General features: G+C 39.2%; 11 protein-coding genes and 1 pseudogene across 18 annotated transcripts; 7 read left to right on the forward strand and 5 right to left on the reverse strand.

Annotated features, from left to right (window-relative positions):
- The first annotated feature begins 3,439 nt into the window (after positions 1-3,439).
- Positions 3,440-16,977, forward strand: LOC103699788 (SNARE associated Golgi protein family). Its single transcript, XM_008781796.6, has 4 exons — positions 3,440-4,099; positions 11,687-11,923; positions 12,025-12,242; positions 16,360-16,977. Exons 1-4 carry the CDS (start codon positions 3,848-3,850, stop codon positions 16,532-16,534), a joined length of 882 nt encoding a protein of 293 aa, XP_008780018.1. The 5' UTR covers positions 3,440-3,847; the 3' UTR covers positions 16,535-16,977.
- Positions 16,978-21,728: 4,751 nt separating this feature from the next.
- On the forward strand, positions 21,729-25,535 carry LOC103700120 (uncharacterized). Its single transcript, XM_017841149.5, has 2 exons — positions 21,729-23,741; positions 23,842-25,535. Exons 1-2 carry the CDS (start codon positions 22,561-22,563, stop codon positions 25,304-25,306), a joined length of 2,646 nt encoding a protein of 881 aa, XP_017696638.4. The 5' UTR covers positions 21,729-22,560; the 3' UTR covers positions 25,307-25,535.
- LOC103700128 (hydroxyproline-rich glycoprotein family protein) lies at positions 25,534-27,507 on the forward strand. The gene is made up of 2 exons (XM_026802017.4): positions 25,534-26,543; positions 27,385-27,507. Exons 1-2 carry the CDS (start codon positions 25,737-25,739, stop codon positions 27,466-27,468), a joined length of 891 nt encoding a protein of 296 aa, XP_026657818.3. The 5' UTR covers positions 25,534-25,736; the 3' UTR covers positions 27,469-27,507.
- Positions 27,225-33,844, reverse strand: LOC103700138 (1-aminocyclopropane-1-carboxylate synthase 6-like; annotated as a pseudogene). Its single transcript, XR_015976855.2, has 5 exons — positions 33,779-33,844; positions 32,398-32,702; positions 32,183-32,317; positions 28,558-28,718; positions 27,225-28,468 (listed from the first exon to the last, which is right to left on the reverse strand). The product of XR_015976855.2 is annotated as a 1-aminocyclopropane-1-carboxylate synthase 6-like (transcript).
- A 2,550-nt stretch (positions 33,845-36,394) lies between these two features.
- Positions 36,395-61,014, forward strand: LOC103700146 (protein TPX2). Of its 4 annotated transcripts, none has more exons than XR_015976400.2 (18): positions 36,395-36,690; positions 39,711-39,866; positions 45,312-45,474; positions 45,799-45,907; positions 52,624-52,674; positions 52,800-52,912; positions 53,000-53,078; positions 53,185-53,247; positions 53,350-53,412; positions 53,607-53,704; positions 55,810-55,879; positions 56,156-56,221; positions 56,313-56,375; positions 56,566-56,643; positions 56,758-56,802; positions 56,957-57,042; positions 58,111-58,490; positions 58,910-61,014. XR_015976400.2 is itself a non-coding variant. In XM_008782114.6 (18 exons), exons 1-17 carry the CDS (start codon positions 36,522-36,524, stop codon positions 58,130-58,132), a joined length of 1,494 nt encoding a protein of 497 aa, XP_008780336.1. In that variant the 5' UTR covers positions 36,395-36,521; the 3' UTR covers positions 58,133-58,142; positions 58,231-58,370. The 4 variants fall into 4 exon arrangements, 3 of the variants coding, with proteins under 3 accessions (XP_008780336.1, XP_017696594.1, XP_088574614.1); XM_008782114.6 differs by lacking the exon at positions 58,910-61,014 and having other exon boundaries at positions 58,111-58,142; positions 58,231-58,370; XM_017841105.5 differs by lacking the exon at positions 58,910-61,014 and having other exon boundaries at positions 58,114-58,142; positions 58,231-58,370.
- On the reverse strand, positions 58,626-60,900 carry OZS1 (C4-dicarboxylate transporter/malic acid transport protein). Its single transcript, XM_008782121.6, has 3 exons — positions 60,311-60,900; positions 59,394-60,199; positions 58,626-59,307 (listed from the first exon to the last, which is right to left on the reverse strand). The coding sequence occupies exons 1-3, from the start codon at positions 60,854-60,856 to the stop codon at positions 58,932-58,934; spliced, it is 1,728 nt and encodes a 575-aa protein (XP_008780343.2). The 5' UTR covers positions 60,857-60,900; the 3' UTR covers positions 58,626-58,931.
- Positions 61,015-63,122: 2,108 nt separating the features above from the next.
- On the reverse strand, positions 63,123-70,916 carry LOC103699796 (zinc finger protein-like protein). Of its 2 annotated transcripts, none has more exons than XM_017841102.4 (7): positions 70,543-70,916; positions 66,744-67,210; positions 65,444-65,558; positions 64,473-65,132; positions 64,068-64,136; positions 63,687-63,746; positions 63,123-63,599 (listed from the first exon to the last, which is right to left on the reverse strand). In XM_017841102.4, exons 1-7 carry the CDS (start codon positions 70,867-70,869, stop codon positions 63,336-63,338), a joined length of 1,962 nt encoding a protein of 653 aa, XP_017696591.1. In that variant the 5' UTR covers positions 70,870-70,916; the 3' UTR covers positions 63,123-63,335. The 2 variants fall into 2 exon arrangements, with proteins under 2 accessions (XP_017696591.1, XP_017696589.1); XM_017841100.4 differs by having other exon boundaries at positions 64,062-64,136.
- Positions 70,917-74,001: 3,085 nt separating this feature from the next.
- On the reverse strand, positions 74,002-76,050 carry LOC103699803 (growth-regulating factor 12-like). Its single transcript, XM_008781813.5, has 3 exons — positions 75,688-76,050; positions 75,313-75,552; positions 74,002-74,690 (listed from the first exon to the last, which is right to left on the reverse strand). Exons 1-3 carry the CDS (start codon positions 75,848-75,850, stop codon positions 74,230-74,232), a joined length of 864 nt encoding a protein of 287 aa, XP_008780035.3. The 5' UTR covers positions 75,851-76,050; the 3' UTR covers positions 74,002-74,229.
- A 4,837-nt stretch (positions 76,051-80,887) lies between these two features.
- KEA5 (K+ efflux antiporter 5) lies at positions 80,888-103,421 on the reverse strand. Of its 2 annotated transcripts, none has more exons than XM_008781819.5 (19): positions 102,859-103,421; positions 100,964-101,007; positions 96,650-96,754; positions 96,454-96,515; positions 96,209-96,284; positions 95,993-96,067; positions 89,504-89,575; positions 89,308-89,391; positions 89,119-89,187; positions 88,938-89,015; positions 88,175-88,263; positions 87,787-87,883; positions 86,699-86,752; positions 84,569-84,664; positions 83,135-83,323; positions 82,954-83,031; positions 82,032-82,076; positions 81,847-81,942; positions 80,888-81,378 (listed from the first exon to the last, which is right to left on the reverse strand). In XM_008781819.5, the coding sequence occupies exons 1-19, from the start codon at positions 103,094-103,096 to the stop codon at positions 81,337-81,339; spliced, it is 1,689 nt and encodes a 562-aa protein (XP_008780041.2). In that variant the 5' UTR covers positions 103,097-103,421; the 3' UTR covers positions 80,888-81,336. The 2 variants fall into 2 exon arrangements, with proteins under 2 accessions (XP_008780041.2, XP_038978399.1); XM_039122471.2 differs by having other exon boundaries at positions 100,960-101,007; positions 102,859-103,337.
- Positions 103,422-107,282: 3,861 nt separating this feature from the next.
- Positions 107,283-109,216, forward strand: LOC103699822 (fasciclin-like arabinogalactan protein 10). Its single transcript, XM_008781826.6, has one exon. It carries the CDS (start codon positions 107,550-107,552, stop codon positions 108,807-108,809), a length of 1,260 nt encoding a protein of 419 aa, XP_008780048.3. The 5' UTR covers positions 107,283-107,549; the 3' UTR covers positions 108,810-109,216.
- A 14,146-nt stretch (positions 109,217-123,362) lies between these two features.
- On the forward strand, positions 123,363-125,342 carry GT18 (glycosyltransferase 18). The gene has a single exon (XM_008781834.6). The coding sequence runs from the start codon at positions 123,567-123,569 to the stop codon at positions 125,100-125,102; it is 1,536 nt and encodes a 511-aa protein (XP_008780056.3). The 5' UTR covers positions 123,363-123,566; the 3' UTR covers positions 125,103-125,342.
- A 4,920-nt stretch (positions 125,343-130,262) lies between these two features.
- Positions 130,263-136,301, forward strand: LOC103699837 (serine/threonine-protein kinase Aurora-3). Of its 2 annotated transcripts, XR_015976401.2 has the most exons (8): positions 130,300-130,481; positions 130,585-130,674; positions 130,761-131,003; positions 131,325-131,420; positions 134,639-134,853; positions 134,931-135,003; positions 135,084-135,565; positions 135,687-136,301. XR_015976401.2 is itself a non-coding variant. In XM_008781841.4 (7 exons), the coding sequence occupies exons 1-7, from the start codon at positions 130,353-130,355 to the stop codon at positions 135,174-135,176; spliced, it is 939 nt and encodes a 312-aa protein (XP_008780063.3). In that variant the 5' UTR covers positions 130,263-130,352; the 3' UTR covers positions 135,177-136,301. The 2 variants fall into 2 exon arrangements, 1 of the variants encoding a protein (XP_008780063.3); XM_008781841.4 differs by having other exon boundaries at positions 130,263-130,481; positions 135,084-136,301.
- The last annotated feature ends 5,783 nt before the right edge of the window (positions 136,302-142,084 follow it).

The raw sequence follows: 142,084 nt of genomic DNA on the forward strand, positions 1-142,084 counted from the left end.
GTTTCCGGCGCTGGCTCTCCGATGCTTAAGTCAGAGGAGGGCTTAATTTTGGAGAAGGAGAGGGACTGTATGTAGAAGTCTGAAGCCTCCCTTTTGGAGGAACAAGCCCCCTTTTAGAGGGAGAAGCTCCCCTTTTATAAGAGGAGTGACAGGGTTACCTGTGATATGACTGGACAAATTAATGGGTTACCGTCACGATTGGACGTAGGCGTGTGAAGTAATGAGTTGCCGTGGATGGCCCATTCCCATCATGGGAGGAGATGGCGCGCAGCCAGAGCTTGCTTGTGGCGCGCAGTGCAGTCCATTCTTGGGAATGGTGAGGCGTTGACAGTCGTAGCAGGGTATGATCCCTAGTTGATATGTCGTGGCGTGGCCGGTAAGTAAAGCATGGTGCGGTGAGGCTGCTGCAGGGCATGGCCGCAGCATGTGGACGACGAGGTCGGCCTTCTGAGGTCAGCTCGGCCTTCTGTGCTCGGCAGCCTTCCGAGCTCGGTCTTCTGAGCTCGGTTTGGACTGCATGAGCTCGGCCTGCATGAGCTCGGCTCGGACTGCATAAGCTCGGCCTTCTGAGCTCGGCTCGGCCTGCATGAGCTCGGCATGGATGAAAGCTCGGCTTTCTGAGCTCGGCCTTGCTGTCGGATTCGGATGTTCTGATTATATTTGTGGAGTGGTCCATTTTTCTCCCAACAAGTCCAGTTCACTAATTGATAGTATATGTATTCTTAACCCACTTATTAAATATAGCATTTTTGGCCAAAAAAACCTTCGTATGACTTGTAAATTATGCGTGTTGAGCTTATTGTGTAATCTCGCATCGATATCAGGGATGTCCTCTCACTTTTGCTTTCATCTTGGAGCTTAGAATTGTGATCGAACCACTGCAAATCGCCAATCCCCACTCCCACCCCAACCCGCACGACCTAATTACATTGGTGAAGCTCCATTAGGTTGGCTATATGTCTACTCAGGTGCATTACATACGTCAAGTTTTAGACCTTACAAAAAACAACGCTAGCCGGGAAAGGTTCTTAAAGTACAAGTGCTCGAGCAGTTGGGAAAGTAATAAGTTCTTCTAAATCTGACTATAAAGTTGAAGATAACTAGGCGGTAATGGAGGTATGTGTTAGTCCATGCATTATTATTATCAACCATGAGGGATTTAACCTACTTTAGTATGAGTGGGGATCAAGAGTGGGTTAATCTAATTAATAGTTAACTATACCAAATTCAATAAAAGAATAAACAAAGCATATGCTTGAGAAGAAACAAGAGGGCATATTGTGATCAATTTTTTCCTCTTGTAATATAGTCATGTATCATGGATCTTGGTAAAGTTGAAGAGCTAGGGTTAAATTGATTATTGTTACCAAACAAAAGGGTTATGAGTGTCTCACAAGCCTCTCATAGAGATTCACTGGGAAAAGATATTTATGGTACATTCCATTTTTTATCTAGCCAAATCGAGATTTTATTGCAAATAAAGTTTTTGGAAATAATTTATTTGGTTTAGTTCAATAGTAGTGTTTCTTTTTAGGGGAAATTTTTACATGATTATGGTCAAACCGAGTAGGCAGCTATTCCCCTCGAAAGCCTATTGTGATCACAAAGTAGCTAATATTAGATAAGCGTATTCATGTTCATGAAAGCTACTTTGAACAACTTTGATTGGTGAAACTGTACATATTAGAGTCACAATGCTCTCCTCTACTCTCTCTCGCCGATTGCATGCACCGTACAAGTCCAAATGTTAATAGTAGTTATCTAATTCTAGATCTTTTGATCTATAACTATGCCTTTTGGCTATAATATTGTACATTCGGTCTTTTATTTTACTTGTGAAGTGAAATTTAGTGGACCCACCATCTTTAGAGAGAGATTTTTTTTTTGAGGAAACCACTTGGGCTATGTTTGGTTAGAAGGATTAGGGCTCCAAAATGGAATTGGAAACGAGTGACCCTCATTCTAGCCATTTGGTTAGGGCTTAGGAAGAGTCCTATTTCAATTCTGGTTCTAGAGAAAAATGAGAATACCTCAATCTCTAAAATTCTAAATCCGACTATTCTCTATTATTCAAATCCTACTCTGATTTCAATTTTGATTCATAAACCAAATGCGTCCGGAAATATAGCCATTATATTTTTCATTCAAATCCGTTCCGATTCCGATGCTGATTGTGATCATGAACCAAATGCAGTCTTGGTTGATCTCTATTTCCCACACCATCTTGATAATTGACAAATCAATCATGCGGCAAAGGATCCTAATAACACGTGGTTGCACTCCATCCCACTAGCATGAACTTTGCTGCCATCTCAACAAGCCTTTAGACAAAAGGCTCCAACCCATTAAACGTTCCATGTTTAAGACAAAGTAAATGATCACGTGTGAAACCATCTGTTTGATAATCTCCCTTGTTTATCCTAAGCTTGCTATTTATGCATTCGCTTAGGGCTTGTTTGGTTCGCGGAAAAAAAAATGGAAGAAAGTGTGGTCAACGGAAAAGTAAAGAGATGCCTCTTGTTTAATTGAAGTTTTTAAAGAAGAGAGACAGAAAAATTGTATTTTCATAGGAATATGATTATCACGTTTCATAAAAAAATCTTTTCCATGAAAAACATGGAAAAGTTATTTTTCCATGATATGGAAATCAAAACATTTTTTTTTTCAAAAAAGCCCTTCAAGAACCCTTAATTGATCCAAAGCATTAAAGACCTAATTTTTATTAAGGGTATAATAGAAATTATATATAACTTTTCTAGAAAAGTGGATGGTCAACCAAACATAAGCACTCTGTAAATTTGTCACTTTTCATGGTCAACCAAACATGCCAAAAGTATTTTTTCTTGTATTCTCTTTTCAGAAATCTTCTTTTCAAGAATCATATTCCTATGAGAAAAAATTTTTCCGCGATCCAAACGAGCCCTTAAATAAATAGTACCAAAATTAGCACCTCCTTTTTCTGGGAAACTCCAGCAATTCTTATCCTGATATCCTACTCTGCGTGCCCTCGGGAATAAAGAGGGTCAATTGCTTTAGCTGGCAAACGCTCCAGTGCCTGGAATAAAGTCGTCGGTTCGTATTGCTTGAGTCGGCAAAGCGTTCTCCCAGCTGGACTCCCCCACTCTTGACCTCACCCCGCGTTGATGACAGACGACGGACCGTGAGAACTCCACCGCCGCAACCGATTCCCTTCACCAAATCCTCCGTACCCCCACGATCCCCGGCCACGTGGCGCCCACCCACTGCCCGCGCCCCCCGTCCCCGAGGTCATTTACGTAAACTGATTCATCAAATAAAAAAAAGAAAGCTGTTTCCCCATCTACCGGTCCAGACGTCCTTTTCACGGCCAACGGACGCCAAAAAGGAGCCACCCCGTCTACCACTCCATAACGTGACATCAAACTCTATAACTCGTCCCAGAGCACCACGTGACCGACTCGTATTGGTTTGGGTTTCTTTCTGGTATATCATTTTCGGTCTCCGTTTGCATATCAAAGTAGGAGCCTTGTTATATTCGTTCTTTTTTCCCCCTATATTACATTTTTTTTTGTTTTTCCCGTTCAATCCGTCTCCGTCCGGGTATAGGTTTTCCTCCGCTGAGAGGAATGCCGTTGCTTCTTTGAAACAACCCCACCCTCCCCCTCCTCCCAATTCGGAGTCTTGCTTGAAGGCCGACCCTTTACGCTTCCGCGAGCAGGAGGCTGGCAAGCAAACTTCTAGTTTGGGGTTTCTTTTTCACGAAATCTGCCCGATTTATTGTTTTTCCCCCTTTTTGGGGTGGGAATTGGTGTCTTGTTTTTTGGGTTCTTGATCGAGGGATTTTGATGTTTGTTCGATTTATGTGCGGATGACGTATCGGGCACAATCCGTGGATGATATCGTGGTTTCGGGAGAGAAGGTCGTAATGGGGGACGGAAATGGGGACTATGTGAGGTTGGATGATTCGGAGGCGGGGAGGTTTCTCGGGGTCCAGGAGCAATGCCCCCCGAGGAAGTGCTGTTCTCTCTGGTGGTGGGCGAAGGTGGTTCTCTTGTGTCTGTGCTTGTTGGCAGGCGCGGCGGCTCTTATTCTCTGCGCTGGCCCCGTTATCATTAAAAAGGTCTCTCCTTTAATCTTTTCTTTCTTTTTTTCTTTCTTTTCATGTACAATATCCAGCTTTGCAATTATTTTCTTCTCTTTTGATAGTTCCTGGAACCAATTACTGCTTTGCACTGAGATGTAGAATTATGGGTTGTATATAGTAAAAAAGGGTTGGCATTGATTGAAAACTAGTTTTGTTGGCTCGATATCCTAAAATACCGACATTTCTCTGGAGAGAATTTCTTTAATTAAAGCTTATATCTATCGGTTGGATTGGATCTTGTTATTATTCAGGAGTTGTTTCATTCCCGCGACCAGCCTGTCAATCTTTCGACGATGAAACTAATTTAATTCAATTTCATGGCAATCTCTCTCTCTCTCTCTCTAATATTTCAGTTCTTGCACTTAAAACCAGGAACTTTCATTTGGAAGAAGAAAAAAGTTGATGTCGACTTAAAACAGGCTAACATGATAGGATGGCAAAATATAGGAACTTGTTATGGTAATAAATTTTTCTTGCTTCTGTTACATATCAATAAAAGTGGTACTATTTCCTTCATGCCACTAACACATATAACGCTAATTCCGAGGGTTTAGCATATTGATGATTGCTGTGCTGTCAAGAAATTCTTGAATGCATGGAATCAAAGAACTGTAACATGTCTCATAGAGGACTAACTGGATAAGCCTTCTGTTCTTGCATTGAGAAGTGTTGAAGATGCCAAAAAATCCTAGTAGCTGGCAACGTGATGCTCTTCCATGCTCGTTTCTTTGTGGCTTGTTTTCCTTTTCATAGGTGTTGTTTAGTTGATGTGCCAAAATATTGCTTGAGATATTCTTCAAGATATTCATCAAGCTGAAGTTTGGATTGGAAGCTTAATGATTGCTCTCATGCATGTGGAGCCTCACATGGGAGATCCGAGTCACACGTTATGAGGGATCATTAATCTTTTGTTTCAAAACTTAATCTTTCTACGTTGTTTTTATATAAGGATCATACGTGGAAGACGTACTTGCCACTCGCATGAGGGGGTCTGTGGTTTTCAGTTTCTAATTCTTCTGTATTCTTTCGATAGCTGAAATTTGTTTGGAGGAAAGATAACTTATCAAGATCATCAAATAGGACTTAAAAATACCTTGTCCAATGCTTTTGTTTTGTTATTATTGTAATAGCTAATAATTTGGTTTTGTAGCTACCATAGTAAGCTATCTCTCAACAAATTTCTAGCCTGCCGTTTCTAACCATGACATGCTATATATTCACTTTATGAAAATGAAAGGAGCAAGAAAGAAGAGGGTAACTAACAGGCATCATTCTTAATATCTTAGTAAACCTGATAATTGGAACGTCCATGGAATAACTCTGGTTGGTTTCTGGTGACCAGTATTATCTTGGTAACAGGATTATAGAGCTCTTAATCATGAATAACAATCCATTTCTAGAAGATAGCTTTTGGGCATCAAGGAGAGACTTCTTGTCAGATCTTCTTTATTTGCACATAAAATTCCGAATTTTGGAGTGACAACTGAATTCTTGTTTCCCAAATGTCCTTTGGGCTATAAAGGAGAGATAAACCACATAGAATAAAAGTCCTGTTTTATTTTTTTAATCTTCTATTTCTAGGGTAATTTGCAAATCTTTATAGAACACTTTATTGATTTTGAATGTTTTACGGGCAATATTGTAAGGGTCTACTTAGAAAGCTTGCAAATTAATTTATATGATGTTGTCTCTAATTCATAGCTGTTCCTAAAATTTTGATCTACTTTTCATGCCAAGAGACTAGTATTGCATTATATGTTTGTTATATATAAATCTGTACATTCTCCTTCTCAAACTTTAATATTTTTCAATGATAAGTTTTTTTATCAGTAAATGTTCAAAACAATTCCAATTGGAATCATTACGATCTATAGAGATGAAGAGTATTGGTGCCAGGATCTTGCTCAATGGGTGTAGCTATGATAACTAATGGTTCATGCATGCTTTATAAGCCAGCATGCTAAAAGGTTAAGCTACAATTATGCTGACTAGGGAATGCTCTTGGATAGTGCAACCCAAAAAAATATGAACCTTGGTAATTATGGTGTAGGTGACTTCCCCTCACTTTCTCACTCGCTCTCCAAACAAAGGAATGGGCTCTATGTTGTCACATCTTGATTTTTATTTAAATATATACAAATATTTTAAAATAATATGATAAAGCTGATATATTTTATGGAAAAACAATAGCTGTTTCATTCCAATTGGAATCATTAGGATCTGTAGAGATGAATAGCATTGGTACCAGGGTCTTGCTCAATGGGTGTAATTTTAGTAACTAATTGTTTGTGCATGCTTTCCGAAAAATCTGAATCTTTGGCAATTATAGTGTAGGTGACTTACCCTCCCTTTCTCTCTCTTTCTCTAAAAAAGGAATGGGCAATGTGTTCTCACAATTTGATTTTTATTTAAATAAATAAAAATGATATAAAATGATACCATAGAGCTGATAGATGTTATGGAAAAACAATAGCTATTACAATATTATTCTATTTTTTTCTGAACATATTTATTAAAATGAAAATGGTTAGTGATTGGTGAACAATAGAAATAGAAATACTACTACATGGTTAGCATGATTTGATAGATGCAACCATCAAATATTGTTTTACTTGATGAGGTATGCTGGAATCATACTACTACTTATCAAAGCTACAGAGTTCTTAAATTGAAATGTAAGCATGAGGGGAATAGTAGAAAGAGAAAAAGATTAATAAAAGGAACTCGTGCATGATGCATGACTAGTTAAAGCTATCACAAACTATAATGTTCTTTATGCTTTGCCTAATAACTAGTCACATCTTCTTGACCAAAAATTATGAATGACATGGCAAGTTGAAGTGGTGAATAAACTTAAAATAGGACAAAAAGTAGTAGCAAGAAGATAGAAAAGCTAGTACAGGCTTGTTTTGTATTTCCTTCTTCATCTTTGCACGAACCGAACTAGTAAAATTGCAAGTTCTTAACATAGAAAATTTACTCAAAAAAAAACATAGTAATGAAAAGGGAAATGCTTCAGGTTCACACTAAGTGCACAAGGAAAGTTGGCAACTTAATATTCAATTAAGCCCCCCTTGGCAACAATTCCTGCAAGTTACACCAATCTCCTCATGCCACGTGGCTATAGAACCTTTTGCGTGCACAAAATCGGTTCCCTGTAGCATTATTCTAAAGAATGAAAAGAAGACTAGTACTTCATTCTTGCTCTCGGTTGTTCCCTTGCTGTTTTTCACCATCCTTTTCTTCCTGTTGCTTTTGACAGTTTCACCTCCTCTTTTGATACAGAAAATTTTGTTTCCCATTTTGGAGAAAACTTGTGAGAATATGTCTAAGACTTTAAAACTGAACACTTATATGAAATTTATCAAATTCAGTCAAAACCAATTTGAGTTGAATAAAAAATGACAGCAAAGTGACATGTTTTTGCATGTCTCAATTGGAAAGTTTTGACTTCAGCCATATATTAGAGGATGCTGGCTAGCAGAGATGAGCTTGTCCCTATGGGAGATATTTGTGATGTGGAGAGAGTTCTAGCATGCTATATTTCATAGATAAGTAGAGAAGGACATGTTGAGATGAATCACGGGGTCCAGTTTTTGCAAGTAGTTTGATGGACATCGAAGGTATAGGCCAAGCCAGGTTGGGCCTGGAGTCTTCAAACCAGTTCCAAGCTTAGTTCGGGACTATTGGGTGGATGAGAGGGGTGGTAATTAGAGGTATTGTGGTTAGCAAAGAGGGTAGTTACAGGAGAATAGAGTGGGGAAAAGATCTGCATAGGAGATGATCCCTAGAAAATCTGGACAAGTTATTAGCTCTATTAACGAGAAAATAAGGTGGAATTTATTTTTTCTGAACTTGCAAAGAAAAGGGCATAAGAGACAGAATGCATTTAGAATTGAGAACAATATAGTGCCCTTTTGTACCCTTTTGTTGTCAATTTTTAGTTGGGAAAAAGCCCTGAGTTATCAAAGTTCTTCAGCAAGATCAAAAATGTTTAGTTTGACTTAAAGATGCTGGGTTTCCCATATGAGTCAAAAGTTTTGGTTTGAATGTTTCAGCATATGCCTATTTGTGCCCTTTAACTTAAAAATAGTCAAAAATAATAATAAAAAAAACTGTATTTCCCTAGTGTAAGTTTCTTTCATGCATGTTTTCTGAATGTTGCATAGTTAATTTTTCCATTCAAGTGCATGCCATGCATGACACTTCATCTCCTACCATGCCAATCATCCCTGCCAACATGACTACAATATGCGACATTCTAGACCCTGATGAGAGGTCCCTAATGGGTTATGTTGTTTGGCCGTTTTCCATGCTCTTGGTGTTGCTTAGCAAGTCTTTAATGCTTCTTGTTTCCTGCTATTTCGACTCTTGCCATTATTGGTCTTATCGTCGTCGTCATCATTTTTCCTTGTTGAATTTTGCAATCAACTTCTTCTAATGCTCGGTTTTCTTCCATTACATTTTATGATTTTTATCCTTGTCTTTGATTTTGAATAATCTAGTTTTGCAATGAAATGGACCATCAGGAACTTAGAAACTCCATAGCAAAATATTAACATGTTGGTGTAAACTTGAAATCAGGAATGTAAGATAAAACCGTTTCATGTTACATAGTCTTGCAATGAAGAAAAATGCGAAATATTAGCTATTAACAGAAAATCTTGAAAGATTCTATGTACATTCTGCTCTAGGGAACTTGATTCATCCAAAAGAACCATAAAATAGTAGTTACCCTTGTTCTGCATCTTTGGATATCCAATTTTACTTTTGGAGATTCAGATGCTGCTCAAGTGCCTTCACCATGTGCATTTTTGATCCATGTAGATCCTGTGTGAAGATATGCATCTTATAGATGTGCAATGCATTAAAACTTCCAAGTTGCTTAATAAAGAAGAATGTATATTTTACAAGGTGAAATGAGTGGAATGCTTGATCCTTAATGGCCTAAGTTTCTATATAGGGCAATAACTGAAATTCTTGTTCTTCCAACTGAAAAGTCAATAACTTTTTTTTTCTGGTATTAGGTCAAACGCAGTTATTGATATTTGTTGTCCTTTACTAGTTAAGGTATATGTATCACCTGTTTTCTATAGTTAAAGCACTTAGTGTGCTTATTTCGGACCAAAAAAAAGGTTCAGAGACAAATGAGCTGAGGAGGGCCAGGGGAAAAGTTGAGATACATGGTAGGGAATGATTTCTAAATACAGATTTTTCAAAAGTATTTGGATTGGGGAACTTTGAATGTCATTTGTCTAGATTATTGAGTGTTTCACTAAATGCAGTTGGTAGCCGACTCTATGAGGTTAAGGAATGGTTGGCTTTGTCAGAAATCAGAATGTTTCAAAATATAGTCATTGATTATTTATTCTTAAAATCATGGTGAAAATCATTATGGCTTATTATGCTGGTTAGTTTTGGAATTTTCACTTAAATACAGTCATTGATTATTTATTCTTAAAATCATGGTGAAAATCATTATGGCTTATTATGCTGGTTAATTTTGGAATTTTCACTTAAATATGGTTCTGTAAGTAACTGCATGGTTGTAAGTAAACCTATGGAAAGGAAAAGAAATACTTTCTACATTGGATGGGTTTTTTTTTTCACTTTCTGCATTTGTTTGGTTGGCTAGTAAATTTGATGACTTGGAGAGGAAAAGAGCTTCCTTTTACACTCTGGAGATCACCTCTCTCTTTTTTTCTGGAACAAAAAAATTAAAGCATTAAACTTTCGAGCAAACATGGAAATTATTTTTCTTCCTTTTTCTTTGTTTTTCACGAAAGGCAAACAACTAGTTATTTTGTTTTTCTAGAAAAAATAGTTTTTGAGGATTTTTCTCCTTGCTACCAAATAGACCTTGAACAACTTAGACAAAGGTTTCTCTTTATTTCTTTTTTTTTCTTTTTCAAAGAAAGTTTTTTTTTTCTTTCGTTTCATTTTAAGTTGTGCAAAATTGTAAGGCTATTTTGCCCAAGGTTCGCAATACCAATTTCGGAACATAGTACCAGTATTATGTTGGTATAGTGTTGGTATGGGTTGATTCGGTGTACCAACACTTGGTACGCCTCTTATACCGAGTATTGCGGTTTGGTACCGGTATTGTATATACGCTCAAAATGGCTATAAATACTAGGATGGCAAACATTGGTTTTGCCAATCTGATATAAGCATAGTTCATTAACAACTTATTAGCTGTGTTTTGTTTGTAATAGAGATTTTACAAAGAAAAAAAAGTATCTTTAAAACAACCAAAAGGAAGAGCTGATATGGTAAATGACTACCTTTGAGTATTTATATTAATTACATTACACAAAGAAATTCTCAACTGTCGAGACGCCATCCAGAATCTCCAAATGCCTTACGTGTGAAGTTTACAAGAAGAGGTTAAAGGCATAAGGACTGAACTGCAGCAACAATAAAATTCCAAATTTAAGTAGAACCCTTCTGCTTAAGCATAGTTCATTAACAACTTATTAGCTGTGTTTTGTTTGTAATAGAGATTTTACAAAGAAAAAAAGTATCTTTAAAACAACCAAAAGGAAGAGCTGATATGGTAAATGACTACCTTTGATGAGTATTTATATTAATTACATTACACAAAAAAATTCTCAACTGTCGAGACGCCATCCAGAATCTCCAAATGCCTTACGTGTGAAGTTTACAAGAAGAGGTTAAAGGCATAAGAACTGCAGCAACAATAAAATTCCAAATTTAAGTAGAACCCTTCTGCTTAAGTCATATGGACATTGCTTCTGCTCTGCATGGCGTACCTTCTATTGCCTATGCTCACTTTTATATACTGCTTAATCAATTTGTTTTAGTTGCCTTTGGACTTTCATTTGGATTGAAAAAAAAAGAATATTCCAACAGCAACTTCTAAGTTCGTCTGAGACCCTGAATTGTTATATAGAGATTTTCATCTGTATTCAACAGCACAAAGAGGTGCTACTTTAATCACCACATCAACTTGCAAATCAGGTGATGAACTTGTGACTATATGCTAGTTGGCAAGAACATACCTTTGCCGGTATAATTTTGATCTTTAATCTTCTGATCCTTTGGAAACTTCAATGCTATATGAGGGACAGCATAACTTGTAGAACACACAACCCCACATGTGAGTTATGTGAGTTTTTTTATTTGTTTCCCCATCTCCTCATGTGAATGCGGCTAAGTATACCAACCATGCAGCAAAGCTTATTCCATCCACTCTCATCCCCACTTCTACATTCTGAATTGGACCTAACTTTGTAGCTAAATTATGAGAAGTAGAAGATCTTGTCGTGAATCCAACAAAGCTACTTGGTAGTTGGTAGGCATCTTATTGGTTACATATTTTAAGGTCATATTGCAATCGGAAGCAACCCTAAAATGTTCTGCAAATTGGAAAGAATCTAGAGGAAGAAAGATCAAGACAGCATCAATTGAACTTATGTTTACTTCTCATGAAAATGAATTACAATTTTTTTATTAAATGATGCCAAATGATGGTAATACCTCAACCTTTAGCCATTTTTCTAAATCATTTGACTTAATTGGGTTAAATTTGTTTTTTGGCAGGTGGTTATACCAATTTTGGACTGGGAAATGACAACTTTTAGCAGACCGGTTCTTGGACTGTTGCTTTTTATTTCTATTGCATTATTTCCTGCCCTATTGTTGCCCTCTGCTCCTTCTATGTGGATAGCTGGGATGACATTTGGCTATGGTTATGGTTTTCTGTTAATTATGGCAGGGATAACCATAGGCATGTCATTGCCATTTTTCATTGGTTCTCACTTTCGTCATAGAATACATGTTAGTCTCTACTTCCCTCTCTTTTTGTCTATGTTTGTTTTGTGAAAATTTATTGTGTTTTATTTAGTGCTTCGTGGATTCTTCTATTAATTTTTATGCAGAGGTGGTTGGAGAATTGGCCCAAGAAAGCAGCTATTGTAAGATTAGCTGGTGAAGGAGATTGGTTTCATCAATTTAGAGCTGTCACATTATTAAGGATTTCTCCATTTCCATATCTTATTTTTAATTATGCGGCTGTGGCAACAAATGTGAAGTATGGTCCGTACATATGTGGTTCGTGGGTAGGAACAGTGCATGAGATATTTCTTACAATTTACAGGTTGGAACTCTCCTCATACTATATATATTCTCTCTTTTTTTTCTCATTTTTTATTTTTAAATACAGTAGTTCTAAAAGCTGCCAATATAAATTTACCTGCAATATATTTTCTTTTTTAGCTTATTGTCTGAAACATCTTAGTTTATTTATATGTAAGTACATATATATAGAATATATGCTTATGCTTGTATTTATGCATGCTCCTGCGATAATAGATTACTAAACAAACCTTTCCCTTGCAAATGGTTGTTCTATAGTGTGTTTGAGACTGCCATTGTATTTAGCACATTTTGATGCTTCAAATTATTTTTCCATTGCACGTGCTTGGTGTTGGCAGTCCTAGTTTAAGCCTGCGAACTGTTGCTTGATTCAATGAACTCTTGCCCATCTAATTGAACTTGTTTTGCACTAATATAAGATGTTCGATATGATCATTTAACCTGCTAACATGCTTGCATAGGCATGGCATTATGGATCAAGATTATCATGATTGTGCTTTTAATTGTCATGGAAAGAGTTAAAAAGAACTGGTTCTAATAGCACATGCGGAAATTTTTCGCCACCTCATAATTTGACTTCCACAGGCATTGCTTCCTGTTGGATATATTTTAATTATACTATTTAATCCAAGTAGGAGCTAAAACATTATTTTCTCTACATTGGGTTGTAAGTTTTATTGGAGTTATGTGTAGAAAGATTGGCTGAAGGATTTGGCTTATGTTAATCCATTTATATATGTAATATTTACTTAAATTAGGTTTTTGAAATTTGGATGCATCACTATATAGACATGCAGACAAACACACATCTATATAAACGAAAAATTTCCATTAGATTTGGAATGCAATTCTGTGAATGAAAACAACTGATGCAAAATAGTGTATAAGTGATTTAGCATAATATTATAAGTTAGTTCTTTAGTTGAGTTAGGGTTGAAAATGGGCCTAGGCTATCTTGAGGCCCATCAGGCTGGGCCAACTTTGGACAAGGCTTTGGGCTTCAATTTTATTGGTTTTGGTTGTATGTGGGCAACCCTGGGCTCAGGTTAAACCCAGCCTGAAGTTGCTTAAATTACATTCTATAGAAGCATGTCACCATTCACAATTAAATGAGTTAATGCAACAGAGAACACTGTAGTCATTCTAATGTCAGGTGCTACCAAGAAGAAGGATGAGGAAAATACCAAAAAATTTTGTTTTTTGTAGTGCATGCATGTATAGATTGTGGTCTTCTGGTATGAAGACGTGGATAAACACTGCTTGGTAATAGTGGCTCACGTACAACCTAGTAATGACATAGTGTTAAAGCACCAGTGCCGGCCCAACATGGACAGAACGAGATGACGCAAATCTGTCGTCACTCAAAACCATGGCCTTTTTCTAGGAATCTTGAGGGTTCATTTATTTTTACAGGATGCATTTATTTTTGAGCTTCGATCAAGCTAGAGAAAGCTTGAGTTCCAATCTTGTTTTTTCTTTTTTGGATAGTCAAATCAAAATTAAGGCTTAGTGCAATGGTAAAGGCTTGGGCTTGGTCTGTCCCCACTTTGCTCCTCCCAGGACACCTGATTTCTGGGAACTTAGGTGGGTAATAACCTTTTTTCTAGTTGAATCAAAATCAATTTTGGCTTGTTTACTAGCGACATACAAACTGTTTATTAACAGCTTGCTTGTCTGATGGCCTTACACTAAATCCTTTTGCATATTGGGTATTCTTTAGGTCAGGTCTTGTCTGTGCTTTGGCAGGTTAGGCCAAATTGGCCCATCTACTGATACAGTCAGGTCCAGTGGTGCTATGTTTGAATTTCTCTGGACGTAGTCATGTTGGAGAGAGGGTATCTGCTTTGAACCTGTAGTCCAAAGTAGATTATTTTCTGATCACATTTGATCTATACCTGCTCCCACTCATACCTGATCTATACCTGTATATCAGGTCTTGAACCATCTCCTTTTACCATTGAAGTCTCAAGTTTGTGTATGGACAATATCATTATGAGAGGTGTGCAAGCACAAGCATGGATTCCTGCATGCAGTGCGTGTGCAAGAGATGCGAAAATTGAAATTTGAATCACAGGGAGTGCAAAGGTGCGAGAATCTAGATTGAGATCCGAGAAGCACAAAATGGATGCTTCCTAAGATGGTTGAAGTAAATATTCGAGAAGGACAAGAGAAAAAGCCTCGCATAAGGATGATGTAAAAAGAAGAGAAAGCTTTATCAAGAGTTAGCTTTAGTGACTGTTGAGAAAGAGAGCTTTAAGATTAAATATGACACCATTAAAAATATGAAAAAAATAGCAGAACAAACAAAGCCGAGCTCAGTTAACATACTATAAGATTTCCAAATGGTACCAGTGTATCAGAATAAAGGGATACATTATACTTCACAAATTACCCCATAATTGAACTTTCAAAGCCATATACAAATATATGAAAGAGGGTGGTCCTCTAAACTCAGGCAGGTAAGGTACTTACACTACTTGGGCAATGAATAGGAGTACTGACAGTTTGAAATGCATCTTTTCGTGGATAATTCTCCTGTCTCTGGAATCTTGTAGAAGACAAGTGAGCTCCAATTGTCCCTACAAGCTGATATTCCAGAGGTGGCCTGTTGGTTCATATTATTTGCAGATTACATAATATTGGCTAATTAGATTAAGGTCCGAATCAACCAAATTCAGTATGAAAGGTCCGAATCTTTAGCTCTGCAATCAATTGTTAGAATCAATAGGTTTGTCAAGTCGTTCAGTTGAACAAATTGAAACCTTTTTATAGGATGATCATGAATTCATGATACTTCCGAAGGGCCGAGAAACAGTTGCAGGAAATCCTTTGATAACATGGATTCCTACTTCTCAGCGATTTTTCAGAATCGAGACAATTGTCTGCGACATGTTCTTGACAATTAATATATAAATGTTTGCCTAGCGTAAAAAAATAATTTAAGTGCAGTGGAGAAATGAATGGTGTTTTATGCAATAACAAGCGACTCAACATGATTGCATAATAAACTTGCTTCCACCTGTCTCTTTATGTTACGACCTAAAGGGATGGATGGATGTATTGGATGTTTCAAACAAATTACATAGGTTAGATACATTGCAAAACCAACTTGGTGTCAATTGTAAGGCTAGCTTGGTTTCATGGATTAAAATGTTGATCTATGAAAAGGGCCTGATGAGCATAAAGTAGATTTGAGGATATAAGTGAAAACTGTATGAACAATTCCTGCTACATTTTCACATGTAACCCTGATTAGGAGGAGCCCAAGAGGTCTTGAATGCAAGTTGAAAAGAATACGCTAAATATCAAAGAAATCATATGGAGGAGTAATAATAAATGATTTCAGGACATCTTAACTTGATGAGTTCTTAATGATAATGGGCGACATATTTAGCGGTCATCCGATCTATAAGTTCAGGAATGGCAGCCTACTATCTTTCCTCTCTCCATCATTGCCCCACCATCTGATTCCTTGAGCTGGAGAGAGAATTAATTTTTTAAATTAATCTTATATAGCCTGGACAGAAGGCATTGATGTGTCAGTATCATCTCTCTACTAGATTGCGTTTATAATGATTTCTTAATCCAATCAAAAGTAGGTGGCAAATTGAAGGAAAAGAGATCTCTGATTTCTGACATGCCAGGTGGCAGATTCACATTGGAAATGGATATGCCATTTATTTGGATCAAGGCCCTTTTTCTTGGAATTGGATGGCAAGTTGGTGAAGCTGTGTTAACCAATAGTGTCATGTTTAGAATAGCCGAGAATCTTTTTGGGTAAAAATAGTCGAGAACATTTGAGGCAGTAAGCTTTCTGCTCTTTTTTGGTTGAGATTCCAAGGGAGCATTTCTGACACATTACAGAGGCCGCTAAAACTTGTTGCTCGAGTGTCTTTGTGAGATAGAGCCAAAGAGCATTCTCAATTCTTTTGTTATTAACACTAGCTCATAGGGGCTTCTTTAGCAGAAAAGTAAAAGTAACCCTGGGTTGTGTGTTCAAAATCAAGACATCAGTCGCTCTCTTTTTCTGAACCCACTTGAAATAAAAGATAGTAATCTCTATTTGCAAGTTGTAGCCTGATCTTGTTTTTTTTGGTCTGTATCACTTGTGAGAACAGTGGGAGACTGCTCCAGGCCTTGGCAGATGCAACCAGCAGAGGTGGTTTCCTTTCAATGGAGCAGATCATTTATGATGCTCTTGGCTTCATTGCTGCCGTAGCTGCCACTGCAGCCATCACGGTTTATGCCAAGAGAACTCTTCAAACCCTCCAAGCTGAGGATGAGCTCAGGTAACCCCAGGCAATTCATCAAATTATGCATAGACCACAGAAGTTTATGTTTGTGGTTGAGCATTAAGGGGGCACTCTCTGCTGCTTTCTTGTTTGCCCAAATACGCTAATGGGCATTCTGCTTAGCTGAACAATTACTTGCGTGCACTACCTTCACTTAAGAGTTAGATGGAAGGGGAGTCTGATATTGCTTTATAAAGCTTCACAATAAGTAGCAGATGAGAAAAAGAAAGCTGTGTCTATATTTATTTTTGTTTTTCAGATAGGGAAGAAAATGTGCAAGTTATACATCTCTTTCTTTTTTACCCTTTCCACCCTTTTCTGAACAAAAGGTTATGGATTGTATCTACCTAATCATTGCTTGTAAATGCTATCATCTCAAGTTGTCAAGTTGTTAACATGACATTTATTACATTATTGATCCAAAATGTAGTGGCTGTTTTCCAACATGAATGATGGATGCAGACACCAGATGCCATCAAGATCGAGAGCTCTCGGAACAATTTCGGACCACTTGGGCTTTCCATTCTCTTAAACCTAATACTGATTTATCCTCTTGATGGCTTTCAGAAGAGAACTTTGAAATCATATTTACAGAAACCTTGCCTTTCCAGGTTCCCTTTGGAGAAACAATATGCTTTTTTTTTTGGTGAAAGAAACAATATGCTTTCATGGTGCCAACAGGCTTGCTAAAGTTTCTGGGTGTTGAAACAAGTCATGCGATCTCAAATCCTACCGTCATCTAATTTATTTAAAAAATTAAAAAAATTGACCGTTATTCTATTTTTATATGTCAAATCTCTAGGTGCGGTTGCTCTTGTACACTGTGACGATAAGGTCCCGAAAAATGGTTTCTAGGAGAAAGAAAAAAAAAACTTGAAGAGCAAGCGGTGTTGCAGCTGAAATCAAGAGATTATTATAGGCTGCATGACATGTTACGTGGGATACACGCATCATGCAGCCTATGGCACAGAATGGATGAGACCATGTCAGTAAATCATGTGGGCCTTATGCGGTCCTCTTTATCACTAGCAAGCTTAATTAATAACCTGAACTTACCGTTACTGATATCCACCCTCCTACCTGGGCCAGATGGGCCTAGCGCTCCCTAGGGCATAGATGTAACTCGGGGCCAAAATGACAGTTGAAGCGAACCCTAGGCAAGCGGTTGAACCATCTAAATTAAGATTTATCATACCAGACTACGAGTCGATACCAGTGCATATCGATTGTATGATACCATATCAATATCGAACCAATATGCGGTACATAGAGTATATTGATACTCGGTATATCAAATTGGTCTTCATACCAAGAATACCAATATCGTGAATAGTATAATACAGGTATAGGATATGGCTCCGAGATGGTGAATCTTGATCCAAACTCTCGGTGTTCTTTTAGTTCTTTAAAACAATGTCAGTTCATGTAATTTTTCCCATTAACATGGTTTTACGACTTACACCAAAGTGTTTGTGTGACAAATGATGCTTCAGGGCTTAACCATGGAGCCAGCAATGATCTCGACGCACCAGAAGATGAAGCATTTTTCTTGTGTGACCTGTGCTTGAATTGATTTTAGCTAATAGACTTGGTGCAATGCGGGTGAATAGGAAACCTAGCCGCTCTATGAAAGTCTAGGCCACCCATGCATGGGTATTGGTACTCTTAGGTCTTCTTGTAGCTGCAGATTGACTTGTTCACAACTTGACTTCAGCATGTTGGCTAAATCTTTAATAAGTAACTCCGAAGAGGGGGACCTTACATGTTTCTAAATATTTTCCATGACATAGATAATATTCAATGGTTTAGGTCTTCATTTGGATGGTGAATCATTAATCATAAAATTTTGAAGTTTTTTTAAAAAATTAATATTCAATATGTAATTCAAGTATATACATATATATGCACATATATGCCCGTATCAAACTGATCTCGTTTGTTGACATCATATCACCTCGTCCGACATATTCTCTTAAATAAATTATATACGAACATCAAACATATATATATTGCATAAATAAATAATATACTAAAATTTCATCCTCACCAAGAACAATAATAATAAAGCAATGCTGACAGAACTCTAGGCTGCGATGGATTCCATGAAAATGACAAAACACAAAATAAGTCAAAAAGCTTGACTTGGAAATACAAGTCTTTGCTATTTTACTGTAAGAAAAAAGCTAGTTATTTTTGTTCATGCAATAGAATTTTAAAAATAGAATTTTCTGCGGCACAATGTTTGCGTTATTATAAAGTATGGTTCTATTGTAGATGGCCATTATATCATCTATTTTAGAGATGAACGATATTTTTTCCTCACTGCAGCATTTTGTGTATCATATATTAACGGTGGCTCGTTGCATTGTAGAAACAAAATGAGATCCATTCATATATTAAATAAATGACATGATGATCATTCAACGATGGTCCACGTAAAAATTATGCCTATCCAAACTCGGGATTTCCTAAGAGCACGCTGTCTTTTTCTCTCTCTTAACTTTTTTTTTTCTTTCTGTTATCGAATTATGGAGGTTTACCTTGGTAACCACGACTAACAACAACTTAATTATTCTTCAACTGAAACAGGCTTTATTAATGATTGTCCTGAAAAGGCCCGTCCTACTTTCCAACTTGCGAGGTCTGAGTTTGTTATGGCCCCTCCCGCGCAAAAGTTTTCTTTCCTTTTTTATTTAAATCCAACCGCAAAAATAGAGTAGACACGCTAAGTTTTAGAATCACGATAATATTATTATTTAAATTTAAGAGATATAGATGCGGAAGATATATTAAATATAATTTTTCAATCATCTGAAATAATAGTGGCTGGATTTTTTTTTCTTGCTCTTCACAAAAAATAGCTGTCAATGAGACAAGTTATGAACCATATGAAGAGAAGAAGAGAATCTAACCTTTATATATAAAACATATGGAAGTCTTCTTATTAAGGATTCTAAAATTCTAATTGAATTTTCTAGCCTACATACCAAAATTATCATAATTAATAGAACTTAATTCTACAGTAAAAATCTATAAAATAAAATAATCACACATCATATTGAGCTTAACTATAGTATTATTATGAGCCACACATCTAACTTTATTTTTATAAAATAAAAATATATAATTAATAAAAATTTATATTTTAAAATTATTCTAACAGCCTGGTGTCGCCGGCTCCCTACAGTGCATAAAACTATCCCAACGAACATCATCCACTCTTTCTTTATCTTGACATCGGTTCTTTTGAGTTTTTAATTCGGGACTTAAACCGCGCGTTCCGCCTGTCATCTCCTCTGTTGGAATATCCACTTCGATAGTGATAGGCACAGGCGAACGAATTGGTCGACACAAATTGGGGCGTAGAGATCCCTGTTTGGAGTTGAACAGAGAAACATGAGAAGCATCAAATCATAGCTGGCGTCAGCGCGATAACCGAGGAGATTCCCTGCTTTGGGCATCATTGACTCTGTCCTCCCTAGGCAACAACCATAACTTCGTGGCTGGCACGGTGCGTTTGTATCCACGTGTAAATATTTAAACAACCTTTTTTTTCTGCATAAAAAGAACATAGGCGCAAAGCAAGGAGTGTGTGCTACATGGGATTGGGTTGATACACAGTAGTGTGTGGTACGAATGTATGGTCCCAAACGTTGGGTCTCCAAGTAATTTTCGCATGCGTAGAAAGTGGTCACGGAAATGATACTTTGATCATGAAAATAGGCAACAAATGTTTGACCTACAGATCCATGCTGTGGAATGCATTATTTCATGGCTTAGAATTTGGTTTGATGCAGTGGGAGGAAACTGATGCAATTTATGTGGACAGGACCCATAGAAGAAATATTTGGCCACCTCGACTTTAGGTTAGACTGACTCTCTTAATCTCGGACATAAATTGAGATGAATGACTTCGGCCCTGACAGAAGAGGTGATTAGCACTGAAGAGCCTCCGACTAACAAGTCGATTAGTCGAGAAGTCAATTATCCGAGGAGAACAATAGCACACGTCGACAAGAATTGACAGTTTTAACCAACCGATAGTTCTGGCAGCTTGCAGTCGTGGCAATACTACAGCCTGCGCTCGACCAACGTTGCACACTACCCACGCAGATTGCCCCACACTGTAACTGTACTACCGAAAGTTATATAGCCATCAGTGCACGCCACATCAGCCCAAGTAACAACAAAACGAATTCTCCTATATAAAGGGACAGCTCAGAAACCTCGGAGAGACAAATGTAATATACCATTCACATATGAGGAGAACAATCAGCACGCGTTGATAAGAATTGACAATTTTACCAACTAACGGCTCTAGCAGCTCGTAGTCATGGCAACACCATAGCCTGCGCCCGACCAATATTGCACACCACCCATGCAAATTGCCCCCACTCCCCCACACTGTGACTGTACTACCAAAAGTTATATGGCCATCAGGTACGCCACATCAGCCCAAATAATGACAGAAGAAGTTTCCCTATATAAAGGAGCAGCTCGGAAACCTTAAGAGAAATAAATGTAATATACTATTCATAGATGATGGCACTATGTTGAAATTTTTTTTATTCATATTATTGTCTTTCTATGCTAACTTAGGTATCGGAGAGTCTCCGTCGGAAACACTCCGGCAAAAAAATTTTTTTTAGGCCACCTTCGAAAGAGATCTACTTCTTCATATCTCAGTCAGCCTGCTCAACTCGTCTCCAGCCGACCTCAGGATCATTCAAGCTATACTCCAACTTCAATTCCGAATTTAGCGACAACAGGCCTTTCATCTGTTTTATGTGTTGCCATATGAATATTTGAAAAAAGTAATTTGGTGGGACTGCATAGCCTTGTAGAAAATAATATTTTCAATTTAAATGGGACCTGCGTACCATATTAGTTGTTATACATTTGTTTCATGAATTGGCTTTGCTAGCAATGCTCCCTACATGCTTCTTACATGAAAATGTCACGCATTATATATGGAAACTATCTTATTTGCAATATCTTGAATAAGCAGAGACAGATAAACCACTTTAGAATACAATCTTCATTAGATAAACAAATTGTTCCATTATGCATTTTTTTTATCTTAAAATTAATCATATACATACTGTTAAACCAGGAGCAAGAAATATAAAAGTGCCAAATTAACTATATAACAAATCTTTCCAAAAAAAATTAACACTAAATAATTTTTCAAGATTTTAAGATGATTTTTAATTTTTCAAATTCTACAGGCTGCTTCATTTCCAACGACATCCAGCAGACCCACTCCCCCACCTCCTCCGTTTTTTTTTTTTTTTCTCCTTCCCAAATGACGCCGTTTCCGGTTACACAATCTCCGGCTCCATCTCCTCTGTTTCCGTTCATTTTCTGGTCCAAACTTCTCTTCCCGCTCCCCAATACCACACCCACCATCTTGCAATAAATAAAGGAGAGAAGGACCCAACAAACCTCGATTTCTCCTTTCCCCTTTTCCCTTGCTGGATTCAACAGAGAAACAAAATAAAATTCGCCATACAGAGAGAAGAAGCAGAAGATAAAAAAAAATAGTTCTCAGAACAAGCACTGCCCTCTCCCACACGGACTCTCTCTCAAAAAGTTTTTACAGTGGCTTCACTTTTCTCCTCGTTCTTTGAATTCCTCAATCTCTCTTGCCTCGGTGGTTGGAAGTAGATACGAAGCATTCAAGCCTTCTAATAATAACCAGAAGAAAGCGGTCACCGCCACTACCGTCACCACCAACAACACCCACTCCTCCCTTTCCCCACTAAATGCGAATCCCCCCTGCGTTCATCCACCGCGTATAGAAGAAACCCAAGCACGCAGTAACCCACGCAGAAACAGGGATGTCCTCCTCCTGCTCACCACGTGCTTCCCCCATTTCTTTAATAACACCTCAGCGGAGGATCTCCCCACTCCAATTAAGACCCCTCACTTAAAGCCCTCACCTACTGTTCTCCACTATAGTCGCTTTCCAGCGGAGATGCCGAGGGCGGTGGCATCAACCCCCTCCTCCATCAGCGGCCGTCCGAGATGACAACCTGCCGCCGTTTCCTCCTCGCCGCCGCCGCCGCCGGCCTCTTCCTCCTCCTCCGCCTCTCTCCGGTCTCGCCGGCGACGGCGGAGGAGAAGGAGCTCCTCCTCGAGTTCAAGGGCAACGTCACCGCGGACCCCGGCGGCGCCCTCGCCTCCTGGTCTGCCGCACCCGGCCGCGACCCCTGCGGCGACTTCGCCGGCGTCACCTGCGGCCCCTCCGGCGCCGTCGAGAAGATCCTTGTCCACAACGCCTCCCTTGCTGGCACCCTCTCCGCCGCCCTCGCTCGCCTCCCCTCCCTCGAGATCATCTCCCTGTTCGGCAACCGCTTCTCCGGCGGTGTCCCGCCGGAGTTCGCCGCCCTCACCACCCTCCACAAGCTCAATCTCAGCAAGAACGAGCTCTCCGGCTCCGTCCCGCCATTCCTCGGCGACTTCCCTGGCCTCCGCCTCCTCGATCTCTCAATGAACTCCTTCTTTGGCGAGATCCCGGAGAACCTCTTCAAGAACTGCTTCAAGACCCGCTATGTCTCCCTCTCCCACAACAATCTCTCCGGCCCGATCCCGACCTCCATCGCCAACTGCTCCAACCTCGTCGGATTCGACTTCTCCTTCAACAATCTCACCGGCGAGTTCCTGCCGGAGATCTGCGAGCCGCCGGCCATCAACTACGTCTCGCTGAGGAACAATTCCCTCTCGGGAACCGTCGCCGATAAGGTCTCCAGGTGCCGAAGCTTGGACCTTTTCGATCTTGGGAGCAACTCCTTCTCCGGAACGGTGCCTTTCGATCTCCTGGCCCTCCAAAACCTCAGCTACTTCGACGTGTCTTCTAATAAATTCCAGGGAGAAATCCCGGCGATCAACACTTGCAGCCAGAGATTAGGGCATTTTGATGTCTCCGGCAATGAATTGGATGGTGGAATCCCTTCCAGCATCGCGAATTGCCGAAGGCTGAAGTATTTGGATTTAGGCTTCAATGATCTCAGTGGAAGCATTCCGGCCGAGATTGGGAGCTTGAAGTCTCTCAATGTTCTCAGGTTGGGGAATAATGCTGCCATTGGAGGCTCAATTCCGCAGGAGCTTGGCGGCGCCGAGCTGCTTCAGATTCTGGACGTCAAAAGCCTTCAACTTTCCGGTGAAATTCCAAGTGCCCTGAGCCAATGCCGGTTCCTTCTCGAGCTGTAAGTCCTTCGTTACAGTAAAAGCTCCATCCATAAGCCTTCAAAATAATCATTTCTTTCAGGAATTAGTTGAAGGATTCACAGAATCGTGGTTTTGCAGGGACTTATCAGGAAACCACTTGCGGGGAGGAATCCCTGACACCATTTACAACATCACCTACCTCCAGTACCTCGACCTCCATCGAAACCAGCTCGACGGGAGCATTCCGGCGATACTTGGGAACCTCACCAAGCTCGAATTCCTCGACCTCTCCGAGAATTCGTTAACAGGAACCATCCCTGACTCACTGGGGAATCTAACGCCACTAACCCATTTCAATGTCTCTTACAACAATCTCAGTGGTGCCATCCCTTCCTCTCCCACCATTCAACAATTCGGACCCTCGGCTTTCTCTCACAATCCATATCTCTGTGGCCCTCCTTTAGCAAATTCCTGCTCGGGCGGCCGTTCCGGGCGAACAAGGCTGCTGAGTACAACTGCCATAGTGGCCATTGTTGCCGCCGCTGCGATTCTCATCGGTGTCTGCGTGGTCACCGTTATGAACATCCAGGCATATAGGAAGAAGAGAGGGGAGGAAGAGATTCGGGTTTCCGAGAGCACCCCTCCAGCTTCCACTGGTTCAAATGTGATCATCGGAAAGTTGGTTCTTTTCAGCAAGAGTTTACCTTCCAAGTATGAAGATTGGGAGGCGGGGACCAAGTCTCTGCTTGATAAGGACTGCCTGGTTGGCGGCGGATCAATTGGAACAGTGTACAAGGCCATCTTCGAGGGCGGCATCTCCATTGCTGTGAAGAAGCTGGAGACACTTGGGAGAATCAGGAACCAGGACGAGTTCGAGCAGGAGATGGGCCGGCTGGGTGGCCTGAGGCACCCCAATCTGGTGGCGTTCCAAGGCTACTACTGGTCGTCCACAATGCAGTTGATTCTATCCGAATTCATCTCCAATGGGAGCCTCTTTGACCACCTCCATGGTTCTCGCATTTCCTATTCCGGCGGCGGCAGGGGAGAGCTGTTCTGGTCTAGGAGATTCAATATTGCTCTCGGAATAGCGAGGGCTCTCGCCTATCTTCACCATGACTGCAGGCCCCAAGTCCTGCACCTCAACATCAAGTCGACAAACATCCTACTAGATGAAGGATATGAAGCCAAGCTATCTGATTATGGTCTGGGGAAGCTGCTGCCAATCCTGGGCAACTATGTCTTAACCAAGTTTCATACTACCGTTGGATATGTGGCGCCGGAGTTGGCTTCCCAGAGCTTGAGATACAGCGACAAGTGCGATGTCTATAGCTTTGGGGTGATTCTGCTGGAGCTGGTCACTGGGAGGAAACCAGTGGACAGTCCGGGGGCGGCGGAGGTGGTGGTGCTGCGTGATTACGTGAGAGGGGTGTTGGAGAATGGCGCCGCATCCGATTGTTTCGATCTAAACCTCAGGAGCTTCGTGGAGACCGAACTGATTCAGGTCCTCAAGCTGGGGTTGATCTGCGCTTCAGAGGCTCCTTCGAGGCGGCCAAGTATGGCGGAGGTGGTGCAATTTTTGGAGTCGGTCAAACTCAATTCATGATGTTGGCGGCAAACAGGTCGTGCAAGGATGGATGTGTGGGGTTGGTGGGAGAATTCTGGTGGCTAATGGAACAGAAGAATGGTGATGGGGCCCAGCAAGCGTGTAGTACGGAGAACAAAAACTTACATTCTTTTCTTCATTCTTTCTTTGGTCACCATTTTTATTGGGATTTGTTATGTGAAATTTAGATTTTTATTGAAATAAAAAAGTAATTTTTGATTCGTTGCAATTTTCGTTATTGCTTCCGAAGCTAATGTATTTGGCCTTTGGGGAGATGTCATGAGAGGATTAGGTATCTTGAACTTTTGATGGGTTCCACTAACAAGAATAGTTGAACTAGAACATTTTGATCAAGGAACAGCTTATCTAACCCACAAGTAGTACCCTACTTATAGGAGAGCGTTCTTTGAAGTTTAAACTGGTGCTACAAATGGCTGGTGAGAAGGAATGTATGGAATCTCATCCTAGGCAACGAGACCAGCAGCAGATTTCAGTTCCATTTCTCTGGGAGGAGAGACCCGGTACACCAAAGAAAGAGTGGATCTCCAGGCCAGTCACCGTGATCTCTGTCCCCTCTCCGGCAAGGCTTGTCGTGTCGGTCCCTTTCGAGTGGGAAGAGAAGCCTGGAACACCACTCCAGTTATCTCAGCCATCGCCAGATTCATCACCTCTCCGTGCTCTTCCTGGGCTGGCTGGAACTCCTAGTTCAGCTCATCTGCTGAACCCTTCAATTGATGAAGAGGAAGGAGTTCTTGCTACCTCAGCTTTCAAAGTGCTTGCTTCTGAAATGAATGACGATGAATCTGGGTTGGCACCTTCTACTTTTCCAAGTCACCATGTGAAAACATGTGAATCTTTCACAGATGTGAATGATTCTCAGGGAGGTTCGACCGAGAACAGTTCAGACCGGCAGGAAAACTGGTACTCGGTATCGGAGACGGATTGCAACAGCAGTTCGAATAGCTCGGCGACACATACTGCCAGCTTTGATGCCTCAGTTGCGGAGTTCCTTTTTCCTCTGTCGTTTCCTGACGCTGGTTTTCTTAACTTGGTACGTGGGAGGGAAAGAGCTCTGATTCCAGCTGCTGCTTGCCCAGAACTACAGCCAACAGCTTACAGTCACAATCGCAGCGTCAGGCCCAGGAGAACATTAACCCTGGGGGAACTCATACTGTTGAGCCGCAAATTAAGCTATAAAATGAAGCCAGTTGATGTTGAGAAGAGAAGCAACTTGAAGGTAATTTCTCAGACTAAAGCTATTCATTGGGTCCTCTTACACTGCTGCACATTAAATTTTAATTTTGAAAGGTGGCCACTAAGCCGTTATTTTTTCATAAACTTTGATGCATTCAATCATATTTCCATGCGGTTCCTGCTTTGATTTTCCTTGACCAAAAAGACCGATAACCCAGGGACCAGGTTTGGACAGTAATACTCAACCTGCTTGACTGAAGTAGACACCAGCAAACTAGACTAGCTAGCTAAAGAAAGACTCATAGATTGGGAGACAATCTCACACACTTTCAGATCCAATCAGGCCCTGAAGACCTGATGAACAGATTGTATCTGAGACCAGGTTTGATTCTAATAGTCAATAGTCAATCAGCTTAACAATACTAGACACCAGCAAACTAGGCAAAGAGATTCATAGATCCGGAGCTTATCTGAGCCACGACTAGCCAACAGCGGAAGCTGACTCGCTTCTATTTTAGTTTCATTGGGATTGGACATAGATGTTGTTAACCTCTCTAACTCGCATACAATATGATTTCCCTTCATGACCCAGTTAAAAGATAGAAAAAAAAAAAGAGCTTCGCTCAGTTGACCATCCCATGCCCATGAGGTCTGGATCTGAAGATGTGTTAAATGGACTTGGTCTAGCACTAGTACCTGCTGGAAATACAACGGTCAGCACAAATAAGAGAATTTAAACAGCACTCTATCTTTAGGAGACAAAAATCAATTTTACATCTCTCTCAAGTTTATTTATATATTTGATACACAGAAGAACTTCTGAATTGATTACTCTTGCAGTAGAGATATAGAGACTATACTCATGATTCATCCAACCATTGCAGGTATTCATAAAGAAGAGTCTGCTCACATGTTTTCCATTCAGTACCGGCATCAACAAAAACAATGTATTTATCAGCAACTGCTAAGGCAGGAAATGATGGACACAGGACCTACTCAAGGATCTTATAAGATAAGCTTTATTTCACCCTGCACCTTAACCTGTATGCTTTTGTGTAGTGATTCCAAAGCTGAGAGTTCAACATACTCACCTGTTCATTTCTTAGATTGGTAAAATAGATGGCAATACTCAGAGAGCCCCAATGAGATGCCAGTACTGTCATCCCTGCTGTCCATGCCAGAAATCTTGCTGATTCAGAACAATGAAACACCAGATTTGACTGATGGAGCTCAGAAGTCACTTCTCATCCTTTCAAAGATGAACTTTATAGCTATTAGTAACTCTCGTAACACATTGTATGACTATAGGTATATCATCCTCCGTCAACATTGTAAAACAACACCGAGACCATCCAGGTTCAATACAATGGCATGATGATCCGGTGTTATATTAATCTTAGCTGCGTTAAGCGGTTTATTCCACAGCACAAGCTCCCCTCTCTCACTTGTGTGGTCGAATGAACTTATTCATGTCTGCCTGACAGTAAAATCCACCACTGATTTTTATGCACTCTATACCTAACTGTCTGAAACCTTTCACAAACAAATCGTGCATTTTTTGAGTCTCTTTTTGTTCGTCATGATGTATTCCGTGATGTATTTTGAATCTGCAAGTGCGAGCCACAATGGACGAGAATCTTGCAAATTTTGAAGCAGCAACCAGGACATGTTCATTAAAGGAATAGAAGACTAAAGCCTGGAAGAGAGAGACCTTTAACAGCCCATATATATATGAGCCCTGCTCCTGTGAAAATCTTGTGTATGTAGAACCTCTCTGCTTGTCCATGGATTGATCCACCATATATTTCATCAGAAATCACATGGATATTCTTTACTGTGGCAAATTCAAGAAGGTCATACAGTGTTTCCCTACTCAGTAGATTGCCCACAGGATTGGAAGGGTTTGAAACAAGAACAGCAGAGACTTTTAAATCTATTCGAGTTGGGAACTTTATATCCCTATCAAATCTATCTACAACATCAATAATATCAGTATATGAAATGGATGCATGAGTATCAGGGGCGAAAATGAGAAATTGTCAAGAGAAGAAAATCACCCTGGATAATATGGTGAAGGAACAAGGAATGCATTTCCAGGGTCTGCAAGACAGAAACTGAGTGTCTCAATTGCAGGAGTTGCACCTGCTGTCAATATTATTTTTGATGGATTAAATGATGCTGATCCTTACAAGACATGACTCATAAATTCAGCCACAGCCTGTTAAAGAAAACCACAAAATTGTTAATCAACAGATATTTCTAGCTTAACCAGGAGAATGTCAACGGTCACAATAACAAACATAAACATTACATATTACATGCCTTTTCCATCTATTTGCTCTGACTTGATAAGATACTAGCTCATAATAGGTTAGCATGCTCATAACTAGGGATGTGCTGTCAATAAGCCATGCTGGCCCAAGCAACCAAAAGACCCAGCCAGACCGAAACTTTGAAGTCCTTCCGGCTGTTGCTAAGCATTTTTTGGATATCAAATGGACCTCCCCGGATGGTAATCTTAATGTGGCTGATTTACCCTCTTTTGCAATCAGTTTCGCTACAGGAAGGGCGTAGCAAACGATGAATTGCTTCGGAGAGTTGAAAATAAGCATAGATCCGGAGATTCCCGAATAGGTCAACCTTTCGATCTACTGTTGAATCCATGGGCAAGCAGGAGACAACTTGGCGAACCGAAACATCTTAGTAGCCAGAGGAAAAGAAAGCAAAAGCGATTCGAGTTTCGATTCTTTAGGACAGCCTGGGTAAGTTTTTGGTTAAAGATTAAGTAGACCCATTTTGAGCACAGCCTAGCTGACCAAGAATCATTTACTTATACCAGCCTTAGATTTTATATTTCAGCCCAATTTGAAATTGGGCCTAGGCCAAGCCCAGCCTATTGACACCCCTCATTAGAATAAAAGAGGAGGCACTCCCAACATTTTTCACATTGAATAGCAAGGAAATTTAGGGCTGTGTTACCTGGACTCTCAGATTTACTTGAAAGCTTCATATTTAGGGCTGTGTTACCATGTCCTTCTTATTTAGTGGACAGAATGATGTTTCTGCATGGCCCCCAAAAAAAAAAAATCATGTTGCAGTAGAACTGCTTACGTAAAGCTTCATATTCTTAATGTAAAGTCAAAAATATTCTAACACCATCCAAAATGTTTATGGGTGTTAGCCAAAAACCTTCTTGGACATTTCTCTTTAGAAAAAGATAACATTGGTAGGTCTACTAACACCAAAAATCTTTAACCTGGATATTAAAAGTCTCAAGAATATCATAAATTCATGCATCCCAATGATCCAGTTTACATGTCAAATGCCAACAAGTCATCAAGCAAAACAATTAATCATGTCTGGTAATCATTCTATAAAACTCCACCACTCTTCAGGACCATGACTTAGTCCACACCATTCCAGTTTACATGTTAAGAATTTCTTAACATGGATGCAACTTAGAATATTTTAATGACTGAAATTCCTCTCCCTAATTACATGCTTAGGCCTTGAGCTAATTTCCAGTAATTAGCAATGAGAGTTCTTCATGCAGTTCCACAGCATTATATCCTCAGCCCATGAGGAACATAACATCAGCCCATACATGACATTAAATTCCCATGCCCATTCATCTGTTTCTATAAGGTCAATTTGTTCATGAAACAACAAAAAAAATTGAATGAAACTTTTTTTTTTTTGTGTGGGGGGGGGGGGGGGGGGGGGGGGTTGAGGAGGATGACAGAGAAAGATTGTGCGATCTTGGTGCTGCTGTCCACCTTTCTTCTTCTTTTTTTCCCCTGAAAAGAGTGGGATCCAAATTAAGATGGGAGAAAATTAAGACCTTGTTTCCAATTTTTTCAACTTTCTTGGTTCAGATGTTTCCCAAAATAGTTTTGGTGGCTTTTGGTGGCTTATATTTGGTTGCTTCGGTTCGTTTTATCAAAAGCTTAAGGCAGGGTCTAGTATAAGTCGAGCAGCTTTGACCTATTGAACGGTTGGGTTTGCTCGGATCAAAGCTAAGGACATGTTCTTCTGCATTGATTGTTGATTCACATGAAGTCGAATTAACCTAACCTTTTATCTACCTCAATGTTGTGTAGGCATGTTATATGGACTCATCTTTATCCTAGGTGTTTTAAGTAGTTTGGACCGTACCCCACTCAACCATAACACCGTCGAGCAAATAAGTAAATACTTTTGATTCACATAACGATTATTTACGGTAGAGAAGGCAATGGCCTGATTGCAAATAGGGGATGACACCTCCATGACAATGATGAGAACGGATTCTTTGGGATCATACTAGTGACTACAAATTCTAGGTGATGCTATACTCATGCATAGAAGGTCAGCAAACTTCTGGCAGTTACAGCATTCAACTTCTACGAGTGGTTGTCATAACAGTTGATGTTGTCAAGCACCAACTCTCATACTAAGGAATGGTAGTCATAGTAGCTCAATTCATGAGCATTATCATCATTGAAAAGTTATGGTTGTCTAAACCCTCCAACGCCTAACAATCACCCTTCCAGCACAATCTTCCATTCTCGGTTTTTTTACAACCATATCTGTTAGGAGTTGGAGGCTCAACAAGGAGGCCATTTGGTGGCTTGGATTCATAACAAAGGCTTGAAAGATCAAGTTCGGTATGATATTACAGCAAGCTTTTGTTTTTTGAGAGGACGTAGCAAGCTTTTGTTAGGAGATGAAAATCACAAGGGTTTACATACATAGAGATACAGGGTACTCTGGTTGAGACAAATTGACCATTTGACTTAAGAAAGATGAATGTCAGTAGGTTTTTCTGATACTCTACAAATATAGTCCTCACTAAATATTAAAAAAATGTTCAAATATACGCAAACATATATTCTCACAAATACTACATATAGATGAAATGCTCACACGAATATAGTATAAGTGGGAAATGTTCCTAATGAATAAATCAATATATTTCATGAATTTTCTATTCAATTTGTGTATATTGACTAACAAAATTAGCAAGACAAACAATATGTCAATGATTATTTGATTACTAATTTGTTAATTTTTTCATTCCTTGGTGCAATTAAATATATAGCTTTCAACTTTTCACAACTTTCAGTTTTAGCATTCTGGTAACAGGTTTTAAAGCATATATATATCTTTTGATTTTTGAGAGCTTTCCATAAATAGCCTTCAACTTCTTTCCAAAATTTTCCACCTTATATGCATTTAAACTTGCACAGAGATTTTATGATTCATATGGACTTGTATATCCATATCCAGGCTTTTCATAAGAAGATACCTGTCACTTGATCAAATAGAAGCATTAACATCCAAGAAAACACAGTAACTGGCGATTTATTTCGATATATGTATCATAAAGCATCTAATATTAAGTTTCTCGAGTTCACCAAATAAATTAATAGCATGGATTATGCAATGTGTTTAAAAAAAAGAAAGAAAGAAGTAGCAGCGCCATAGAACAAAGCTTGCAGAAGAAAAGATAAAATCAGCATAAAAGTACGTCTTTTGTCACAGATATAAACCAAAAACAAAAAAGGATTTTGTATATAAAAAAAAAAAAAGGATACCAATATAAGGTATCGAAAGTCCAGGATTTGCCAAACAAATTATATCGAAAATAAGCAAATAATAAAAGCAAGCACCTGAGAGAACAAAATCCAGCCCTCTGCTTACCATTTTCAATTCCATCAACCCATCACACGGCTGATAAGTTGCCAAGCCGATGATACTCAAATTCCCTCCCTCGCCGTCCAGCACCAAATCCTTCAAATTCTCGGCAGACGAATCCCGAAGCAAATCCAGCGACAGCTGCTCTAAAACCAACAGCAAACCTAAATCCCCAGCAGTAAAAACAGAGCAAAAATATAAACGTAGAGCCAAGAGACTGCCTGGTTCTCCGCCAAGAACTTCATATACCCAACATAGTACGGCGAATCATTTGGTCCGGCGACGGAGGCTGCTCGGGAGGAGATTGGTGCGGGGCTGGCGGAGGTTTTCGAGGAGAGGAGGCATCGAGAGAACGTCCGGGAATGCCGGCGGCGAGCTCGGAGACGCCGGCGGCGGCGAAGGAGGAGGAGGATCGGTTCTTGCGCTTGAGGTAGAGCTGGAGGACGTAGAAGAGGGCGCAGGGGAAGTGGGAGCCGGGCACGAGGCCCCTCCGGCCTTGGACCACGCCCTGGAGCCCGTGGTCCCACTATTATTATATATATATATAAGGATTACTCTGTCCACTTCATGTAAAAATAAATAATAATAATAATAATAAATGAAGATAGCAGTGGCTACGCATTTCAATTAAAAAATTTAATAAAGGAAATAAAAAATAGAAATCTCTGTTCCGACGCGCGAAGAAGACAGTCCAGTGGCCTCTCGCTCCTGCTCCGATCGCCACCCTCTTCCTCTTTCTCCCTCCCTTCCTCCTCTCTCTCTCTCTTGTTTTCCAACTGCCTTCTTTCCCTCTCATTTTACTTAAGGCTGCAGATGGGTCGGATTGGCCCATCATCGGATCTAATTTGGGCTAAATCTTTTAGATCAAATCCGGATTACACATGAACCCAATCCGATCCGATCTTTATTTAAATCAAATCTGGATCCAAAATTAAGATTCAAATAAAAAATTGGATCAAGTCAGAGTCAACCCAACTCAACCCATTTGCATTCATGCTTTTACCACTCGTTCACATCAAAATGTATAGTACCATTCCATTGGCCAACCATCAGGAACGCCGGCTTCGTATTTTTCTTATTTCCTAGGCTGGTGATGCGTTACAACTCACCTTAAACTGTAATTTAATTTGACATAGGTGAATCTGCAACCATCAATCATGTAGGCCCATCCTAGTTACATAGCCAAAAGTATATCATTAAAATAGTTATTACGGTAATCGCATTTTTTATTTTTTTGAGAAAACAATACCTCCAATATGCATACGCTTTGAATGGTCCAAGATATTTTGTGGACGCCTACAAACCTATTACACAGCAAATTGCCTGCATGCCTTCTCTACTAGAATAAGTATAGACAGATTGAGGGAGGGAGGGAGGGAGGGAGGGAGAATGTAACCAGGAGGCCAAATTTCATAGACAACTGCTAATTTCATTATAATAGAAATATAAATACATCCTCAGATGGCTGGATACAATATATATATATATATATTGCAATTTCTATTTGATGCGCTCTTTACAAAATTTATTAATTATACTTTTAAGCTACGTCCTCAATCAGAATTTTGTAGCCAATGAACTGCACAGCAAGCAATAAGTTACCTCTAGATGCATGAAGCTATCAACAACCTTTCCCCATATACGATAACCACCCAAATGGTAAAACATAACTTTTGTATGTAGGTTTTTAATAAAAGTATAAAACCAACATAGATTTACTAGTCATGCTACTTGCTTTGGCTTTATGCTTATCTGCTTAATTATTTATGCTAGAATGGTAAAAAAGTCGGACTTGGATTAGATTCATGCATCCACATTCAAACACCTAAAAAAAAAAAATCAAGCTCGGACCCGTCAAAATAAGTAGGCTCTAAACTCTTATCTTAACTTGATTAACAATCGAATTTAAGTTTAAATTCAAGTTCTTTTGAGATGCAATTAAACACAAAACTTTAGTGGACAATTATCATGGATGAACAATTCTCTAAACTGAAAGGACTCTTATCACAATAGACCTCCCTATATAATGAATCGATAGTAAATTATGATAGGAAAGAAGTATAGGAAGTCAATGATTGGCTCAAGGAATCTAGTTATAGAATATAATTAAGTTGGCTGAAATTTTGGAACTTAAATGGCATTGAGCAAATCCAAGTATAAATAAAAAAATCTAAGAGTTAAGAAGAGATGCATGATAAAAAAGGTAAGTCCAAGTATGAAGAAAAAGGAGCTAGCACAGGGTCATTAGGTTTTTGGATAGATACATCAGAGTTTGATTTGATGAGAAATTGAATCTTATATATAAGTTTAGATTTTGATCCAATAAAATTATTGAAAATTATCTATGTCCAATTATTATAAAAATAATTGGATCGAATTGTTTGATTTTATATATCATTTAGACCTCCCTATATATGGTAAATTATGATAGGAAAGAAGTATAGAAAGTCAATGATTGGCTCAAGGAATCTAGTTATAGAATATAATTAAGTTGGCTGAAATTTTGGAACTTAAATGGCATTGGGCAAATCCAAGTATAAATAGAAAAATCTAAGAGTTAAGAAGAGATGCATGATAAAAAAGGTAAGTCCAAGTATGAAGAAAAAGGAGTTAGCACAGGGTCATTAGGTTTTTGGATAGATACATCAGAGTTTGATTTGATGAGAAATTGGATCTTATATATAAGTTTAGATTTTGATCCAATAAAATTATTGAAAATTATCTATGTCCAATTATTATAAAAATAGTTGGATTGAATTGTTTGATTTTATATATCATTTAGACCTCCCTATATAATGAATCGCTGGTAAATTATGATAGGAAAGAAGTATAGGAAGTCAATGATTGGCTCAAGGAATCTAGTTATAGAATATAATTAAGTTGGCTGAAATTTTGGAACTTAAATGGCATTGGGCAAATCCAAGTATAAATAGAAAAATCTAAGAGCTAAGAAGAGATGCATGATAAAAAAAGTAAGTCCAAGTATGAAGAAAAAGGAGTTAGCACAGGGTCATTAGGTTTTTGGATAGATACATCAGAGTTTGATTTGATGAGGAATTGGATCTTATATATAAGTTTCGATTTTGATCCAATAAAATTATTGAAAATTATCTATGTCCAATTATTATAAAAATAATTGGATCGAATTGTTTGATTTTATATATCATTTACATTCCTATTTTATACGATCAAAGTAAATGTTAGATGGTAAAATATATCATACCATACTGCTTGGTTTGGGTACACTCCATATGGTACAGGGTGTGTCTTGTATCATCCAGTTCAGTACTAGTATGCAGTATGATGGTGCGTCCTGATACTTGGTATGCTTAACCAGCGCTCATATCGGGCATACCAATATAGTAATAAGATGGCACTGGTATATAATTCGGTACCGAGATAGCGTATCTTGGTTATATAACGTATGATTCTTAATGCAATCATAAAAAAGCTTTCTATGTTTGTTGAGTCTTGCAAATTCTCTCCTAACCGGAATCAGAATTCACCTGCATCTCGAATGAGCATGATCTGAGTCAAAATTTGCAATGAAGATCTCGTACGTGTCGAGATTAGTCTTGGAGTAATCATGCTGATCCTCTGGGCTCCATTGGGTGACTGGGTCGGACCATTAAGTCTGTTCTTCGCAACGAATTAAGGACACGTGTCAACATAATTGATAGTACATGTTCAATAGCTGAGCAGCTGATTCAATTTTCACGCTTCCACCGCCAGCTTGGTCGACCGTTCAATGGTCAGGATATAGCTGTTTCTCGAGATCCAAATCAATCAACGGCCTTAGCACGCACCCGTGCAGCGAGGAGGCTTGCTCGTCTCCTACTAAACCCCCTTTCTATTCCATTATTAACAAAGTCATCCCTGCCATGATGGAGTTAATAGCACCACGACGAAACTCGTAAATTACGCAGGGGGGCATCTCGAAAGCCAGTCGCAGGCCCACTTTCTGCTTCTTGGCGACATCAAGACCATCGAATTTTTCGAATCCGGCGACCGTTTCGCAACGCCCAAAACGCCCGTTTTCGCAGGCCCACCTCCCTTTCTCACATTCCAAGCATGCCCCCGAACGTTTCCAAAGTTACCCACCCACCCCCGTAAGGATCGCCATTATTACGAATGCTTGGGGGCATTATCGTCCTTTTGGTAGATCCGTTCGGACCCGCATTCAAATTTCTACCGCCCCTGTTCTCTCTCCTTCATACAGCTTCTGGGCTGCCCACATCTTCTCTCTGCTCCGGCCACCGCTTTTAGGGCTTTCGCCGCCGGAGGAGAGGTGGAGTACGGGAACCGGCGGTTATCGGACTTGATTCTTGTCTCTATTCAGCGAGAGATGGACCAGGAGATGGGGGAAGCGTTCGATTTTCTCAGCCTGGAGGAGATCGATCTTGACTACGAGTACGATGCTTCGCGGTATTTTGACCTTAGCAGGGAGGAGTTGCCGTCGGAGGCGTGGGAGGCGGAGCTCTGGTTCGAGACGGCCGCAAGCTATCCCCCTTCTCGTATGTGTATCACATTCAAACCCTAATACTTTGATCTCGTTTCTCTGTTCTTTATTAGACAAATTTTTTTAGTTTTTATTTGTTTGTTTCTTTTTTCTGGTACTGATTCTTTGGATTGCTCTTCATTAGTCTCGATCCTTTGAGCTTCTTGGATCTGGTATGGTATACTGTTTGATTGGTTCTTGGCACTTGCTATGGATGCTTAGTTCTTTCTCGTTTTCTTTCTTTTTGATTTTTTCTTTTCTAAATATTGATGATCGATGCTATATTTTGCATTTCTTGATTTCTTGAAACCTTGTGGATGGAGTTGTATGAATGACATTTGTGCACGACGATAAGCTGGATATTTAGGGTTTAATGAATGCTTTTCTTCTTTAGTATGTTGAATAAATGAATGGACGGAGAGCAACATTTGCTTATTTGGTAGCGACCCATAAACGAATATATTGGTTTGACTGGTTATATTTAAAGGTTCCATTTAAACATCATACACTGCCAATCTCGATGGTCTTCCTCCTCAATTTGGTAGTGGTCCAATATGCTAGCAACTTATGATATATAATTTGGATTCTCTAAAGTTTTTGTTTCTGTCCTGTTCTTTCTTGTTATATGTAAAAGACAAAGCATCAGAAGTTATTATTGATAGGAAGGACTATCCACTGTCCATGACTTTCACAGGTGGATCTGGAAAATCATGGGACCATAGTTTGAATATTGAGGATTCTGGAAGCAATGGCTTGATAACCCGATTTAGTTCTGAACCTTATATTATGTACTTGCTGATTTCCATTTAATTTACAAAAAACACATGTGTGTCAATTCATCAAGAAATAAACAAATTTTAAATAACATGATATTTCTGGAAGGTGGCAAAATCAACTAAATTTTACTCCAGCTGTGGTCTAAGATATGTAACATTGCAATGGCTGGATCGCATTGTCAATGTTATTGCTAGCCATATATTCTGTTGTAAGGGTATAATTTCATTAGATTGCCATAGGAACATTAAAAGCTGACCCCGGATGCACATGCATACAGTTACATAGATACATGCATACATACATGTATGCACAACTATTCATGTATACATGCAAATACATAAATGTATACATATCCAGATATATATTCTGTGTGTATGTATATTCTACATGTGCCTGTGTGTGCGCTCATGCACACATGCATGTGTATGTATAGTTTTTGTGTCTGTTCTTTTGCTAAAGTAATCCAGAAAGCGATGGAGCATAGGTGTTTTCTCCCCCAGAAATACAGTGCATTGATGCTTGTAGATATTGTTGTGGTTAACAACCATGGCATGGAACAAGTATGGATTTTTTAGTGCTATTATAAAACACTGGTTCGGCATAACCGACTTTTCAGATAATCATGTTGCTGCATCTAACGGCTACTTCTAACAACAAAATAATGTGATTACAATATCTTGCTTCAAAGTAATGTCATTTTTTATGTATTTAATAATGTGATAGACATGTTTTAGAATATCAATATTAGCATGTCCTCTTGTAAACAATGAGAATGGTATGTGAGGGTCATGACATATGTATATCGACATTTAATCACAGATCATTGCATTTTTTTTAATGTTACAGACAGAGGTCCTCAATACCATTATTATGGCTATTGTAATATACACTGCCCATTTCTAAAACAATAAATAAAGTTCAATGTCAATTATTGGATCTTCTCGGATTGATGGTTGAGAATGTTCTGGATCAGCAAATGATCTTTAAGGAAAAAAAGAGGTCATGCTCCTTCGTAGTTGCAAGTTAGCAATAATCGGGACTTCTCCATCATGTTTCCCTCATCTATTTAATTTAATCTAATTGTAGATTTTAAGAAAATTCATTTGTCATTTTCTGCTGCTGTGTGGGAGAGAAATTTTGAAGGAAGACATAACGAGAGAGCAGAGAGAGCTGGGAGCATAGGAACTGCAGAAGCATCATATTTGCACCCTCATGTATGGGTTTTTCTGCTTTGAACTGAAGCCTACATATTGCTAAGAGTAAAGAGATGAATGCTATGACGTGCCACCAATAAAGTTGATAAACATAGTATCTCCAACAAGAGTGCATGGGTTTATTAAAAATTAGATGTCCTACTACGTATCATAGTTTGTTCTTTTGTATTAGAGACATTGATCGGTGCTCTGCTAAATGTAGCAGCATGGACTTCTCAGGTTGACCAATGTCTTTACATGTCTGCCTGGTGTTGCAGGAGATTGAAAATCAGAACCCATGGCATCATAAAATGCGAACTTTTAAGCATGCTAGAAAATGACCATATTCTTATTGTTACTATCTCATATTCTTATAGTAATGAGGAATACATCCTCATCAAACATACATAAATCAAGAACCATTTCTAGTTAATTTTAGAATTTTGTTACAACCATTAATTCTTTTTTTTTGGTTTAGACACTTCAAATTTTCTTGGAAATTGTATTAAATATCAGTAGCACATAAGTTTGGCTTTGTTTGCTTTCTCCTAGTTATCTATTGGACATAAATTCTTTATCCCCTGTACCCTTCCCATTTGATTTCCTTTTTGTTAATAAATCAAGAGTACAAGGAGGAACGTTGGATATTTATTTATTTTGGATAGAATTATATTGTTTAATGCATGGGACCAATCATTTGTTATTGGATGTAATACTAGCATTTGTATAACATATTTGGGTTATATATCAAATTCCATACGACGTCTTGTTTGGGATACTACTTTCTCTTGCTTTTTGAGGGCAGGCACCTGCACATGTTATCACATAATATCAATAAATTTTCTGAGGATTTTGTAAATTATTTTACTTGTAATATTTTATCTATACTATCATTAACATTTAATAATGGATTATGTATTGCTTATCTCTATGGTGGTCTTATGCTATTTGTTATTTAAAGGAATTACTTAAATAATACCCTTTTCCAACCTTTTGTGATAGGTGTTAGGACTCCTTTATTTTGATATCTTGCTTTCTGAAAGAACTTTCTATTTTTCTTTTTCAGCACTTATAGCAAAGATGAACATAGGAGAAGACATATATGCAGAAAATGTAAATACACTTCCAAAATTCAAGGATACAGAAAATATCAATTATACGAGCTCTCTTTCTGATGGTGTTGCTGGCACTGAGTTCTCTACAGAAGACAAAAGTTATAAAGGTAATTGGATATCACTAAAGACTTGCAGTTATTATTCTATCATGAATCCCTGCCTTTTTTTTTCTTTGGTTCTTTTTTGTTGTTTACTATGTACACATCATGTCATTCATTATTTTACCATCCAGATTCCAGACACATTTTACTGATTCATATATATTATACTCCCTAGAATTTGACTATTATATCATCCTCATGGTACGTGCAGTATTAAAGTCCTATCGGTTTTATAAATGAATAATCTTATTTGCACTTTGTATATAGTAGTTTATGGAAGATAAGTTACCAAATTGCTTTTTCGAAACAATATATTGATTGTTTTTTTGAAACAACCTTAAGTAACTAAGTGGACATGAAAACAATAGAATGTGTCAAAGAATTCTTAAAGTTAAGCCAAAATGTTGATGCCTCTTTCTCATGTATTGGAGCTTGACAATGAAGCCAAGTTGATGAGCTCTCCTAGCAATCCTTCGGTGTTCCATTGTTCCTTGCACACTTCTCAAGGGCAGCCAGACCTGCTATACCGTAGTCATAATGCCTTCAAATGTGCTCTATTCTGGTGGAGCAACATCATGTTTTCTTCTTACATAGTAAATGTTGGCTCGGTTGCAAGTTGTTTTCAAGGATTACCAAGAGGGAGTTATATCAAGCAAGATAATTGAATAAAATGCATAAATTGTGATATCAGAATCATGCGAAATTTGTCTCTACATGGAACAGTGTCTTTTCACCCCTTTATAATAAATTACACAGAACTAGCTTACTACTTCCGTAAATATGATCTACATAGTAACTAGCTCATTCTTTTCTTTTCTTTTCTTTTCTTTGTATCATTCTCTCTTGCATGCTAGTGGAGGATGAAGCTTGAGAACATATACTAGTTTCAGAAGCAATTTCTAGATCAGTCTTGAAGTTATAGGTTGGAACTTGATGTCTAACCAAAGTAGGGTGAATGTTTTGTCAACAACTAGCTTAACAGTATCGCAGTACAAATTGAGGCTACATGTTTCAAAGAAGTGACATTGAAATGGTAGATGTGGTATGGTCTTGTAATGAAGTATATCATCTTGTAGATAATTATGGTTTAGTTATAGATGGACAGTGGGCTGATTTGGTAGTCAGGCAGTCTGGTGGGGTAGTGAATAATAGCATAATGCAAACTGTAAGGCTGTGTTTGGATGCCAAATAGCTGACTAGGGGATGAATAGACTTAAACCATCTGTAGCCACCACCAACCAACTAACCAGCAGTTAAAGTTCTCTGCTGTTTGGTTGACATTCCTGTGGTTAGTGGGATAAAGTTGTGGAAAAAGTGAAAAAGAAGAGAGAGTTGGGGGTTAACTACATTTCACCCTCCTGCATGAGATAAAGGTACCTTGATTTAGTGGCTTTCTCACCCTTTAACTGAATAACTTTATCAACCACTTTTTTCCTGGCTGGTTAAATAGTGGATAGTTAAAAGTGAAGTTCAGCTAGCATCATAATTGAATATGTGGGAAAGAGCGTCTCATGGGCAGCATGGAGGAGAGCAGGTGCATACCAAGGCAGGTGAGAAAGAGAGAAGAAGATATGTCGGGGCTACCCAAGGAGGAAGCGAAGTATACGAGGAGGTTTCCAAAACTCTTTAAGGGTCTAGACATAATTAATTTTGATGTTTAATGAGGTCAAATAATTTAAGCTAGTATTGGGCCTTGTCTCCATATCTATTAAATGGAAAGGAGAAAGAAAACTCAACCCCGCCCCAAAATTCAGAAAAATTACAAAGAAAATCATAGAAAATTTGACTTCATAATTATTTTTGGAAGTCATGTAAAAAAAGAAAAATTTTGCACATGTTTTATTTCGCCTAGAAAAAAAATTGCTTCTTAATAAATTTAAGAAGTCCATGCACAAAGAAAGGGAAAAATATTTTGGGAACTCCATGCACAAAAAAAAAATGCATTTTTAGTGGGACTTTTCGAAAAGGAAAAAATTCATTCAAAAAGAAACATATACACAAAAAATTCCACACAAAAAAGGAAAATAATTTGTTCCTACTATTTTCTAAATTAGATTTTTAGTGGGACTCTTCGTCAAAGGAAAAAAAAGAATTTTTTTTCATTCTGGGACTCTTTGGAAAAAAGAAAAATATTTTGCTCAAAAAGAAAAATTTTCCATGTACAAAAAAAATCGCTCAAAAAATTATGCTCTTATATGTTTTGGGAACTCTACATGCACAAAAAAAAAAGAAAAAAAATAATTCATGCATAATATTTTCTCCACGAGCACAAAAATACAAAATAAATTAGAGTTTTAGTGGGACTCTTCTAAAAGAAAAAAAATTCGTTCAAAAAGAAACGTACCCATGAGCACAAAAAAATTCGAAATAAATTAGATTTTAGTGGGACTCTTCAAAAAGGAAAAAAAATATTCAAAAGAAACGTAATCATGAAAAAATTCCACGCACAAAAAAAAGAAAAAATAATTTGTTCCTAATATTTTCTAAATTAGATTTTTAGTGAGACTCTTCAAAAAAGGAAAAAAATCTAATTTCTTTTGGAAATCCACATGCACAAAAAAAGAAAAAAAATAATTTGTTCATCATATTTTCTCCATGAGTGCAAGGAGGAAAAAATAATTCATTCGCAATATTTTCAAAATTAGATTTTTATGAGACTCTTTGAAAACGGAAAAAATATTTTTTCTTTTTGGAAATCCCATTTGCACAAAAAAAGTTAAAAATAATTCGTTCGTCATCTTTTCTCCATGAGCACAAAAAATGAAATAAATTAGATTTTTAGTGAAACTCTTCGAAAAAGAAAAAAATTCTGCCTCTTATTTCTTTTGGGAACTCCACACATACAAAAAAGAAAAAAAATATTTTGTTTGTAATATTTTCTCTACGAGCACAAAAAATTCAAAATATATTAGATTTTTAATGGAACTTGTCAGAAAGGATAAAAATTGTAATATTTCTTTTGGAAACTCCACACGCACAAAAAAGAAAAAAATAATTTGTTTATATACGAAATAAATTGGATTTTTATTGGGACTCTTCAAAAAGGAAAAAAATTATTAGCAAAGAGATATTTAAAAATGAAAAATTTTCTCCACAAGCACAAAAATTTCGAGATAAATTAGATTTTTAGTGTGACTCTTCAACTTGGAAAAATATGTCGTTCAAAAAGGAACAATCTATATGAACAAAAAAAATTCGCTTATAAAAGTTCCGCTTCTTTTTTTTTTTTGGGAAACTCCACACGCACAAGAAAGGGAAAAATAATTCATTCAAAAAGGAACGTTCAGAAAGGAAAGAAATACCAAACATACAAAAAAAATCATGCACAAAGAAATTCATAATGAATTTGGGAAGTCATGTAAAAAAAAAGATGTGTCATGCACAAAAAAAAAATAATTCGTTTGTGATAAAGGAAAAAAAATGGCATTCCAAACTTGTGTAAAAAAGGGAAGTTAGAAAAATTCCACTTCTTATATCTTTTGGGAACTTCAAAATAGAAAAATTTCGCTTATTTATTTTCCTCCAAACATGAAAAATTTCGAACTTATGTTTAGTGTCTTGGGATTGAAGGTAGTAGGAAACCTAAAAGTAGCATGTCCTCTATTTCTTCTTGCAATTAAAGTGCCACTCTATGCCACGACGATCGAAGCGATTGGGAGGGTAAGTGGTGCGCCTCAAATTTTTTCATTCTATTTTTCAAGTTATTATTATTCTTGTATTACATAAAATTATATTTTCATTTTCATTATCACCCCACACATCGTGCGGGTATCATTCTTGTTTTTTTGTCACACTAACCTATGAGGTTTAGTTGTGTTGTCTAAAAACATAGTATCCTGATTCCTGGTATTTGAGTAAAAAAGGGGACTATTACATCAAAATCTCAACTAACAAGGAGAATGTAAATAACATGATCCCAGTTTAAGAAAAGAAAACTAGCTTAGATGTACAAATTTGGGTTGAAATTACCTCTATGAATATCCTCTAACCGAGTAAATTAGCATTTATTTAATAATGAAAATGAAAGAGGAAATTTAGGAGTGATAATGAATAAATGAAATTCATGTGCATAATGCTTATGTTGAAGAAATCTAAAGGAAAAAGGATGTTAAATGACTAGATGGCTTGTAGAACATCTTTTAAAGGGTAAAGTTGTGCTATTCTTTTCCTTGCTTAGTTGTACATTGTTCAACCGAGAAATTCTTGTGTTTTTAACAACAAACAGGTGCATAAGTCTCCCATCTAATGTATTCCTAATTTATTTTATTCAATGTTTTAGAAAACTGTTGCCAAATGCCTAAATGGCTGCTAAAGCACATGAGATCGGCTCATAAGTTAGTACTGAATGTTGCCAAGTTGATATTTCCTATTGACTGACTCCATCTCATTTGTTTAAATTATAACAATTTTCTAGATCTTATCCTTATATTTATTATTTTTTTAATTTATCATTTTTTTGTCTTGACCTCTATGCACTTGCGTAAGTACTAGGCAGCCCCATGGCCACACTCTGCAGCCTACAGTCTTTTGAACATTGCCTTTATGATTATAGTGTTGGTTGGCATTGACACTCCTGTTGCCACACATTCAATTTATAGGGCCTTAAAGTGGGTCAAGAATGTTGAGTGAATCCACATGCCTACTGGAACATGTCCAGACTTTGACAGCATGTCAACATGGTTTCTGAAGAACAATTTCTCTTTGGTTTTACTTCTTTTGCCAGCTTCTATTTGTCTTTAGTTCTATACTTTCGTTAGTTCTTTGTTTCTCTGTTGTTAATTATTGTCAAAGTTCTGCTAAATCCGATTTACATTCTTTGGAAATTCTGAAAGCAATTGAGAGTACCTTTCCTTTTATTTTGCTTCTTGTTTCTTGTTTTCTCAATGTTCATACAAATGAGACAATTCAATTAGGATGCTTATTTGATTCAGCTTATGTGACTGCTAATAAGGAAAAAGGGTCTTGGGTAAAAATCATATTGCAAATTTTTGTTGAAAATATATTATTATATTTCTTATTCTGTTCACAAATTACCAATAGTGACACTCATGGCTAATATTTGTTTGACTGCAAGAAACTTTTATCTTTTTCTTTGCGAGATTAATGTTGCAAAGCACCAAAAAGAATTTATTAAGGATCAGGAAGAAAAGAGGTTACAAGGAAGAAAAAGAAGAAGAGAAAGAGGGAAAATGTTCATAATAGATTTTTCGGATTTTTTTGTTTACTTTTTAATTAAATGTAGTTTCTTTTTTAAACCATGGTTTCTTTGGATCAACATTTCATTTGAGAAGAGTCGTTGCAAACATATTTAGTGTTCCTTTGCCACTGGGATATTTTTCATAGGCACGCAAACATTTTCTTTTTTTTTTTTTTTTGGTTTGGGTGGGTGGGTTGGAAAGGAACAGATTTAAACTTTGTGATATTACATCCATAATTCACATTTTTTTGTAGGCTGGACATTTAGAAGCATCATGTCTCAAGATGTTCAGAAAGATAAAAAAAAAATTAACAAGGGCTTTTCAAAAGGCTCCACTTTGATGAAACCTACTGCAAGTCAGCTGGCCAAGCAAAACCGTCCACGAGAAGTTAAATATGCCAACAGATTTGTCCATAGGTGATCTCTGTTTTTCAGTTTCATTCCTCTGCTTAATGTTATTTTTATCTTTTTTTTTCGATATTGTTCACTAAGTATGTTGCTTATATGTTTAATATCAATGTGTCATAGTGCTTCATAACTTATAACCTATATTCTCTATTGATATAAATGTTGCTTTTGCCTCTTGAGACATTCATAATAATTTCCTTGGTGATTTATTCTTTTCCTCTAAATTTGATCTAATCTTTTTTTGCCATCTTTTAACCAGCCCCTATAATTATTTATTTTGCACTAACAACTGTCAATGTTTTATGTTGAGCTTGTCTTACCTATGCTACTCAGGGTTCCGAAGTCAATATTACAAATAAGTGCTCAAAATGTTGAGGATGAACCTGAACATTTGGTTCAAGCTACCAAAAGACAAAAACTAGAGGGGGGTCTTTCACGGAAGGTGCAGCTAAGTTTTGATATCTCAATGCAATGTATCTTTTGAATATCATTTGGGACTGATATACTTGTACAATTTCGTACTATTTTTTTTACAACATACACTTGTGTCTTAATGCATGTTAGTTTCCAAAATAGTAACTGCCTTATGCATTCATATTTCACAGTTATATGCCCCCGAAATGGCTTTCTATATTCCATTAAATACTTGCATTTATAGAAATTGGAACTAATTTATGGTATGAATTGCATGAAAAATAAGCAGTGAACATTATAAGGTAAAACTAGTTCGAGTTTCGAAGTGATATCCTATAGCCATGTACTTGGCATTAAAACACTAAACATAGGAAGTTCTCTCTCTGTTTTCATTCTAATATCTCAATTCACTTTTTCATCGTGTCTATTATTATCTGTACTTGTTAACTGAGACTATTTTCTTTAGCTAAAACTAAGATACAATAACATCATAATCCACACTTAAAATGTATATTCAAGTTTTGCTTCAAAGCTACCTCATGTAAATAATCCTAGCGCCAAAATCTTTTAAATCTGTTAATCTTAGCTTTCTTGGTAGGTAGTTGCGAATAAGATAACCAACACCTTGGTTTATCTTTATATATAAAGAAAATTTTGCCAAAATAGCATACAACAAGATATTACAATATTTGTTGAGATTTACCAGAATTATAGGAATCGAGATATTGGAAACTCGGCCAAAATGGTAAACCAATGATAAATTACCATATTAAGAGATTGCTTTGGATATTTAATAATTTAAAATAATACAAAACTATAAAATTACTAGAGGAACATATACTAGAAAGCCATACCACTTCCATGCAAGAAAGGGTTTTTTATAGCACGTGACATGAAGATAACAACTTATTCAAAAGAATTCATTAATCATCCATGAGAAGCTTTACCCTGGAGTTCATCTCTATGTAGTGAAGGTTTGTTGAAAAGATATTTTATCTACCTAATTATGCTGTGCTACATGACAATTGACTTTATACTTTTATCATTAATTGAAGTTATGTCATCACTTGAATTAAATTTCTCCAATTTACTTCTATGCAATTTTTTCTTCATCGTGTTGTTCAAATGTTTATCGTATGAAGACCCAACCTCTTCTATACCTAATGGTCTTTAGTGGTCACATTTGAAGAAGCTGATAGTCTAGGGTTTCTTGCAATTATGTTCTTGAAGTTTCATCTTCCAAGAAAGTGGCTTTGGAACCTTGTTCTTAAAGTATGACATCATATGATATGGATCTTTTTTTGTGCCATGTCATGGCAAGATATTTACAAATCAATATGATTATTGATGTAAGCAATAGGTAATGGAGTAGCCATATCACATGCTTATTCTTAAGCATAGTATGCTGGTCCTGATGTATACTTAATTTTTTGCTCATTATGTGTATTAACTAAACCTAGTCATCGATTGGGCAAGCTAGGCCCTGTCTAGAATCGAGTGCCAACATGCTTGCCCATGCTCAATTTGCCTAACCTTGGGCCAAATTTTTAAAGCCCAAGACTAACTTTCAACTACACGGTAGCCTTGAAATTGGCATGGCTTGAAGAAATCCTGGGGATCTATCTTGTGGTGGCATTGGCATTATCACCTAATCATGAGATGGGAGAGGCATGGGAGAAGAACGAAAGGAGAAAGTGGGATGGGTTCTTGGGCCTATGGTATTGATAGGCTTTCTGATGGTGAGGTATAAAGGAAGGATTGGTAGGGGCTTGTTTGGTTGCATAGCATGCGACAAGAGTGTTAATGGTCAATAATAACAAGAAAGGAGGACTTGGGTTAGGGTAGGCAAAGGGCAACATATATTAGATGTAGAGTGAAAGGGAGATTGGGAGGATTGAGGTTTAAGGGTTCAGGGGAACTGGAAAGAAATTTTTATTTGCTTAATAAAAGCATGACATGAGATTTTGGGCCTAAAATTTGCTCATGACTTGGCCTCATGGGCCAAAACTCATGTCCACACTTGCCAAATGAGTGCGCCAGGTGGGTCGATGGGCCCATGCCCAATTGTTGCTATGACATACTCATTTTGGTGTAAAACTATGCAAAATCTGCCTCATGGGCTGATGCAACAACAGGCATATGATTCACTCCAATACGTGCTACTTTAGTTGCAAGAAGTATTGTCAGTGATCATAATTGTCTTCATATAGTAGCAACTGGTAACAATAGTGAAAGCATCATATGCAGACAATTTAGTAACTATAGCTCTTTTTGACATTTAGATGAGGTGTCTTATGTAGTATGTATTAGTCTTTCATGGCCAAGGTGCTTTTGATTGGTCTGTTGTTGTTTCTATAGGATAACTTATCAAAAGAAAAAAGGGCACCTATGATAAGGATATATGTTAAGATAGTACTCAATCCAATAATGAGGCACTTCTTTGTGCTTGTTTATCGCATCAAAAATTTACCTTTTAACAACTCAATTGAGTTATTTGAAGTGCGCTTTAGTTTGTAGTCTAAGATTTTGCATGTTTAGTTGTCACATAGTGAGACATCATCTTTGTAGGCATATATTTTTGCAAGAATGGACTTTCTCTCCTTTTACTTAATTAGAGGATTTTTTCATTTATACTCTAGTATAATTATGTAAAGACCCAAGTCCCCAACAATCTAGCCAGAAAGTACTATTTATATTTCTTGGCCTTGTATTAGCAGGCAAGACCTTCCTAACACACAATCAATGTGGGACTAATAACAATAATATAACTAGTGAGTATTGAAGGAAATGTTTTTTTTTTTTTGTTGGGGGGGGAGGTCCAAAGTATCACTTCAATATATTTATAGAATCAAGGTTCACCATGCTGGTACTAGAGCCTGTACCAGTCGATCGGCGGCATGGTTCGGTATGCCCCTATGTTGTTCCATGCCGGGCCTGTACCGACACAATAGAGAGACCGTGAGAGAGGGAGAATGAGAGAGAGAAAAAGAGAGAGAGGAGGAGAGAGGGAGAGGGAAGAGGGGCTTCGGAGGCTGCCGGAGGACCCCAGAGGGCTGGAGGAGGGGCTCCATTCGAAACATGGGTCTGTTGGGGCCCCTTTCTTTTATATGAAAATTTTAAGTGGTCAACAAAATTTTCAAAATAAAAAAGGAGCTTCGACAGACCCCTATTTCAAACGGAGCCCCTACTCTGGCCCTCCCTCTCCCTTCCTTCCCCTCTCTCTTTTTCTCTCTTTCCTTCTCCCTCTCCTCCTCCTGCCGGTTTCCTTTTTTGAATGATGGAACCGTCCCGAATCGCCCCGAATCGGGAGGTTTAGGACGGTTCCACATTCCTTAGATAGAATCTTTTTCTCAATTAAAGAATATAAAGATGTGTTTCTCTCATGTCATGTACTGGAAATTCTTATCAAAAAGAAAAATAGTTGTTTCTTCCTATAATAAAGAATTTGCTCTCGTATAATCTTGTATCATATAGTCAAATAATCAAAGAATAAGTTTCTATCCCGGCATGGAAAGAAAAGACAACACAGAGGATGGGTAAAAAGAGTCCTTCCTTTGACTTGATCTATAGCTTGAAACTATAGATATAATTATGGATCCAACAATTAACAAGTTTAAACCTCTATGGCAATTGTACTATTCACAATAGATCTTAATTCTATTTTCCTATTGGATAGGAAAAAATACTATTCTTAATGAGGACCTGGTATATAGAAAACTCTTATTCTACATATCCCAACAGCTAGTTCTAACTAATATTGAGTAGTTCAATACATTAACTAATGTGAATCATTCATCTTAAAAAAAATTCAGTTCTTTGGGCTATGTCAATTCCGGTTATCCCAAGACTTTATTATTTGTTTGTCACACAAAAAAACTTTTTGAATGATAGGTAGATATGGATTTTGCTAAAGAAAAGAGGTTTTACTGCAGTTAAATATCCTCTTTTCTTCCAAATATTCCTATGAATATGTTTTTTGACATAGAAATATGTTTTTTTGGAACTGCCATTCAAAAAAGGCTTCCTCATTTTTGTTTGTCATTGTATGTGAATGACATGTAATGTTCCGAATAGATCGAGGCCCACGTCTTCCTACTGTTATATCTAGCAAGTGTATGATAATGTTTCACAACTGATACTTGGTGTCTTCATGTTATCTTTTTTAGTTATTTATTTTCAATCCTCTAATCATGCAGTAAATTTCGAACAATGAGTTTGTTCAAACCAGAGATCAAAGAATTATCAATATCAAACATGCTGACAGTTTGATTTTGGTCTGCTAGTCGCTGCTTTTTCAATCAAGCCCTAAATCTGTTAGAGACCTCTTTCTACCATCTTCCCTCACTTCAAAACCATAAACAACATCCTTTCTTTTGATCTTCAGGCACTAAATTCAGTTTTCTTACTGCCTCTCCTGTTCTCAAGACTTGGGCAGGGAAGCAGATTTTGGTATCTAATCCTTAGGGTCCTCTCATGCAATGGTCCATCCCGATTGGGAACTACATTAGTTTGGTATCAGAGCTGAAGAGTCCTATCTTTTTTATTCTTTCCCTTGATCCTCTTCGTATTCGTATTTCTTTCCTTATCATCATGTTACCATACAGAGAGCTAGGTTTCAAGATTGATGGCTTTCATTAGCCTATCAAATATGAGAAGAAGGTTTTCAGGTAGATATGTTTTGATATAACATATATCAAAAATGATTTGGCACCAATAAAGGTTATAGTTCTAGCCATGGAAGGCTGAACTGTGTTGAATCGGCTGGTTTGGGACATATCAAACTGGACTAGTCAGTTACTAGCATAGTTCAGTCCATTGGTTCGAAATGGAGGGAGAGGGAGAAAGAGAGAGAAAAAGAGAGAGAGAGGGAGGGAGAAAGGGAGGGAGAGAGGGAGAGAGAAGGCGAGAGAAAGAGGGCTTAAAGTCATCTCGTTGGCAGGGGGTCCCCCTGTTTCGATGTCCTATAATTTTTTTTTGCCATTTTCGAATTGAAGTTGGCAAACCAATTGCTGACTTCAGTTTAAGTTGGCAAAAAAAATGAAATCGGCAAATGATTTGCCAGCATCTTAAGCGAAGTTGGCAAAACATTTTCCAACTTTAGTTCAAAATTGGCAAAAGAATGGTATGTCTTGGAATGGCATGGTACGAACCCATATCGTATCGTATCGTTCGCTGACCAATACAAGTCCTGGTACTGGTTGGGCGAAACTTGGTTCTAGCACTTGCAATGGTCATACCCAGCAATATAGAGAACCACTTTATGAAGAGCCCAAATCAAACTTCTAGATGTGAGGATTCTAAGACTGAAGTTCCATCATATAGTGATGCTGTAATTGAAGATTCATCAATGGGGAACCTATAATTGAGGATTCATATAATGTCTCGATTGAAGAAGATAAAATTCTTGAAGATTTTCATGAGGAATGCATATAAGAAGATCATGTGACTGCCATGAAGTCAATAATTGGAGCTAGGTATTATTTTGAGGATCCATTCAATCTGGATCTGTGAAATCATGTTGTTTGTTTCAATCTGCGATCAATCAAATGGTGCATGACTATAAAAGGAAAGGTGCTGCATCAGGTATCTAAATTTTCAATCATGAGGAAGTTTGGGCATTGGTCATCATCAACAAGTGTTGAAGATCCAATTTTGGTGTGTTATGGTAGAAATCATCAAGATCTTGAGCATGAGATCCACGCAACGGAACATATGATGTTGTAAGCATTAAAAATCCAACAGTCCAAGCTTTTCTATTTTATTTAGTTTTGAAACTGTTGTGGTCTAATTTATGTTTCTATAATTGATGTGTTGTAGATTCACGATACTGTATCATGAACAATGAACACTCCAATAATCATGATCTTTTTGGAGTCCTACTAGGAGCCAAATAGGTTGGTACTCAATGGGATGTTAAGGAGAATTGGTTGAGATTATAAAAGGTCCAAAAAGAGTCATTGAAAAGAGGATTACATGCAGAATTTTTATGAATGAAAAGCTTATTTGGAGCCTGGTTCTGCCACACTTCTCTCCCCTTTCTTTTCTATATCTTTCTCTCTTTGTTACTTCCATTCTCTGCATTAATACTGTTCTTGATCTCTATTTATCTTATTCTATCTACAGTTTACTTCTGATATAACTGGTTATCAGATTTCAGTCAGAAAACTTTATCTCTGCTTTATAATCTGCCAGGTTTAAGTGTATCAATCTTTTCCTCCTAAATTCCATTTCATTTTTCTCTATTATTGATTGCAACTTTACAACTGAGTTTTCAATCAAGCCCTAAATCTGTTATGGCCCTTTTTCTACCATCTTCTATCACTTTAAAACCCTAAACAAATAATTTTTTCAATCTACCATTGCCCTAAATTTAGTTTTATTACTGTCTGTCGACTCTGTCCTGTTCTCACTTGGACAGCAAGTTATAAAGCTGCTTTTAAACTCTAAACTATCTAATCCCTAAGGTCCTCTCACATAATGCAGGCCATCCCAATTTGGTCCTGCATTATTCTGCTTGTGCTTTTGTCTTGTGGACACTTTTCATCTGAAAAGTACACTTTTTATTTTTGCTGTTGATGTGCTTATGCTTAATCTTCATATTTTCATCGAACAAAGCTTATACTTAGGTTCTTTTTGGCATATCAAAAAATATGCCAGAACCTGTTAACTTGTTTTTAAATTACACTGAACAGACAAAATTGCCAGCATCCTTATACATAGGAATATTCTTCTTATGCATTACAGGTAGTTGGTGTAAATCAACAAACTGACTTCATGCATAAGGTTCCAGAAAAGGTATTCTTCTAATCTGGGAGTAAACTGGCTAAATGGGTTTGGAGATACTTTGGCAATATTGTCCTTGTTGGTTTTGGTGTTTCACTAATAATTTCAATTTTAACATAATTTTATGTATCATGCAGAAGATTGGATCTGATTGCAACTTTCAGTTTCCAAGATTGAGACTCACCATTCCAAGAGAACCTGAACTAGAAACAGCACAAAGGGCACAAAGACTAAGGGCTCAAAGATTAAGGTTGTTGTTTGTCTAGCATATCACACATGGAAATTCATCTTTGCTGTTACAGTGAAGACATCCATATATGTTTTGTCAATTACTCAGGTCCAATGATGGCAATCAATCTCAGGCTGGGGGAATGCCAACAACGTCTTCATTCAAAGCACGGCCACTGAATAGAAAAGTTAGTATTTCCATATTGAAAAAAATATTTTAGACAGTTGCTGTACGCTTCCTTCAACAAGTTTGGACATGGCTTTCATCTAAAAAGGTTCTGTACATTATCACAGATTTTTGAAGCTCCTTCCTTGCCCCTTCGTCAGAAAAGCACACCGCAGTTGCCCAAGTTTCAAGTAGGCAATCTGAACTTCTGATTATTTACTGCATTAGCAAAACATGGAAATAATTTATTTTCTGCAACTATGTGGTTCTTCTTTGACATCCTTTCTTCTTAGATGTTCAATTTAAAGACTGAAGAGAGGGCTGCTCAACATGCATCAACTGCCTCAACGTCATTGGTATATTGCTGAAATTCCAAACCATGCAGCTTTCAGTGTTTACTTTGTCATGTGTTTCTAAGGCACAATGTCAGCAATTGTTTAGTTATTCGGCCATACAGTTTCAGACATTCATTTTGTACTTGCCTTTTTAGAAACATATAACATCCCAATTTCAGTTTGAATAGGTGGTCTTAATTTGTCTGTTTTTTCAGATAGCTAAGAATGAGATTCCTAATTCTGCTGTACAAGATCTTGCTCCAGCATCAAAAACATTTGAGAATCAGCCTGTTGATCCTTCAGAACTGCAAAAGTAAGTCTAGTTTGAGAAAAGAATAAACACTTTTTTGCTTATGGTTTATTAGGAACATATATATGTTGTCAATACCAGAAGTAGCTAACGGAATTCATACATTTTCAGCAAATCCTTTATGAAACCCAAGGTCTTCCATTTTGTCAATAAATGCCTTTTGCTTGTGCTTCATTTTGAAAGACTCTTCATAAAGCAAAGGCCTTGCATCCAAAAACTTCGACACTTCTTTATGCCTTGGATGCGACAATAGGAAATTGGAGTCTTCCTCATCCACTGCCCCTCTCCATAGAAAACACTCATTCGCACACCTCCATTCAGATGTAGCATGAATTCAGCAGTTTCCTTCAACCATGTCCTATATAAACCTTAGAAATTTATCTTTGTGACTACATCTCCTTTGAAGCCTCATCACAATGCATCCTTGTGAGAAAAGTAACAGTAGCACAACATGGCCCAGCAAAGATGGGGACTCATGGCTTTCAGAGGCAAGGGTCTTCCTCCCAAACAATTAACAGGCATTGTTTCATGCTTGCTACATCACATGCTCTACGTCTTTTTCCTCTCCTTTCCTTTCCTCTACATCTCCTCTGGAATTTTAATTTTTTTAACCAGTATCTTGCATGCTACTTGCCTTTTTACTAAAGTAGTGGTAGTTAAGCTTGTTTTCTATGAATTTGCATGTTTAAGTGATGACTAATATCCATTACATAATCCAGGCCAATGCCATACATGGAAACCCCTAATGTTAACGGTCTGAGATTCTGATAGCTACTAAGGCCTCCGACCCTTTCAGACTAGGCACCTTTATACTGTTCCAGTATATCTGTGTTCTGGATGAACATGTATTCAAAGTACCAGTTGCAAAACAATGTACAGTGGTGTCCACTTTTGCCACAGATTAGTGTTGCATGGGCAAGGTAATCAGTGGCAGATTTTGACAGATAATTGAGTCTGATTCGGTAACAAGCAAAAAAAAAAAAAAAAAGGAGATACTGGGGCACCTTGAAAAGAATAATGTCAGTTAAGTTATTTGTTAAAGTTCCTGAACCGTGAAACTAAAAATTCTAAAAGCTAAGAAGTAAGAACTATATTTTCTTTTATCATAAACTTGTGAAATTGTTTCACAGTTGTTAAATGCCAACTTAATAGTGATTCATTATTTCATAATGGCACTCTTGATTTCAAATATCCTGGTGATTTCTTGTGCATGCTAGAAGCTGTGTTCTAGTAAATCAGTGATCCATAAATCTTGAACAGTGGTCATAAGTATTCTGCAGTTCTCCTTGACCGATCTGTAAAATCTACAATAGAAGAATTTGATTAGGATGTAAAGTATCTGCTTATGCATGTCTTGCCAATATTTTTTGACATATATTTCTTCAGCTAGATGTGAGAGTTGATAGATTTCTCTTTTCTTTACTACTAGGTTAATCTTATGTTTGTGCATAAAGAAAGTTAATCTTATGATTCTCGATTGCCTTCCTTTTTTTTCAGAAAAAAAATCTATTAATATTTCTTTGGATGCCTGGTATTTAGGAGTTGGGTTCCATAGATTTGACTAATGATCAACAGAGATGGGCTAGCTCAGGTTGGCCGTGGAATGGACTCCACCCATAGATAAAGCCTTTAACTAATTGTGGTCATTCACCTTTCATTTTCTAGAGTTCCCTACAGACATATGCAACTACTGCAAACTAGAAAATAGTGCCTCAGGCAAGTGACCCCTCCCCTCCAAGGTCTTGATCGAGCTACCGATTGGTTATGCTTCCCACTCCACCCCCCCACCAAAAAAAAAAAACAAAAAGAAAAAAAGCAGTGCTTTGTGCAGTGGGAGTTTTGGGAGCATCTCTTACATTTGTAAGGTGTCCTGCACTCTTGCCTTGTTAAGAGACAACATCTACCTCATAAAAACCGAAACCATTAAATAGCTCATCAGGTACTTCATTTTTATGTCAACATTGTTGCCTGTTGGTTTTGTTTGCAGTCATTGCCAGAATGAGTCCTGTCTCCTTATTCTGATATCCTGACTATACTAATTGAAGTGCTTGTATTTTTGTGCCAAATAGTGCTTGTATTTTATTGATATATTTTTGTTGACATTATAGTGATGACCGAAAGCAAGATGAGCACAGAAATATCTTGCCCAAGTTCAAAGCTCTTCCGCTTAATAAGAAGGTACTCCACTCATTATTTTATCATGATATTGCTATCTTCATACCCTAGAAATCACTTCAAAATTGCCACCTTGCATTATGTATGATGGCTTTTTGGATTTATCCATGCATAAATATCATTTTCATATGAGCTTATGGCCGGTTCATGGATTATGACATTTGAAGTCTAATGCCATCTCGCTTCCATGTTAAAGAAGCTATACTCTGGAAGGTACCATATTCTTGTTAATTATCTGCTCACTTGAAATTATAATAACTATTTCTGTGTCCATTACAGATCTTATCAAGCAAAGGAGATATCGGTATCTTTCGAAGTACCAAACAGGAAATAACGATACCCATGGTATCTGAAACTGTATTCCTTAGAAGTTCTATACAAATTAAATTTAAAATTTTTTTAAAACTTTTAAATGATTTTTTGAACTTTTCGCTAGGAATTTCACTTCTCAACAAGCAAAAGGTGTCGGCAAGACCCACCAACAGAACTTTTTAACAAGGTGGACTCTGAAAACTTCTTATAGTGCTCCAATGTAAAGATAGCATACTATTTTGCTGTTTTAACTCAAAACACATGCACACAAACTATAATCCTTTTGACTATCAGAGTAATGCTTACATCCTTTTCATGTTTTGTGAATCTTTCTTTCACATGGCTTATCGTTTGTCTTGTTATTTTTGAATCTTTAGCTCTCTCTAAATTCTGATGCCCGGCTGACTTCTGCGTCTCACACAAAGTTGGGATCGTCTTCTAAGGGAGTTACTAAGGTTTTCAATTTTTTATCATTTCCTTGCTTCTGTTACGTTATTGTCAAATTTGTATTTTATGTGATTTTAAACTTCTAAATTGTACTCATAACTCGATGAACTAACTGATGCAAGGGTTCAAAAGAGAACATGATTGTTTCTGAACAACTAGGTCATAAGGTAAGCTATACAGTATGAGAGGATGACACCCTTATTGCTCTAATTGTAGATTTTTATTTTTCTGATGCACAAGCTGTTTTTATCTTGTAGAATCAGAGAATTTGTATATTTGCTTCTGTAACACCTGTTTTTTTGTGATGTTCGTTTGAAAAAGGAAGAGGTGCAAAAGCCGGGGATAAAGCAGATTGGTATTGCAAGTGGACTGTTCTCAAAAAATGGATCGCGAGCAACTAAATTTAGGTAAATTTAGAGAAATACTTATATATGATAAAACACATTTGCATGTTCCTCGACTGAAAAAAGTAAATCATACATGTTTATGTGTTTTAAATATATATGGATGGATCGATAGCTCAAAGAATTGTTCTACCTAATATAATGCAATAACTGACATCTAATGCATGAAATTTCTATGTTTAAAACAAATTAGAATTGCATACTGTCAGTTAGTTTGGTATCACTACCTTATTGTTTGTAATTTTATTAAGGTAATGAAACTATAATAGTTATGGCAGCTATTTTCACTATCAGTATGTTGTATGTTGAAATTTTCTATGAAAAGAACAGCGAATCATGTTAGTTTCTTTAATTGATACATACATCAGCTTCTTCTTGTTCTTGGGTTTCTTTCATTGGTAATCATGAAATAATTTGAATGCAATATGTTACCCACAAATCTATTTAGCAAACTGTAATATCCTATACGGACGACAAATCCGTCTGTCATTGACATATCGCAGGTGGCAAATATTGGCAGCACCTAGAATAACAAATTATGCAAGCAATTTCTCTCCTAAAATTGCAAAAGAGTTAGCTTATTTCACTCTAACGGTACTAGAACACTTACATAATTTTGATATTGTAGATTGTAGCTTGGTGGGACGTTCACCTGTAATGGTTTTATAATTCATGATAGCCCATCGTGATTAATATCATGTGGCACTCTTTAAACACTACAATTTTCCTCTTCATATAGTTTATTGTTTTTTTAACTTCTAGATGGACCTTTTTTTGTTCCTTTTCATAACATTCTTAACAGTGACACTAGAGGCTTTTTGGTTTAAGTTTCATGTGATATTGGTCTTCAAGCTCTGGATGTCAAGCCTTAGACATGTTACTTTCTAATTTTCATGCCTTGTTTCTTAGGGTATTAGCACATGTAACTCATGATAGTTTTTATATCGTAGGTCTTCTATTATATACTATAAATGCTTTGGTTATTTTAGTAGAATAATTTCATTAGCAGCTTATTGTTGCCTTGGTAAGATCTGAACTGAAATGCTATTGCCTCTTGTTCATGAACTTTAGCAGGAGCTTGGGCATCCGATGATCCTTAAGTGGTATATATTATTCTGTTGCTATTTTGGCTTTTGGTTTTGCATGAAAAAGAAACTTTCCATCGTGTGAGATTCTTCTCTCATCCGACAGCGAGGAATTGAGATCTCGGCAGCAGATATTTGGCGTTGCTGAACCTTCGATCTCAAGTTACACATTCTTATCAGTTTTTAGCAAACAGAGGATTCCCATTGGTGATCAAACTTGAAAATTAGCGATCTGGCAAATGGAATGGTAGAGAAATCTGAAGCATGACTAATTGTTGTGATGCTGGTTTTAGTTGTGAGAGTTGTACAGGTATTACACAAGAGAGCTTCTCATGTACTTGCACATGCAGTTGCACAACCGCAATGGTAATGTATGTTTTCTTTTATTTACGGTTGCCATCCATTACGCTGGAAGAGATGAAATTGTTTTTTTGTTCATTGTACAAGACAAATAAAGCAGACTTTTCGGTGATTGTTTTTTTTTTTCGCAGTTCGTGATATAGTTAACTTGTGAGCAAGCTTTCTCCTATGTCGAAACTTTGAGCTTGTTACAATTTCTGATTATAACAATTTAGAAATCCATGGATCATTAAAATCCTTATCGATCCAGCTTTTAATCTTTTCAAGCCAATTAATGTAAACTGCTTTTCTGATAGATACAGATTTCTTTTTGAACCATCGTACCATTTGCCAAAAAAAAAATCATAAATTCTGCAAAGCTACATATTTTCTCTGTTCTAGTTGATCCGCAAGATGCATGTTATATGCTATTTTTTTCTTCATAGGATGAACGCGACGCAACCCTTTTTACCTCCCGTTGGAGTCCTTGTCTCCAGAATTGCTCTTGGTGATGGAAGAAACAAGGGAAAGCGAAGAATGCTTTGCCCAGCGCTTGATGTCATAGGCCTTTTTGACAGCCTTCTTCTCCTTGCCCTGTGACCTGGGTCCGCTGTGTCTCTTCTTGGTAATGGCAATAGCGAGATCATTCGGGAACAAGGAGCGCCATACAAATGCATGGAGGAGCGTCGATACGAAAAGCAGCGAGACCATGGTGGATGACATGAGAGAGAGGCTCAGCGCCAGCGCCCTGCTAAAGAAACAGGGAACCTCCTCGGCGTACTTGATGCTTGCCAGAGACGCCGTCGTCATCGGGAACGTGTAGGACCACCACGCCACCGAGAACCTGCAATAAAAAAGCGGATATGTAAGAGTAAGAATCGAGTTTCATGGTGGATATATTATTCTAGGGTGTTGGTCGTCTCTCCTCACCTGAATCCTCGGAAGAAGTTGATGCGCACGACGAGGGAGATGTAGAGGAAGAGAGCGATGAAGTAGAAGGTTCTGGACACGGCGTCGAATCTGCCATAGATGGCGGCCCACGCGATGCTGGCGGCCGATGGCGTCGCGATGAACATGGAGTAGACCGGGTGCAGCTCCTTGGGCAAGGCCTCGTTGGTGGGCAGCCTCTGGTACAAGGTCACAAACACAACGAGATAGTGCGCCAGCCCGATCGCCCAGAGGAACTTGCCGGCTTCCGCCCACCCCACCTTGGCCGCGAGGACGGCACCCACAAAGTTGCCGACCACCGCCAGGTGGGAGGATGGGTTCGCCACCTTGCACAGCCGGCGCTTCCCTCCGGAGAGCCACTGCCCGTATATCTTCAGCTCCAGGAGGAACACCGGAGGGATGAAGGCGCACCAAATGGCGGGATGGAGCTGCTTCGGTGCGAACGCCGGCGGGGCTGCGATGGCCAGGAACATGCAGGCAATCCAGGGGGCGAAGAAGAAGTTGACTCGGACTGGGTGGAAGTACTCGCGGCGTATGGCCTCGAAGTAGAAGGCGCACTTGAAGGCGTAGGTGATGGAGACGGAGACGAGGACAGCGAGTGCAAGGAGCCACAGGGCAAGGTTGATGTAGGGGCTCACGTCGAGGAACTTCATGGCGGAGCTCGACGCGAGAGATCCCCATAGGATGGCCTGGCTCCCGAGGCCGAGACACATACCGAAGCATCCGATCGGAAAGCGGAGGAGGAACGGCCACACCTCGTCTTTGGGGAGTAGGATGTCCTCGGAGTCCTGTCAGCTCGCTCAATTCATATATTGCCGGACAGATTAACTAGATGCATGCATGCCAGAAACTGGTAGCTGAAGAGAGAGAAGATGATGACTCGGCCGTTTTCTACTTACCCTGACTTGGTCCAGCTCGGGCCCTCGAAGGGCGGCAAAGTATCTTCCGGCGGAGACGCTCTCGTTAACCGGGTCATCTGGCCCGGCTCCGGCGACGCCTTCCAAGTTTTGGAGATCGAGCTCGCTCTCCTTCCTCGACGGAAGCAGTGAGTTCTGCTTGGTGAGTGTGGACTTTGTTCGGAAGATGCTGAAGTCTCCCTTCCGAGCACAGGCCTCCACACCACCGGCAACGCCAACGCCATCTCGGAGACCACCTAAGCTCTTCCCACTCCGCGGCAGAACCTTCATCTCCGGCTTTCCGTTGCTGCTGCTGCTGCTGCCGCCCTTCAACTCCTTTTCCATGCAGAGTGCCGCGACGCCGGTCTCAAGGGAGACCTGCCGACTGAAACTCCTATGGCCCTGTGGCTTTCGCTCTCCACCTCCGCCACCTCGAAACTTGGCAGGCCCGTTCATTGGTTGCTTTCCGGGCTTGTTACGGCTGCTGCTGTTATCGTCGTCCAGTAGCGGGTGGATGTCGACGAAGTGGGCGTTGGGACCGCTCGCCATGCTGATTTGAGGATCCGGGAAGCAGGAGAAGGCTCATGACGGTCGGGAGTAGAGAAACGGTTATAGAGAGATTATGTAAGTAGAGGCGGGACGTAGTAGTTATGTCAACTTGGGATCTTTTACATGCACATGCATTAAGAGCCAAGACTTTTGTGTTATTACGTGTTAGCTATGCTTTTGGGTGGTTGGCCGATGGGTGCGGAAGGATGGGAACCATAGCTTTTTTGCAAAAGGGTCACGGGATGGAGGAGTTCGTGGAGTCCTGTGGACCTGTGGTGGAGAGAGAGATTTCATTGTGGAATTGCCATCGCGACACGGAGGTGTTTCACTTTCTTCACGGATTCGCTGAGCGTGGGAGGCTAAAGGTTTGTCAAAGTTCTGATTCGCTGACTGCGTTATGTAGGAGCAGCAAACGAATTTCAATTAGTTCTTCTGGCATGTTCTACAGACCCAAGTCCGTCGACTGCAATCAGATGGATTAGGATATGGGCTCGGTCGACCGGACAAAGACTGCATCAAGTCCCATGATTTGGGTTCGGTTTTGGGAACTCGCAAGCTAGCTACCTTGTATTGGTTCTAGGTTGAAGAATGTTAAACTGGCTTCAAATGGAACAATCCGAATTCAATATCAATCAATATAGCACGGATATCAATTCAAAAAATAGCATGTATTTTTTGTCCTATGATAAGCTTCAAACTCAACATTTTAGCGTAGCCCTTATAATTGGAATCCTGTTAAGGTGCAAATATATATGGGCTGGATTCGCTATTGCGTCGTAGGAACGATTCTCGGGTTGGGTCAGGTTTAGAGGTGGCAGCCTGGTTGGGCATGGGTTGATGCTTAACCTAACACTTAAGCTACAATCCTTTACTAAATCAGGCAGGGTCGAAGCCGTGGACAACTTGTGGCTGACCGGCAATGGAGCCTTGTGGTGGTCATTGGGTATCTTCTACCGTCATGAATAAAGCCACCTCGTAAAACCAAAAAAAATGTACTTGAAATATATAACTTCAGCGTTTATTTCGCCGCAAAAAGTTATGTTTTTTTTTTTTTTTTTTGCTTTGACAAAAAAGAAAGGGGGAGGAAGGAACGAGCTCACCCCCGCATAGCAGCCCCCATCCTACCAGGAGAATGTTCGATGCGGACAGAAATGACCGTATGTTAGGCACTCCTGCCGGTTTTACTCATACCCTCCCCATCCGTGGGCTCGGCTCGGATACCCCTCTAAGCTCCGGCACGAACCCTCCGTGTGAGTACGTCACACCTAAAACCACTGAGACTACCAGCGAACCAGTAGCCCTTCCAAACCTCGTGTCCGAGCAGGGAGCATTTGGTTTCCACAATTTAATCGACGCCGGTGCGTTTCGAACTCGAAACTACTTGGTTGAAAGTAAGATTCCGTTCCACTGAGCTATACCGGCTAAAACTAAGAATTACAAGCCTTGCTAAATAAATTAAACCAGATCATATACTAAATTGTTATGACAGGTTACATGAAGAGAAGGAAAAACTATCCCTCTCATGTGGTAAGAATTATACCAAAGTTGGACCGATCACTTTTGTGTTCTCTTCTTTCTGATTATAAACATATATTCTACTAATCATGCTTTTAGATAGTAATTGTTTTAATGGATAATCATATTAGTTTCATAAATAATATGTTATCCTATAAATATATATGATGACAATTACATATAAGTTTATGCCCCTAATAGCAGCGATATGTAATAATCATAACAACCAGTATATAAACGGTCATGGTTTACCGGACAAGCTATTATTTTAGATTCAAATCTCCAATAGCCAAAAGATATTAGTTTAAATAGCTTTTATTCATTAAAATAGTGAATGGTCTAACAATGCCATTGATCATTTTGCTAACATTTTTTTTTGTTATTGTAATCATCAATGATGATTATCATAACATCAGAAGAAAATAGTTCAAAAATGGCTTTTGCAATCTTATAAATGATCTCCAAGTAAAGGTTGTTATATAGCCTACCAACACCTATTACAAAACCATGAACAAATGCCATAATGAAGTTAAGAGAGTGACAAGGTCAGGTAGCTCGAGTGGTAGGTTCACACATATTTTACTTTTGGAAAAAATGAATAAAAACAAAGATTAGACCATCAAACGTAAAGCACAAGAGACCCCTTGGAGACGGTATTGTTAGAGAAATAAAAATAAAAATGCCAAACATTATCAAACAGGCCCATGTTTACCGATATTGCCTTAATGCTGCATAAGAAAGCTTCGGGAACTTTTCTTACATAAAAAGCTGCGGGTCCTCAAATCCCACTCACCCCTCTATTTCATTTTCACGAATAAAGCATCCACTTGTTATGAGGTCTTAAAGAAAATAGATTGATTACAGAAACATGGCTAGATGAGTAACAGTCAAAACAAAATGTTAATGGACAAGGTGAAACTAGAGCTATGCTAACAAATTATCTAAAAGAAAAAAAGGTTTAGGTCTATCCGCTCTCCAGCATCTCTCTGTGAACATGCATACATGAGGTGCTGCAATATTTGTAATGGTATCTGTGGAATGGAACTTTCCCAGCCAAGGAAGAATTACAACATGAGCAAGTAATGTCGCTCGCTCCACTCGTCTGCTCCGAGCCGCTCGGTGGTGCTGCTATTGTGTTGGCTAGAGAAGCATTAAGAGCTGCTATTCTTCTCTCTGCTGCAGCTGCTCTTCTCTCTCTCTCTGCTGCTAGTGCCCTTCTCTGTTCCTCCTGAAAGCAACACATTCAAAGCTTAGATTGGTAATTTAGTTACACACTAATATGAGCAGATTCATTGTATTTTTAGTATGTTCCGACCTCCTTAGAAATGATCACGGACTCATTGGATTGTGGCTGCTGTTTAGGGGCTTCCTGCGCCTGCAGTCTCAAAGACAACAATCAAACAAGGAAAAAACTAGCAATCACTCGCCATGTCATTTTCATTGACTATAATGAACTATTTTGTTATTGATATTTGTCTCGCTACAGCCTCGCATCTCTTGGGAGTTTAGTCATGGATGTCTATATGGCATATGCTATAATGAATTAGCAATCAGAGCCAAAAGGCCACAAAAACACAAAAATACTTCTCTTGAAAATTGAGGATATAAAAAACGAGAAGCAATATCACCAACAACCAATAAGATGTATCTCAGATTTAGAATGAATTATCACTATGGAAGTAAAATAGACCTTTGCCTTTTCTTTTGCCTTCCGCAGTTTCTTCAACTCTTTTGCTTTTGCCTTCCTCTTGGCATCCTTCTCTGCCTACATATCCATTGAACTGGATTTAGATTTCTTCATACAGAAATAACAACAAAAGGCCTCTCCCAAAATATTTAAGCAACAGCAATATCATCATACATGATATATGTTTTGAAGATCATCAAACTAACAGTTGAACATTAAGAGCATTAGGACAGATATGTTACTTATCAGAATCCTGTGCAAATTTAAGGAAAATTAAGATTGCACCCACCATTTTATTCATGAGGATGCATAGATTATGTGGAGTGAAGGGATATTGCTGTAGAGAAGATAATTTATTAAGAATATAGTACTGTGCAGACTATTTGGTCTACAGCATGGAACAATGAAAAATACCTGTTTTGCTGCCTGAGATTCTTCCATTTCCTTTGTTAATGGACTGGGCACATTTGCAGCATGCCAGTCCCACTTATCAAGGTTTAAAGCCATGAATCTTCTAAAAGTATTTCTGACTTCCTTCTCTGTTGCCAACATATATGGAGTCCGACCTCTTGCATCTTTGACGCAAGGATTCAAACCTTCTTCAAGAAGTTCCAGGGTTCGTTGAGCATCACCAGATTTTGTTGCCTCATGAAGGGGTGTTGTCTCATTTCCATTAGATGGAGGACTTACAATGTCACATTTAGCTGGCAAACATTCACCAACTGAACTTGATCCGGAAAAGGTTTCCTTGACTTCCAACTGCTTTCCTGACTGCACTTCATTTGATTGTTGCATGCTACTGCTATAATCACCCATATATGAAGGTAAGTCATCCTCTAGACTGGCTTTCTCATCTACCTCGTAGGCCAATTTTGTCAAATGGTAATATACTCTCTTGGCTTCTTTCAAGGTGGGCCTATGGACTGTCATAGGGACATGCCTACAGCTCTGAAATCCAAATTGAGGCTTCTCAACATCAAAAAGCATCTGACGGCTTTTTGATGGAGCATAAACAAAAATGCATCGCGAGGAATCAATGTATGGTTTCCAAGTCACAAGCAATTCTTGAATTTCCTGCGGAACAAAGTTTGCTGTTTAACTCATTAAGTATGAACAAAGGGGACAAGCACTGTATCAAGATGATGTTGAAGTTCCTATTATAATTACAATTTGAATGCTAGCAGATACTAAGAGTCATGAAGCATTAAATAACGGGATTTTCAGTGATCATAGAAGAATGAACACTAACTAGCAGAAGCTAACCAGGCAGTCACGACTCTGATAAATCATACCTAATAACAGCATTTTACCAATAGTGTATGATAGATAAAATCCGAATATGGTAAACAAGGATGAGACCTAGAAAATTGATTATGTTATGGCACCTTCTTCAGTGCAGCTTCATTATACCGGCGAAGAGATGAACCAGCTGAATTTGCAGCTTTTCCAGTTCCATCTTTAGCAGATTGCTTCTTGCCAGCTTTTGCCCTAACAACATACCTGCAGATTGATGGCAGAAGCTTAAGTGCAACTCAAGAAATGCCAAAGTAAATGTGCAGTTTCAAAACAAAAAGAAATCAAAGTGCTAAAAACTGCTCAACTAAAGGTTCTGAATTTCAATGGTGATCTATATCTGCAAGTATATGTAAGCAGGAATAATTGTTCGACTTCAATGATTGAGTTCCTGAATATAAACAATAAGATCGCAGTTTTTTGGACATCCAGTCCCATAAATGTATAACCGGACCTTAAGCTTAAATCTAATGAGTAATGTCACATATGACAAGATGATAAATGATAGACAACCTAAGAGCATCTAAAAAATTTCACAAACATAAAGGCTTTACATTATGAATATGGAAACCGAAAAAATGTTTCAACCAATTACCAATTAAGTCGAACCACATCTCAAGCTTGGAACAACTGAAATGAGCAGAAGTGGACAAAGATAACATAATTGGAACTACTTGTTCATCGTGCTCTAATACTGGGTTAATGTTTTTAAACGAGGTGAGAATACTAAATGTGATGACGATCAAAAAAGAAATACATCACCAAATCTTTCAAAGGGAAGCTTCATCAATTAATTTGGATATTTAAAGACAATGATAAGCCCTTTATAGGTACTAGTTCACATTGCTTCATTACTGCAAAAGATAAAAAGTCCTTGTCTGACATATTTTAGTATTAATTTTCTGTTGTAGCGTCATGATTTAAATGGTTCATGTTGATCCAATCTGGTCCATAGAGTTCAGTTCGTCATAATAGCCAAACTCTTTTAATTAACAATCTACTGAACAGGATGGTCCACATAATCAAGTAATTGAAAAAGATGGTATAAATTATATTAGAAAATAACTACACCATATGGACACTTTAAAATCACTTAGACTAATTAGATCTTACTTTTAGATAATCTATATGAGACATTGCAGCATAATAAATATTTTATATATCATATATGTCGCAACCTTGGGCAGGCTTTGGCGCAACGGCAAGATTGCTCCATTGTGACCTAGGGTTCCAAACATGAAAACAGTCTCCCATAGAGGGTAATGCTGTGTGCATCCCCCAAAACTCCGTAATGATGGGAGCCTTTTGCACAGGGGCACCCTCTTAATATACATAGCAAGCTATATGACAAGTCATTTATTTAATTGTGACATCAAGAAGTTTTCCACCAACCTGTGAAATGTTTTATGGGCTATGATAGAGTTGCCATCAAAAACACATCCAGCAAAGTGTCCACCACTTATTAGCAACACAATCCTTAAGTATGTTTTATCTCGAGGTTCACAGACCAAACCTTTCAATCTACCTATTAACTTGTCCTCCTCTATATTTGATGTATATCCAGCATTTCCTGTATGGACTGACTGATTACTCCCGAACTGAAGATCTTCAGATTCATCCAAAAGCAAACATCTCCAAACAGAAACTGTATCTCCTGAATGGAGACGGAAATACAATTTTTGTCCAACCCCTTCTCTTCCTTTTGCTGACATGCCAGTGTTTGAAATGGACCTCTCTTCAAACTCATCTTCTGATCCCGATATACTGGATACATCAAGGTCTTCAAATAAAGAATCACCATCCAACTCACCAAAGTCCTCTTCCTTGACAGTATTTTTACCAGCTATGCTCAGCTTAACCTACGACAGACAACGAAAATAAGTAGATTGTACCAAGAACAAATTAGTTTTTGAAATCTGCCAGGAAAAGAAGAAAAGACAATATATTAAACTGCCAACAAAATGTATGTATCCACGAATTATATGCTATAGTTTCAAAAGGAAAACAAGTAGAAATGTAGAATAAAGAAATAAAGTTGTCATGTACACATTATTAGTCAAAGTAATTCCAAGAAAATAAGAACAATCACCCTATAAAGCTTACTGAAAATTTCCAAATGAAAGTATTTATAGATAAATATGCTAGAAGGTTTCCTACTTTAAATGAAGAATGCATGTGTTAGACATTCATGAAGAAACTTAGTCAAGAAGACAAAAGAGCTCCATTATAGTCTCAAAAGAATAAAATGGGAGGAATCAGACTAGATTGTCTCAAGCAGAGCAAGTTCATATTCAAAGACTTTTATTTAATCTCAGCGCCATTGCAGAATAATCACAATGCCCTGCAGGTAAACTAAAAGAACTTGGTGATCAAGGTGGCAAAAATCATAGGCATGGTTTTACATATATAACCAAGTTTCCCAGAATTAAAGGAAATAAATAATGGAAACTAGTTCCTGCAAATTTGAAACCAGGATTATCATCAAAAGAAAAATAAGGTCACTTAGGGGAATGAAGAAAAGAACGAGTCTAACCCAAGACCAAAAAGAAAATTCTCAAACAAGAATGTTCACAAAGAAAAAAATAAAAAAATAAAGAAAAGGAAATTGATGGATTTCATTAGCTCTGCTAATGACCTAACAACTTATTTCACATTTCTGATTCAACTTTGAGACCATCCTACAATATCTTAGGTCACATATTGACCCTTTACTATATAAACAATTCCACGTAAGTGATGGGAGGTGCATCACTCATGCAAATAATGAAGATTCGTGCAATACATATTCTACAATCTCATTATTAAGAGTCTAGCCCTAATCCCCTCATCAGAACTAGAGCAAACTTCAAACCACAACAACACAGCCAAGTGGAGCCTACAAAGTCGGCTTGGAATCAAATAAAAAGTATGTCAAATAGATGATTGTACATTTCTTTATGCCTTAGAGAAGGCAGCTAACAGAAGAATTGAATGTTATATCATATCTTATATTCTTAAAAGACTTCTATTTTTAGGACAATCGGGAACTGTTGGGGAAGACTTAAAGAATTACCTATACAGCTACGCCCAATGCTGATTAGGTAATTTTGTGTCATTCAACAGCAATCAAGATGTAGCATAGCATGCATATGATACTATCTCATGACGCCTCTTGAAAATGAACCAACACAGCAAGGACAAAAACAAGTGTGAAAAAGATGTAAGATCAACACACTAAGATATGCTAGAACTTCTCAATTTATCTACACTGAAACATTTTAATCCCGAATGTAGACATGATTTAAACACTAAAATCAAGCATTCTAAACAATTCTAAAGAAACCTGCTGATTGCCTGTTAAAGGCCCAAAATATGTTATCAAATTGCATCAAGGAGCTGACACAATTCTTTAAAGATCAGATGAACATACTTGGAGGCAAGTGAAATGCATAATATATATATACAAGCATGTGTGGTATCAAGCTAACCTAGATTATATATTACCTTATGAATTAGGCCAATATGGGTCGTATGATATCAAGCCAACTAATGCCAAAATTAACACCTGTATCATGGCACTGACCATGTGAGTGGTACATACCACATGATACATACCACATGTGAGTGGTACATACCAATTTAGACCAATATTTTCTATAGCAGTTACTTCTACTAAATTGATCTCAACATGAAAGCCATTCAATTTTAGCCTTCAAATTCTACCAATGTATCCCAAAATCTCAATATTGGTTTTATACTGTTGTTCATGCAATAGGCTATGCTCTGACTAGGCCACCTCCACATCAAAAGGGTACATCCAAAGACTCACAGGCTTGAGAGAGTCATTTGCCTGCTCCAATAGGTCTTCAGGTGGTTCTGGTTCTTTCAAAAAAAACAACAAAACAATCTCATGTACTTGTAACTATTGCCTTCCCTTTTGCAGACACAGGGACACTGCCGGGCAAAAGACTGCAATAACACAGGTGAAGGCTAGACACAGCACGGATTGTTGAGAGTGTTGATCTGACAGGGCTCCGGTAGAGGAACACAAGAGTTGACACATATAGTCCTCCATCACAGACCAGACACAATTTTGTTGGAGAAGTGTCAGGATTAGGGCTTGGGCAGCATGGCAGCCCGCAGCTGTTCTTAGATATAAGACATGAATATTTGAAATCTCCTCCGTTTATTTGCAGCAAGAAGCAAGACAAACAAGTTTATATCAATTTACTGCTTTTATAGACACACGGATAAATGTTTTTGTATATAAGAAACATATATATTCAATTACTTTTATTCATCTTATTGATCATTGTTTAACAGACATGATTTCTAAACAGGTGCAGTTCTTTTTTCTACGAACATCTAATAAAGGAAATTGAACAGTTTGTTTCAATGTTATGGTTAACATGAAACTTCAACAATAATGAATATTCTGGACTAAACTATGCACCATGCCATCGTAATCCCTTCACATAACTGTCTTCGATATGAATAACCTCAGTAACGAGTCAGGGTTTCATCCTTGGATAAATTTTTAAAATAAGTGACCTTTCCATGCAGCGCATGCTTAGTTTTCCCAGTTATGATATGCTACAAGACAGATATATAACTCTAAGAAACGAACTTGTCCCTAGCAAAACATGTCCATCAGCGTAGCAACCTTTATTGTTTCTGTTTTTTAGGAGAATGATCGAAGTCAGCATTACATGTCAATTTCAAGGCAAGAGATCAAAATTTCAATAATTATCTCTTAATATATGATAAAAATATATTCTTCATTGATTACACTATCATTCTACCTTCATTTTTTTCATAAAATAGCAAACAGGCTCCACCTAATCTAATCTTTCAACTGCTCACGGTTCCATCCGTCCTTATCTTTAGTCTTCTCTGGCGAGGAAAACCTCTCTATCTACTAGCAAGGAGAAAAAGGAGCAGATTTTCAAGAACGAATTGGTTCGACCTTGGGATTTTAAAAGAAGGAATCAGGAACACTCAGTCCCCCACTCTCTACCCTATAATTCGAATCAGGGAGGGAGGGAGAGAGAAAGATAATATATATATATATATATATATATATATATATATATATATATATATATATATATATATATATATATATATATATATATATAGAGAGAGAGAGAGAGAGAGAGAGAGAGAGAGAGAGAGAGAGAGAGAGAGAGAGAGAGAGAGAGAGAGAGATTACGTTGAGGCGGTGGAGGTCGGACTTGAAGTGGGATCGCTGGTCCTGGAGGGAATCGAACTCGGCCTTGCAGGTGTTGCACGTCCACCTCGACGCCACCTCCTTCCCCCACTCCCCCGCCCCCTTCGAATCGACCTCTTCCTCCCCTTCGTTGCCCTCGCTTCTTTCGCTCGGGGAGGCATCGCCGGGTTCCGGCGGCGGCGGCGGTGGGAAAGGTGGGAGGCGAGGAAGGCGGGAGCGGAAGAGGCCGCAGGAATCGAAGAAATCGGGGGGAAGGTCGAAGACGGAGAGGGATTTGGGCTCCGCCCGGCTCCGGTCGCTCGCCGCCATCGAATGCAAGAGCCACGGCCTCGGGGGCTTAAAATCTCTTCCGCTTCTCAACGGGCGTGCAATAATTTCGCTTTATAGAGTCCCCTGCCGTTGATGGAAAGATGACGGGGTAGACGGCTGAGATGAGGAAACGATTGCCATCTTGCAAACAAAGTGTACGAGCAACGCGATAAAATTGATAGTTGTTTTAATACATTAATTTTGATATTTGATTATTAACAAACATTATTAAAACTATAAGACAGGATTAAGGTTCTCCACTGATATCGGTCTTATGTCTTGACGTAGATGAAAATTTTAGTTATAACAATTATTATACTGGTTCTCAAGGTTTCTAATTACACGGAGACCTAGGTATAAGATGTTTGTAGATAATAGCCTTTACATCTCAATTTCTTGGCACAACCGCCATTATATATAGTGAAAAAATGGTCATCAGTATTTCTGAATTTTAATCTGATTAATTAAATATTTTAAATTTAGATTTTCAATTCAATTTATACATAATACAATGGGAACAATGGCATATTTGTTGTTTATACCCTTATTTTATTTTATAATTTACAATGGATAATAACATGTACTGTTATATATAGTTATCATTTGTTTCAAATACCAGCCCAAGACTCAAGCCATAATTATTGTTCTATTATACTTACAAAGAAACCAAACCGCACCAAGGAATACAATAGCGTTTGGAGGATATGATGTACTGGAATATCAAGGACATTGAAACAGGATAAAAACATATTTATAGATATTAACAGAAGTTAAAAAGAGTTCTGCTCATGTTACAGCACCAAAAATATTATGTTTCATATCAACTTCATTGAAACCTTCCAAGTAGCACTCATAGCCCTTGCTGAAATGGATGTTCCTTACACCGGTCATACGTGCGCAGGATTGAAGCATGAATGCGTGGGCTTGGACATTAAAAATAGGCCCGTGGTACAGGCCTGGGCAAAAAAGGCCCAATCTGAAAATTGGACCGAGCCCAATAAAATGAAAAAAATTAACCCGACACGGCCCGAGACAATACTATATTTAATATGTTAATTATATTAACTAATTATATATTATAATAATAAAATCTTATACTATATGTTGATCAATAATATCAATGTTAGGTCTGTTGGATGGGCCGCATAGATCGAAGCCGTTTGTCGATAGAGCATTGCAGATCCCACCGTCCAGCATCGAAGCGATACACATAGCCGAATAACGCCGATTTGAAGAAAAGTAAAATAATAAAGAAAAGCAGGAGCAGAGGAGATGCTCCTTCTCCTTCTCCGAATCCGGCCACCACCGTCGCCGCCATGACGGGAGGCAGCCACCGTGAAGCCTGAACCCGCCCACCCTCCGCATCCCAAAACCTTGACCCTTGCCTCTCCAACACTCGCTTCGACTTCCGCTGTCTGATTCCACCGTCTCGCTGCCGGCAACAATCTTCGATCCCTCTCTCCTCTGCTCTCACCTCTTCCAGCCCAAACTGTGTCTTCCCCTGCATCTCCGACTCTGGCCCATCTGCCGCTTTTGTACCGCCTTCGCCTCCGACGACCACTGCCGGCCTGCCGGCCCTTCGGAACAACGATCGATGTTCGGAGATGAAGGGGAGAGAGAATTGCGTACAAATGGAGATGAAGGGAAGTTAATCCCATGTACAACCATAGTAGAATCTCCTTCCATCCAAACTTATTGAAGAACCATATCACGAAGGCAATCCCAAGCTCCGACAAACTCCGCAAGGAGGACTGTTCAAGAGCTAAGACGCAGCCTAATGGCCTGCACTAGGCACCCCTGCTGGTCCCTTACAGCATATCAAGCAGCTGCTTTCTCACCAGAAATACATCCATCGAAATTGAGCTTGAGAGCACCAAGGGAAGGAGCAAGCCACCGAACTAATATCAAAACTGAATGCGAGGGGATAGGATTGGGAAAGGCTAAAGATGCAGCCACCAAGGTAGTAGCCTGGTGGTAAGGGGGCGATAATTCCGCCCAAGTTGCCCGGGTTCGAAACGCACGGGCGTCGATTAAATTAGGGGACCGGATACCCCACGCTCGGCTGGCTTGTTGGCGGTTATGCTTTCCTTTCACTTGTACCAAAGTGGCACTGGGGTGACGTACCCACACGTGAGGCGGTGAACCCAGTGGGGTGAGCCCACGGGTCGGGGAAGGCACGCGAAACCTGCGACCTGTATCGAACATTCCCTAGTGGGAGGGGGGCTCAGTAATGGGGCTGCTACGCGGGTGGGCTGGTCCCTCCCCCTCCCCTCCTATATTTTACCAAAAAAAAAAAAAAAAAAAGGCTAAAGATGCAGAGATCATTATAGCAGCAAAGAGCTTTCCTTACCAGTTGTATTGGTGTCACATTAATGGTCTGAAATAATCCCTCATTCCTTACCGGCTTAAACCAGAACAATAACAATTAATCTGATACGTTGCCACACTGTGTACTGAATAAATATTCCAAAATACGTTTCAAATTAGAATTACTCCGACAGCACATATTATTCAATGAGCACAGCTCCAGAGCTACCTAAACGTAGGTAGGTACTCATGCACTACTGTTTTCCGGTCGGCGCGCGTCAACTTCCCTCCTCCGTACATTAGTTGTACGGTCACATCCTTCTAAACCAGTCAATTCCGGCGATCGAACGCCCTAAGGCACAGACGTCTCCCGAAAGCTCTCGCCGAAGTCCCAGCCAGCTTCTACGCCAGGAGGGGCTCGTGAGAACCGCGAGGCTCGAAGCTTTCAAGGACAGGCCTTGCCTCATGCTTGTCCGCCGTCTACAGGGCATCCATCACGGCCAACTGCAAGCCTTGCCCTCGCCCCGTCCCACCGCCACAAACCACTAACAATTCGGTAAAAAAAAAACTTATATAACCTCTCCGACATGGAATCTCTCGAACAACGAGAGCATCTTTACCACGCAATAATATATTTATATTTTAAATTAAACTCATAAACGACCAGGCGCCCACCCATAATCACTCCACGTGGTTACTCTCTTTACCATTCACGCTAAGGTGAAAAAGCTGCACGACCTTTGCTTGCCTGTAGCTAATTGAGTTCAATGAGTTGAGGGAAGATAAAAGAGAGATTGGAAGCTTCAAAACAAGCCCACGACGTCATTTTGACCTCAATCATACCACTCTTTGCCATTACTAGAGAACGAACAAAAGAAGAAGAGGCTCATGGGAGGTGTGTAGGGTCACAGCCCATGGGGTTCTCCCCCAAAAGACACACCAGCAGACCTTGGTGTTCTCCTCCAACACTTACACATCTAGACAAAATATGAAAAGCTAAAGATACAAAAAAAGAAGAAAAGAAGACAAACGAGAGAGAGAACGTCTAAACTCTCAAGGAGGTGCGGTTTTACAAGCGGTGCCGCACTGTAGGACGCTGGTGGGCGAGAAGCCAAGCCTTGCAGGCGACACGTTGTTGCTGCCGCCGCCTCCGCCACCTCTGCTGCTGCTGGAGTTGGTGGTGGGCATCAGCTGGAGCCCACCGGCAGATGGGATGGCAATAGAGAGATGGGTGGCGGTGTTACGATTACTATTGTTGTTGGCTTCGACTTGGAGAGTGGCAGCAGCAGCAGCAGCAGCCGTGGTGGTGGCGGGGGCGCTTGTTGCTCCAGGTCCTGCTTCCACAGGCTTTCTTGAACGGTTGCGGCCGCGGTGCATGTGGCGCTCGCAGTACTTGTGGTCGGGGACGACGTCCCGGGAGCACCGCCACTTCTTACCGTCGGTTCTCCGGCACCGCCCGGGTTCCGGCTCCATGCTATTCCTGTAGTCCAAGCACAAGCTACCGTACCCCATGACTGTTGTTCAACCAACCAAAAAAAATATTTCAGATTACACGCTAGGCCAGAACAATTAACAGTATTCTTATCCAACCCTTATAGAAAGGAAGTAGACCATGAACGTGATAACTCCAAAACCCATCTAAAGCCCCAAGGACTTGATTAAAACAGTTCGATGTCCGAAGTATACATCGGGTCCTCTGCAGTACTGCATCTTTTGCACCACATGTACGTCAAGTCATCCATCTCATAAACGAACTTACCACACCAGCTTTAATGATGAAACATTTGTAGAGCATCAGAGTAATGAATATAATACTTCAAAACGCTAGTACCTCTTTTTTGTATGTAAAAGATGGTCATCCCATCGCACTTAATTAAGACCAAGAAAAGAGCTGCATCTGAAGGAAATTAAATGACGAAGATGAATGAACACTAGTAGTAGTCCTATGCTTTCTTTTCCACGAAAGATGTTCCATCATGAGTTGGGAACCCATCTAAGAACCCAAAACAAGGCCCAACACACAATCAAATGATGCACCGAATGAAGCGGAGCAAACCAGAAAAGCCAGCAATGAAAGAAAAGAAAAGAAAAAAAGGGTGAGCGCGATAGAGAGGAGGGAGACGGAAGAGTCCTTACAAGAAGGGTAGTGATAAGGGCCGTAGGAGGCGGCGGCAACGCTCTTCCAGATGGGGAGGACGAGGTGGAGAGGTACAGGGACGCCCGCCGCCATGTACTTGTAGATGAGCGCCTGGTGCTCCAGCTCTTGCAGCTGCAGAAACGTGAAGGCCGGCCTGCTGTAACCACCCCCCACCTCCAACCCCAGTCCCAGCCCCAGCCCCAGCACCAGCGGCGACGGAGCCGCCATCGTTACCAACTCTACATCCATCACAAAACTCATAAATCTCACCATCAACTCAACCCAAACCAGCAAAACCATAAAGAAGAGAGATGGAGACAGCGGTAGAGAAAGAGAGTGGAATGGTAATGATTAAAAAGTGAGCAAAGTAGTACCTGAGGCATCTGATGAAAGGCGACGGACTTTGGAGGGCGGTTGGCGTGGGCTCTGCTGCTGCTGGTGTTGTTGTTGTTGTTGCTGTTCTTGGGTTGGTGGTGGGTTCTGCTCCTCGGCCATCCTCTGAACATCTACACGCGCTAAAAGGGATGGTTTTAACATGACAAGGCAGCCGCAGCTGGGACGCTCGGATCGGAGAGCAGAGAGAATCTCAGGGGGGCTTCACTCAGAGAGGAAGTATCGATCCGATCCGCTGCTTCATTCTTCTCTCCTTCTCTCTTCTCCGAAGCCCATCGGCTAAAGTAAGTACTTCTCGGGCCAAAACCAGAATCGCTTTTGGTGACAAGACCCGAGAGAGCGTCGTTTGAGATTGGTGGCGATGGGTAGTTGTCAGATATGGAGTGGTGACTCGAGGGAGGGGTTTATACAACGCCGTTATAAGTGAAACGCTTTTCTCGCCCCGGGGCCGTTAAGAGCCTGCTGCTGCAGTCAGAAAAGTCGGTTACAAACATGCTTTCGCTGTCTACCTCACGGATCAGGAGTCATAGGGCGCTATACGTGTGCGCTAGCTTTCGTGCATGCCACGTAAACCACAGCATTTAAGCTGGTCCAAAGTCTGCTATTAAAGGAGAGAGTTGCCTGTAGTAATTATCCATTTTAGAAAAAAAAAAAATTATTATAGGGATGGCAAATTTTTAGATGCTTAACTATTTTTTACATATCTAAGAAGATGCTCAAAAGAAAACGATCATGTACATCTCGCATGAACTAGGCTATGCTCAATTAAAATATATGTATATTGGTGCATAACTACTAATTTTTCATTTACGGCACACCACAATTTATGTTCGGAAAAATATTGGTACGGTTTATTATTGTAGTAATTTACACCATATATCAGTTTAGAATCCAGAGTCCATCCAGTTTTTTTTTTTTTTTGCGAATTAAGAACCAAGTTTAAGGCTATTAAGTTTTAGTTGTTTGTATTTGCAAGATTAGGCAGACCAAGCCCCGTCAAAAGGGCGTGTGGAAACTGTACATGATATTTTTACTAGCCGTTATAATATAGGTCTTTAAATGAAATCAACGACCGTTATAACGTCTGTAGCGATTCAGAAGAGAGAGAGAAAGGGGGAGGGCGGCAGAGGAGCCATGTGTGTACGGCGTGAGCAGCGAGAGTCGTCTGACATGTGTCAGCCTTTCTCTATCTATCCCCTTCTCTCTCTCTCTCTCCTCGCTGCTGCTGCTGCCGCAGCCTAAAAGAAATTCGTATTCTATTAGGCTTACACGTCAGGCGCTGCCTCCTTGAATTGCGAGCCCAAAACCGAGGACCCCCATCCGTTTCCTCGCACCTCTCTGCAACCCCCTGCCTCTATGCATCATTCTAACTAACCTACTCTATCACGAATCAATCGTCCATCCCTGTCCCCGTTGGGGCCCTCAATCAAATCGCGCTCTATCTTCCGCAGGCGCAGGTTAACAAAATAGTTCACCAGGGGCGGGCTAAGAAGGAGGTGAGACTACACCAAATCCTCCTTCTATTCCGATTTAACTCGCACCGTGCACCCAGCAAGTTGCACGGATTGGTACCATCGGCGCTGTGTGAGCCTCCCGCCGTACGTGGGCCCGGAGGTGGTGGGGTCCAGCTACAAGGACGCCGGGTCACGTGAAAGGACGCAACGGTGGTAGCCCACAGCCGGAGGGATTGCGAAGACAAAGGAAAACAAGTGGGCCCTCCCTCTCTCTCTCTCTCTCTCTCTCTCTCCGACACCAGGGTAAGAATGGTACTCAAAGTAAAACAAAAAAGATACCGGCCGACTGTTGCTGTCCTTCGCAATGGGGTGCCTAGAAACGTTCTATGCGAGAAAAAAGATCTATGGTCTGTGATGCATCAGGCACATAACTAACGGCAGATCATTTAATAAGTATAACTTTTTCTTACCCACGAGATGAGGCAACATAGACCGTAGTAAATCCAAAGGATAAGCTACGTACACGGTAAGTAAATGAATCGCACCGAGCCTGCCGCGTTACCGCGTATTTTTTATGCTTATCGTTTTGATAATCGAGGAGTTGTCCGACACTGGGCCCCACTGTCAGGTTCTTTTGCGTTGCCCTTTTTTTTTTAATGGTTTTTAGGACTTCAGGACCTAACTAGAACGGTCCCTGGGTCAAACCGTTAGCAGCCGTTTTAGTATTATAACTGGCGTATAATACATGCAGTACCGATACTATTTTTTCTCTTTTTTCCCAACTTTTTTTAAATATAATAATTATAAAAAATAGAAAATTAATGGCTAAATTTTTATTTGTAATTAATTTTAATGATGATCGAGTAGAAACTTTCTTCTTCTACCAGCAAATAGCAACCATATATTATTTTATTAAGTTGTTATTTAAATTTATACTTTGTTGTAATAATAATAGATAATAATAGACAACTAGTGGTAGTATTTTTTACTCATGTTTCACTTCATAGAAATATTATTCCTGAAACTCTACAATTTTTTTAGGAAAAATTGATGCAAAAAATCGAACTTTGAAAAAAAATATTTAGTTAAGAATGATGGAAATGGCAATAATTGTTGCTATTGACATCAAAATCACTTATTGTAACACTAAATAATATGTTATAAGATATTCATATATCAAAAATAAGAAATTTATTTATCAAGAGGGAAGGTATTAAGATTTTATAAACTAATTAAAAGCTAAAATATTTTGATGCATATAATATTCCCATCAAGAATAGAAAGTTTGATAATGACTATAGTTGTTATTATATATATATATATATATATATATATATATATATATATATATATATATATATATATATATATATGTATGTATGTATGTATGTATGTATGTATAATCCACTGAGGTAATGTTTGGCAAAGCTTTTAAAAAGCCAGAAAGTACTTTCTAGCCATCCAAAAGCACTTTCAAGCCATCTAAAAGTAATTATAGATGGTATAGTGATATTTGGTAAAAAATTTAGAAGCTATTTGGGTTCCATTAGAAGGTTGAAAATGTTTACTTGAGAGAAACTCTATTTTGAAGCTTTCCCCGAAGTACTTTCTAGAGAATATTGGGAAGCCGCTTTAGCTTTAATGAAAATTTTCTAGCAACCAGGATACCCACAAACCAATCTCATAATTGCATCTTATATTATATCATATACTATATTATATTATATTATATTATTTCATTATATTATTATAATAGTATAATAATATATTACTATATTATATCATATCATGTAACATCTTATCGTATTATGTTATTATACTATACTGTATAATATTATATAATATTATATTACATAGTGTTATATTACAATAATATTATACTATGGAATAATACATTATTATATTATATCATATCATATCATGTCATATTATATTATTATGCTATAGCATGTTAGCATACAATGTTATATTGCACTTTATTGCAATAATATTATATTTGAATACATATTTTATCATATCATATTATATTATAATAATATTGTACAATATAATAATACATAATATTATATTGTATTCTAATCAACTGCACAATACTATGCAATGTTCTTCAATATCATATTGTCATATTAAAATTATTTTTTTAGTTTGATTATCAAATATATATTAAAATTTCATGATACTTTAAAATTATATTTACCAAATAGTAAATAATTTTTTATAAAAGCTCCATCTTCCAAAAGTTTTACTTTCATAAGCCTTGAGGGTTTTACAACCAAGAGTAATCAAACTAGGACGTGAATCCAAAATAAAGAACTATATTAAATAAAAACCCTCTTTATTATCCAAAATAAATTATCGATATATACAAGCCTTGCTTATTATCTAAAATAAAGAAGTATATTAATAGCATTATCTATAAAGGCGTCCACATGATAAATGGAGAGCTTAGCACAAGCCTCTATTTTAGCTATATCTAATAGAGAGGGCTCCTACTTTACTAAAATTTTAAATTGAGAGTAAGCATCCTTTATGACCATATAATGGTGTTAAAATGGACTGTCTTAATAGTGCTGCAAAAATGCATCTAAGAACATATACAGTAGTAATCATTCTAAGTAAACAGACAGAAGCATAGTGTCAATCACAATATTACAAGGATATAGTACATCCAATAACAAGTTATTTTATTTTAAATAAAAATAAAATTTATATAAATAATAATATTTATTAGGAAAAGGATTCAAACTTCTGAAATTGTGGTAAATAGCCACATGGAGAAACTGACGTGGAGTAAGGAAAGGTAGGGTGAGGAAATATGCTTGATACAAAATATGGAGTGCAGAAACGCGGACGAATGAACATGTCTCAGGCATAAACACACCAGAGGAGTTGGTGACATTTTTTCAATTATAGACCTATAGGAGCAATGATTTTCATAATACAAATAAACAAAGAGTTAGATTATACACCTTACATTAGATATTTGATAAAGTAATTTGAAGATTTCCAAATAAATTGTGGATCATGCAAACTACGATCCATAACATCAAAGGTGATCTACATTATAATAGAATGTGCAGAAACAAAAATATTTATATATTTTGATGATCCCTCACTTATATATCGTGTACAAAATAAATAATATTAATTGCATATTACAATAAAATATATTACAGAATGCACAAAAATTTTGTTGATTATTATCTAGACATCTTAATGCATATTTGAAATTAAATTCGCTAGCTTTTGATAATAAAATTGTAGTAAAATATAATATCATATTGTTAGTACAATCCACCACTTGATACATAGAGGGAAGCCCAATAAACTTCATGAATTTCCGTTTCTAAACATTCTTTTGTAATAAAGATTATCTTGAACAATTAGGACTTCTGTTTTGAATTGCTCAGCATTGTTCTAACGTGGATTCAACTTGAATCCTTTTTCAAAGATTTAATGTGCAGCTTATAATCTAGCTTACAAACAAAAAGCTCTCTTTTTTAGTAAAAAATGTAAAAATACAGCGTACTCAAAACACGCGCACTAAAACAAAGATCAAAATTTCAAAGGCTCACTCACAAGAACGAAATTTATGACATGAGGATATCTATTGCAATCCAACAGACTGATTGCTGGCACCAAAAATACCACGTTTTGATCACAAATGAACGAAGGTGAGATTTATTAAATTGTTTGAAAATGACATTCAAGATTAGTAGGAAAAAGATTCATAAAACGAGCTTCCGCTGCTACTACAGCTAAGACATCGCTCTTTTAAGAATCACTCGTTCATCGCATGCCTACAGAACGCCAAATGAGTTTGATGGCCTGATATACCATCTCCCTCACAAAGGACTAAAACCCATATTTCCCCTGTAAATCCCTCCTGTACCAATTCGAACTAAATTTCAAACTCTCACTTTGCTGCAAGAAACAATGTTTTATATTGTCAGCCCATTTGGCATATTTACAATTCAAATATGTCGCAGCTAATTCTAGTTTACAATCGCCACGCTTAGATTCATCAGGCGCTTGGACCTTCTCTACCTATCACTTAAAGAATTTCCTTGAAACCGTGAGGAAAGTCAAAATTCCTGGTGTGTGAAATTGCTGCTTGGAGAATTGGATATTAATAAGGGCTTCAGTTGAATGAGACACTACTGCATGAAGCTGATATCAGAGTGCTCTGTTGTATGCTTCAAGCACGGTGGCTTTATCCTGAAAATATGAAGAAACTAGGCAACTTTAGACATGAATGACCATCAGGCAAATACATAATTTGTTCAGTATCTCAGTCACAACAAAGCGTTTTAAAACAGGTTCCTAAAAGAAAAAAATTGATAGTATTTTATGAAAACATGATACCTTACATAGTTCGACATTTCAATGCTTTCAGAAGTTCAATTCCAAACACATAACATACTAGATATAATGAATATATGGATAATGATAAAATTCATGGTCCTTGCCATTGTCCACTTCCTACTACACCATCTAGAAAACCAGGAAATATTATGAACTTATCAATTCTTGAACTTCTCAAGTTTCACAAGAAGGTAATGTAAACAGCCCAGTTTTGGTTTTAGATCAGTAAATAAGTTTATTGGCCACAAAATAACACATACCAGCAAGTGAATACATCCACACCTTAATATTCAAAGTATAACAGAAAGCAAGTGAACGCACCTCATTCTGCACGTTGCTCTCTGCAGGAAACCAGTGCATGAGAATGCCAAGATGCATCATAGCAGGTATTAGTTTGAACACTAGAGGAGTGGTTACCTATAGCAAATGGAAAACAGAAAATAATTATAAACCTTGAGAACAAATGTCGCCAGTCAAATAGGTGTGTTGATGTGGAAGAAAGATACCAAACTAAGAGCTGTCGTTCCCAGAAGCAGAAGATACATTTTCCCCTGTATAACAGAAATTACAGTAAGTAGAATCCTAGTCTGAGAGACCAAAGGACTAGCTAGAAAACATGCATAAGAAGAAAAAGTTAAAAGCTTAAATAAATAACATATCGAATCAAGGCTAATATCAAAGTGACCATAGGAAGAGATGTGTGCATAAATCTTATGAAAATCACATAGAACCATGTACAAACAGAAATTACAGCAGCTCGAAGATGCTGTATCATACAATGTCTATCATGTTATTTCAGTGTAGAGATAATAAAACATGAAGGATCAAAAACAGACAAGGATTAAGGCAATCTTTGGAGGCTTATAATTTCATAATCATGATTTTATTATATTCCATGTTTAAAATTTTAAATTCCAAATCTTGGTTTTTTTTTAAAAGGTTATCAGATTTTTAAAAAAAAATATAAATTTGAAAAAAAGGAGAAAAATCAGATAATAAAGCTGATAGAAAATTTCAAATTTGTAATTTTAGGATGTTTGTGTGTAATTTCATTGAATAACTAGACCCCTAATATCACAAAATTAGGACTTAATTTCAAAAGACAAGCAAATCATGGAATTATCCAAAAACAACCTGCATAGCCATATGAATATAAATTTTCAGAAAACATTTGTCTGAGTCAAAATTATCTAAAGCTTCTGCTCCCAAGTTCACCTTTTGCATATTAAGGATGTCCAGGTACTTCATTACAAAGTTATGTTTGGTGAATGTTTAACTTTTAAAATAAATAAAATGTTATATTTACATTCATGACCTAAGAATCCATTATCTAAAAAAGAAAATCTAAACATGTAGTAGTAAATAACACAATAAGTAAAATATAGTATCTCGTAGATTCAATAATCATTCAAGGGTGAGAAAAATTACCTCAACAAGATGAAGATTTGAGGCACGACTCAAGAGAACAAATGCAAATTCACCAATTTGAGCTAACGACAAACCCACCTTTGAGATCAAATAAAGTAAATGTGAAGGGCCAAATAGGAATCCTGAATCATAATATGATCAGCAATTAGTTCAAGCAAAAAGTGCTGTCAGTGATACTCACAAGAAATGATGTTCTGGTGCTGTATCCAAAGGCTTTGATCACCATAGTTACCACAACTGTTTTAATTATCACAACCAAAATGACAGATGCAAGCAATATGTCAACATGGTTCCACAGAAAGTGTACATGTATGAGCATGCCAATGCTAGCAAGGAAGAGCGCTGCAAAGAGGTTACGGATTGCTTCCACCTTCAATGCAGAAAAGCAAATAAAAATAAAATCACTTATAATGTATTGTGCACCCAGAATGAACATAATAAGATGTTCAAGTTTAAAGCATACAGTCCACTTACCCCCAAAAAAAATAAGCATACAAGTTGAAGAATGAACTGCTGCCAATCAGCCCTAAATATGACCTAATCAATTCACTTTAACTAAGGAGCTCGAAAATTCATCTCTGATAATAACATGTTTATGACCAGCATGCTTCAATTATACTTGTCTGAGTTGAATAAAGAAAAGTGAGCAATGCCATAGCTGACTCCTACTACTTTTCCAGAACAAAGGTCAAAAAAAGCTATATACTAAACAATCCAAATTAGACAGGACCTAACAAATTTCTTAACAAAAACAAACACTATAGGACAGTATTTTCACCAATATCATATTGTAGACTCTGAATTTCATTATAGAGTTTTCTTTAACCCCATAGAAGAGTCATTTTCTTCTCTCTTGACTATGATCAAGGAACATGCGTAAATTATTGATGAAATAGAAACCCTAGTTGGGCTATATTACCATGCGAATTAATGATATCAAGATTGCAACACCCTCTTGTCATGAGGTTTGAGGTTGGTTTATACTAAGAGGAGCTCAAGAAGTGGTATTTCTATGTTTCTTTAAGTGTTCCTAGTCCTTTAGTTTATTTGCAGATTATGGCATCTGGATTTAACAATAAGGTGCATAATAAGAATACAAAGCAATTATTTCTTAGTGTTGATTCCTCAGGTGGTTTTGGTGTTGCCTAAAGAAGGTGCTTTTGTAACTTTAAAGCAAAAGAAGTACTTTTTTACAAAAAATAGATGTTTGTAATATTGTCCCAGAAGTGATTCTACAAGAAAAGGTCAAAATAGTGCTTTTAGTCTAAGCTAGAAAACCTAGCTTCTTGCTTATTTCGTAAGAACTTTTTGAAAAGCAGAAACAAAACCCAACACGTCCTTATAGTTCCATCTCTTGGTCCTTCTTTATGAGTTAACAAAAGAGAAGATAAGAATGAGGGATAATTTCAGTATGGCCCCAACTGTGGATGTGCTCCTGCACAACTAATAAGTAAATTAAAGATGTATAGAACGAAAGAAAGAATTGCCAAGTCAAGGGAAATATTAAAAAAGACAAACAACAAATATCAAATGGTAATGAGTACGTAAAAGAATCTTAAAGTAAGATCAAATCTGAATGGTATGGCTTTACACAATACACAAAGGAGAAGCTCACCTGTTCCAAAGTATGCTGTGCAAAGTCAGTGGTGGATATCATGACTCCAGCAACAAATGACCCCAACTCAAGACTGAGGCCCAACTTATCACTGCACTGAGGAGAGAGAATTTGCCACAGAAAGTACATTAGCAGGTAATAATCATAATAACCATTAGGCATTAAAAAACAATTAGGACATGTAACATCGAGTATATTTGACAGATGATAAATCAACTAGCTCTGCGTTACAAAGGTAGAAAAGGAAGGTATTTTATTTTTCTTGCTCTTTGGTATCCTTCAGCTTGCTAGGACCCTCCAACAAGACAAAGTAATGACTATATTAATCAGAGAGCTGGTGCTGACTTTTTTATGTTCAAGAGGTTACCATCCTTTAGGTTCATTTTAGGTCATGCTCATAGTAAGAAAGCTTAGAACGAATATTGGCTAGTATTTAAAGAATAAACACGATATATGACTAGAGTATATTCAGTTCCGGGGACAAAAACTAGGATGAAGATTGACAAATCATTGTCTTCTTGCTATACATTGTGGATTTCATGTTCCTAAAGCCTTTGTAAAGATTTAGCATGATGGCGTTCCCGGGTTTAAGGTCTAAGCATACCAAGATTTGATTGACGATATCAGTTAAGGGCTACCATGTTTATATTCTAAAACTAGAAAAAGAAAAGGTTTAGTTTGTTAAACAGGAGAAAATAGGACGAAGTGTGAGATTTGAAAAAAAAAAGATGCTTGAGACTAAAAGCACAATAATGGGTTGAAGGAACAAGTATAAATACTAGAATATTTTGTTAGGAATGTAATAAGGTTCCACCCTAGGACCGCCGAACCGGTACCGGGACCCATACCGGTTGACGGCCGGTACGGTTCGGTTTTAGAACCAGCATGCCCAATTTTTTTAACTTTTTAAGAATATTTAATTGGTAATCACTCTTTTTGAAGTTTTTCAATTATTTTAAGTCCAATTTAATTTTTTTTTGAAGTTTTCTTGATATTTTTTGATGTTTTTTTATGTTTCTATTATTCCGGTTTAACCTACATGATGCCCAATTTTTAGTTTGTTAAACAGGAGAAAATAGGACGAAGTGTGAGATTTGAAAAAAAAAGATGTTTGAGACTAAAAGCACAATAATGGGTTGAAGGAACAAGTATAAATACTATAATATTTTGTTAAAAATGTAATAAGGTTCCACCCTAGGACCGCCGAACCGGTATTGGGACCCATACCGGTTGACGGCCGGTATGGTTCGGTTTTAGAACCAGCATGCCCAATTTTTTTTAACTTTTTAAGAATATTTAATTGGTAACCACTCTTTTTGAAGTTTTTCAATAATTTTAAGTCCAATTTAATTTTTTTTTTGAAGTTTTCTTGATATTTTTTTGATGTTTTTTTGATGTTTCTATTATTCCGGTTTAACCTACATGATGCATTTTATTGTTTTAAAATGATACAAATCATAAAATGATTAGTGAGATATTGCATGCTACAAAGAACAACATAAAATATCTTTAAATCAAGTAGTGACGTGAAAATTATAAAATAATACAGTCAACCTGGTTCAAGGTGCGAACCGGCTGGTATGGTTCACACCAAGTTGGCATCAAACCGGCCGGTTCCGGCATGTTCCAGCCGGTTCCGACTAGTCCAGTAGGGGTTCCAGCCGATAGGGGCCGGAACCGAATTGAAATGCCGAACAGACCTAGTTTCACACCGGGTCAGCTCGATACTGCCTGAACCGGGCAGCCTGGTTTGGCAGATCCTGGTTCCACCAAAATCTAAACCAAAAAAAAATTATTTGGAGTAACATATAAAAGTTGATAAACTATTCATCATCAAAAAGAGTAGAATCATCACCACGGGCCTGAAGCAGTCTATAACCTCAAAATGAAATAGTGAGAGCAGCATGAGTTACGAGATAAGCACATATCCTCATCACGACAATGCAATGAATGGCAAAAAGGTTAGCCAATATACTAAATCAATACTCCATAATCTTTTTTGTCACCCTCTACTCAAGCATTATGCATCTGCCTTCTTTCTCTCTTCTCTCTCCACTCTCAGGAATCTGAATCAACTGAAGCCATCTAGCTATGAAACTTGATGCTATGAAACAATTAGTGTGTACTTACCCAAGCTAGCAATAAGCAAAAAGCAACTGAGGCCAACTGATAGAGCTCATTTGTCTGCAAAATTAGCAGAATATTAACCTAAGAGAGAGAATTGTAAATTTGAATTTAAAAGGCTCAAAAAGTGCAGAAGTATGTTTAAAGAATTCAATTAAGAAAGAATTTCTACACAACTCTGTCAGAAGTGCTGCATGGATAAACATTAAAACATAAAAATGAAGAAAATATAAAACCAGGAATCCTTGAGAGTCAATCTGGTTGTTAAGCAATCCAAACAGCTGGCAGAAGTTGCATGGGGATCAAAGAAGCTTTACTGAACCATACTGTGTTTTTTCTTAGATTTAACAGGATGAGAACCAAAGGATCCATTACATTGCTAAACAAGCCAAACAACTGGCAGTTCAATAGATATCAAAGAATCTCTATTGCACCATCCTACGTTCATTATTAAAGCTCAGAGATCCTTATGAACAGAATATACTTTACTGGACTTCATTTTGATCCTAAGTAGGCTTCCTCTAGTTTTGATGCTCCCAAGTTGTATTATAAGGCCCAATTTCTAAACAGCCCAGTTAATCTTTGAGCAGAAATACACACAAGGAAAGATCCTGCAAACAGGACAAATTGTTCTAACAAATTTCAAGTGCGCTTGTCAACGAATATCATGCAGACTTGTTGAGGCAAAATATGTTTCTAAATTACATGAAATATTTTACAATGGGGATCTTGTAGCAATGTACAGGCCTAATAAACATTGCAGCAACATGATGCACAGAAAATTACCAGAAAACCAGAACAAACAGATAAATTAAAATACAGGTGGAAAATACAATGATATCTTGTGTAGCATGGTACTGTTCAGGTTTTATTCCAGACCAAAACAGTTCTGTCTAGACTATTCACCTTATAATCACATGAAATCGTATGTAGTTTCTCAAAGAAGAAACAGAAATGCAATATTAGCATTTTGTTAACAAATAAGTAACATAGAAATGTATGACTTCCATTTACTTCACTTACACATCTTCAAGCAGGTATTCTACTTCCAAACTCACCAAACAATTTGAATTCATAAATAGATAATCACTCACTTGAGATGACAACTGGATCATAAGCTTCAAGAAGCGGGGAATAAAAGACCAAGACAATACGGAGGCAGCAGTTATGAACATGGACAACACCAGCAACCTGCATGTGAATGAAGTCTTCAGTACTTCAGTATAGAGTGTAATTAATGGAACACCACTAACATCAGCTAAAATGAGAGTGTTTGCAAATCCTCCTATCTGAGTATTATCACTGCAAAAATTAATCTTAGATATGAGATGATTTATTCGATGAAATATCTAAACAGTTTTCTCATATTGATTAACATTAATTGCAAAATTACAGAAGGTAATTACAGATTGCAATCGTTTTTTGTAGAAGCCATTAAGATCAAAGTAGAATATATCAAGTCGCCAGAATAAATCCTCTTACAACTTGGACATGGACATTATTCCTCTGAAAAGGCCACTGCTACCACCCAAAACTGGAAGAAGCGCAAATAGTAAACCCACAGCACAATCCTGAAATAAACCATAAGCATGGAGATGTGCATTAGAATAAAGGTTTCAGGTATTGGTGAAGGTGATAGTGCTGGTCACTGAGCACATGTGCCAGTTCCGTGCCAATGCATGTAGCGAGCAGTAACACAACATTTTTTTTGAAAAAAAAAAAAGACTTAAAATCCTTCTTATAAATAAGAATTTTTGAAAAAGTGACTGTCAACCCTGTGCAAGTGCTGTTATTGACTGGCATGGATCTGCATGGGCCAGCACTTAAAACCTTGCTTCAATTAAGCTTTCGAACTTGGAAAACATATTTCAATTCATGATGTGATTCTTTATACTTTGAGAACCATTATTTTTTGTTATCTGACAGCCTTGAGAATACAACCATGATTCATCAGTGCAGCGCATTTGATGATTACTCATATCTACCCAGCTAATAACTTTAAAAAAAAAAGTGGACAAATAATTGCAAGCATATAAAGAATCCACTAATAACATGATCAAATGATGGGAGCCATATGACTGATGAACTTCTTCAGAGGCCCATTAGCAAAGTTATTGATCAAACAGGAACAGTTGGAAACGATCGTAGTAGCATAACTAGTGAAAACAGCATTGATGTAAATGAAGGGTAAAATTACAGCCCATTAGAATATTGTTTGGTAGCAAGATGGCTGGCAAAACCAAACCTGAAGAATAAGAGTCCCAATTGTAACTTGACCATGAAGAGCATTTGTGCTATTTTTTTCCACTAAAAACTTTGAAACCTGGTAATAAAAATTAAGTGCAATGTATTAGAACTAACAGGAGAAGGTCAGACTATAGTAAACTGTCCTACAAAATTATATAGGGTAGACTTGAAATTGTCACCACTGCAGTAGATGACATTGATAGGAAGGAACCAACAAATATGCCCTCTGATAAGTTTGCTCCACATAACTGCAGGCAGTCAACAATTTAAAGCTTTTAGGGAGAATAGTTATCTATCAGATTAGCATAATGGTGACCTTGAGCATTAGTCAGCAACTGGATTCATAGAAACTATTCATCATGTCATACCATGGCAGTTAGGCCACATAGGAACATAAAAATAATTATTTGAAGTAGCCCTCCCAGAACAGCAACAGCCCCAACAACTTTTAACTGACAGGCATTAAAACTAGAATAAGTGCTCTGGTGAAATGCAATTGAATGCATTAACTTCCTGCTATCATGTTCAACAAATCACGGAGGGTTTCAGTTCAATATGAGTTACCTTCGTCAACGAAAACTCGAGGCCCAATGCAAAAAGGAGAAAGACCACACCAAATTGTGCAACAGTTTCAACCTTGAATGCAAATAGCAATTATCAAAAGATGACACTAAATACAATGATAGCAGATGTTACTTCAGTGCAAAATTGCTGGACAGAAGCACCTATAGTGAAGTTAACAAAGTTCATTTAGCAATATTTTAACAGTAAAGCAGATGTCACTGGCGTAAAACAAAAGACATTCAGACATGCCACAAGAATGGAGTACTACAGTTTCAAGATGATAAATATTACTCAGGTTTTGGAGCTGTCATTTTTCATTTCAGCAACAGTAACCCATACCACTAAGATAAACAACTATCTTATACACATAAAATTTTGGTACAAACAACTACAATTCAAATTTTATTCATTTTGACTGTTTCTATTCATTTTTTAGCATAAAACAAGTGGTCACCCCAATAGAACTTACCTTTACTTAGATCTTGCCTACAACCTTTATCTCAAAGATGAAAATCATAGCACATAAAACACCAAAAACATTATATTATAGAACTATTTTCTTCCTCAAAGGGGTTCTCGTATGCTGATTTCTGCATGTAAGCAACATGTGGTGGATGAATATCCACATTGAGATCTCAGGCCGTATCCATTAGCACTGACAGATCACCTGTAAAGTGATTTGTCATCATTTATGTCCTTTGTTGAGATTCTTTTGTCCCTTCATGCAATACAAAAGATTTATTGCAGATCTACAGTCTTTCCACTTTTCTTCTCTTTGTTTGCGTGTGATCAGCATCATCACATCTTAGCAAGTTCAAGATCTCTTCAAATTAGGTCAATAAACAAGAAGAAAAGGGGTTAATGACCCATAAATGGGTCAGATATGCGTATTTGCTTTGTGGAAGCTTAATCACATTGTGGAGACTGGAAAATGTTCCCCCCTTTGGCCTCAAAAGTGAAGGCATAGAATGCTTTCTCTATCAGTAATGTTACTTATTAAGCTTTGTCATGCAGATTATCAACCACGATATTTCAGCAGCAGGAAAGTGGTTATGGTGGCTATTCTCCACATGATTTCTGCGTGAATGGAGTCAGAGCTAATGCCGGATCAGATTGCCTATTAAATCTGTCTAAAAAAATGACAAAATATAATTGCAACAATTAGGAGTTGTCCTTTAGGGCTAGAGGACAAAAGAAAAACGAATTTTCTACCCTCTTTAGATTACTATTATGTGCAGGAATAACACAAATAAGCTCCAATAATCAGTTCTCACAGCATTAAAGAAGACAAAGCGTTCATTTGGATGATGTATTAATCTGACACGAATAAGAGTGGGGCCTCTCTGTATTTTAATTTTAAAGATTTTTCAAATTTGATAAGGAAGATATGCCTATTACTGAATATTACTCATCTCTGGTAAGGTTTCTAGAAGACTCGTAAATATTTGCCACTTATAAGTGATACTGAGACACATAGGAAGCAAAAAGAAGAATTTATGGTTGCCAAGGTTTTTCTCATGTTTTAAACCTGAATATGGAGCGTTCAAGCCTATTTTGACTAGCAACGAGATGACTTCTCTATATGAGATATACCCCAGAGTTCAAAGGATTGCACCTTTTGGAATTACACAAATTTATATGAATAAGAGGACAGCCCTCGATACAAAGAAATAGGAATGGTAGAGGAGGTTCTGGTCGTGGTCCTACTGAGGGTGGCCATGGATGAGAGGAATCAACAGATAAATGCATTTTCAACTACTCAATTACGCAATTGAATTTTTTTTCAGAGTTCAGACCTTCAAGAGAACAAACATAAAGCTAAACAAACATATTCACTTGATCACAGAATTGACAAATAGTACACCACCTGTCTCCCGCACTCCAGCTCATTCATCAATGAAGGATACAATTAACTACCCAAGAAATGAGTATATCATGCGCAAAGCAACAATGAAAAGCCTAACTTTCGACTTCATCATCTGCATGAGCCACAATTGCACTCTAAGTAACCCACTGTCTGTTCTCTAGATACTCAATCCCCAGGGTCTAGATACTCAATCCATATCATCAACAGATGGTTCATCTACAAAAGTTGCAGGTGTTGGAGGAACTCACCTTCATCCCAATTAGCCTATTTCTTCATTTCTATATATTTCTAAGTTTCATAAGAGTTTTTTGATAGGTCCCAACCAGAGATGGAGTCGAATGGAAGAAGAGAAAGAATTGGTAGACTACAGCGGGTGAAAGCGAACCATTGTACACTCAAATGAAATAACTCTCTTTGGGTGAGAGAAAACCCGTGCAAGGCAAATACTCTACTTCACGTTCATCAATCCCAAGACAGTTCACTCCATTAAATACTTCCTCCCCCTCCCCACGAGAGATCCGGGCCATCACTTATCAACTCCTCCCCATCACTCATCCACTCCCTCGTCCACGCCCCCCCCCTGCTTCAGAATCCATCTCCTCTCCTCATCCCATGTCCACAACATCGTGCCGAACCTGTGTGCATGGCGTCGAACCGCTTCCCACGTCCACGACTTCGTGCCAAGTCTGCTTGCATGGCTTTCGCTCCCAGTTTCACGAACTTTTCTGCTAGCGACGAACCCACGTGCATGGCCCGTCGTCGTGCTTTCTCCCGCTCCCAGCCCCATCACTGCGTGATCTTCCTCTCGCAAACCCGGCGCTGCATTCCACGTGTCGACCACGCGGTCGATGGCTACCCAAATAGCGGGATCCATCATCCCTCCCCCTTTTCAGCCAAAACTTTGTCCACAAGGTTCGCTTTCCAATGATAATCTTTAATGGTTGCTAGCTCTATCGTCGTGATGGTTGACTTCGCCCCCGCTGGGTCCTTCCACATCCTCCACGCGATCTGCTTCTATTAGATAGGCTTGTAGAGTCTTGCACTGATGCCTCAGAATGAACTTCCCATTGCATTTGAAGCAGGGTCCTCGTTTCCGTCGTTGCTGCATATCCTCCCATGATATGTGTCGGATCAGTGCTGGAGCGGAAAGCCGCGATGCAGGGGTAGACGGGTTCGAAAGTCCACCACTATGGGCTGCTTTTCGCTTTTGCTTCAACCTCTCCTCCCACATTCGAGCAACCGTAATGGCTTCTCGCAAAGAATGGGGTTGCCGCATGCGTACCTTCTTTGCAATCTCTTCCTTGAGTCCTCTGACGAACGTTCTAATCAACACGTCTTGCGGCCAACCACGGACCCGGTTGGCTAGTTTTTCAAACTCTTGTTGGTATTCCCTCAATCGTCCCCGATGAACCGCGAAAAATTCATTCTCGGGTGGCGTTGGTTTCCAGCGTGGTCCTCCAAACGCCCATGACCTTCCCCCTAAGGTGAAGGAGGGAACGAGGTTGGCGTCTCCAGCAGTGGTTGTTGCTGGACGGAGACCTGGAGGCCGCGGATAGCCTCCAGGACCTCAGAAAGCGTCCCTCCACATGCATGTCCAAGCTGCAAAGCTCTTCCTATACCACGCCCATCTCGGCCTCCAATCGCTCGATCCTTTTCTTGTTAGACATCCCGCTCTAATACTAGTTGATAGGTCCCAACCAGAGATGGAGTCGAACAGAAAAAGAGAGAATTGGTATACTACAACGGGTGAGAACGAACCATTGTACATTCAAATGAAATAACTCTCTTTGGGTGAGAGAAAACCCATGCAAGGCAAATACTCTACTTCACATTCATCAATCCCAAGATAGTTCACTCCATTAAATACTTCCTCCCCCTCCCCACGAGAGACTCAAGCCATCACTTATCAACTCCTCGCCATCACTCATCCACTCCCTCGTCCACGCACCCCCCCCCCCCCCCAATGATTCAGAATCCATCTCCTCTCCTCGTCAGGGCCGGCCCAACTGTTAGGCGAGATAGGCAGTCGCCTAAGGCCTCGGCCCAAAGAAAGGCCCCGCTTCCCCGGCCCAAGCTTCCAGAACCATCATTCATGCCTAAAATACCCCTAACTTTTCAAATTTTCTATTACAATAAAATAGATGACCAATGCCATTTCAAGAGGTAGCAAGGGTATTTTAATAATTTCAACGAACACATATAAGGGGGAGCGGTAGTCGGTCTTTGCCATGTAGAAGCGAAGCAAACCCTAACCCTCTAGATCTCAAATGGCGTCATTTGCGGAGGATCCTCCCGGTGATCCGAAGGCCGGGGAGAAGATCTTCAAGACCAAGTGCACCCAGTGCCACATTGTCAAGAAGGGGGCCGGCCACAAGCAAGGTGAACCTCTCGGAGCGAGAAGAACTAAGGTGGTGGTGTTGCCAACACTCGAAAGGAAGGGATCGGGCAAATTCAGGCACAAGCAAGGTAAGTATTGTGGGATTGATGCCTTTCTTGTGCTCTCACCGTGATTTAGGATTTAAAGTGCTCATCTTTGAGGCCCTTGTCAGGATTTTCCGCTTCAATTCGAGAGGTAAACACCAGATAATATGATGTCTCTTGCATTTTTTGGTGATATAATCAATGATTTCTGAGTTTTGGTTGGTCTTGAGTGGGATCTTGAGAAATTTGTGCATTTTTTTTGATGAAATCATGGTACATCTACGAGTGCATTTGAATCCTTTATTTCTTTCCTCATCTTAAGTTTTTATTTTTTTTCCCTGTTGATGATAGACTCTGTTCGATTTCTGGTACTTGTTGAATGTTGTTGAATGCTGTGATACTTCAGATCCGACGAGCCAAAGTAAAGGAGAAAGAAGGAGACGAGAAGGCCAAAGAATGGGAGAAATAAGAAGCTTTTGGAGAAACTCTCCCAAGGATCCATTTGTGTGAGTTTTGTTGCGTTTTTCTCCACTTCTCTTCATCATTGCTCTATTTTAAAACCATGTCTTCTCTGTTCACGGGTATTTACCATTCTCTTCATTTTCCTTGTGGAATGGTGTCAAAGAACTAAACAAGAAAGGAAACGAGGGAAGATAAGTCTTTACAAAAACAAAGAAAGAACAGAACGTAGAGAGCTTATCTTCTCCTCTGTTTTTCTTTTTTGTTGGGTATGAAGTGATTTTCTTTTGAAGAAAAATAAAAAGTTTTCAGCAGGTGCTCTCTGGGGATCTTCCATCCAAACAGAAATAATATGAGATATTCTTATCTGTTTTTCAATTATTGAGTCCTTTAAGTTCCATAAGTTTTTTTTCTGCTTATCAAATACATATAGATTTTCTGATATTAAAGATCTTAGCCCGTTTACTGGGTATCCAAGAAGGAACGGTTCATAAATTAAGACGCAGAGTCTAGAGACAGAGAGAGCATGGGACTTGGGCCTTGGCCCACTTGGTGTTTGTAACACTATTGTCTTGTTGATTGTCCATTTGTTGGCTACTTGCCTACTTGACTAGTTGGCTTGCTTAGCTAGTAACTTAGTTACTCGGCTAGTTAACTTGGCTTCATCTACTTGGCTAGTCAGTCTCCGGCACCGCTTCCCACCATCGAGTTCGGCACCGCCTCCCACCATCGAGTTCGGCACTGCCTTAGCTATATTATCAATTGAAAATGATATTTTAATGAATTTTGAGTACAAAAGTTTGATTAGTAATTTTGCATCTCAAAAAGTTAGACGAATTATTTTTAAATAAATTTTTATAGTATTTTATACTTATTAAAAAAAATTATTATTAAAAAAAAATCCTCTTTAGTGAGTTCGCCTTAGGCCCCAAAATGCATTGGGCCGCCCCTGCTCCTCGTCCCACGTCCACGACGTCGTGCCGAACCTGCGTGCATGGCATCGAACCGCTTCCCACGCCCACGACTTCGTGCCAAGTCTGCGTGCATGGCTTCCGCTCCCAGTTTCACGAACTTCCTGCTAGCGACGAACCCACGTGCATGGCCCGTCATCGTGCTTCCTCTCGCTCCCGGCCCCATCGCTGCGTGATCTTCTTCCTCCTGCGAACCCGGCGCTGCGTTCCACGTGTCGACCACGCAGTCGATGGCTACCCAAATAGCGGGATCCATCATTTTTCCATAAGAAAAATTGACTTCTTACATATTACTTATCTAGCATTCTACAAAGAAAGCACAATGTTGTTGGTATCATAACCTCATTGAGACATTGTCGATTTACTTATCTCTTTCAATAAATGGCAATTGAATAAGATATATTCCATATTTATTATGCAAGATCTTAACATATAATCCATTTAAGATGCGCATGTAAGCACACCAACCACAGAAGCATATGAACATCTAACCAATATAACAAATTTAAAAGATTGTGCCTTTTATGTATATGTAAAGATAGACTTGGCTACTATGCTGCTTTTTTAATTATTTTCAACGTTTTACCACATCCAGAGGATGATACAGATTCACTACTGGAAAATTTGGAAGGATCACTCAATTGGACTTGATTAAGGCAAAGACCAGTGAATATTAGGAATAGAGTTTTTGTGCACGGATGAAAGCTCAAAAGCATGCAGTTGAACCAGAAACAAACAAAAGAAATCACTGATAAATGGTTAAAAAATTACCTGCACAATTTCACTGATGAAGTTCAGGCCCCCTGGACCAATTAGAGATCCCGCAAGAAGGTAACCAACAATGACCTTGCAATCATAATTATAAAGTTAATACTAAACCTTTAAAGGAATAGCACTGTGAAAATAACAGAATCATTATTGAAATGACTTCCCAGCATTCAGCAATGAGATAAAATCATGATTCAAGGATATCATATGAGTACTTACTGGCTGTCCCAAGCAGGAAAAGGTAATACCACCAATGGTAGCTGAAACAATCACAACCACCAGATCAGAAATCAACCTGCAAGTATGCGTTGTCACAAAACAAGGCTTAAATCAGTGGTGAAAATGTTAAACAATGTTACCCAAGAAAGTATCATCACCAAAATCTTTATTAGGAAAACACAGTAAGATATATGCTAGATATATAAATCAGATTGAGCCCACGCAATAAAATTAATCATATCGACCTTAAATCTACTTGAAGCACTGGATATTTTGATTTACGATTCGACATCACAAATACATTGTCCTGCCACAAAATGAAGAGGCAAGCAAAGCAAAAATTCTTCAGAAAATTCATAACTCGGAAGCAAGACACCTTAAGCATAAAATTATTAATGAAATGTGCTTATCTACAGTGAGCTAAATACGAAATCAGCAGACCTTTCTGTCTATCAAGGTCGTCATGTCATCAGAACCCTCATTTTCCAGAGTATCATTTTTTTTTGCCTTGTCATGAGTAATAATAGCTACAGTCTCCAAAACAGCCTGAAAAGCACAAAATGTTAATGCATGGCTCAATTGGTAATATCAGAAGTCAAACCATGGACTGGTCCAAAAATTGAATATCGTGAGAAGATAGCGATATACAAGGTTCATAGTGCAACCAACATAATATTGCAGATACACAAGGTAGTTGGCTAGGTCACGATTTGTGCAAACATGTGATATATTTTCTTAAAATAATTTGCATATGACAGAAAATTGAGAAAGTACAAGTATGTGTTATTTATGGAGGGATAAGATTAAATTAAAAGGAGAACTTTTGCCTACTACACCCCCCTAACCTAATGCATATTTGCAAGTAAAGCCAGAGGGTGTTGAAGAGAATAGAGCACAAGCTTATTTGGCTTGATTTGAGAATATGCATAAGGGGGGTGTTCAGTATTTAATAGAGGCATATGATAGTGTAATATGCAAAAAGAGAAAAAAAATCAGTGAATCGGTAGAAAAAATCTAAGCCATTCAGAGCTAAGGTTAGGTATAAGTGAACTAAATGGATGGAAAATCCCCTTATTTGGACTAGTAGATATCTTCTTCAAGAAAATTATTTGTATAAATGATGTTCATGAAATCGCAAGAAATGTAACCAGATAAATCCCACATACGCATGCTTAATCGGGATCGCTCAAAAGTTAAAGAGGATTTTGTTTTCTAAGAAATGACATGCTCATAACAGACCATGTAAAATCAGTTTCAGCCATTCACACCTACCAAGAGCTACACTCTCCATCTGCTGGCTTTACCATATACATTTTCTGAATGCCCATTAAAAAATTGATAGGGTTTCTTTTTCTCTACCCTTACATGTATATCTGTATTTCTGCAACATTCTCCTTACGGAGGCCTCGTCTTGTCATTGTTCACGGTGACTTACAAACAAAACTAGTTCTCCATCCATTTTTTATTTTTGCACTACCTACGGCTTGTCTAATGCATCCATTTCTAACTACTCTCTTCCAATTTGGTATACCAATCTCGGCAATGCTACTCTTATTAATTATGCTCATAGGTTTTCCCCCTTTTTAATCTCAGACAATCACGCAACACTTCAAAGCATGTGTCTGCTTCATCCACCTAGTTCTTATTGAATTGGTCCTAGCAGGTGTTCTTTGAAGAATTAGCTTCTACAAGGACTTTTAGGATGGATAATAGCATCTTTATAACTTTTTTCTCCACGATTTCAGCTTGCAGCAAGATGACACAGGTATAAGCACTTCGCTCGTAAATTAAATTGAATAATTTATAGGGACCTAATTTTTGAAAAGTAAGCTTAAGATATATACTTTTGAAACTTCAGTTATCACCTTCCTTCCCTTGAAAATAATGAACTCTCATAGGTACCTTCAAGAAAAGCATATGATGCCAAATGGTAAACCATTTCTTATCCTAATAAGAACCCAATTCCCAATCAATGCTATTTCAACCAAAAATAAAGAGAAAATAAGATATAATAGTAGGAAGAAATATTCAACCATTTCAAGGGGATCGAGACCTCCAAAAGCATGTAGGCAATCCTATTAAAGTGATTGCTCGAAATTGTGGCCTCTAGGGCAGTACATATTCACAGAATTTACCATTACTTGTCCTACAATAAATAGAAAAAGAAAGAAAAAATAAGAGATAATAGCAGGAAGAAGTACTCAACCATTTCAAGGGGATCAAGACCTCCAAAAGCATGGAGGCTATTTTATTACAATGACTGCTTGAAAATGTGGCCTCTACATATTCATAGGGTTCACCATTAATTGTCCTACAATAATTAGAAAAAGCAAACTGAGATAGCCAATCACCAAATGGACTGGGACTCCTAACTAGACTCCTACACCAAATCAATCCTAAATTAGGATATCATTATAGGATGTACCATTCCTTCCCCCTTCAAAATGACCTAATCCTCATGGTCAAACTTTGCTTAATGCAACAAACTGACCATCTTTTGCATCAAACCGATCCTTCAGCAGTCTTGCAACTAAAAACTGTCACTATCATGGTTCTCTCATGATGAATCTTATAACCATGCCCACTTACGAAAAAATACCAATCAAAAATTCAATCACCATAGAAATTTGGACAACCAGAACAAGTTTACCATTCATATTTTCATACTCAAGGAGCTCAGCCGGAATCATTAGGCCTTTAACAAACTCTTTTCTCATTAGAGCAGCATGATGAGACTCATACCTTTGTACTTGTGATATCTCTCCGGAAAAACTACCAACGTTGGTTTGGATTCCCTTTTGCACGTGAGATATTGACTTTAAGATTGCTAGATGATTTGACATCTATACTTTCTATCAAGGTTTGCCATCTCGATGCCAGACCTCGTACCGGTACTATGCTGTTAAAGTGGCAATACTTAGGTCAGTTCGGTGCACTAAGACTTGAGACACCTCCTGTACCGAGTCTCGATTCGGAACCCGGTACGCATGGTATAAAGTTGTACGCACCGATACGGTAAACCTTGATTTGTGCATCAAAGCATGGATCTTGCAAGTGTTCCATTTTTTGTTCAATTGGCTTAATCGCAATGGTGACCAATGTTGTAGTTGATTCACAAAGATCTTACTAAGGTTAGTCAAAGGCTTGAGTTATAAGCCTGAAGGGTTGATAGAAGGAAGTCCTTGAATAAATTAAGCCTTTGCTTCAAGCCTTGATTCAAGCCTATTCTCAAGTTGCAACTCTGGATCATCAATTATTTACCCCAAAAATCACTCGAAACATGGTGTAGCACAAGATTGGTGTTCTAATACCAAGATAGGCAAAACCTCCAAAAGCCACTAGGTTGATTTTATTATATTGACTACTTGGATATATGGCCTCTAGGGCACTACATATTTACAGGTTTTGCTATTGCTTGTCCTCTAAGAATTTGAAAAAGAGAACTAGAAAACATGAGGTAGCCAATCCCTGATGGATTTGGACTCTTAAACTGAACATATCAAGATAGGGAACCTAGCCATTCCACTCATTTCTCTCCTAGTCGCATCATAGTCATGCAAGCAAGTGCTACATTAATTAAAGGAAACAAGCCCGAGCTCATATCATCGACTTATAGTAGCAGCCATATCCAAAAAAAAAAAAAACCTTACCTGTTACAACCATCATAAAACAAAGAAGCATAAATTGCACTTTGACTTACTCATACACCACGTGTGCGAACTTGAAATTCATGGGTCACCCTTATCCTTGATAGGGAATTTGTAAAAAATATATCAAGTGAATTTTATGCACTGGTTTTTGAGGTTAAGAAAGAGTCCCTTGAGATATAAGGATGCGCCGGACTATTTCATATTTTTCCTCAGACTGAATATTTATAAAAACTATGAAAAAAGCAGTGATCAACACAAGAAGGATTTTGAAGTTTTATGATTCCCTGCACAATTTGAATAACTAATCAATTGGTCAAAATCATGGAAAATAGAACATCGTCAAGTACTGTAATACCAACATGGAGCCACTGACAAGAAGGATTTTGAAGTTTTATGATTCCTTGCACAATTTGAATAACTAATCAATTGGTCAAAATCATGGAAAATAGAACATTGTAAAGTACTCATAATGCCAACATGGAGCCAGTGATGGATATGACTATTCCTTAAAATTAGTAAGTGCTAACACGTTATAAAGTAGGTCACAGGGAGATACATGCAACTGTGGGCAAAAAAAAAAAAGATTATCGTTTGGTCAATTCTTGTGCTTGCAAGCTACCATTAAGAACTTTCTGTAGCATATTCTGAAAAAGAAAACTAGATGGTCACTTTCTTCATGAAACATTGTTCCACAGAGAATAGTGAAAGAAAGTGTATGGCCACAATAAATGCAGGTATTATAAAACACCGATGTGCTGGTTGATACCCTTTATAAGTACAATTTTGATTGAGCATGCCTTGTCTTTTTCAAGTGTACTTTTGCTTTCCATTCTGCAGATGAAATTCATTAATTTCCATTTTTTCCACATATATGAAAAACAGTTTGGATTAATATGGTTAGACCAAGTAATACCAGAAATGTATTGATCGTTGCAGTCCTTAAGATCATGATGCAATATCCTTTCAATCTTTAAACTTTTAGAATTACATCATGCTGGAATGTCTTGAGATCATGAAGAATATAAACAACTTACTTTCTACATTACAAAGCTTTGGCAACAAAAATACAAGTAAATAGGGGGGATAAGGGGAAAGTCACACCTACTTGATTTTCTGCTACGCTGTTATTGAAGCTATTTTTATCAGTTCCTGACAAACATTTGAAAATCAGCACATCAGCACTACAAAATCTATAACAAGAAACGATATAACAAAAAAACATGATCTAAGTACAAACTGCAGTCGGTAGATATGCTGATATGATAAAGACAGGACATGGTAGTGCTAAGGTCAAGCTCAAATGCATCAGCATAAAGTTATGAGTTCAATGATGCAAGATGGAGTAGCAGAGTGTATCATGCATCACAAATACAAGTGTGGTCTAAAAATACCCTGTTTCATACAAAAGTGAAGAAAATTACCCGAGATTTGCTTTCTCACAAAAGTTCATTTTCCTTCACTTGTAATAACAAACGATTTAGAATATAAGACTAGCAGATCCACATAGAGACACTCCAAAAAATCAAGTTACTTTAAATGGGCTTCTAAATCTCAGTATTTGCTGTTGCTTCTGCTTTTTCTAAGAGTCTTTCTCAAAAAACACTTTTCCATTTAAGTTCTTAAATAGGAAAGACCTTTTTGTATACCTGTCATTTCATAATCAAGTATGTAACCACACTTATTCAGACTTAAACAAAGTTTCCATAGTTGACAAGAAATAAATTTCTGATGGAAGAATAATCATTAGTAGATAACAGCTTTGAGCACTGAAAATAAAATTTAGCTCGAGTTAAAAAATTTCTATTCAAAATAGTGTTCTTATGTTAAGACATAAGAGTCTCTCCTTCTAAATAACTATACTCAAGGTTTTAAATCTCGTAGGAAGGGGGTGACCCGGTTTCATCATGGAATGGGACGTCCAACTGTCCCGCTCCGGCCCAGCGATAGTCCCGATCGCGTGTCCCATAGGTATGCTTCATCTCGCTCTCCTTCTTCTTTCCTTTCTTTTTCTTTTTCTTTCCCCTTCTTTTTTCCATTCCTTTCCTTTCTTTTTCTTTCTTTCTTGTTCTTCTTTCTTTACTTCATTCCTTCTTTACTCCCTTTTTCCTTACCTTCCTTGATTTCCTTTTTCTTCTTCTTTCATTTTCATATCCCTCCCTATCTTTCATTTTTCTTCTTTGTCGTTCCTTTCTTCCTTCTTTCCTTCCATTCTTTTTCTTCTCCCTTCCATTCTTTCTTTCTTTTTTATTTTTATTTCCTTTCACTTTTCCTTTTCTTCATCTTTCTTTCTTTCCTTTTTTTCTTCTTTTCTCCCACGCGGATGAGTTTCGGAGACCCGACCACGTCCTGAAGACCTTGACTATATACTAATGTCGCAACATCCTAATAAAAATATGACATTGTTATTTCTATTGCTAGTAACAGCAGAGGTCAAAAAACAGACCAATCAACTTTGCAGAATTTCTCAACACAAAGAACAAAAATCTATACTTTCAAAAAGTAACACAGATAAGAAAATACTCTAAAAGCAGGCAGTTAACAATCTGAACAATGTGAACCTAGAAGCCAATAAAAACAAGAATGGAAGTTTACTAGCAGTAGTGAAACTAGTTTCTAATCCCATGGCCTCATATTCATATGTTAAATTTCAATTCCGACCTCCATCCTTCCCCTAATCACCTACTAATCCTCTTGAAGCAAATGTTACTTCTATATATATATATATATATATATATATATATATATATATATATATATATATATATATATATATATATATATATATATATATATATATATATATATATATATATATATATATATATATATATATATATATATTCCGCATCTGGTCAGCTTTTTAAAAAATCTTGGTATCAAACTTATGTCCAAAGATCGCACAAAACCCTATTTTCGGAATCTTGAAGCCATCAACAAAGACAAAAGGCCACATTCGGAGGTTCTTGATGAAAATGAGAAAAAATATTTAAATCCCCCTACCTTCAGACGCATCATCAGCGTCCGAGAACTCCTTATCGAGCACGCGATCGAACATATCGGCGAAGCTTCCCTTCCCAGAGCTGTTGTGCGACGCCCCCTTGGCGAGCTCTCCGTAGAATTTCTCTCTGGTTTCCTTGTCCGGCCTCGCGGCGACGTGAACCCTCGTGCATGACGACATCAAGACTAGGAAGACGAGCAATCTGCGAACTCCCCAGGCCGGATCCATCCCGGCGGCCATCGGATCGGAAACGGGATCTACCGGCGGCGATCGGCGTAGGAGAGCAAAGGGATCTGGGGAACGGAAGGAAGCATTAGGAGGAGAGAAGCAAGGGAGGAGGGTTTGGAGTCGGAGGAGGAACAGGGAGGAGAGGAGAGGAGAGGAGAGCGCGATGGCGTTTTGGTGCGACGGCAAGAAGGCTGGAGGCTCCAACGCCTTCCTGTCATCGGTAGGTAACCTGTTCAGGTCGAAGGCTTCCGCCGGGATCCACCGGTTGGACGGTCTGTGATGGTGTTACAGGATGGCCCGGTGTGCTCGCGGGGTATGTTCGTCGATCAGCGCGCCCGAGTGAAAGGGACCGTTAAGCTGCAAGTTCATTAGGATTGGCTCGGGGCAAAGATTGACCCGGGTTCATTTAGAATGGAATTTTTTTTTTTTTGGTTACATCAGAATGGGTTCAATTAGAATGAGATTTAGAGGTCAGCATTTAGACCTAGATCTAAACCCAATTGGTGGACCAGGTCCATCAGGATGAGTTCCAAGTCAAGTCTAGGTTCGTGGAGCTAGCTTCAAAATCTTGAGTTAATTTTAGTTGCTTGTTGATTAGGATCCAATTGGATTAAAATTTGCATACTTGAGGTCTATAGAATTTTTTTTTTTTTTTTGCGAAACAACGAAATAAGGATTTTGGTAAGCATTTATTACATCTAGATCAGTGCATTTATAGACCTCATCTTGATATAAAAAAAATAATTTACACTAAAGATTATTTACTCTATTAAAATAAGATAAATGTATTTTTGCAAGATATTTATAATTTTTTAGTATAATTCAATGCAGTCCCTACAAGGAGATGCAGTTAATGTTTTTGAATTGCAATTTTTTGAATATTTAAGTGTCAAAATGTAAATGTCTTTGGGCAAAACTAAATAGTTTGCATAAATGTGCTTTCTTATACTTTTCTTTTGAAGGAATATGGTGGGAATTTCTTTTGTTTATTTTGAATCCCAAAATGCTTTTTATTCTTGCAGTATATACTAAGATGGGCGCCGATTACCAAAAAACTTTTTTCTTATTGGGTATAATATGTCCTTAGTTATTGGTTATTGTTTGTACTTATTCAATTAATGTGAGCGTGTATATTGTATATTTCATCCATGCTTGTTGTGACAAGTGCACGTCTCAATTTACAATTCAAACAATGTTGTGCACAAAAAAAAAAAAAAAAAAATCTACATAGATGCCCTTTTTTATTTCATTTTATTTTTTCTTCTACATAAAACTAATGCTCCTTTGTTTGACTATGCTATACTTGAGAATTCATCCTATTTAATGATATATGCATCAGTCCAAGTAATGGAGCTTTTGAACCTGAACCTGATAGATATAAAAAATAAGATAGTGATGCCTACCAAACATCATGGACCTAGTGAAAGGACAAGGAATAGAAGAAAACTTCAATTGAGTACATCTAACCTGCAATTTTGTCAAAATATTCTTAGAAGTAAGACTTAAGAAAATGATAATTGCAAGTACATTTAGTCGCATGAAAAAAAGATTTGTAACCTCATGTCTATATCTCAACTTGTTATTAAGTAGATAAAATTCAAGATGTAAAATTTTCTTTATTTTTTTTAGTAACTTTCTTGAAATCACCGGTAACCAAAAATGCTTTCCAAATTGACTGCAACTATGTTTACGACTATTATACATTTGCACCCTGCACATATACATTTTATTATACATTTGCACCCTCCACATATAGATTTTCCACTATAAATTCAAACATGACTTTGTAGAATCAAATTCCTCCTCCAATACATCAACCATGCGGCTTTGGAAAAAAAAAGATATTTCGTAGACTTGGGGTGGATCAAACCAAACTCAACCAAACCCAACGTGTCTTTTAAGTCAACATGTGCCAAAGTACATCTACTTTGGCCTGAATCTAAAAAAGTCAACCTGATTTAGGTTGTATTGTATTCGAATCAAAAGCTTAAATAATACAACCCAGCCTAAGCCCAACCTGATTTTCTAAAATTAGCCACCTAATCTGACCCAACCCAAAATTTGACCATGCTATGAAGGTCTTATTCAAAGCAAACCCAACCAAAACCCATATACTCATGACTAAGCTCCCCATAGACCCTAACATATTGCTTGAATCAAACTAACCCAATCCACATTATGTTCAGGTTGGAAATTTTTGAGATGGATTGGATTGTATTTTTGCCACCAGATCCATTGATGGACTAGGATAGCATTGTGCTGGCCCTTTTTTGGTTTTCACAAAACAAAAAGAAAGAAATAAAACTAGGAATCTGTATTTAAGAGGACATCTGCATTTGGACTCTGCTTAAATGGATCTTTCACTATATTTCAAGGTGGTGCAAGCAAAAAACAAAGGGTTGCACATGCACACGGGGCTTCAGTATCAGAAAACTAGATCATACCATGAATGATCCATGGCTTCTGCCACACCACCCTGATGAAAGGCCGGTCAAGCCTACGTTGTAAATAAATTAAACTCGGCATACCTCAAGTAGTGTAATATGGGGGTCATCTTTGCTAAATCGTGTTCTCTTGTCAAACTATTCACAAAGAAGGATTTTGATTTTTTTTCTCCCTCTTAAAACGGTTCACAAAGAAGTCCCTTTTTTTTGGTAAAACGCTTTTGTATTTGTGGGTATAAATTCAGGATTCACAGAGCACCCCAACATCAAAGCATTATGAATCAATCACCAAGGCCCACTCATTTGATTTTAAAAGATCTAAAAGGTTTAAACAGAAAAATTTTACAAATAGGTTCAGACCTGGCATGCTCTTCAAAGTCCATGGCACGAGATGTCTGTGCCGAGCTGGATGGCAACCCCACCGCACCTTCTTTTTTTTCCACCCCGGCTATCAAGTGCACCCATGTTCTGTCTCTCTCTGAACTGTGACATAGAAAATCAAAAGTGCTGCTTTGGATACCGGCTTCTGGAACGGTCCACTTGTCACGCTCACTTTTTCCGCTTCATATCGCATATACATTAACAAGGTATAAGAAAAAGACATGGACCCACTCACCTACCTAAAGTTTTATTAAAACAATTATAAAATAAAAGGGGGTAATACGATTCTTTCTTATTACCATTTCTGAAAGAAATGTCTACTTTATGTGGCAGAAATTAGATATAAGATTTCTAATAGAAACGGCTAAATAATTGTGTTGCTGGAAATTAGACCCGAAAACGACCGTCGTTTGAGGAGAAGGTGCTTTCTGCTGGGGCGCAGTGGCGGATGGCTGTCTCCGACGGGCCTGCAAAAAGCCTTGAGCCGGGATGTCCGACGAAGATCCTTCGATGCTTAAGTTCGAGAGGAAATTCGGAAATATTTTAATGGAGAGGCGTTTTCTGGCCTAGGAAGAAGATCCAGAGAAGTCCCTCGCATCGCTAGCGCTTCCCCCTCTCTATAGGAGGAGGTGTGGCGGTTACTCATCCTTGATTGCGATTGCGCAGATTTCGGATTAAATGGGTTATTTTATACGGCCCGAGATTTCAGGCTAGCTAGCAGTTGGTTGAAATTGCATAGATTTAAATATTAACAGTCGTTGTGGTGGAGACTGCAGGATTTAATCGAGAATATGAAGGATTTGGTGTTCCTTTCTTTATATAGACATTCTGGTTTGGAGACTGGCTTGACTGTTGTGGAGTCAGGATCATTCTCAGCTTTTAACTGAGCCTTTCTTGGCCTCGAGGTCAATCAAGTTTTGCTTAGCCGAAATTATGCTTGCCGAGGTCGTCTTTTTGAGCTCTGCCTTCTGAGCTCGGCATTCTACGCGCGACCTTCTGTCCTCGATCTTTTGAGCTCATGCTTATCAAGACCATCTGCCCCTCCCCCAAATTGAAACCTTCAGAATTTAGCCACCAGAAAATTCATCTGCAGTTATTTAATATGGTGAATTGCCTCTCCCTCGCCTGGGAGGTGACCGTACCCCCCGAGCTCCCCCAAAAAAAAAAAAAAAAGAAAGCTGCGACCAATCGACGCCCAACTGCTCCCACCGTCGCAGTGTACGAGGAACTTCTATGCGGGACCGCCCAGCCGTCTGATTGGCGTACGAGGAGGGCGATTCAAGCACCCGCATACAAATCTACGCATCCACCCCCAGCATCTACGTAAAGCTTCCTGAATATGCTACGCCGGCCCCCTCCTCTTTCGGCGACGGTACATGCCAACTTCTCTCAGCAGCCAGCCCTCTTCCTCGTCTTACTAAACCTCCTCTCCAGACCCAGGTTATCAGCTAACCACGGTTACTTTAACCCGACTCTTTCCTTTTATTCTGTCTATTATTCCTCATCTCCCCTGCCTCACTGCCTCCCACCAAACTGCCCACCCCCATCCCCCTACTGGTACTACAGAGCTAGAGAGTGAGAAAGTACAGTAGAGAAGAAGGAAGAGCGTCGGTACTAGTAGCGGAGAGAGAGCACCCTCAATGGCTTCTCTCCTGCTCCCTCTACTCTTCGCCTTCATGGTCTCGTTGGTAGCGGGCGAGGGGCACAACATAACGGCGATCTTGGATGGGTTCCCGGAGTACTCGCTGTACAACAGCTACCTGAGCCAGACGAAGGTGTGCGACGAGATCAACTCCCGGGAGACGGTAACATGCCTTGTCCTCCCCAACGCCGCCATGTCCGCCCTCGCGGCCAAGCAGTCCCTGGCCGGCATCAAGAACGCCCTTCGGCTCCTCACCCTCCTCGACTACTTCGACCCCCAGAAGCTCCACGACCTCCCCCACGGCTCCGCCCTCACTACCACCCTCTACCAGACCACCGGCAACGCCCTCGGCAACTCGGGCTTCGTCAACATCACCAACCTCCGCGGCGGCCGCGTCTCCTTCGCCGCCGCCGCCCCCGGCTCCAAGCTCGACTCTTCCTATACGAAATCCGTCCGCGAGGTTCCCTACAACCTCTCCGTCCTCGAGATCTCTGCCCCCATCGTCTACCCGGGCCTCCTCGACGCCCCCTCGGCCGCCTCCTCCAACCTCACCGCCCTCCTCGAGAAGGCTGGCTGCAAGACCTTTGCCTCCCTCGTCGTCTCCTCCGGCGTCCTCAAGATCTTCCAGTCCGCCATGGAGAAAGGCCTCACCCTCTTCGCCCCCAACGACGAGGCTTTTAAAGCCCCCGGCGTCCCCGATCTCAGCTCCCTCTCCAGCGCCGAGCTCGTCACCCTCCTCCAGTACCACGCCCTCCCCACCTACGCCCCCAAAGACTCCCTCAAGATCGCTAAGGGCCGGATCACCACCATGGCATCCAGCGGCGCCGGCAAGTACGACCTCTCCGTCGTCTCCCGCGGCGACGACGTCTCCCTCGACACCGGCGTCGACACATCCCGCGTCGCCAGCACAATCCTCGACGACACCCCCGTCTGCGTCCTCACCGTAGACAACCTCCTCCTCCCCTCCGAGCTCTTCCGCGGCGCGCCGGCGCCAGCACCGGGGCCCATGGCGCTGACGCCGTCCCCTTCCCCCGCCCCAGCCAAGGAGGCCCCCGCGCCGGCCCGGAAGGCCAAGGCGCCCTCGCCGATGCCACTGTCCCCGCCGGCACCGCCGACGTCTGCACCGGGGGAGTCGCCTGCGGGATCTCCGGAGTCGGCCGCGGACAAGGCGGCGGACGAGAAGTCTGCTGCGGCGATGCCACTTAAAACCCTAGCGGCGGCGGTCTCCGCGATGTTGGCGCTGACTCCCTTCTTGTGAGCAACTTATATCATTTGATTTGAGTTTTAGTGGATTTGAGTGAAGGGCCGTTGCATCCGTTCGACGCCGCTTTCTTTCTTGTTTTCTCTCTGGTTAGTTGATTTGTTTTTTTTTGTTAGTTGAGACATGATGGTGATGCTGGTTTTGTTTGGGACTTGGTATGGCGCATGGATTTGTTCTCTTTTTATTTGTCTTCTTTTTTTTTGGTTTCTTATTCTGGGAGCTATCCAAGTTCGTGGCTAGCTGAAAGAAACCATTTCTGCTTCTAGTTCTTGTCACTCTTCTCTTTACCAGGGTTTCCATGGAGATGTGGAAGAAGCGAACGGCTGTATGATTATTATGCTTTTCCTTATTATTTTTCTTTTTTGGAAACAAAAGAGACATCCAGTGGAGTGTAAATTTTTTAATTTTGTTTTAGATTATCTTTTTTTTTTTTTGAAGAGAATAAGAAGGTTTGGAAGCTTTGGAATCGATGGGTAAAAGCGATTGGAGAGTCTTGGGAGGCAGCAGCGGCGTGATCTGACAGGAGGGGCTATGGGCCGGCGCTGAGACGGTGGTGGGCCCACAACTACTCCACGCTTCTCTAACGGGCCCTCTCGATCTCTCTCTTGTCTTGATTCGATCTGGCGTTAAACTTTGTCCTGGTCACGCGCTTTCGGTCTCCCCTCGTTTCTCTTCCCGCGCGGCGCGTCGTCGGGCTCAAGAACCGCGCTATCTTTTGATTTAATCTTCGCATCTCCCGGGCCTCTCGCTGTCAGTTCCTTATGCCTCGTAGTTTTAAGCCTGCATAACTTTATCTTTTCAAGTACACCGTTCTACGGTATTTTACTTAGCTTATGGTCATTATTTTTATGGTTTGATGAAGACCTAAGAGGTCAGACATGGACTAAGACGTCAGGCATGGTTTGTTAATTATTTGAGGGTGAAACTCGGCATTAAGAAATGAAGAAGTGCTTTCTTCAATTAATGAGCTGTGTCCCCCCTGGCCCATGAATAAATGGTAGGGAAAATGATGCTCCTAGTTCTTAATATTCAACGATAATACCAGATTGTTTATTGTATGATGACCGTATCACTGGCTGTCGTCAAATAGGGGCAAAATATAGTTTCTGGAACTGGTTTTAGATAATAAGCTGTAAACGGTCCGGACTCATGGTGTATCCATTTCCTTATTTGATTAGGAAAATGGAGTTCTGATTCAAGTTTGGATTTGTTAAAATGAATAGGCTTTAAACTCGCTCCAAACTTGATTAGTAGTTGGATCCGAGTTCAAATTTGAGTTTTTTTGTTTTATTGTTCAATTGAACAAATGATTTTAGTGGTTTCCTAGTCAAGGATTGACAATTATTTCAATATTGAAAGATCTCTTAGCACAACAGTTCTCTATATAATGAATCTGCTGGAGATTCTGCTAGAAAAGAAGCGGTTGTTGAAGTGAAAAATTTTGCAAATTCGAAATAAATTCAAAATTTTATTTATATTTAATTAGACTGAAAAATAGTTAAAATCCAAGTGCCAGCTAGGATTTTAGAATTGAAATAGCAATAGGCAATGGTTAAGGAGAGAATGCAAAGTATGCGCCCGCGTGCACAACTTTTTTTTTGATATATATATATATATATATATATATATATATATATATATATATATATATATATATATATATATATATATATATATATATATATATATATATATATATATATCTATATATCTATATATATATATATATATATATATATATATATATATAAAAGATCCAACAAATAAACAGTTGGTTCTCATATATAGAATCAGAGTTTGGTCCAATAAAATTACCAAAAACTTAATGTGAATCCCCATTTAATTACTTAAAAATAATCAGATACAGTTATCAATTTATTTGGTATTATTTACACCTTTACTAGTATATAAGTTAGGCCTTCTATTGATTTTTTAACCTTCCACTCTTCCTGTCTTCCACCAGGGTGGCATGTTGTTTGCATGTTTACGTATGTGGCCAACTCCCATCAGTCGTTGGTAGTTAGGTCAATTTGTTTCATGTCAAGGTTGGGCACTAGCGAAAGTGTTATTTCACTCTTTAACCATTAAGTTGGCCATGATTGTAGATTGTCTTACATTAAAAGTATGATTCGAAGTACAGGCCAAAGCTGCCTATACCTTGTTAAACTGCTCCTTTAAAAAAATTATATCGGACATCTGGCGTGCCAGCTAAGCTGTACACCAGGTAAATAATGCTCTACTAGGTGGCCAATGGCACCAGCTCTGCTCCCTCTCCTAAGCCGAAAATAAATAAATAAATAAATAAATAGGGAAGCAGGCCGCTTCCGCTTCTGCCTTTACTCTGTTGCAAACCCCCTCATCCCTCTATGCTCGTTTGGTTCGTGGAAAAAGAAGGAAAAAAGTATGGTCAACGGAAAAGTAATGAGATGCCTCTTGTTTGGTTGAAATTTTCAAATGAGAGAGATAAAAAAATTGTATTCCCATGGAAATATGATTCCCACATTTCATGAAAAAGTCTTTTTTATGAGGCGGGAGTCACTCTATCTTTATTTTTTCCCAAAAAACTTCTTCAGCATTTAAGAGGCATTAAAAATCTAATTTTTATTAAGAATATAATAGGAATTACACATAACTTTTCTAAAAAAGTGAATGGTCAACCACATATTAGCACTTTGGAAATCTGCCACTTTTCCATGTTTAACCAAACATGCCAAAAGTACGTTCCCAGGCATTCTCTTCCTGTAAATCTTCTTCCGAGGAATCATATTTCTAGAAGGGAAAATGCTTTCCGCAAACCAAATGAGCTCTAAATGGATTCGGTCAAATGTCCATCTGGCAGGAATATTATTTGCCTGGTGTATTGTATATTAGGCGTAGGATATAATTTTTCGGCGGTGCATTTGCCTCGTAAAAGGATAAGGAAATGGATTTAATTTTAAAATTCATCGAATGAGGGAAGGCTTCACTGGCCGAGACCATCAATTCACGGGCTACGGGGAAAAATCACTAGCTAGATGCACCAATATGGCTGTATGTGTACTTTCTGTTTTTAAGAAGGGAGTATTATGATGTACGGTCAGTTAAAAGATCCATGCTTATTCTTCACCAATTAAGAGGAGGAACAGTTTTCTGGGTCACATTAAAATGAATAAGGAACAATCATTTATTATGCACATGCTGCAGCAATCATATTCTTCATGTATCTAAAAGCATTGGTATAATCCTATTTAAATTTGGAGAATAATTGGAGAATCAGCCAAAAGTTTATGTATAAAAACGAAGAATGAAGAATAAAAATATTGGTGTATAAACCTATGTATTTTTGTATTCGCAAAAAAGGTAGCATTTTTATCTGGTTATAATTATATCTAGAAAAGTTGAATAGTCCGCGAGTTTGTAATTCTAGTGCACCCTGTGCAAGAACTGCTTTAAGATCTACAGATTTTTGTATTGACTCGAATTCTTGATCTGCGCATCTGCTAGGGCTGTCTTCCTAATAACATTCATTGTAGATACTCTCGTGCATCCATAATTTTCTCATTAAAACATTGTCATCCAAGTAAGGGTGAGGATTTAGAAATCCACAGGTCTAATGGGGGTATAGTAAAGACTCGCTCGAAAGACATCGAATGAAAGCGGTCTAATGTCATTTAAGGAGCATGAGAGCATCCAATATCTGAGAGATTTTTGTTCCATTCCTGGTGTGGTCCAACGAAACGTAGGCCTTTATGAACTAGTTCTCTAGGAATCAATTTGGCCTAGCCCTGGTCAAGGTGCAACTTACATGAACTAGCTCAAACATGCCTGACTTGGAGCCAAACTGAACTTGGGATCCTTGGATTAGAAGGTAGAGGGAGCTGCGGTGGAGCATGGGGACGCATGCATGAATTGATCGCCCACTTGGTTGGGGTAGTTATAAAAGCAGCAATAAGTACTGCTACGGATCATCTATTAGGACTCATTTGGTTTGTAGAAAAAAAATTTTCTCACTAATTTTTTTTTTTTTTTACAAGAAGTTAATGCTTGAGTATATGATATCTGATTAAGTGGTTTATGCATATTTGGTTAACTATGAGAAAATGGCATGTTTCATAATGGCTTATGCATGGTTGAGCATTTATTTTTTTGGAAAAGTTATGTAAAATACCTATTACATTTTTAGTAAAGAAAAGACTTTACTCTATTCTATCTAAAAATATAAGAATATTTCTGAAACAAGAATTACCTTAATTTTGAGCCACTATTCCATACGAATTTTTTTATGAAAATTTTATTGCTATAAGATAGCTATTTTTTTTTATTTCTCTGCTAAAAAAAAATCAACCAGATTTGAGATATTTATTTTTATTTTTTTATTGACCTTTTTTTTTTCCCCCAGCAGACCGAAGGAGCACCTAATGATCGCTGCATGGTTCGCTCATTCCGTAACAGTTGGCGGATTTTTTTTGGTGCAACTACAGTTGGAAGATTGGCGCCAAGCATGATAAGCTTAGGGATGTCGATACTCAAGGCCTGACCGCACTCAATCAATCACCGACTTCCACATTCTCGGGCGAATTAATCACTGCTGTCAGCCAAACATCTATGATGATGTAACGGTCGAAGATTGGTGCCGATATGCAAGTCCGTTGTGCACCTAGCCAATCGCCGACTTCCACATTCCCCGATGAACCGAGTATTGCACTCGACCACGCACACATTCCCAGGTGAAATGAATAGTGAATGAAGGTGTTTCTTCCCGATAAAGCGTGTAGGAGCTTAATTTTACCCGAAGTTTCCATCTGGGCTAAGATATCAGTTTGCTGAAGTATTAGCTATTGAGTACTAAAATACATATATACCAAAATATCAGCTAGAGATTTGCTGACCATGTTTTTACAGTATATATTAAATTTTATTGTGAGAAAAGGACAAATTTTAATTATTTTAGATTAGTTTTTAGTCATCAAACATTTAAACTAATCTCTTACAAGGATCAACTTGGATCTTGGCTCCCATAAAACGGCAGAGTTCTAAAATACCCTGCTTTCCACTTTTTCCAATTTCCATCTCTGCCCAAGCTCTGTGCTCACCACTCACCATCTCCCAAGATGGCCGAGATTTTGCGGTCTAAAAAATTTGCCACTAATCCTTAATTTATTAAGAGCCCCATTTAAAATTGTGCTTGAGAGCGTAAGGGCCCCTCAGGGCCGGGTCGCGCCTTCCTCTTGAGACGCCAACCTGACATTTTACCAGCTACTCCACTTGTGAGCATTCTTTTAAGCTCACGACAGCCTGACCTTGCACACAACCTAATAGAATGGCTTTTGGGCGACCATGATTAGAGCCTACTAAGGCCACTCACTCTACCTCAAAGCTCATCATTCCAAAGCCTCATGACTCATGAGATGCTGAGATGGTGGATAAGTCCCATGTACATCACTTATGACCACCGCTCTTGTAGAAGAAGGCTGGGTCCACTGTGAGTTGGAGGCGTTTTTATGGTCGGATGCTGCTCGTCGACGAAAAAACGGGACTACAGAGCCATGATTCTTGTCGGAGCAGCGCTACACAGTTAAACAGCAACTTGGCAAAAATCACTCAAAAAAAGGTCACACTCTTAACAGCTTTTGCTCTTCGACATCTTACGTGAATTCGTGTCTTCGTGAAGCCTTAGCTGTCTTAGCTGTCTTGAGAGGGCTTGGACTTATCCTCTCTCTCTCTCTCTCTCTCTCTCCTTTTTCTACGGAAACCATCCACACAATAGTAATATACCTTGTTGAAATATTTTAAAAAAAGAGAAAATAAGAGAATTGTATTTCTGCTCTTCTATTACAATATACAGGAGCAGTCTTTATATAGAGTTAGGAGGCGGATAAAGTTTGGTAAAGCCGACTAAGTTTGACACAATCAATTACAAATCAATCAGGATGAAATTTAATAAGGTCAACCAAGTTTGTCATAATCTATTACAAATCAATCAAGCTCCTAATCAATCATATAATTTTAACATACCTGATTTAAGGTGGGGCACAAGAACGCATCGTGAAGTCGGCATGCTTTCTATGCTCGGTTTCCGGCTTCCATAGAAAAAAAAATGGCTCAAACTAACTCTGGATAGTCTGATGCTATATTACACACAGCCTTATATTCAGTTTGTCTGTGAATGGACCGGGCCAGCCCAAGGGTCGAATGCTAAAGTCCAGTTGAGCCTGAAAGGAGCCGGATCTGGCCCGGGCTTGGCATTCCCTAATGGGTGAGCTCGGGCCTCGCCTCATAAGGCCAGGTTTGTATGATGGGCTGGATTTGGCCCTGAGGATATAAACTAGCTAGAAGAACTTTTTGTTTGTAGTTTAAGTATTTTGCATTCATTAGACGTCAGGCAATTTGACATAAGTTCAGCATCCGCTCCAATTTAGATGCTGTTTGGATACTTGCAGCTCTCATTTACCTCTAGTTGAATCTATATGAAGATGAACCCAATCGATTTGGAGTCATAAATCTAATGTTTGATTTACGTGCATTGCAGTTTTAGCAACAACCTGCTATCTATTGTTTGTTTATCTATAATTGGAAGCTGCAACTAAGTTCATAACATCCAAGTAATGAAAAGGTATCCAATTGCTGTCTTTGTTCTTATGAGAGAGCTAAATGAAAGGTATCCAAATAATGAAAAACAGACATCTCTCGTAACCGCGGCTCATTTACATCCAGCTGCGAGCTACGTGCACCTTGCGGGTAGGTACAAGCATCCGTTGCGGTGCCTGTTTCGCGCCGCCGTACGTGCGCGTGGATATAATAGCCACCACGCCGGCCATCCCGTGACTTGACTTGGTTGTTGTTGTTTTTCTTTTTTCTTTTTTCTTTTTTTTCCTTTTTTTTTTTTTTTTCTTAGAAAAAGAGGAAGAGGAAAGAAAGAGACAAGCCCACCCCCGCGTAGCAGCCTCCACTGGATACCCATCCCGTCAGAAGAATGATCGATGCGGGTAGAAATGACCGTGTGTTGGGCACTCCGACCGGTTTTACTCATATCCTTCCTACCCGTGGGCCGGCTCGATTACCCGATCCGACCTTCCATGTGAGTACGTCATACCTGGCACACCCAGACTACCAGCCGACCAGTAGCGCTTCCAGATCCCGTGTCCAGGCGTGGGGCATCCGATCTCTAAATTTAATCGACGCCCGCGCATTTCAAACTTGAAACTACTTGGTTGGAAGCAAACGTTCCATTCGAATTGCGCTACCACCTCGGTGATCCAACATGTTCTGGCAGTTCCGCACGGCCGTCTGTCCTCGAGATATGCACAGCCATCCATTTTCTAATATGGGCGATGCGGAAACTTTCCAGATATATACAGCTCTCTCCGCACCGCCGTGGTTTCGGATACATAGCCCCAAGAGTCCACCTAGGTGGGGCCCAGAGTACCGCAGCATTCCCTAATGCGGTTCCTCTTTTGCCTTTTCCTAATGGGTGAGTGCACCCACAATTATCCGGCAGAAGAAGAGCAGCCTCAAACCGTCGCAAAAAAAATTCTTCCCAATGGTGCGCAGCCAAAGAAGCAATTTAATCGACAATACTATTCACTTTTTGAAAGACATAAGCAACCTATAAAGTGTCAAACTCCTCCGAAATTCTGCGGATGTTCCGAAGCAGCAAATGTTAATCATCACTGTTACGGGGGAAATAAGCCGCCATGCCCCACGTGACCAGCACGCGCGCCCAGGAAGACTACGGCTGCCCTTTGATCCAGCAATCCGACCCCGAGTCGGATATCCTCGGCTCCGCAGCCCGACCCCGAGTCGGCTGCCCCTTGATCCAGCGCTCCGACCCCGAGTCGGAGATCTCCTGATAACGACAGGCTATTCCCCAGAGGCACGCCGCGGCCTCCTGCTCCACTACTCCCTGCAACGGCTGTATCCGATGCTGCTCCACGATCTCCTACATCAGCCGTACAAAGCGGAGCCCCACTATGCCCTGACGTGGCCGTACCCGGTGCTGCTCCACGACGCCCTATAACGGCCATGTCAGTGGCCACACCATCGTGCCCCACGATAACGAACCCCCCCTGAGAGACCCCCCAGCCAGGTATATATGCGGCTGGGGGGAGAAAGGGGGGGAGGTGAGCAATATCTCCCAGAGCACTCTCTTACTTGCGATTATCACCTCTCCTCCTCCTCCAATCTCCTCTGACTTGACCGTCGGAGGGCCATCACCACCCTGGTGGTGGTGCAAGGCTTGTTTGCAGGTTTCTTGGCGGAAGGTGGAGCGCAGCCAACACCAACCAAGACAACTCAGACGGAACCCCGTTCACACCGCAGTGCCAATCGTTCTCGGTTTGGACCACCAGCAACAATCACTATTGTGTCGTCCCTAAATCTAGCCAATTATTGTAGCCGAGTTACAGTAGACGCTATCTACGCCCAACACACACATCGTATGCGCTATATTTTTTCATTCAGCTCTCAACTCTACTTTAATAACAGACTTATCAAAGGTATGTCGACTGCCAGCTGCTATCAGCCTGGATTCGGGATCTCATGTAACACAGTTCGCTCCCCATCTGCCTTCACCCTCTAAAGCACTGTCATCAAAATTTGTCCTTAGGAAGCTACGTGGTGGATGTGCTTGAATAAATGCTCTCAAGTGCCGGATTTAGGCCACATGTTCCGTGCAAAAAGATAATTTATCCATTTTTTGCACCGCAAAGCATAACATCAGCTCTGTAGTTATGAAAGGAAGAAACTGGAAGGAAGAAGCTGGAGCGATTTGATAGCTGCGCGAAGCGCAAACCGACAGCTGATGTCGTGGAAGAAGTTCCATCATTTTTTGGTGCGAAAGGTACAGCCCGAGCCCCTCTACTGCTCGCCCCCATCCTCTTCGATTGTCTTGCTTCTCCTGCTCCCACACCTTGGGGAATGCCAACTATTATCATCTAGCCTTTATCCTGTTAGCTTAAGATTTTTCGGTCGATTGTTATCTTGACTTCATTTCAGTCATTGTAGTTGACAGTTCCGGCGGCTGCACGAGACGAGATATATGAAGTGTTGATTCTTTACATTGCAGCTTAAATTTATGAATCAAATTGATTAGTTAACAGTTTATTTCTTGAAGGGTGTTCTCTGCCTCTAAATTTAGTATGGTATTTAAAATTTTGGATCGATTTGGTTGGAGATAATCTAACATAGAAAAACAATTTTTTTATGTAATTATTATATTTGGTATAAAAGATAAATAGAAGAAATGGTAAAAATAAATGGTGAATTCTGTATCTATTTTTTTTAAAAAAAAAGTCAAACAAATACCACTAGAAAAAGTAGTATTTATTTTTCCAGCCGAGTAGAGGTAATTTAAAATTATTATTTCTTAACGAAAATACCCTCACTTATATTATATTAACATGATATTAATTATATTATATAATTAATATTTATTTATTAATATATTATATTAATGTATTGTATTAACATTATATTAATATATTACAGATATATTAATTAATATTTTTAAATATTAATAAATCTAACATATTAATATATTTATTAATAAATATTATTTATTAATACATAATTAAAAATATTTATTAGTTGTGATAAATCCAACATAGAATTTATTTAAAATTAAAATATTTATTTATATACCAAAATATACTAAAATATATTGATAATAACAAATATATTTTATTATATATGTATGATTAATTTAAAAATATTTATAAACTCATGTAAATATATTTCAATGTTCGAAATAGCCAATATTGACAGAATTTATATAAGTGGCCTAATAAATGAATTGAGAAGAAAATATTATTATTTGAATTATTTATTTAAGAATATTACTGGAAATTTTCAAGCTACTTGCAAACGTAGCTCTGTAAAACAAGATGCTCCTATTGTTGATGAGGCATTGGGTTAAGTACGCAGAGCTCATAAATCTATAAGATGCCCCAAAGTCCGGAATGTGGCTTTCGTCATGAATAATTACAATTGCATTTGGCTGTCTCCTATAATAAATACCCTGTTTTTCTGATTTAAAACGACTCTAGGTAGGGTATGATGGCTGGTTGTTGAGCAGGGAGTTTCTTTAGGTTTGCATTGTGGCGTAGTAGAACTGGTTGCAAGTTGCATGGACTCATCCGCGAGCACAAAATTGCGAGGCCCCATCGTATCTTAGATTCGCAACCGCACAATGATGCCCACTTGCGTTGGTGGGCTAGTGTAATTAATTTGTTGCCTTCTAGTTTAGAATGAACCTAAATTAATATGAAAAGCCTGCCGTTAATGTGTAAATGCATCACATACGGCATTCATAGTTTATAGTTCTCATTGTACCTGTGTGCAACCTAAATATCTTTCTATTGAAAAAATTATACCAGGTGCACCATGTCGATGGTGCACCATGCCAATCAGAATTTCTCGGTGTTTATATCTAGGCTTCTTTCATCATATGGCTTGTCTTGAATTGTTTCTGTGGTACACTGCCGCTATAATGCATCTGGTACAGGATATAATTTTTGTTTCTAAGCCTTCCCGGATTGGCTTTTCTTTTGATAACATCCAAGATTGGCTTTTCTTTTGGTAACATCCAAGAATGGCTTCACATGGCATTTGACATTGTTCTATTTTTTTGATGTAAATCTAGGGATTAATGGCCTCTATATCAACTCCACCTTGAGCGTCAACTCCTATTTTGAATATATCAAAAGTGCCTTTTTCAGTTTCCTTTTACTTCACGCTATGAACCCGGTGAAACCGCGACTACCTTCAAGCCAGTGGGACGGAAAAAATTCTGGCAGCGTGCATCATCTCGCGTGCAATGCACGTGCCAAAGCCCTGCAGCTCAATTAGTTCAAATTTTATTTTAAGAAAGAGCAACATAAAAATTACACCTCATCAAAAGTTTATATATATATATATATATATATATATATATATATATTACTTTTTTGGTATATTTGATGCCTTTATTAAATAAAAATTATGATCATCCAAGCTTTACCTAGCTACGTCTTTTTTTCTCTATAAACTTTTGATAACAGCTAGGAGCGGCAGTACTTAGCTATTTAATTTTTTAAAATTAATTTAATTTGTTATAGGTCGGGCTACATTAACAGCTTAGTAAAATGGCTAGGTTCGGATCTAAATTTTTAATCTATTTGGATTCAGAAAATTATTTTTTTGAATTTATATCTAATATCTGATCCTTAATAGATCGAATTTCCAGTCCTAACAAACTGTAATTTAGCGAAAGATGCAGCGTGAATGGCGTCTCATACTAAGCCGGAATGGCAGCATCCATGCCACGTCTATCGTGCTACAGGAAATCATCGATAGAACAGAATCCTGGCGTCAATATCGGGACAGCTGCGGTCTTGGGGTTACGACATCTCCATATTGTCGGTATGAGACCGCTTCTCATGCGGGCTGCCGGCCGAAGTTTGTTTGTGATGAAATGAGCTGTGCTGCAAACTTTAAGCCCTACTCGGTGGCGCAAGCTTCCCAAAGTTTGCTTCCCTGGCTACCACGGTCAAATCCTGGGCTTGACCCTTTCGGCCAGTTCCGATCCATGAGGCTAGGTGACAAATTGGTTGGCGAGGATGGGGAGAACTCGATCAAAAACCTTTGATGTCAAACGCCTGTCGTTAATGGAAGTGAAGGGAAAATGGGGGATTATTATTTTTGACTAGAAGTGTTGCTTTGTCTACAGAGGTAGGTATTGAAAGAAAGAAAAGAAAAAAACGCATACACACTACGACTCAAGGCTGCAGCTAATTGCAGGGTATTTATTATATGGAGAACTCCCGGATTCAGATAGTAACGGAAATGAGGAGGTAGGAGAGAGATGGAGTAGACACGCAATAATAATTTTTTATTAAGAATAATTGGTGAATAAATCATAGAGTTTATATATAATTCGATAACAATTGAATATTTCACGATCTATTTGTTTTTGGATAATAATTTTTGAGTCATGTAATTGAGAGAAAAGATAAGAATACTTCCAACGTTTTTAATAAGTTAAAAAATATTGTAACTAAGGCTGTCGTTGTCTGCTTACATAGCGGGCCACTATGCACCTTTTCAACTCAAATTCTATGGCTGAACTTCTTCTTTTTCTCCTTTTCATCCTCCATCTTTTCTAGGTGAATAGTGAATGTAATGTTTTATTTTAGCTATTTTTTTCTTGAATTTGGGGGGGGGGGGGGGGGCATATATCATATAACTATCATATGATGAAATCTTGTGAGCTTAAATAGACCGAGATGAATAGTACTATTAAACTAATTTCAGGAATCAAATTGAAACTTTTAAACACGGAAAGTACTGAGGAATTAATAATGATCCATGAAATGTTCCGGTGATTTTTTTAAACTTTGTAATACATGTACCAGCAGCACACGGTCCTCCTAAGAATAAAATAATATTTCAATAAAATTATATTGCCTGCAGAACTAAAGGTATTTGATCAAGTATATGTTCTTTAATGAACTGTTCTCAATTGGAAAGCAGAACCTTCTCGACTTTGGTGGATGATGAGAATGATTTGGAGTGCGGCCCACTCATTGCTAGCTTTACCCCCATTGAAGAAACCGAATTATCCTTCTCCCAATCCTCGTGACAATGTCATCATTTCTGGATGCCTTCATATGCACGGTTCCTGGTCAAAAAATTCCAGATCGAACCCGTTAGGGATTGAGAAGCAAACATCTTAAGCTGAATCGCACACACACATCCAAAGCTAAGTAACTTTTGTTGTTTAAAAAAGTCGTGTTACTTACAAAATTCTTGCTTTCATAAAGTCCCTGCATGTATATGATAGGATGTGTGTTTTGGACTTTTGGTGCCATTGGATGGGTGTTTTGATCCCGCCAGTGAGAAGACTCTTATGGGCGTGTGTTTAGTCCTACATTGATTATTCGTTGGATAGATCTTGGATATGTATACAGAATCAAGAAATTCAAATAATATCTTCCAACTAGCCTTTTTAGACAAGATTCTGAGTTGTGACAAATGTATCAGAGTAGATTCAGCACGTGACACTAGTCGTAAGTACTAAGAAGTTATAGCAGCAAATTATTTGATATAACGTGGAGGCTTAGGCTGGGGTTATTGTTTCTATAGTATTTTCTTTTTTTTTCACTTAATTGCAGTGACTATTGATGTATTTGTTATTAGGTGCAATTTTGCAGTGGATTGACATTTTAACTAAGGTAAGTTTTCCTATTTTGTATCCAAACTTGTTAGCGATTGCTCATGGTTCATATAACCAAGGCCATGCCAATTATGCTCATGTATTTCTCGTATTTTTTACTCATGAATATAGGTAATATATTCTCTTTTCAAATTAAAACATATATACCTTGGTAAGGTGAAACATGTAATTTCCATATGCTGCCACTTAATTAACTTTAGAAATTATCATTTCAAGGATTTAAAAATAATCACCAACTTATGCTATTTTGATGAGAGAGAGAGAGAGATGTAAGACATTTGTATACATAAATAAGATATTTCATTGCAGGTGCTACGGCTCAATAATACATGTATTCTTAGATAAAAAAATGAAAAATGCATGAACAGACCAGTAGGCTCAAGAATCATCTAAGTGGAGAGAGCAAGTGCCAATACTGACAAGTAGAAAATCTTAGCTAGGATGAGATAAAACATGTCATCACTTGTTTTATTTCCTTTCTAATCTAAAAAATAAATATACATAAAATCGAAATAGTCCGATGACATGAATTGAAACTCAAAATGATAGACCGAGCATAAGATATGACAGAGTTTGGTAGAAAGTTCTTCGACTACAACATGAGAACTAGTACTAGCCTTTGTGCATATAAAATATCGAGACCAAATTTTTGTAAAATCAACAATTACATCATTTGTAGCTCGTGGGTTATATAGTTATATTGCATATAGATATGAACTTTGTCATTATTGGAATTAAGTACGAAAATCTGTTATTTATCGCAATCTGTTATTTGGATTCAAGATTCTTTTGACATCTCGACCCATAGTTCAGGATCACTATATTGAAATCTCAATTGATATGGCATATTTTATGTAGAAACTTTTTAATTAAGCATCAGTTAGTTAAAAATATTTTACAGGGTAAAAAGAGTTAAAATAATTGACCCATATTTTATAATATATATAAATATATATTACATATATCATATCCATCAATACGCAAATCGAGAGTTGATCATGAAGAAAACACAGTCATTTATGAATCCCCTGGTTTCACTACGTGGCGTTAATTGACGACAAACGGTGACTTTGCTCTGTCGGCAACGGCATGCATGGTTCTCCAACAAGAATCCCGTTGAAGTCATCCCGTCACGGACGCCACGCCTCCTCCTCCAAACCAAATTCCATAACACCCGATGACGTCCGCTTTTACACCTCTCCCACTCGCTACCCGGCACTCCATTCAATGCCGTTCCCCACCCAAAAAGTAACCACCTTTTTAACCCACCACCTTCCCAGTTCCCACCCCTCTGGACCCCACACCCCTCGTGTCCCACGTTGCCACCCCGCGGACGAGGCATTCTCCAACGTCACCGGTACACGAACCGGTGTACTCCTAAACCGTCGAACTACTGACACGCGGAAAGATCAGCCACTCGTAAATCGTAATAAAAACCAACGAGCCTCTTTCTTTTGCTTTCCCGACGCCACAGTTGCAATTCTCCGGTCATTCTACTACGCCCTCGGATCGGAAACGGACAGTCCGTGATCAGGTTACCGCCTTCCTCCTCCTCCTCTCTTCTGATGCTTCCGCGATCGGAATCTCCGCCTCCAGAGGCAGAGCTCCTCAAGAAGCACAAGCACTCGTCCTCCACCGCCGCCGGCGACAGCCCCGCCTCCAACCCGGACCACCCCGGAAAAAGCGCCGCCGCCGCCAAGCATCTCCAATTCCACCTTCCGCCCTGCCACCGCGCGGGGCTCGTACTCGTCATCCTCGTCCTCCAGCTCCTCCTCCTCTTCGCCGCTCGCTCCATCCCCGGCCCCCGCCTTCACCTCCTCCGCCACCGCCCCCCCATCCCTCCCTCCGCCGCCACCTCCGCCCCCGCGCCCTGTGCCGCCGGCATGGTTTACGTCTACGACCTCCCCCCGATGTTCCACAAAGACCTCCTCGCCGCCTGCGATGATCTAAACCCCTGGGCCTCCCGCTGCGCCGCCCTCTCGAACGGCGGCTTCGGCCCCCCGGCCGCCGACCTCTCCGGCGTCATCCCGTCCTCTCTCCTGCCATCCTGGTACTCCACCGACCAGTTCGCCGCCGAGATAATCTTCCACCGCCGCATGCTCGCCCACAGCTGCCGCGCCCGCGACCCCTCCGCCGCCGCCGCCTTCTACGTCCCCTTCTACGGCGGCCTCGCTGTGGGACGCCACCTCTGGTCCCCCAACTCCACCTCCGGCGACCGCGATCGCGACTGCGCCCTCCTCCTCCGCTGGGTCCGCGACCAGCCCCCCTGGCGCCGGTCCAACGGCTGGGACCACTTCATCGTTTTAGGCCGGATTACGTGGGACTTCCGCCGGTCCAGAGAGGGCGACTGGGGCGGGAGCTTCCTCTACATGCCTGGCATGGAGAACGTGACGCGCCTCCTCATCGAGCGCAATCCATGGGACGAAAAAGACGTCGGAATCCCTTACCCGACCGGTTTCCACCCGCGGACAGCGGCCCAGGTAAGGGAATGGCAGCGGTTCGTGCTGGGACGGAGCCGATCCAAGCTGTTCAGCTTCGCGGGGGCGGCCCGGGCCGGGTTCAAGGACGACTTCCGGGGGCTTTTGTTAGGGGAGTGCCGGCGTGCCGGGGGTCAGTGCCGGACGGTGGACTGCAGCGGTGGGCGGTGCGGTAACCGGAGCGCGGAGACGTTGAGCTTGTTCCTGGACTCGACGTTCTGCCTCCAGCCACGGGGTGATAGTTTCACGCGGCGGTCGATGTTCGACTGCATGGTGGCAGGGGCAGTGCCGGTGCTGTTCTGGCGACGGAGCGCGTACGTGCAGTACCGCTGGTACTTACCGGCGGGCGAGGAGTGGTCGGTGTTTATAGACCGGAGGGAGGTCAGGAGCGGCGCAGTGAGCGTAAGAGGGGTGTTGGAGGGGATCGGGGTGGAGAGGGCGAAGAAGATGAGAGAGAAAGTGGTGGAGCTGATACCGAGATTGGTGTACGCTGCGGCGGAGGGGGGGTTGGGGGAGGGGATGGAGGACGCGTTCGACGTGGCGGTGGATGGGGTCTTGAGGCGTTTCCGCGACCGCCGGCGGAGGACGGGGGAAGCGGAAACGGTTTTGGGGGAATTCGAGTGAGGAGAGCCGAAGGGGGCGGTGGCGTCGATATATCTTTTACTTTGGATTATACCTTCCTGTTACTATTATTCTTTCTCGTACATTACATTATGTGTCGTATACTGGAATTTTGTTTACGGGATGGAGACAGAAGGTGTAGAGCTACATAGAAGGGAGGAGTTTGGAACTGTCACTATAAATAATTATCAGGTACTACAGATATTGTTGCATACGAAATAATATGTAGAATTGGGTTCTTGATTTGTATGTGTTGGTGGGATGAATGAAGAATTTTGGTGACATTCTCTAATGGGTACTGTCACCTGTTACAGAGGAGGAAATTTTCATAGCGGTCTGCGTCCTCCCTAAATACCAATGGGTGTTTCAAAGGAACAGAGTTTGAGACAGGAACACCAGTGATATGTTTTAATTGGGGCGACTAAGAGCCCTGGAAAACACTAGCATGGTCAAGGGTGAGTCTGTTTGTGTTCAGGTGATTTATGTTGTGTTCAGGTGATTTATGTTGCACTGCCCTGAATTCTGATTCTTTGTGGATCTGACTACACGATAGATAAAAGTTTTTAATAGACAGAATGCTATGTGCATGGATTTTCTTTATAAGAATAGGGTGTTTAGTAAGTTGGCCCTGCAACCACTAACTAATTTCTCTTTAGACTACAATAAGCACTAACTAAAAATTTGAGCATCCAACTAATATCTATATCCATATCCTTCAAATAAAAATGAATTTGAATATGGATAGACAGCTATTGGATTCGTATCCGAATATCTAATTTTATTTATAGATCTATTTAATTTTACGTGGCACTCATAATTTTTTTAAAAAATAAATAATCATATTAATATACTATTAACTTGATTTATTATCGACTTAGTAATATATTTGATTTTATAGTCATAAAGTTTAATTATCTGATTTATACAAGTATTTATATCCATATTTTCAGGGTATCGGATTTGCATCAGTATCTATTTAAAATACATATGGATATAAATTTTTGTATCCTACTAACATTTCTATCTATATTTGTATTCGTCAAACAAAATAAATATAAATATGAATATACTAATATTCAATCCATATTCGATCCGATTCCGGTTTTAATTGGCTAGATTAGCTATTATTTATCTCATAGTCAGAAGTCATCAAATTTTATTTTGCTTGGCCATTTTTCTGCATCTGAGAAGTAAAAGCGATTCAACATTTGGATGCTCCGCTTAGAGATCGGAAAGGAGAGATTAGGAGATAGGCTACGAGAGGGCTGACCGCCAAGACCACAGGTCAGGAGGTTGCATCGCAAGGCCCTCCTACTTTGACGACTCTTCTTTTCTGAAGACGCGGAAGAGAAGCAAAAGGCCGAGGCGCGGAAGGAGTCACGGACCATCAAGGAACAACTGAGAAAAAGCTGCAGAGAATAATCTAGTCTGGATTAGTCCATCGTGTTTGGTTGCCACTAAAATTTACAAAATTTACCATTGAGATGGTAGCCTAATGGGAGCGTAGCTTTACTTCCAACCAAGTGGTTTCGAGTTCGAAACGTACGGACGTCGCTTAAATTATAGAGATCGGATGCTCCCTACTCGGACACGGAGTCTGAAAGGGCGTATCGCTCTACTGGTAGCATCGGTGGTGCCAGGTGTGACGTACTCATACGTGGAGGATATGAGTAAAACCGGCCGGGATGCCCAGCATACGGTCATTTCTGCCCATATCAACATTCTTCTGGCGGGGTAGGGGCCCAGTAGAGGCTGCTATGCAGGGATGGGTTTGCCCCCCCCCCTCTTCTTTTATTTAAGCAAAAAAAAAAAAAAAATCTGCAACATTTGTTCATTATTGTAACTAATAACTCATACATACACTTATCTAGGCTCATAATGAGCTTTCATATTGGTGAATCGAGTAATGCTACATGTCTCTCATAGACGCGGACAAGAAAAAAAAAATCTCGTCAGGTTGCAATGATAAATTTTTCATATATAATTCTTAGATACTCTGAAATATTTTTGTAATGAATTATTTACATTAGGACCTTTTTTTCCCCTGTTAGAAAAAGTACGCTTTTGGTGTTGAATCCTCTTGTCGAGACTCGAGATCATCGTCCTGGGCGAGCACTGTGCTCGCACCGACCCAACTTTGCCCGGCCAGGTCGAGGGCCCTACAGCTCACATACTTCCAAACGAAGAACCGCATCCGCATGCACCATAAATCCAAACTATAAAAGCAAAGGCGTCTCTTTGTTGAACTCTCCTTATGCTCAGATAGCGCTGCGCGTAGTATTTTTTTTTTTATTATCTATGAGCCCTTATTTTCGAGCTGTTAAGGCCAATTTTAATAGATCGGTACTGGAAGAAGAGCACGAATTTTGTTATCAGGGCCTTGCGCTCAAAGATTGTGGTGGCTGGTGGCTATCGGCTTTCGGACATCATTATTTTTGGTGCTAAGCTACGAACTGCTTGAGCGGGCATTCGTTATACTCGACGAGTGCTGCAGGCTAACTCTATCATTATGGAGAATAACTCGGTCACAGTGATAGATTAGATTCAGGGATGCTCGAGTGGCCTGGACGGAGAATACCTCTTGCGTCCGAATATTTAGTTGATGGGCAGAGACGGGGTGGCTTTTTAGGCCAAGCAAGTTCAGGAAAGCCAACAGTGCCGCGGAATAGATAGCCGCTTATGCGGTCAATTATTTCGGTAGCATCCTATGGATTCGAAAAGAGGGTTTGTATAGGATATCCCGTGATATTTTATTTATTTAATTTTATTTGGTATGTTCATACTCGTATGGTTTGATTCGTCTGTTTTGGCAGCGCAAAAAAAAAAAAAAAAAAAAAAAAAATCATCCAGTCCTCTCTCTTTCTCCCACGGCAGGTTTGTGGGGTCCAACGTGTCGTTGTCGTGGAGCTGGCCGTCCGCCAGACGTCTTGCTCACCGCATGCTCCGGGAACGAGCAAAGCTAGAGAGATCGGCAAAACGCGCGGCATGGGGTGCGGACTCAAACATTGTTCCATATCCTACACATGCCATCGTGCAACGTGCTGCAGTGTTCTGTTGAGCTAACAAAAACCCAAAATTAATATGCTCATTTTACCAGATTTATTGCCAAGTTATTGTCATTTCTACACAAGCATCAAAGGTAAAAGAAACATGGTCAAGAGTCATTGTAGTCTAACTGAAGGCCAAGAAGTAATTTTATGAAGATATGTCTAGTGATATGTGATCCACTTCAGTCAACACCTCAGGTTATATCCATCAATTTTGTTGGCCCCATATTTCAGACTGTTCTTTTTAACTAGCATTTCAAATCTAATTTGGTCATTGGATGCAGTCGAGATATTTATTTTACTATCGTTATGAAATACTGGTAAAATTTTTAAAATTTAAGATATGAACAATCTTGGTGGGCGACTAGGGCTAATAGAATGAGTTTTTGGTTTATTTTGGCCAGGATGAAAAGTGGAGAAATTAGGGTTAAGATTTTTCATGATCTGAGTAGAGCTCTCAGGGCCATGATATCAAAATCTCAGTTGATGATACCATAAATCAAGGTTAGCAAGTAATCCTAGACATTAATTTCAAAATTATTAATTAAAAAAATCTATTAAAGTAAAAAAACAATCGTCAAGATACTGGCTCATATTTCATGTCAATATCTTATTGGTTGTTGTCATAGAGTATATTTATTTGTATTGGCCGAGATAGTAAGGAATAAATTTTATATAAAAATCTTAATGGTGAGTACCTGATAGCAATGAAAAATGAGATGAAAACCTCTGATAATTGCTTAGTTCCGTAACATTACTAAATTTGTTCTCATGACTATCGAACCACGCAAATAAAGTTTTCCGAGCTTCTAGATTCTTTGTTTTGGGTAAATATAGAGTGCCAGTTACGTGTAGATATTTGAGTACTCTATGAGCTCATTTGGTTCGCAGAGAAAAAAAGAGACAAAGTGTAGTCAATGAAAAAGTAAATAAATGCCTCTTATTTGATTGGAGTTTTCAAAGAAGAAAAACGGAAAAGTTGTATTTTCGTGGGAATCATCCCACGTTTCATGGAAAAGTCTTTCCCAGAAGAAATATGGAAAAGTTACTTTTCCGTGATCCGAAAATCGAAATATTTTTATTTATTTTTTTCAAAAAGATCCTTCAGCTATCCTTATTTGATCCAAAGCATTAAAGACCTAATTTTTATTCAGGATATAATAAAAATTACACATAACTTTTCTACAAAAGTAGATGGTCAACCAAAAATAAGCACTCTGGAAATCTATCACTTTCTCATGGTTAACCAAACATGCCAAAAGTACTTTTTTAGGCATCCTTTTTGAAGAATCTGCTTCTTAGAAATCATATTTATATGAGAAAAAAATGCTTCCTGCGAACTAAATGAACCCTATGAGAAAACTTTGAAGATAGTGTGGTATTTTTCTTGAACTGGTTAACTATGTTGTATTGCCCTAGGAGTGGTTGACAACTTACTTCTGACCATAGTTTAAATACAATCAACTAGTCGACAGCTGAGGCTTGGCTTAGTGCCTAACCGTATTGACATTGAGATTAGATTCAAAGAATTTCTGAGCATTTTTTTTCGTGTGTGTGTTGTTTTTTTTTCTTTTCAGAGAGAGAAAACGAAAAAGAAATTCACATTTAAGCCCTGACATCCTCATTAGGCCAAAGATTCAAATACCATTTAAATCTAATTACAATCACTACAATCAGCTCGTAGTCCACCTTCATGAATCCATACTCCAGTGTCCTCTAGTCCACATAGGCTATGTGCTAAGTTTGCTCTGATACCATTTGTTATAATTCAGGATCTTATTCAAAAAGACTAGTCGGAAAGTATTCTTTAGGTTTCTTAGTTCTGTATAAGTATCCAAGATCTCTTCGGCAAATAATTAATGTGGGACTAAACACACGCTCGCATGGATATAAAAGTGAGATAACTCACTCCCAATATTTGTTCTAATATAATGAGATAAGCTAGGAGGAAAATCTTCAAACCAAATCCTTTCGCTTGTTTTGAGCTTGCAATGCTGGCCAGACAGTCTGCTACTTGATTAGCTTCCCAAAGCATTGGATAATTGTCTTCACTGCACTGGAATGAAAGGGATGCCTAAGCTATAATTGTTGTGAGTCCAGAATTGGATGTTAGCCCAAGACGAGCCCAAACAACCCCCAGGACCAAGCCTGTTAAGCCCAGTTGCAGTGCTCCAGGCCTACGGGAACGGTACATGGGAGTGGCGCCATGGCAGGTGCAGGCCGGCACCAGAAATTCGAACGGGCAAAAGTCCGCCCTCCCCTCGGATCTCATTCCTCCCTCCTACCCTCCGGCCCTACCTCCATGACCACAGCAAAACCCTCTCAAGAAAAACCAGTAAGTTCCGGTCCTCCCTTCTCCTCCCTCTCCCCTCCCCTCCCCTCCACCCTCTTCCGACTTCCACGATCTCGAACACTAACCCCTTTTCCCCAAAATCCAGAAAGAGCACTGGAGCCTGGCGGACTTCGAGATCGGCCGCCTCCTCGGCGAAGGCAAGTTCGGCAAAGTCTATCTCGCAAGAGAGAAGCAGGTACCCATCTCCCTCTCTCTCTCTCTCTGTGCCTCTCTCGACGAAAAAGAAAAAAAAAATCGCAACCAAAATTTGTTATCTTTCAGAGTGGGTATGTTGTTGCCCTGAAAGTGATATTTAAAGCAAAGATGGAGAAGTATCGTTACCACGCCCACCTCCGGCGAGAGATCGAGATCCAGCACAGCCTCTCCCACCCCAACGTTCTCCGTCTCTATGCCTGGTTCCATGACGAGACTCGAATTTTCTTGGTCCTCGAATACGCCGCCGGCCGCGAGCTCTATAAGTTGCTCAAGGACCTCAAGCACTTCTCCGAGAGGCGTGCCGCCACGGTAGCCCTCCCTTATCTTGCGTTCCTCTCCATGGTTCTTGGGATTATAATGATGGTTTGCTGTCTTAATTAATTATCAATTTAAATTTTCTGAATTGTGTACTGTGTGATCGTGAGTTATTTATGAAGTTATTATGGGGACGACTGTCGCTCTTGCTGCTCTCCTATTCTTCTTGTTGTTTCTGCTTATTGTTTCTTTGTTTTGCTAATTATTTTCATGATTTCTTTCTGATCTTTTGGCAAATTGCCCAAAAAAATTCAAGTCTTTGTTGTCGGAGATGGGTCATTGATGGCCTGTTCTTTTCATCTTGGCATTGTGCAGTATATTGCAAGTCTCGCCAGGGCACTGGCGTACTGCCATGAGAAGCATGTAATTCACAGGGATATCAAGCCTGAGAACTTATTGCTGGACATGGAGGTATGGCCGCATCTTTGTAGATGACTTTATCTGTTCTCTTGACTTTTGGGATAAAATTGTGGTTTTCTGCTTGCCATTCGGATTTAGTATTTAATGTTTACTGATCATATACGGATGTAGCTAAAGTTTAACAATTCAGTTTGCCGCATGGTCATAAATATAATTTTCTATGGTTGGTGAAATGAATTTGGAAGGTGATAATTTTCAAAAAGTACTACATTCATATGGCTATGACTTTAATAGGATGCCGAAACTTTTGAACATTTAGATAAAATTATGTAACGCCTTCAAGCTTGATGCCTTCCTTCATTTCTTGATATTTTTCTCTAACTTTTATGGCCTATTTTCTCACTTCCTGGTGCATGGTCGTGCTATCACTTTTCTGAAGCATTCATGTGAAAAAAATGAGGAAAAGGGAAAGTAGGCATTCGTGTTATTAGTTATAATAGGATTCAGAAAGTGGACAAGATATATGAAGAAGCTTTTGAATTACACAATTACTAAGAATATAGAGTTACAGGAAAATCCATATGTTGGTGATGGAAATAAAGTAAAGGTGGCTTGTGTGAGTATGAAATAAGTAGGAATTTTGGTGTTGATTGGATGAAGATGATTCTGTTACTCTGGTGGCGAGGTCTTAATAACTAGTAGAACTTCCCTTGAATGAATGTTGTTACTAATTGATATGAATAGAGAAGATGAAGAAAGATCTAGCTGCGTGAGTATCAAAGAATTGGAGGTATTTTTTTTTCATAAAAAAGATCATATCAGTTGTACTACATCTGTAGGCGTAAGTAGTAAGACAAAAAAGGTAAGGTCCATAGTAAAAGTTTTTCAAATTAATGTGGTTTAACGGCAAGATGGCCAAAAGCAACGAGAAAGGAGCCATGCTTGGTTTTATTGGTACTCTGATCGCTTTAGATACATGAACCAGGGAAAATTGGCTAAATTGCATTATTTTCGGTGAGAACAGTATGTTTAGCAATCATTGCTATATTGATTGAGGGATGGAGGTTTGAGAGAATGTGACCAAAATTTTCATGGTAGCTTACATACTTGGTATGCGAAGAGATATTCTTGAAACTTGCACAGGTTGTCTGCAACTTGAATACTTATCTTTGCTTGGCTGATAAATTTTAACTTGCTTCATTTTGAGGGGAACAATGAAGAACGTGGAGATGACTCCTACATTCTACCAACCAGATTAATTTGACAGGGTTTAGCACCATCAGCCTGCTGATTAGCATGCATGACGTCAAACTATTAATCAATAATAGTCCTTCCTCGACTGCATCTTTGGCAATATTTCCATCAATGTTCAGATAGTGTTCCAAAGTTCATGATAGTTGGATCAACATATTTTTTGACAATTGATGTGAAAGAGGTATATGGTATTTCACAATGAAACTGAAGGATCATACTTGTATTCGCTGGATAAGCGTACAAGGTCAGATTCTTTAGGTGTAGCAACCACTAGTTAAGCATAAAGAGGATGGCTATTGGATTTTGCTGAGTTGTTGAGAAGCTAGTTATTTTTAGTGGATGTGACAAACAGACACATATTTATATCAATAACCTCACTATTTAATGTCAGATTGGTGATGATAAACCAGCAAAGTCCCATTATGCTTTAAAACCAGTGCCGGTTTTGAAATTTGTTGAATGTGAACTATATTTTGGCTTTATGTGGCTAATGAAGCTTGCTAGATGCCACTGAATATAAAAAAAAAGTTGAAGCCTGGTAATGGAAATTTTAGTTATTAAGGAGTCGATCCACTGATTCTCGAGTAGAAAGGCCTCTAGGGCTCGTTTGGTTCGCGGGAAGCATTTTTCCTCCTAGGAATATGATTTCTGGAAAACAAATTTTTAGGAAGAGGATGCCTAGGAAAATACTTTTGGCATGTTTGGTTGACCATGGGAAAGTGACAAATTTCCAAAGTGCTTATGTTTGGTTGGCCATCCACTTTCCTAGGAAAGTTATGTATAATTCCTATTATGCCCTTAATAAAAATTAGGTTTTTAATGACTCTTTAATGCTTCTTTAATGCTGAAGGGACTTTTTGGAAAAAAGTAAAAATGGAGTGATTCCCATCTCATGGGAAAGTAACTTTTCCATGTTTCTCATGGGAAAGACTTTCCCATGAAATGTGGAAATCATATTCCTATGGGAATACAACTTTCCCTTCTCTCTCCTTTGAAAACTCCAACCAAACAAGAGGCATCTCATTACTTTCCCGTTGACCACACTTTCCTCCCTTCTTTTCCCGCGAACCAAACGAGCCCCTAAACTTTAGGTATCTCTACATTATAATATAAAGGGATAGCTGTTGTTGCAATTCTCTAAAGTGGTACAATATGAATGTTGATTGCTTTAAATTTAATGGTGTTGAATAGGGGCTAAATTAGGAGAAGAAAAAAGAACAGTAGCTAAAAGATGAGAAGAAACATATACAACCCAGCAGGGAATGATGTAGATGAATTAGAGTATGATACTGCTTTATTTGTTGTGGTTTGCTAGATTCTAATATATCTCAAGGAGGACTCAATAGAACCTGTCATCTTTCATACTCGTTTTTGGTAAAGAGAAGGGGTGCGTTCTCATATAGCTAACATGAACAGTCATGATCACTGTTTCATAGAAGATGATCGACAAGATGTAGTCTTTTGTCAGGAACCACTTGCACATCTACTGAACTCTATGTGTGGATGGCATTCTGATTATAAACTGGTGCTTAATCTTTTTGAAGGTTGGAGAGTGGGAATACTACTCACTATGGTTGATTATGTTCTTGAAAATATCATTTTTGGTCAGCAGTGACTGGACAATAGAAAGGTATGGTGGAAAATGCAATAATTATTTCTCGAGGTTAAAAAAAGCTGAGGCAAAAAATGAAGGTTGAAGTGGCCTGGGGAAACCAGTGGAGCTAAAATGACTTAAGTGGAGCCACTGGAATAGTATCTGAAATTCTAGCTTAATATTGATGTTGCTCTTTTGTTTGATATTCAATCCTAGCCAAATAGTCGAGCGAGGGTGGGATGGAACCTGTCTCTTGTACGCTGGGAATATAAATCCCTGAATGAATATCTGCATGATTTCTTGAAGACTACCTATTATATTGTATAGTGTAAGCATATATGTAATTTGACAGTCTGAACACCATTTTTGTAGGACATGGAATGTAGGAGTATTTAAATCAAGTTACTAAATGACCATGCAGGGCCGTCTAAAAATTGCAGACTTTGGATGGGCTGTGCAGTCAAATTCCAAGCGACGTACAATGTGTGGCACCATTGATTACCTTGCCCCAGAAATGATTGAGAACAGAGCTCATGATCATGCAGTTGATAACTGGACGCTAGGTGTTTTATGCTATGAGTTCCTTTATGGTGTTCCGCCATTCGAAGAAGATGACCAGAAAGCCACTTTCAGAAGGTAAGGAACCTTGCTTTATGCTGCAGGCAGTTTATGGCCTTGCGGACTGTTGACAACTGATTAAAACCTCGACCCAGGATCATGAAGGTCGACTTGAATTTCCCTTCCATACCTCTTGTGTCTGCTGAAGCAAAGGATCTCATTAGGAAGGTGAGTTTGTGAATATTTATTTTGTTTGATGAGAAGGTAGAAGCTCACACGCTCCCTCATCTGACTTCAACAACGTGCAGCTACTGGTGAAGGATTCATCTAAGAGGCTCTCCCTTCAGAAGATCTTAGAACATCCTTGGATAGTCAAAAATGCAGACCCGCCAGTACAGTAGCAGGCTGCAAGGTTAGAAGATAAAGGCATGTACGTTGAGATTCGTGCATTTAAAATAACGAGAGTGGTAAGGTGAAGGCAGCAGTCAATGGGCTAAGAATTCTTTGCGAACTTTGCAGGAATTGACCGTTCCCTTCCTGCAATTTCTGTACGCTGTATATTTAACATCGTTCAATTTGCTTTCTGTTTAATTGAATTATCTCTGGCCGCATGTTGCTTTGTATGTCAGGGGTGGCCAGCTCTTTGTACTGAGGTACATGCTCGTTCCTACTGTATTTCTCATTTAACTACTAACAGGGTTACCATATTTATATACAGGGTCGGCACTCCTGATGCTGAATTGGCAATTCAGACATTGTCCACCTATTTTTCCTACTAATCTTTCACCTGGTATTTGTTGTAATTAAATTAGTGGCAAGCCATGGTGATTTAATAGAAATTTAAATTCTTTGATTTTTATAGTATTTTGATTAGAATTCTTGTTACTCTACCTAAGCAATCTTTTGTTTAGCAAATTTGCAAGGATTGATGTGGTATGCACAAATCCCACTGAACTTCTTGAGCGTTAGAGACAGAAATGATCTGTATATGAAAATTGGGGTATGTTGAAGCCAAACCTTGGCTGTTCGAAAGCCACACTAACAAGTGGAGGAGGGGGTTCAAAAGCAACTGTGACTCATGCAGTAGACAAAGTAATTTCGACTCAAAGATAAAGGAAATCCCATTGAGTAGTTCCATATTGGGGATATCGGAAAAATGAAAGACATCCTTTCCATCTTTTCAGTCAGACGGAATTCTTGGTCAGTGAGATGGCAGGTGGCTAAGGGTGTAGAAGAAAACGGGCGGAACGTATCTCCCTTCCTTCTACTAGACTGAATATGTTGATCAAATTCAGACTCTTGGTTTGGGCTTGGGAACATGGAATATCCTTATTTAAAAGAAATTCTCGACTGGCTCCGAGCCCAGTCCCACGTACAAGGAGGGGAAAAGCGATCCCCTTCTTAGAGCAGCACGTTGCTCGGGGCCAAGCCCAGAATGTATGGGTGACAGATCGGTCATAGGAGTACTCCGGGATATACACCAGGGCAACTAATGTCGAGCATACGACGATGCCGCCCGTTTTCATTTCGTGGAAGTCCCCGGCAAGCATCATGTGGATTTTGGCTTCCATAAGTTGTGTAAAGGCTCGGTTATGTACAGAAAAGGTAGGGAAGAAGAAAAGGATGGACGGTGGGTTGGTTGTGTACTCAGCGAGTACTTGGCTTACAAAGAGAGGCAACAACCGCAATGGTGAAGAGATGGAGGGAGGAAGTGCCACCTGTCCATAGGAAATACTGCGTGCCTATCGTTCTCCAGCCTAGTATCCGGTGGAGGGAGATCTGAAGAGACTGTCCTTAATCATCAATGGAGGGACTGGAAGATCCTTAATCTTGGACCACACGTGGGAGATGCCCATGAGGTCAGCAGGCCTACAGAGAATAGACCAGTGATTAGACATACAAGGAGATCCCTGATGAAATACAAATCGAGGTAGAGCAGGCTTTGTTTAAGAAAATTTTGAAATTGCGAGCAGACTTTGTTTAAGAAAATTTTGAAATTGCGTCCCTTCACCCTTGTATATGGACCAACATATGGTAGCTGATGTTGCTCCCTGCATATCTATCAACACTGGATTTTTAAATACACTGCTTTGAGTGGAGTACGAAAATAATCCAGTGTTAGGTCAATTCTTCGAGTATTCTCATGCTCCAAACGGGTCTCCCTAGAAATTTTATGCGGTGGATGCTAAAAATTTTAAAATATTATCTAATAATGATTTTTTGGGTACAACAACGGGTACAATCATCAACAAAAACAGAAAATAGAAGGTAATATAAAAAGTAAGGTACAATACGTGGTTTTTCAGATAAAAGCTTCTACAGGTAAAGCCTCCAAAAGTGATGAGGCCCAAAAGCCAGTCGCGAAGAAGAAGAAGAACCGCATAAACATGAGGATGTACTTGTCACATTTCTGTCAAGAAACGTGTACCCGTTTAACCACTTTTCTCCGGCTCCGGGGCTCACCGGATCCACGATCCTGCTTCCGTATTAATTGGCCACCGCCTCGTCTGCCCTCCCAGCAGCAGTAGAGGCTCGGCCCTTTTCGTTTCCGTTCTTGACCCACGCCGGAGTTACGGCTCGCGACAAGGAGGCCGCACAGCAGAACCGTTGCTACGAATCCAAAACCCCAACTCCAACTCCACCCTCCGCGGGGGAGGTAGCTCCGAGCGCCACCAGTCTCTTCGGTTCTTCCACCCCCCAAGCCTTCTCTTACGTGCTCCGACCACCTCTCATTCTCCTCCCCGGATCCCGAGGAGGCGAAGAAGACGGGGTACCAGAAGTCCAAGAAAGCGGAGCCCATGGGCCGACCCCCGAAACGATGACTGCAAGAGCAAGAAGAAGAAGAAGCACAAGAAGATAGAATGAGAGGATGGAGATATCACCTGATAAGGTCGGAGGGTATCTCCGAACCCCAGAGCTCAGTCCCCACTGGGCTCAGACAGTGGAAGCGACTGCTTCTCCTTAGAGATATTGTCCGCTTTGGCTTCTACAGTTTGAGATACATGCTCGCTTTCGTAGCTTAGTCGGTAGAGCTCGTCTTCGCTTTGGTATTGTCCGCTTTGGAGGAGCACACACGTGCTTCTAAAGAGAAAGGGGTAGCCTTCATCCATTTAAGAAACAAACTTTTTTGCTATCTAGTCGATGTAGGACTTTGTTCGGATTTTTTATTCCCACAACATCACCGATGGCGAGGGGCGAGGAAAGGATAGAGCAGCAGCGAGAAGAAGAAGAGGAAGGCCTCTGAGGAGCAGAATAGTGACACCAGCTATGATGCAGGAGAGCCGGCCGGTCACAAGGCAGTGGCAAATGGATCGGCTTTGAAGAAGCCGAGGCTGGTGTAGAAGAATGACGGGTGGCAGGGTGAGGGAGTGGGTGGTGGTGATGGGAATCCTAATGCAGTGTCCAAGTTCAGGATCCCCAAGGCGGGGACCTGCGGGAGATTGTAACTCCACTGTTGTAAGGGAGATGAAGAGTTCCATGGTCGCTTGTATGCAAAAAAGTACAGATTTATTTGATTAGATGAAGGCAGTACAGTTTCGATATACACGGGGAACATAAACATAGTAGGATTCAATTTTTTTGAATGTTTGATTGGTCATTCTTGCACATCGTTGTGTTACAGACTAAATAGTTGTGGCTTATGATTTTGATTTGACCTTAAGTTCAAGGTTTTCTATGTATATATGAAATTATAATGAAACTGGTGCATTCTTGTAGTTTGAGTAGGCTGCATGTAGCGCTCAAAGCAGGTTCGGATAGGTCTGGTTTTGGCATGATCCAAGTTTGATTTATACTTGAATTGGGTCAAAAATTAATTCCAAGCCTGTTCCACTTCCATTTGCACTGGATCGGATTAAGTTTAATTTTTGTTTTTCTGATACAGCAGTTTTCATTTTGGCTAGATTAGGTCCATGATAACCCAAACACACTTTTATGAACATTTTCTAACTTTAGATTGCTTAATTGTATTACAAACATATCATGGGGGGGGGGGGGGGGGGGTGAATTACACTGTCGTGCAGGCGTTCGTAACGCCTGATGGTGGGCGGTTACAACCGCCCGCTTTCCCCAGCAATCGGAGGCTACAAGAAGCCTCGATCGGTGGAGAATTTCATCATCCTCTTCCCTCTTCTCCACTGTCTCTCTCTCATAAACCTTCACGGTTGGCAGGATCCGGTGTTAGACCCACGCTGAGGGAGCAGAGGGCTGCATCGCCGGAGTAGGAGACGAACGATCCCCTTCAAAGCAGGTAAAGCCCTTCTTCATAATTTATTTTTTAAGATCTAGCTTAGAGATTAAAAAAAAAAAGACGGGCGTCGGTCGGGGTGGCCGAGCAGCGTCGGTCACAGGCCACGGCAGCCGCAGGCCGTTGGCCGCGGCACCAGTTGCGGCCGCAGGCGCAGCCGGTGTTGCTGACCGGTCGGGGAGCGCCGCCGGCTGTGGCTCAGGCCCTCCCCGAGTCCGATCTCCACTCCACGGGAGAAGAAAGAAGGGGAGGAAGAAAAAGAATAAGAGAGGAAGAGGAAGAATAGAAAAAAAAAACATACCGGTGGTTGATCCACAGCTGCAACCGCGGGCGCCGGCCTCGGCCGTGGGCCGCGGGTCGCCGGCCGCGGGCCACCGATGCGCCCTCGAGCACGACCACGGGCACGGCCGCGGGTGTGGCTGTGGGCGCCGCAAGCCGGCCGCCGGGCACCATCGGCCGCTGCCCGTTCCTCCCAAGCCTCCCGAGCTCGCCCTCCTCCCTCCACGGGAGAAGAAATGAGAAGAAAGGGGGAAGGAGAAATCGGGAGAAGAGAAGAGGAGGAGAAGAAAAAGAAAGAATAAAGAATGGGAGAAGGTTCGGGAAGAAAAAGGAAGAAAAGAAAAAGAAGAAAAGAAGAAAAAGAAAAGAAAAAGAAAAGAAAAGGAAAGGAAAAAAAAAAGAGAGACTCTTAACGGGTCTGATCCGAGTACGGGTTCGAATCTATTAGGCCCAAATAAAAGAAAAGAAAAATGGGTTTAGCCAAATTTGACTAAAACCTAGCCCAGTCAGATTGGGTTAAGTCCGGAAGAATCCAAACTATAAATTGGATTAAATCCGAACCAAATTAAGCCCAATTGAGTTGGGTCTGAACCTAATTAAGCTGAGTTAGTCTCAGCAGACCCAAATTGAATATGAATCAAGCCCAATTCAAAACCAGTTTAACTAAATTGAGACCGAATTAACTTTGGGCTGGCCCTGACTCAAGCCTAGATGAGCCACATTGACCAAAATTAGAAGACCAAATTGATCCGATAGGGCTAGACCCAATCAGGAACCGAGCCCAATTCTTTAATTAAAAACCCAATTGACCTACGTGAACCCAATCTGGTTCTAAATCGAGGCCAAGGGCTCTAAATTAAATAAATTGGACTTGAGATCCAAGCAAGTAAATTCATGTTATGATAAATTAGAAAATTATGAAATAAATAGAGAATAATGTGACCCCTATGTGATTTATTTAGGTGATCAATGATTTGTCACCCGGACGTAAGAAATTGGAAAGCATATTGCTGTAAGTAACCTTGGCACTGATCTTAAAGTTTTTAAATTACTGTTTAATTATAATTATGAAAATGTATTGGTTATGATATATTTTTCTCAAAATTAGGATCAAGTATATGATTGCATGTGATTCATGAATTTGATTAAAGAGCATTCTTCATGAATATTTGATGGTGTATGAGTTATGAAATTATGATTATGTTAGACTGCATGAAAAATGATATTTGAGACATGTTTATGTATTTTAAATTATATGATGCCATTTATCATTTTCCAACCTATTTATGATGATTATGATTTATAAAAGAAAAAGAATATGATTTATGAACTCTCAGATAGCTATAACCACATCTAGAAATAGAAGTCAGTCGACATCCTGGAGCTAGCATCCAAAGAATAACAGACCCTCTACCAACGGGTTAAAGTTGGTAACGAATAACAGAATTAGTCGACTAAGATTAACAGGCCCTGTCACGGGATTATAGTGACCATAGTAGCACATCCGTCTGAGAGTATGTTTTATAAAGTATGGATAAATGGCAATATTTTTATATGACTTGCATTATCATGATTATGAACTTTTATGGATAGAACATGCATTGCTTTATGACCTGATTTGTGTATATCATCTATAAAATGTTTTATTTTACTACAACTGTTGGCTTTTTAATCACTGCATTGGCATAATTGTACTTGATCCAATAAGATAGTACCTGGTTACTTACTGAGCTGTGTAGCTCATATCTTTTCATCTATTTTTTTTCTACAGATGAATAAAACTACTAGGAGCAGGGAGCTTGGTGTTATTCAGGGTTGGGGTAACTGAAAATATTATGTAATAATTAAATTTTAGAAGCTCTGTACTGTTCCAACTTCATGAACAATGTTATGACATTAGTAAATGAAACTATTTATTTTCATTATGAAATTTTAAGTGGCTTCGTGTTATTGTGTGCATAAGATTGCAATAGCACGGCCGTGTCACGATCCGGATTTGGGGCGTGACATTACCAATTAGCATTAAGACTATAAAGATGATTGACCATAAATAAGTATTATAGGCATGCTATTTTCTTATCATCTAGGAGGGTCTAGTTGGCTAATGATAGCCAAATCATATTAGTTTTGAATCAATTTGGATCTGAGTTAGGTCTTATCCTGTCCACATCGAGTCCATGTTAAAACTTTCAGTCCACACTCAATCCAAATGATTCCAGTTCAAATAGGATTCAGAAATTGTTGGGTTGGGTTAATGTTGGGATGATTATATTGGCTTGCAGTCCTAGATGGGGTAAGCATGGATGCATTGTAATAATAACAGAATTTCACATATTAGTCAGTTGCATATGTTACTAGTCCTGGTGATAAGTTCTTTTCCTCTTCGGTGCTACCTTGCCCGACTGGGTTAAAAAGGTCTTTTTCCCAACCTACCTTTGCCAGATTCAAGCATTCCTCATGATACACACACGCACACACATATGTATGTCTTTATTATAAGCATATCAACTATAGATGTCACTCTCGTGATATATCTTATCTATTTCTTACTGTCAGATTTCTGCGAGATTTCTGAAACCTAATAAACAAACTGTGGATCTTGTTGCGAATGAGAAATTGAAGGCGAATGCTAGTGTTAGACGCTTTGCTCTTCCCTGTTCTCGTTCTGCAAGACCTCAAGTTATTCCAGATGTTATTCGTTGCTATAGCCGGTTTGTTACTTCTGTATTCATCTTTGACTTTTTTCTTTCTCTGTCCCTCCTCCACCAATACAGTTTCATAATT

The sequence above is a fragment of the Phoenix dactylifera genome, chromosome 3, assembly GCF_051530095.1.
Source record: "Phoenix dactylifera cultivar Ajwa chromosome 3, Ajwa_hap1_PhDact_Kaust_v1.1, whole genome shotgun sequence".
Lineage (NCBI taxonomy): Eukaryota > Viridiplantae > Streptophyta > Magnoliopsida > Arecales > Arecaceae > Phoenix > Phoenix dactylifera.

Excerpts from the sequence above, each read along its gene's own strand:
- LOC103700120 (XM_017841149.5), top strand. The coding sequence starts at position 22,561 with ATGACAACCTGCCGCCGTTTCCTCCTCGCCGCCGCCGCCGCCGGCCTC. Across the intron at positions 23,742-23,841 it reads TGCCGGTTCCTTCTCGAGCT|GGACTTATCAGGAAACCACT; the intron begins GTAAGTCCTTCG and ends GTGGTTTTGCAG.
- LOC103699796 (XM_017841100.4), bottom strand. The coding sequence starts at position 70,869 with ATGGCGGCGAGCGACCGGAGCCGGGCGGAGCCCAAATCCCTCTCCGTC. Across the intron at positions 65,133-65,443 it reads ATGAAGCTGCACTGAAGAAG|GAAATTCAAGAATTGCTTGT; the intron begins GTGCCATAACAT and ends TTTGTTCCGCAG. Across the intron at positions 63,600-63,686 it reads CCGTGATCATTTCTAAGGAG|GAGGAACAGAGAAGGGCACT; the intron begins GTCGGAACATAC and ends TGTTGCTTTCAG.
- LOC103700146 (XM_008782114.6), top strand. The coding sequence starts at position 36,522 with ATGGACCAGGAGATGGGGGAAGCGTTCGATTTTCTCAGCCTGGAGGAG. Across the intron at positions 39,867-45,311 it reads AGAAGACAAAAGTTATAAAG|GCTGGACATTTAGAAGCATC; the intron begins GTAATTGGATAT and ends ATTTTTTTGTAG. Across the intron at positions 52,675-52,799 it reads TGCATAAGGTTCCAGAAAAG|AAGATTGGATCTGATTGCAA; the intron begins GTATTCTTCTAA and ends TGTATCATGCAG.
- KEA5 (XM_008781819.5), bottom strand. The coding sequence starts at position 103,096 with ATGGCCGCCGGGATGGATCCGGCCTGGGGAGTTCGCAGATTGCTCGTC. Across the intron at positions 84,665-86,698 it reads TTTGCTTATTGCTAGCTTGG|TGCAGTGATAAGTTGGGCCT; the intron begins GTAAGTACACAC and ends CTCTCTCCTCAG. Across the intron at positions 83,032-83,134 it reads GCACCAGAACATCATTTCTT|GTGGGTTTGTCGTTAGCTCA; the intron begins GTGAGTATCACT and ends TTGATCTCAAAG.
- LOC103700128 (XM_026802017.4), top strand. The coding sequence starts at position 25,737 with ATGGCTGGTGAGAAGGAATGTATGGAATCTCATCCTAGGCAACGAGAC. Across the intron at positions 26,544-27,384 it reads AGAAGAGAAGCAACTTGAAG|GTATTCATAAAGAAGAGTCT; the intron begins GTAATTTCTCAG and ends CAACCATTGCAG.
- LOC103699788 (XM_008781796.6), top strand. The coding sequence starts at position 3,848 with ATGACGTATCGGGCACAATCCGTGGATGATATCGTGGTTTCGGGAGAG. Across the intron at positions 11,924-12,024 it reads ACTTTCGTCATAGAATACAT|AGGTGGTTGGAGAATTGGCC; the intron begins GTTAGTCTCTAC and ends ATTTTTATGCAG. Across the intron at positions 12,243-16,359 it reads ATATTTCTTACAATTTACAG|TGGGAGACTGCTCCAGGCCT; the intron begins GTTGGAACTCTC and ends TTGTGAGAACAG.
- LOC103699837 (XM_008781841.4), top strand. The coding sequence starts at position 130,353 with ATGGCAGGTGCAGGCCGGCACCAGAAATTCGAACGGGCAAAAGTCCGC. Across the intron at positions 131,421-134,638 it reads ACTTATTGCTGGACATGGAG|GGCCGTCTAAAAATTGCAGA; the intron begins GTATGGCCGCAT and ends ATGACCATGCAG. Across the intron at positions 134,854-134,930 it reads CAGAAAGCCACTTTCAGAAG|GATCATGAAGGTCGACTTGA; the intron begins GTAAGGAACCTT and ends ACCTCGACCCAG.
- LOC103699822 (XM_008781826.6), top strand. The coding sequence starts at position 107,550 with ATGGCTTCTCTCCTGCTCCCTCTACTCTTCGCCTTCATGGTCTCGTTG.
- GT18 (XM_008781834.6), top strand. The coding sequence starts at position 123,567 with ATGCTTCCGCGATCGGAATCTCCGCCTCCAGAGGCAGAGCTCCTCAAG.
- LOC103699803 (XM_008781813.5), bottom strand. The coding sequence starts at position 75,850 with ATGTTAAAACCATCCCTTTTAGCGCGTGTAGATGTTCAGAGGATGGCC. Across the intron at positions 75,553-75,687 it reads CCTTTCATCAGATGCCTCAG|AGTTGGTAACGATGGCGGCT; the intron begins GTACTACTTTGC and ends TGATGGATGTAG. Across the intron at positions 74,691-75,312 it reads CCCTTATCACTACCCTTCTT|TCATGGGGTACGGTAGCTTG; the intron begins GTAAGGACTCTT and ends GTTGAACAACAG.
- OZS1 (XM_008782121.6), bottom strand. The coding sequence starts at position 60,856 with ATGGCGAGCGGTCCCAACGCCCACTTCGTCGACATCCACCCGCTACTG. Across the intron at positions 60,200-60,310 it reads CCGAGCTGGACCAAGTCAGG|GACTCCGAGGACATCCTACT; the intron begins GTAAGTAGAAAA and ends GCGAGCTGACAG. Across the intron at positions 59,308-59,393 it reads AACTTCTTCCGAGGATTCAG|GTTCTCGGTGGCGTGGTGGT; the intron begins GTGAGGAGAGAC and ends TTTTTATTGCAG.